Consider the following 121,896-nt stretch of genomic DNA (forward strand, 5'->3'; position numbering starts at 1 on the left):
CACTGCCTGCGAGATATCAGGGCTACAGAGAATCACAGAATCACAGAATCCCAAGGGTTGGAAGGGACCTAAAAAGATCATCTAGTCCAACCCCCCAAGCAAAAGGTGCCTGATCGTCAGAGCCCCGAGGAGTACATGAAAAGTGCAGAAACCCTGAGAGAGGCTTTAAGGATAAAACCTTGAGGTGGTTTTAATTTGCTTCGTGTCCTAAGAAGAGTCTTACAGCTCTAAATAGCCAAAAATGCATGTGCTTTGTCAGGATCATGTTATTCCTCAGTTCCCTATGGCTGTCACCCTGGCACATCACACACTGCTGGGGTCAACCCATCTGCTGCATAATCATAGAATGATTTGAGTGGGAAGGGACCTCAAAGCTCATTCAGTTCCAACCCCTGCCATGGGCAGGGACACCTTCCACTAGACCAGGTTGCTCTAAGCCCCATCCAACCTGGCCTTGAGCACTGCCAGGGATGGGGCAGCCACAGCTTCTCTGGGCACCCTGTGCCAGGGCCTCACCACCCTCACAGGGAAGAACTTCTGCCTAAGAGCTCATCTCAGTCTCCCCTCTGCCAGTTTAAAGCCATTTCCCCTTGTCCTGTCCCTACAGGCCCTTGTCAAAATATGCTGAAAATGTTTCCATTTGTCTTTGCATTAAAGGGCTACTGAAACAGGGTCACCAGAACTGGCTGTTCAAAACATGTCCTGGAAAAGCCAAGATATTCTTGGTGCCTTCACTGGAGTGCCAGGGAAGTGGAGGGAGAATGAGCCAGGAAAGCGATTGAAATGTTCCTTGCCTCCATTACACAGGATGCAATGATTTCCAGCATGGTTTAAAGCTTGCAAACGCACCGTGATGTTCCCAGGAAGGTTTCTTCACAATGAGATTCTTTTGCATCCGTTTTCATCTGCTTTCCTGTACTCACACCCCACAGGGTGTATTCAGGCCACCCTCTTTTCCCCGCCCGCAGATCGCTCCTGCCGCGCACCACTCGAGGATGTGCCAGGCAGTGACAAAGCATGTCCCAGGCTAAAAATAACCCCCACGTTGGGTATTTATGGTAAGATCCTCTCCCCTGCCAGCTCCCTGCCAGGCAGCCCTGCCAGGAGACCTGGTGACGGATGAGTCCTCTTCTGAGGACATGGTTTGATAACCCCTGTGTGCTCCCAACATGTTTAATGGACCGGGGAAAGAGGGAGAGGCTTCCCCATGATGGGAACCACCCTTTGGGTTTGGTGCTTGGACCGTGCTGGGCATGAATTAAAGAGAAGGGGTTTCTCTGCACGCTGGGATGGCTGGAAGCATGAGTCTGTCTTGGAAATCTTGGCCAGAACAAAGGAAACAAGAGAGATTTATTTGTGTCACTGGCTTCGATGTGCAGGGGAGCTGCAGGGAGCTTCAAGGACAAGGTTATGGAGCTCCTCCAGCATCTGCAGGGAGCGGGGCTGGTGGTGAGGGGCTCAGACTGATAGTGAGGAGCTGCAGAAAGGACTCATATGAATGTGAAAAGGCAATGAAAAGGTAAAAAAAGTCCTCATTTGGCATTAAAATGTTAGGCTTTGGGTTGGCTGTGGTCCAGAGCCATCGATGAAGGAAGATTTGGGCTCATCCACCTTGGGTAGGAGCTGTTAGCGCGGGAGAACAGGCAGAGGAGCTCCATGAACCCAGCTACCCCCCTCAGACCCACCAGAGAGCTCCTGGGAGGGGAGTGAGGGCTGAGATACCCAAGCCCCATTGTGCAGCACAGGCGAATGGGCAAATGCTCAGGTCCCACCCCTGCAGCCCTGTTTTGGGTGCATAAAAGCAATTTCAGGGTCAGACCCTGGGCCTGGAAGGGGTGACCCATGCGAGTGGCTGATCTCCACACAGCCTGGCCTTCCGCACTAGAGATCTCAAACTGCCTGTTTAATTCAGGGCTCCAATGTACGATGCAGCACCCAGACAGGGGACACCTCAGCAGCCATGTCAGAGGCAACATGCAAGGCCCTTCCAAAGAGGGAAATGAAATTTGGTGGAAGCGATGCCCTGAATGATGTTTGTCTTGCAGCTCAAACAAACAGATGTCTCTTACTGTTTGGCCTCTGCACCACTGGCTCAAAGTGACTTTCTTCTTTGTGGCTGCTGCACACATCCTCTCCCCACACTGTGAATGCTGCCTGGTTGTTCTTGGCCAAGGAACAAGCCCTACAAAGCATGTACAACTCTGTCTCACCGTGAATGATGACCTGGCAGGAGTATAAAGTGATTTTAGTAATGCACTAAAATACATGAGGACTTTCCTTGGTGTGTTAAACCCAGGCTTTTGAAGTGATGCAGTAGTTAGTCCCCATCAGCTTGCTCTAAGTGCATGAAATGTGCTGGCTGGGGAGTGATGAGGAGATAAGTTTAAAAGGGTTATTTCACTTCAGATGTCAGTGAGTGGGGGGAAAAGTAAATAAAAAGCTATTAAAAAAAAACCCTATCTCTGGGTTTCCAAAATAGCTGCTACAAAGGGCCCCTTATTGCCGGGGTACTTTTGTGCTTTGAATCAGGTACGGAATCAGACAGGAGCCAGGTTATGAACCAGATGAGTAGGAAAGGGCCCCGGGATGTGGCTGGAGTTCCTGCCTCTGCCCTCCCTCTCAGCAGCTCTGAGATAGGTGGGAGACAGAGCTCTGCTCGTAATGGTTCAGAGGGGGGTCAAGACCCTTTCTCCAGCCCTATGGGTAAAGGGCACAGGCTGACACTCAGAGAAGTGCTTTTCAGAGGTAAGCACATGTCTCTCCAATGTGAGCACAGCTTGCAAAGTGGCTAGTGGTCCAAAGGCACCACTTGCCCTTATGGATGGGTGGCACATGAGGGCAGAGCTCTGGTTGTCAGCATCAGTGACAGACTGTCCATGCCCTGCCATGCCACCCACGTTCAAAATCACAGGAGAAAATGCATCTGCTCAAATAAATTAAGCAGGGATAAGGCTGTGCACTGCCCCTTGCCCGCACTGGGACATTGTACTAGTATAGCCTAGTCTTCATTACCCTGGATGATTTCATGCAGTCTGCAGGCTCAGACCCTGTCTGAGGTCACTGGTGACTACTCTTAAGTCCGTGTGGTCTTCTTCCCCACCATTGCAACTGGTGATCCAGGTAAGAGGATCCTGGGTGACCTGCCACTGCTGCAAGCAGAGCCTTGACCAAGGCAGAGCTGCCTTTGCACGCCGGCGATGCAGCAGCATGCACAGCCAGGGGCTGAGCAGGGACATTTTGCCTGCCTGACAGTGACCACATCAAACTGAGCTAATCCCCTGTTTGTCCTCAATCTCTCCTCAGCCCACTGTTCATCCCAGATCACAAAAGGAGCTGTGCGGTGGGCAGCTGTCCCCTGTCCTTGGAAGCCATGGATAAAGAGCATTCTGGCTGGTCCTCATAGCACACAAAGCTGAAGTGTGGTGGTGCATTTCTTCCCCCCACCTCCTCTTGGCAGCTCTATGACCTCAGGAAATCCAGGCAGGTCATGTCCTTTGTGTTATGAGTTGGGCAGTGAAGCGTCCCTTGTCCGTACCAGGCACTCATGCATGGTTAAGGTTGGAGGCACTGACTGTACGAGGGACGCCTGTTGCCTGGCCAAGGTGGGGAGTGAAAGCAGGGATAATCAGTCATCCCCTGACAGCCTTGGAACATTCCTCACCTTGGTCGTAGCCTGAGAGGAATGGTACCACAGTTACTGGAACTTTGCAAATTCCAGTAATTACCAGCTTGGATTGTGGCCAGGGTGGAAATTTACGGATGACCAAAGTAAATCATCTTGCGACCGTACAAAGAGTGGTCCTGAGAAAGGCCCTTTGAGCTCCCCTGGGCTTCAGTGGGCTGTGACAGCATTTCCCTCTGAGCAGCTATTTCAAGTGTGCGAAGTCTGGAGGACTGTAACCAAAAGCTGATGGTGGAGCCTGAGCTGAAGACTCCCCTCTCCTCCTTGCCCCTTGAGACGTGGCAAGACATTTGATGTGAATATTTCACTGCACTCAGGTGGGATTTTCAACTGGTATACTTTTATACATGCATATATATATACACACATGTACATACATACCTCTTTGTGTCTGTGTGCATGTGTGAGTAAATTGATTCAGATACTCTATAGCAACTATAGCATGAATGTTGTCACCTCAGAGCTATAATTAAGTCACTGTTGTGACTGTAGCAAATGCTATTGTCTAACCTTGTGTTAAATTAGTCAGTGATGGACCTCGACTAAATGTTGTGCTCCACCTTAAATTGTGAGTAACCTCAGACAGCTGCTGGATCTCGTGATCCATCTTAGACCCATAGCCTGCTGTTAGGTCAAAAGTGTAAAAATCCCATCTGTGGTGAATTGGTATTTTTACATCATGTCAAGATCACCTTTCACTGATATCTTCGACAGTGATCCTTTAGGCGACCCTAACTGATCATACATGTAACACTTCAGATACAAACCGTTGACCAAGTCTGGGACCAAGACTGGCTTTAGCTTCACCTAAACTCCATCAGGAATTTGGAGAGCAAAAGGTGTCCACTTTGAACCTTGCAACTCAATTGGAGGATTTCCTCACTCCTTTTATTTCTTCCATGAGACACAAACCAGTGACCTAGTCTGGGACTAAGACTGGATTTAGCTGTACCTAAAGCAAGGGGATCTGCTCTGAACCTCATGATCAGCGACAGGGTCTTCCCTACCCTTTTGCATCTCTGATCTCTGTGTAAATTATTCTAGCTTGATTCTAACTTGATTTTCCTCTGTAAGTTCCATCCACATAGTACGTAATAGAGTGAACCTTGCTATCGACTTTGTTAGGCCACAATTTAGAAATTCATATTAAAACTACTTTTGCTAATAACGTTGATGAGGATTCTTTAGGTGACGCTGAACTCATTCATGACACCGAGACAGCAAGTCGTTTCTCCTTTATTTTCCAGTTATTTCTCTCCCAGCTGGAAAACGAGGTTTCCACCAGGGGCAGGCTGGATGCCACTGCTTAGGCTCGGTACTCGAAATAAGTGTTCCGGTTCTGTCTCTCCTTGGTGCTGATTCTCTTCCCCGAGGGGAAGGTCTGGTAGGTCCGAACATTCAGAGGTGACACTCGCCTCAAATGCCAGTGGGTCTTTGCGCTGAGCAGTGGGCTGGGGAGCAGCAGAACACCAAGAATAGTTACGGATGCAGAGGTGTAGGCAGCACTCAGTCCTAGGGGTGTGCTTGAGCGCACTGGGGTACCCACAGCCCAGCACTGCTCACCCCAGTAGAGCTGCAGAAGCAGGTGAGCTTGCAGCATTTTCTCATTAAAAGAAGTTGGATTCCCTACTATTGGACATTGTTAAGATTCAGCTGGACATGGTGCTGGCGCATCCAGTCTAGGTCATGCTTTCCCTAGAAAGGCTGGACCAGATGATCCTTGAAGTCCCTTCCAACCTGGGATTATAGGATTCAAGGATTCTAATATTCCTGAGGTCTGCACATCACCCAAAGCCTTGATGTCACCCATTGCATCAGCACGGTATTGCTTACTGTTAAGCGCAAGGAAAATAAAGGCAGAATTGGGAGATTTTGCCCATGCCACATTCAGAACTGATGCTGCAAGGCCAAGCTGTGCTCTCCTGTTTGCAAGCACCCCTGACCTCCAGGCCACAAATACTGATGTACAAACAGCTCTACTTATTGACATTACCCACATGGGTTCAGTCACATATCTGTGTGAGGAGGGACCATAGGGATGGGTGTTCAAAGGGATAGAGGAAAAATACAGATTGATTTCAACACCAGCGCCACTTGTGTTCCTTTGGGGTCACGTTGCCTGTCCCTCCAGGAGCTGGTCAAAGTCAAATCACTTCTGTTGACATGGGTTGGGAACAGCAACCTCCTCAGCAGCATGGAGCAGGGGTACATAGCAGACAGTCAGGGTCAGGAGCAGGTCTGGAGATGGTGCCCAGGGCAGCCCAAGGCCACCTGGCAGTGAGGTGCATCTGGGATCAAGCTCAAAGCCTGGTCCATACTGAAGTGGAGGAGGTCCAAGACTGGGAGCTGAGCCAGCTGTGGCACAGCTGCAAAGCTGGGGGCTGGTGACTCTGCGGCTTAAAAGCAGATCCCAAAGGAAAGGAGGTGCCGGCATCACCTCCTGCTTTGCTCACAACAGCTCATATCATCACCAAGGCTGACCTTGGCCTCTGCCAGCGAAACTCCTGTAAGGGGGATGCTCTCCTGGCCCCGACACCATCTGTTTTATTTCATCCACTTTCATCTATCCTCCTCATCCTACACATTACTCTGCCTTCCCATGAAACCTGGCCTGTGTGAAGGACAGTCTCCCACTCTCCTGTTTGTGTTAGATGGGCAGTGAAGGCGTGATAAAAAACCACAACCCAGCCAGGACAGCCACAGCACACATCTTAAATGAAGTGCTCCATCCCCATCAACGAACCTCTCTTTTAAACAGTTTCACAGAGCTCCACACACAAAGTTTTGCACATTCACAGGTTTCCAGACCGGTCCATAGCCAACCTCACTGCTGTGCTTGCAGCACCACTATCACTTCCCATCTTGTAGCAAGGGGGATCCAGCCACCTCCTGGGCTGTGCAAGCAGGACAGTGGCCAGAGAGCCAGAGGCATAATCCAGGTGCCCTGGTTGGTATCTGCAGTGCACTGGCACAGGGTGCCCAGAGAAGCTGTGGCTGCCCCATCCCTGGCAGTGTTCAAGGCCAGGTTGGACAGGGCTTGGAGCAACCTGGTCTAGTGGAAGGTGTCCCTGCCCATGGCAGGGGGTTGGAACTGGATGAGCTTTAAGGTCCCTTCCAACCCAAACCATTCTGTGATTCTGTGTACAAAGACAGGAAGAGAGCTGGGTTGTCCAGCCTCGAGAGAAAAAGGCAAAGGGGGATCTTATTGTTGCCTACAGCTACCTCATGGCAGGTAGCAGAGATGAGACCATCCAGAAGATGTAGACATGTAAGAAACTGGAGGATGCGCCTTGAATTTCGAGGTGCACGGCTGACAGGAGCAGCCATGGCACAAGCTACAACACAGGCAGATCCAGCCAGATACAAGGGAAATCTTTGATCTGGACACCTCTGAGGACGACAGAAGGTTTGGGGTTCTTTTCCGTCAGGATTTACACTCCTGCTGAGCCACAGGAATGCAGCGCTAGAGGGCACCCACGGATTTGTGCTGGCGCTGGGTCTAGCGGCTTCACACCCCAGCTCCACTCTCGGTCCTGGGCTGGCAGCATCGCAGGCGCCTTTTCAGCTCATTTCAGGTCCAGGGTAACAATCCCAGGGGGCCATTATGGTGCTCAGAGCTCAAGGCAAGAGGGAATTTGGGATGCCAGTGGAGAGCAATACGCTCAGTTCCTCTGGAATTGAGCAGGGCAGTGGGGGCTGTCAGTGCCATGGGTGTCCACCCAAAAGCGTGGTGGGACACGATGCTGGGCTGTGCCACAGGGCACAACAGGCAGTAATGCACAGTGAACTTTGCACTGTGAACTTTGACAGTCTCAGTTGAATTTGCCCACTGGGGAGATGCAAAGTCTCTCTGCAGGAGTTTGGCCCTGTTGTTCCCTGTATTTGGGATGGGTCTGCACTACTCCACGTCCCGACAAAGCTTCCTTTCCCTTTATTCCTGATACAAATTATTTATGACTATTTCATAGAATCACAGAATGGTTTGGGTTGGGAAGGACCTGAAAATCATCCAGTTCCAACCTCTTGCCATGGTCAGGGAAGCCTCACACTAGAACATGTCACCTAAGGGTCTATCAAACCTGGCTGTGAACACCGGCAGGGATGGAGCATTTACCACTAATTTGGGCAGCCCATTCCAGTGCCTCACCACCCTCATAGTAAAGAACTTCTTCCTATTATCTAACCTGAACTTCCCCTGTTTCAGTTTATTTCTATTTCCACTGTGTGGTGAAAAATGTCCAGCTCCCTAATCCACATTTCAGCAGTGCTCTGCCTACTTCTGTCCACCCCTATGCCCCAGAGATGCTGAGAAGCTCCTTTGAATGGTCCAGCCTCTGCAGCACGCACCCTGACATCCCCAGGAAGAGAAGATGCCCTATGACTCTCTCAGTGAGGTGTTTCGAGGCTGCTCAGAGCCACCACAGCTCTTCCAGTAGGAACATAAATGGAGATCCAGGAGGGGTAAGGAATACCGAAGAGCTTCGCTTAGTAATGTCTTCTTTTTGCCTTTCAGTTTCTATGACCTCCTCCCCTCTCCAGGGCCCCGTATTGTGGAGGCACATAGCAGAGGACTGGATCCACCAGCTCAGAGGAGAGGAACCCCAGCACTGGCCATGCCCAGCTATGGAAAGGCAGGAGGTAGCTATGGGATGGGGTTGAGATTACCCCATCAATTCATGGCCATAGTGACTTGGAGACCTCGCTTATTTGTGATGGCTTGGGTGGTCAGTGGGCAGCTCAGGGGACTCACCTTTGGCCAGCTCACATGTTTGGTCGCTAAAGAGCTTTGTGAGGGCTTTGAAATGAATAACAAACACACAGCCAGGAGGTTGCTTGATTTAAAAAAACCCCAAAACTGCATAAAACAACTGGGATTTCTAAACAGAGAAAAAAGCCTCAAAGCCTGGCACTCTGCCCACCTGTTCTTTCCTTTCAGGTTAATCTGGTTTCTTCTCTCATTTTTCATAGGATGGAAGGTTTGGGTGAAGAAGAGGAGGATCAGTGCAGGGCTGGCTCTCCCCAAGACCTCTCTAGTTTAGTCCCACTAGCCCCGGGAGCTGGGTGCCACCGCATCCTGAGGACTATCCACAGGGACATTGGTACTCACATGTCAAGTGGATGGGGGTATCTCTCCTTTTCCTTCATGGGCAGCACAAAGAAGGGATGGATGTACAGCATCCCGCTCCTGTCCAGGTAAAAATCACGGTGCTGCTGGGCCAGCTGCAGACCAAGGCAAACAGCCAGGAATTTCAGATGAGTTCAGTGCCCCACGTCTTGTTTGCACCAGGAGGTTACTATTGCAGGGGTTACTATTGCGAAGCACGTGGCAATCCCCTCCCTGCTCTAACCATACAGAAATGCCAGTCACAGTCACACCCCTAAGCTGCCCTGCCTCAGACCCTCAGGCAAATTAATAAGCAGCATCTGTGCTTAATCTGTGTTATTTGGCAGCTTGGATTGTGCTGCTTGTAAGGTATTTGTATTGCATCCTAAGGTGTGAGCAAGACACAGGCCAAGGCATGGGACAAGCATGGTGCCTGCAGCAGGGATTCCTGCAGCCGGATGCTCAAGTGTGGAGTTATTTCAGGGCAGGTCTCTGTCTGCAGCTCTGTTGCATTTAAGAGCCCCCCCCTGTGCTGTGCCCTCTGTTACACCAGCCCTGGAGACAGGGGGTCTGGACGGGGCGGACCTGGCGCTGCCTGTACATGGGCCTCAGGCACAGCGAGCGAGCCTTGCTGTGTGCATGCAGCAGAATCACAGAATCATAGAATAGTGAGGGTTGGAAAGGACCTTAGGATCATTCAGTTCCAACCCCCCTGCCATGGGCAGGGACACCGCACACCAGACTCTGTCGCCCAAGACTGTCCAACCTGAACACTGCCAGGGATGGAGCATTCACAGCTTCCTGTCTTATGAAGACAGGCTGAGGAAGTTGGGGCTGTTCAGCCTGGAGAAGAGAAGGCTGCGTGGAGGCCTCATAGCAGCCTTCCAGTGTCTGAAGGGGGGCTATAGGAATGCTGGGGAGGGACTCTTCATCAGGGACTGTAGTGACAGGACAAGGGGTAACAGGTTGAAACTTAAACAGGGGAAGTTTAGGTTATATATAAGGAAGAAATTCTTTACTGTGAGGGAATGGTCGTCAACCTCCAGCCCCCAGCACAAGCCTGCAGCCACCCTGCTTCCACTCCACAGTCCCCAGTGTCCTCACCTGGTAAAACCTGCTCAGCTCCTGGGATCGGCCGCCATCCAGGTTGAAGAGGGTCTGCAGTGGGATGTGTGGGTAGACATCCTGGTCCTCTGCTTGGCATGTTGTCACCATCCGGAGAGCCGGGGGGTATCTCATGGCGACTTTCCCACAGGTGTTTCTGAAGGAAACTGATGGGTTTGGGATGTGCCTTCAATACTTGCATGGAAAATGTGGTTAAGAAGAGCCTTCTCCTCTGTGGCTCTGTAAAATGCCCATGGGAGGCAGCACCTATCTCTCTGGGCCATCTAGTCTAGGTGATGCTTTGCCAAGAAAGGTTGGGCCAGATAATCCTTGAGGTCCCTTCCAACCTGGTAGTCCATGATTCACTTTAGCAAAACCCCAACTTGATGCCCAGCATTGCATCTGAGGATAAACTGCTGCTCAAGGGATTATGGTGATGGACAGAACACCGCCTTCATGACCCAGGAAATGTTTTCATTTTCATTTTTAAGCCCCATTCCCTGCATTTTAGAGGTGCCCCATGCAGAGGGCTGCTCCTGGTTGAGCAGGGTTCATACATCCTTGTCTGGCTGTGCACTGAGGAATAGGAAAGGGGAGCAGCTGGTCCCTCTCCTGGCAGAAAGCCATTAGAAAGAGTGAGAACAAGAGGGGTCCCTCTATTCCAAACACACAGGCCCCAGCACCAAGGAAAGGTCAGCATCCGTTCTGGCCAGGTGTCTCCTGATGGCCTCATGTCCCCAAAAATGTGGGGTTTTGGGCTGAGGACGTGGTACCAAACTCAGCTCATTCCTCCTAGGCAGCTTGCAGAGGGTTCAGGGCTAGATGGGGAGATGCTGCAGAGCATCTTGGGGGACCAAGTTGGGACCGTTCTCTCCTGGGACAGTCCCAGATGCTATATAATGCTCCCATAAAGAAATGCAGAGCTCCCTTCAAGGAGGGGATAGCCCCACAGGTGCCCCCTTTCCAAAACATGGTGCTGGGCTGGGAATTCACCAGGACATGGCACTGGCTGGCCTGGAGAGCTGGGGAGGGCTGCACAGACCCATTCCTACCACTTCATCTGCCCCACAAATGGAGGTTCCCTTAGCTGTTTGCATATTCAGAGCTAGAAGTCCGTTTATCCCTAATAAGGAGTGGTAAAACAATAAGCTGCATTTTCCACTTCAGCCACCCCTGAAAGCTTGTAGGACTCCCAGTGTGTTCCCAGAATGTGGAAATATGTCATTATTCTCCCTTCAGCTTCTCACAATGGCTGCAAGCAATTGGCTTTCCTACACAGCACAATGCGCTGAGGCACTGCTGTGCTTCACGGGAGCCAGTGGAAACTGCTTCTCAGCCAGGCAAGCTCACCCAAGGCATACTGGAGTTAATTTTGCTGCAGCTCTGCCTATAACCTGAAACCAGCATTTCAGCTGGTGTGGGAGGCCTTGGCTCAGGTGCAGAGCTGTATCCTTCTGCAAAAGCTGGGAGAAGAAGAAGAATCTTTAAGGGAAAAACAAGGAAATAGAGCCCTTTCCTCTTGCTGCCAGGGCAGAGAAAGTAGAGCTGCTGAAAAACGGAGATAACTGAAGGCAAAATCAAGGACAAACTAATTAGTGCATCCCCTGTTCAATGAGACCCCGGGGCTCAGAGTCCTGTGCCTTGTGCCCCTGAACCCGAGGGACAAGACAAGGGGGAAGAGCTTTAACCTGACAGAGGGGAGACTGAGATGAGCTCTTAGGCAGAAGCTCTTCCCTGTGGGGGTGGTGAGGCCCTGGCACAGGGTGCCCAGAGAAGCTGTGGCTGCCCCATCCCTGGCAGCGTTCAAGGCCAGGTTGGACGGGGCTTGGAGCAACCTGGTCTAGTGGAAGGTGTCCGTGCTGGTGGCAGGGGTTAGAACTGGATGAGCTTTAAGGTCCTTTCCAATCCCAATCATTCTGTGATTCTATGCTTCTAGGGCAAACACAGCTCAAACCCCCCTCCAGCTTTCCCAAGGAAGTCCACTATAGGTGGGGTTTTCTGTCTCACACTGCCCAGCTCCCGTGATGTAGCTTCAACCAGGAATGATGATCTGCACACTACAAACTTTGCTCATATTTGAGCAAGATTCCATACGAGCTGTTTGCTCATTTAAGATTTTCCACAAGATAAGGCTGTTAATCCTGATCTTTCTGCTAAATGGATTTTGCTTGCCATGGCCACTGCCATAATAATGCCATCAGTGGCCAGATCTAACAGGCCACAGCTTGACAGAGCTAATCCTAATCCTCAGCATATTTATATACCTTATACCTGCTTTTGACTGAGGACACCCTTGTTCGTCAACTTACAGGATGAGAGAGCCATGCCAGCCCCTCCCTTCGCTCAGAGCTCTGATTTAACAGCCAGATAATGAGGATTTCTCTCATCTGAGCCTCATGAAACACAGAGGGAGAGATGTGCAGCTGGTGACAGCAACACTGTTCACCTCCGCTTCTATCAGTAGGCCACAAACCCAAAGTCCAGCAGTAGATAAAGACATTGAATATATGTGCCCTGCTGCTTGCCACACTCCACATTGCTGGGAATACTTGTGTCAACCCAAAAATGTGGGGTGTGATTTAAGGGTGCAAGCACCATGCAAGTCAGGCAGAGTGGAGCCCAGCACCCATGCCTTGGGCCCCACAGCTCGGCATTTTGGTGTTCCTCCCAATAGTGTGGCTGCAGTTTGCCATTTGCCAGAGCAGCTGGACAAGAGAGGTGTGAGATCTGGCAGCAAAACTGCCAGTGCTTAAAGTGGTGAGAGTCCTTCAGATGGGAACCCAACCCCAGAGAGCTGGATGGCTGAAAATGGTGCCCTCGGGCACCAGAGGAAAAATAACATCTATATGTAAGTATATAGATATGTAAACATATATATAAACATTAAACTGTGCAAGTCCTACAAGCATAGCTCTGCCTGTAAGGGAGAAATGGGCTCCAGCAGCTTGGAGAGCAGCAGCAAGAGGAATGGATGCAAGCCACAACATAACCCCATCAGCAAGGAGCCCACAGCACATCCAGCTTTAGCACCCAGGCTGGCTTTATATCAGGGGAAAGCTGCTGGGACAGGTTTGTCCACTCAGGGCAAGGGCTGCCCCGGGCAAGGTCATTGCCTGGCAGTCAGGAGCAGCCCTGGCTGCACCATGAGTCTTTGCTTACATGAAACAAAAGGGAGACGTGAAAGAAAACAAGAGAAGGGCAGAGAAAGTACGCAATGATGGCAAGGAGGTGGGGTAAGTGCCTCAGCTGAGAGCGCAGAGGGAGGACGAGCTGAAACACATCACAGCTCATCTGGATGAGAGACATTTGGGGTCCCTCATTGCACGGGAAAAGCCTCTCCGAAGGCTGCATGTGTTACTCACTGCCCCCATGTCATATGCATGAAAGGGCGAGAAAATGCTCTGCTCTGTTCCTCTACAGTCACCGATACAAAAGACAACCCCTGACCCGTCTAAAACCACCTGAGGAAACACACAGACATGGGGTTGCAGGGGCAGAGCAGTCGGGAGATGAAGTGTTTGCGGTGCCTGCGTCCTGCAGCCTGGGTTAAAAGCTGTATTGGAATAGGAAGGGTACAGGGTGCATAGGGCACATGGGGCGCCCCAGGGTGCCAGTCCAGCCATGCTCAGCCCTTACCTGCTGCCAGCTGTGCCGGGGATATGGAGCTTCCCTGTGCTACAGCTGCCCCCAGAACCATCACAAACACCATCACCAGGCAACGGGAGGAGCCCAGAACCCCTCCACTGAACCTGCTGTACCCTTCTGGCACCCTAAGACCCCCTGCACCCCCCAGCACCCACTCTTGAACATCCCCTGCACCCACTGCCTGCATCCAGCCAGCCCTCACCACTGCACCCACACCAGCACGTTCTGTCTGCACCCACCCTGGCACCATGGCCTGCACCCCTCCCCAAGAGCCCCTGCACCCCTGCCCTCTCCCCTCCTGATGCAGGGGATTCAGAAATCCCCAGAAATGCAAACCAGGTCCCAAGGTTTGCGTATTTTAGGCTTTTGGAGTTTTGTGTAACTGGAATAGTGGGCTCTGCTCCTGCCGCAGGAGAGCAACCAGGGACCTGTCCTGGAACAGCTTTGGGAAGTTGCCAATAAAGAACCAATGTAAAAAGGTAGAATTCCACCAGACATCTGCACATTCTATTAAAATAATCCTTATAAATGATCCTTGCTCGTCAGAGGAACCAGGAGGTGAGGGAATTGGAGCGGCTGCTCTTTATTTGCACCTCAATCTGAGCTGTGAAGAGTTTCAAATTAAACATAAAACAGAAGAAAAGAAACAAAACAGAAATCCAGGGGCTTTCAGCACCCACCTCACACTAGGACACTACAGTGCCAGCCCTGCAAAGGTCTGCCAGCCGCCTGCTCTCCCAGCACTGCTGCCAGTGAGATGTGGATTCAGCCACCTTGGGACTGGGGAGAAGCTGGGAGGGGTGGGATCCATGGAGTTTTGCCTGGGATGGATCCCCAGTGAGTTTGCTACAGGCACAGGAGACCTCAGGCAGAGACCCAGCACGTCGTCTTTACAAGCCGGCTCCTCTCTGCAGGGTGGAGAAATGAGGAAATCTGGGTTTGCTAATTGCACTCAATTCAAGAGAACGGGAAAAGCTCTGTGTCATGATAAATACATGAATAAAGAAACAGAGACATAGAAATTAAATAAATAAATAGAAATCCTCCACTCACTGGGAGCTGCTGCATTGCTACAGCCGTGGAGTAACAAGTACAGCTCTGGCATTTCAAAAGGAGTCAGAAGGTTGTCTGGGTCGCTGCGGGCTTGTGACCCAGCATCCGCACAGCTTTCCAATCTGTCTCAGAGGATGAAATGGGAAGATACGAAAGTAAATGGAAAATGATGCAAAAGGCCAAATGGATTTGCCAAAAGTCAGTCCTGCTTGACTGCTTAGACTACCTGCTTTGAAAACTGCGGATCTTCTAGCTGGGGAACAAGAGCACTGGTGGGAGGGAACCAACCGTGTCCTGGGCTGCATCACCAGCAGCATGACCAGCAGGTTGAGGGAGGGGATTCTCCCCCTCTGCTCTGTTATTTCCAACCCAAACCATTCTGTGATTCTATGGAAGCACTCTTGGGCTACCTGCAAAATGCAAAGCCATGAATTAAAAACAGAGGAGAAGGAACTGAGGGTGCCTGTGGGTCCCAGACCTGCAAAGTGATAGTGTTTGTGACCTTGAACATGGTCCAGGGGGTGATATGGAGCACTTGGTACCGCTGCACTTATCCTGGCCTAAGGAGCTGCAGATAAAGACCATCAGGGAAGAGAGGTCCTGTCCATCAGGAGGGGATGGAAGAGCTGGGGTTATTTAGTCAAGCAAAAGAGAGGCTGAGGGAAGAGGATTGCACTAATGAAATTAATCTGGAGAGGAAAAGGGGAAGACAGAAGGAGCAAGAAGACAACCATGACCAGGGTGAAGCTGGGAATTAGCAGAAGCAATGGCTTTCCAACAGCACCCACAGAGGCAAAAACTTGTCGGGATTTTAAATGGAGCTTGCTCTTGGGAGAAACACTGCATTGGGGTGCTTGGAGCTGCTGTCTCCAACAGCAAAGCTTTGGGTTCCTCAAAGTCTTCTTTATCTGCCTGGAAATGATGCTTTTGTGGGATGACAGGGAGCCATAGTCCACGTGTCTCTTCTATAGATCTGAGGACTATAACAGAGCCTGGACTTTCCATGGATGCACCGACCAGCTCAGCCCTGCCAGAAAACCCCAGGCAGAAGTGTCAGCTTCTCTGGAAATGAGTGAGGGTCTTGTCATCACTCCAGGGGGAAGACATCACTCCAGGAAACGGCCTCAAGCTGTGCCAGGGGAGCTTTAGATTGGATATCAGGAAAAATTTCTTCCCCAAAAGGGCTGTCAAGCACTGGAACAGGCTGCCCAGGGCTGTGGTGGAGTCACCATCCGTGGAGGGGTTTAAAGGACAAGTAGATGTGATGCCTAGGGACATGGTTTAGTGGTGGGCTTGGCAGTGCTGAGTTAATGGCTGGACTCAATGATCTTAAATGCCTTTTCCAAACTTAACAGTTCCATGATCCTATGACAGAGGACCTGCTGGTACTAAGGGTGCAGATCTCCCTCAGTGCACCAGGGTAGGACATTCAGTCCAGAAGATCTCATGAGGACACCTTGCAAGCACTGATTTACAGAGGAGTTTACTGGTTTGCCTCGGGTTCAGCATTCCCCCTTTTCCTTGCTCACACTTATCCTTCTGTACAAAAAACTGCCTCCACAGCGTTTTCCCCTTTCTTTCAGAGACCGACACGCACAAGCAGGGCCGCCTACTGCAGCACTCAAAATTACAGATGTGAGCAGCTTTATCCCACGAAGCCTCTGTTCTGACAGTTGCATCCCTGAAACTCTTATAAGTGAAAGAGTCTTGACTGCAGGGGGGAACAATGGCAGATGGAGGGAGACTTGCTCTGGCAGAGCCAACGTTGGGAAGAGCTGGGATGTCAAAAATGGAGTCTGTGAACAGAGTGGTGAAAGGTGGCAGGGGACAAGGGTTGCTCCCGGTCCTTTCTCTGCTCCTCCCTTTGCCCTGATTACAGCAGTCACGAATAAGACTCTTGGATGCTCTCCATGCACCTACAGTGCACAGCTACTGCTCCATGGGATGGTTCATCAGTGGGGACTTCAGGTCCCTCAGTGCGTGGCTAAATTAGTGTGACTGCTCTCTGCGGAGCTGTGGGGTAAGTGATAGACAGCTCCCCAGGAAAAGGGCTGGAGAAGCTCCAGAAACGTGCTTTGGTTTGGCTATTTGCCCCCCTGTGAGGATCTCCCTGTTATTCCTTCTCTAAGGGTCTAGCTCAGTCCTGTGGGGGCAAAGAGGCTGCACAAGGAAGAGCCTGGCCAAAAAATGAGTCCAATGGGAAATGGAGAAATGCACATTGCTCTCCCTCAGGAAGAGAAGGCTCTGGCACCTGCTCCACAGGGCAAGGAGGTTCTGGCACCAGCTCCTGTGACCATGGGACCTGAATTTGGACTGAGCATCACTGGCATTGCAGGAGAAAGGTCTTTTTTGCTCCTTTTTGTCATGTCTCCCACAACTTCTCCTTTACCACCCAGGCAGGGTTCCCCCCCAGGTGATGCTGATGCACTGACGGAAAAGCTGGTTTGGTTGCTGCTCCTGTTCTGCAGGATTTGGGACTGATGATGGGAGAGGACTGCAGTGGCCATCAGTGACCTTGCAGACATGGACCCAGCATGGGAATCTCTAGAGCTGAGCGCTGCAGGCTTTCAGCATTAAATAAAGCTGCCTGGAGGGAAAGGCAGGTGATATTTCTCTTAGCAAATCACTCACTGGAAAACTGAAATCCTGTCTATCCTCGTACAGAGCTGCTGCATGTCCTGGCTCAAGAGCTCTCTGATAAGGGTATTTTCTATGCTTGAAAGCAGCCCATCAGCCAGGGCTGTGTAATTGTTCTCTGCTTCCCCTTTCCATTGCCCAGCACTGCTGCCCTAACAACATGCTGTTGCCAAAGCTCATGGTCCCCAAAGGACATTGTCCCCCATGCACGCTGCCTGCAGCCAGTGGGGTACTAGGACCCTCCTTGGGACTTCATTTGTCCCTCCAGTGGGGTCTGCCCTGTGCTGACTGCATCCTCCTGGGACCAAGAAGGTGAAATGAAACCTGCTGGGATACCTGATGGCTGCACCTCCAGCAGAGAAACATCTCCCTCTTCACATCTGACAGGAGGAATCCCCCAGTTATCAGAATCATAGAGTCACAGAACCACAGAATGGTTTGGGTGGGAAGCAGCTTTAAAGCTCATCTAGTCGGCACAGGAAGCTGCTCTAAGGTCTCCCCCGAGCCTTCTCTTCTCCAGGCTGAACAAGCCCAGCTCTCTCAGCCTGTCTCCATAGCAGAGCTGCTCCAGCCCTCAGAACACCTTTGTGGCCTCCTCTGAACTTGCTCCAACAACTCCACATTCTTTTTATATACTGAGGCGCCAGAGCTGGATGCAGGACTGCAGGGAGGGTCCCACCAGAGCTGGGCAGAGGGGGAGAATCCCTTCCCTCGACCTGCTGGTCACACTGCTGGTGATGCAGCCCAGGACATGGTTGGTTTCTGGGCTCAAGTGCACACTGTTGGGTCATGGGGAGCTTCTTATCAACCAACACCCCCAAGTCCTTCTCCTCAGGGCTGCTCCAGATCAAGTCACTGCCCAATTTGTGCTTGGAATTGTCCCGACCCATGTGCAGGACTGGTTTTCATTGCTGATTTTACCAAATCATCAAACTCTTGTTGGAGGGACTCAAGAATCATCGCTGTGCAGGTCTGCAGGCACACGGAAAGGGGATGGTTCAGTTATCTGTTTCTAGGAATTGGAAGACAATTTGGAGTGGGTCATTTGGCACATTTATTGTGAATATGTTACTGAAAGGAGAGCTGCCTTCTTCAGAATGTGTTACCATAGCCTGGATCCGCTCAGGCTATTGTGCTCCTGGGGGTTTTACTCAGCAGCTTGGTTGGCACAAGGAGAGAAACATTATACAGGAAAACATACAGCTCTATACACACACAAACATGCACTTACAGAACACACAGTCGCCCACCATTAGCATTTAAGCCTAACTCAAAGCCTGTCACGGTGATTCCTGTTGATGAAAGGGGTCAAAATTGTTGATGAAAGGGGGGTCAAAATCATCCCCCAAGTGTGAAACCTCGGTCCAACTCTCAGGCAACAAAAAAACGAAGAGGGGAAAGAAAACGACAGCAATTTTCTGTAATTAATAGGAGAGATTTTAGTGGTTTGACTAATGGGGAGGCTGATGTGATTTTTTTCAAGCGTGGGAAGAGAAGAGCTGGGTAAAAAAATGAGCAAAAGAGTTAAGAAGAGAAAATCTCATTAATTTTGGACTTAACACGCGGTAGCATCATCATAAGATTATTGCTTCGGCATGTGCAATTGGATTTATTTTAATGGAATACCACTGCTGTGCTTGATGTATACAGAGGGACTAGTTAAGGCCTGATTCTGCCATGGCAAGCAGCCCTTTCCCCCTTGCTTTTGGTGTAAACCCATAGTAAATAAGAGCAATCATCAGTGATTCAGAGGTGGGTGTGTAATTTTATTCACATGCAGCGATGTGAAAATTGCAGAGGCACTGTGGAAAACTGAAATTAGTGTTTATAAAGGGCATTTTCTCACCTTGCGCTGTTAATCACAGGCAGGCCTCTTCGGCTCTCCAGCTGGAGAGAACATATTTAACACACCACACTTTGACACTCCTTGTGTTTTGTTGACTTCATTGCAGCTGGGTTCCTATCTTGCTCCTGCTCATCTTCATTATCCAATTTACAGGTATAATGGGTGGATAAATCACCAGGGGGCAAGTGTAGATCTTCCATCACTCTTAAGAGCATTGAGCTCTTGAGGTGTCTTAGGTAGGAGTGAACTTTGCTGAGTTGTGGCATGCTAAGAGGAAGCTCATGTCCAGCAGACGAAGGGCAATAGTTTCTTGCACTGCTTTCAGCAGCTACAGCAAACAATTGCATAGTGCAGCTCAAAGCCTTCTGAGATGAACAATTCAGTCAACATCCTTTACACTGGGGTTTTTCACTTTGTATTCTGCTCTCTCATATTGGGTAAGAAGTTTGAAATGAACAACACAATGCAGAAGGTGTTTTCTGTGGTGCTTGTGCTTTTAGGACAGCATGGGTTGCTCTGAAGGTGCCTCCTAGAGATGCTGGTGTAATTTGCTTGTTCTCAAATCAAGTAAATTTAAGAAAAGGAGATGGGGGAGATGAAGGCAAGGACATCTTCTGCTGGGTCAGAACAGATGAGCAGTAATTGACAGGGGTTTCACATGGCTGTTACATCCCACCCCAGATTTAGGTGAGCTCTTAGGCAGAAGTTGTTCCCTGTGAGGGTGATGAGGCCCTGGCACAGGGTGCCCAGAGAAGCTGTGGCTGCCCCATCCCTGGCAGTGTTCAAGGCCAGGTTGGACGGGGCTTGGAGCAACCTGGTCTAGTGGAAGGTGTCCCTGCCTGTGGCAGGGGTTAGAGCTGGGTGAGCTTTAAGGTCCCTTCCAACCCAAACCATTCTGTGATTCGATGACTCTGCGAAAAGCAGCACCAGCCTGGATGGCTCAGCTGGGAAAGACCACCTAGAGACTCAAAAATGCTTTATTTTCATCAGCATCAGGCATAGTAGACCTATCTCTGGCTCATGCATAGGCACCAGTTCTCACTTGCATGTCATGGACCAGCTTTGGCAGGGCAGCATTTTCACCTCCCACTATTATTACAAACCTGCCACAAACCTGAGCCCTCAGCAAGATGCTGCCTTCATTGCCATCTCCTGTCTCCATGCAACAGCACCCTTGCTTCCAGGCCATGCTGCCAAGGAGGTAATTATGAACCTAATGAGAAATGGCACACGCTGTTAATCCCAAGTCTCTTCAAACTCCTGCACTTAGGAATGAACATAATGATCTTCTCTGCTGGCAGGACGACAACAATCCAGGCTCTGTAACAGAACCCAATTGTCATATTTCCAGTGGTTTAGTATCCATTTGTGAAGGTTTCACCCTTGCTGCTCTCTCTCTGATGATGATGAAGCTCTCCTGGGTGCATGTCTCAACACTGATGGATGCTTCCTGGAAGTGCCAAGCAGGAAAAGAAGACATGTGAGACTTGAATACCCTTGTGCTCTTTCCCAACTGCATGCATTGATTGTCTTCCTTGAAATAAAAGACAACTTTAAGACCTTCATGGGCAACCCTACAGGCAAGACCTATTCCAAATGGAGTCCACAAGTCCAGACTGTAAAGTTGCCACTGATATCTGGAAATTCCACTTGATCCTATTGAGGTTCAGCCCAGAACACAGCAAATGAGCAATGCAGAGCACTCTCCAGCTTGGATAAGCGTGCAGCAGAGTGTGCTGCTGGTGGCATTCCAGGCTGGGGTGCCTTGGCCCCACAGAGCACCCACACTGTCTGCGTTGTCAGGGACCCTGCTGCATCCCACAGCAGTACATGTTCCATCCTCTGCCCAAAGTTGGTCATGGTCTGGCTGAAAGGCTGTGATGTAATGGCCCTACTGCCATGGTCATGGGCCAGGTGGGGTGATCTTAGCTCTGTCTCCTGTCCCAGCTGGCTGGCAACAGAGGGCACATGGATAATGAGCCACCCATCTCTTGCACCTAACCCCAGGAGATGCTGATAACAGCACAACACCCCCATGCTGGCTGGCCCTTGGTGGTCCCAGGTCGTAGTGAGTGAAGTCAGGTCTCCCTGAGCATCCCCCTATCTCCCCTCCCCTGTCATATATTTGGGGGGCTGGGGGTGGGTACACACTCTAACCCCAAAGGCTCCACCTGGGTGTGCTGTGGGGGGGATGTTCCCTGTCTCAGTTTCCCGACTCACAGCATTATGCAACTGGAGGGGGAAGTTCCGAACAGCTCGCTCAGAGCAGCAGGGAAAGGAGGGAAGGGAATGGAAGAGGAAAGTGAGGAAAGGGATGGGAAGGGAAAGGAGGGGAGGGAGGGCTGAGGGCGGTGCCTCTGCTGAATAATTCAGCGTCGGAGGGGGCACCGCTCCGCACACCGCACCCCGCCTCGGAGCGCAGCTGGGAACGCGGCACCGCTCCGCACTGCTCCGCGCATCGCTCCGCTCCCTGCGCCGCTCCGCTCCCTCCACCGCTCCTAGCCCCACCGTGCCCCGCCGTGCCCCACCGTGCCCCGCCGTGCCCCACCGTGCCCCTCCGTGCCCCATGGCTCTGCTACTGCAGCTCCGCACCGTCACCGGCCTCCGCGGCAGAGCCGACCGCATCGCCAAAGCGGTTTTCCGAGGTAGGGGGGGAGCGGGTGGTCCCGCGGGTGCCGGGTGGGCTGCTCCCTGCCGCCGCTTCCCTGCCTCAGTTTCCCCACCGCGGCCGCGCTTGGGTTGGGAAGGGGGATGCGAGCCTGCCGGCTGCAGGAGCTGCCCACCCTGCACGCAGGGCAGCTCTCCTGGGCCCCTCAACCCGCCTGCCCCTGGGCTGGGACACTGCAGCCCCCATTCCCTTCCCATTGGCAGGCCTGGGGAGAGGGATTCGTCCCAGGGAAAGTAGGTGAAGTCCCAGGGTGACAAACCCCTGCTAGGACCCTGCCACAGCCGGAGGGACCTGGGCTCCCACCACAGCATCAGGGGCTCGGTGGTGAGGCTGTGCCATCAAGAAGGTGCCACTGGAAGGGCCAGGAGGAGAACTTGCCTTGTGCTGGGACTCAGCATCTGCCTGGATTTCCTCTAAGGATGCTGCAGCTTTGGTTCAGATCCACGCCAGCTCCAAAGCTTTCCAAGGGAAGCTGCAAAAGGAGCAAAACCTCTCTGGGGTGCATACCCTCAGCAGCAGCCAAACCTTTCCTGAGCCCCCGGGGGCTTGGAGCAGGCTTGGTGTGAGCTTGCTATGTGGTGCCAGCCTGTGGGAGCCCACCTGCAGCAGAGGAGGCTGTGGGGTGGTTTATCAGTGCCAGGAGCTGGGAACAGCAATCCCTTCTCTGCAAATATGTCATGGGAGAGCAGGGGAGCGGGTATTTTCACCACTTCCAAGCCAGGCCAGCCAGCACTGCCTGAAATGGCTTTCCCTGCACCGCCTTAATGACCATAGAGTCATTGGAAAGGTGCAATTACCCCCTCACTTCCCTGTCCCTGCTTCCCAGCCTCAGCCCAGGGGCAGTTCATAGAATCATAGAATATTTTTCCCTGGTAGTTTGCTTCTGTCACTTTCTGTTCACAGAGGGGGTTCAGTCCCACACTGGGAATGTAGCGGGTATCAGAAACCTGCAAGTGGGGATGTCTCTTCCCCTGCTCATCCTGGGAAGCTGCAGAGCTCACAACCGGGACACTCGATGCTGCTGTATTCTGCAAGCTCGGTCCTAGCAAGGAGGCTCCTGGTGACCAGACTCAGCAGGACTGGACCCTGAGGTCATGGCTAGCAAAATCCTGCTGTTAAAGTATGGTAGAGGTGGGTTAGGATGTGATCCCATGCAGGGTTGGGTCAGTGAAGGCAGTAGGGAGGTGGGTTAGGCAGGATCCTTCCCTTAAATGGGATGGTGATCAATAGGGGTTTGGTGGTGTGCCCTGTTCATGCCACTTCGTGTATACCCAAAGCTGCAGCAAGCCTTTCCTGCACAGGAACGGCATTTTGACATCTTATGCTGATATTTAGCTCCAGAGCCTGTCTACATTCCTTGTCCCAAATGGGGAAAAAGTGGGGACAGCTTCCCTGTAGACAGAGGCACAGACAGATCCCCTGGGTACCTATTTGGCAAATCATAGAATCACAGAATAGTTTGGGTTGGAAGGGACCTTAAGATCACCAAGTTCCAACCCCCTGCCATGGGCAGGGACACCTCACACTAAACCATGTCGTCCAAGGCTTCATCCAACCCGGCCTTGAACACTGCCAGGGATGGAGCAATCACAACCTCCCTGGGCAACCCATTCCAGTGCCTCACCACCCTAACAGGAAAGAATTTCCTCCTTATATCCAATCTAAACTTCCCCTGTTTAAGTTTCAACCCGTTACCCCTTGTCCTGTCACTACAGTCCCTGATGAAGAGTCCCTCCCCAGCATCCCTATAGGCCCCCTTCAGGTACTGGAAGGCTGCTATGAGGTCTCCACGCAGCCTTCTCTTCTCCAGGCTGAACAGCCCCAACTTCCTCAGCCTGTCTTCATACGGGAGGTGCCCCAGTCCCCTGATCATCCTCGTGGCCTCCTCTGGACTTGTTCCAGCAGTTCCATGTCCTTTTTATGTTGAGGACACCAGAACTGCACACAATACTCCAGGTGAGCTCTCACAAGAGCAGAGTAGAGGGGCAGGATCACCTCCTTCGACCTGCTGGTCACGCTCCTTTTGATGCAGCCCAGGATGCGGTTGGCTTTCTGAGCTGTGAGCGCACACTGAAGCCGGCTCATGTTAAGTTTCTCATTGACAGTAGCAGCGTAGTTTTGGGCTGTGGGAGAGCATTGAGCCTGGGGTGCCAGCTAACATGAGGTGTGAATCCAGGACAGGACCCTGTTGTGGGTGAAGGGACTGGAATTATCAATCACACCATAAGGATACAGAAGCAGCATGATGCTTGTGGGTAGGTGGTCTTTCTCACACACCATGGCTTTCAACAGTTGTAATAAGATAGGAGTTTCCACATGCCTTTGGACTTTTCTTGATGTGCTTGGTAATTCTTTGAGGATTGCTTCATGCCAGATTGCTGACTGCTTTGGATGAGGCAGGGCCAGGTCCTGCAGATGCCTGGGCTGGCCCCTGACTCTCACTGCTGGGTTTCAGGTGGCTCTCAACACACAGCTCTAAGGATGCACAGCACCACATCCCATTGCTTCTGCAAGCAGGCTCCCCGCTTCTGGAGCATTTAGGAGATGGCCATGGTGCAATTGTACTTATGGGTGTGTAAGCACATCCCCGAGCTGGGAACAGGGTCTGCTCCCACCTAGGACATGCTGGAGGTGGCCATGACGTGTCCCAGCACTCCGGGCACTTGGCATGTGGATGGGGCAGCGCTACTCCAGCCTGCATGGTAGCCATGTCCTGGGCTGCATCACCAGCAGGTTGAGGGAAGAGATTCTCCCCCTCTGCTCCGCACTGCTGAGAACTCCCCCTGCAGTCCTGTGTCCAGCTCTGGGGCCCCAGCATAAGAAGGACATGGAGCAGTGGGATGGGTTGGGATGGGATGGGACGGGACAGGACAGGATGTAGCCAGGCACATGGCTTGGACCCTTGCTGCCAGGCCTGGGAGAGCATCCCACTGTGGAAGTCTCCAGGGGGAAGTTTTCTGCCTTTCTCCAGTGACTGTAGAGGGAACTTTAGACCCCTTTGGTGTGGTGTGAGGTGACCAGCCTGGCATCCCTCGGTGCTCCTCACAGCAACCCGTAGATTGAGTCCCCAATATCCCGGCTTTACTGGCGTTCCTGAGTGTTGCAGAGAGGGATGCTCTCCACTAATCAAGCTGGCTCCTCCCTCGCCTCACCCGCCAACAGCACAGCCTGGGGTTCAGGCAGAGCTTCCCAAGCGAGTATGTGCTCATTCAGCCAAAAGCATCTGTTATTGCATGTAAAGAAATGAAGGACAGAGTTTGACTCCAGTGCGACAGGCAGCAGGGTGCGTTTCTGCAGGTGGGCAGTGCTCTGAAACACTGCTCCACTTCAGCTCAGGTTGGAGATGAATAAATCACAACCTTGATAGAAGCATTCCTGAGAACGGGCTGAGGCTGACAGCTGTGTGGGATGGAATAACGCTGCTCCTCTTCTCCCAGGGATTCCCACACTTTGGGCAGTCTCTGTGAGGTGTAGCTGCCATATCCTCATCTTGCAAATAAGAGAAACTGAGGCATGAGGAGGAGCTCCCAGGTCTGGACCGGGGAGAGGTTCCAAACTCTCCAGCTCCTAGTCTGGAAGTGAAGGGAGGGGTGGGATCTGTCCCAGAAGGGGTGGCCAAAGTTCACTCCCATCGCTGAGTACCAGGGACTCATTTCCCACCATAGCATTGGATTTGGCTCACCAGACACCCTGGGGATGCTCATACCTTTGGAGGCTGGGGGCTCCAGATCAGTTGTTGTTGCAGCTCTCCATTTCTCCACCTCTGTGCTCTGCAAGTGGAACTCAGCCACTGAGGGGTAACTGGGATATTCTGCACATGCATTCAGGCTGGCTGCAGAGGAAAAGCAGAAAAATGATGGGTTTTCTTCAGTGCTACCCATTTTAGGGGTGCCTGCTCCTGTCCCCCAGCAGGGCCTGAGCTTCTGCGGGGTCACAGAATCACAGAATCCCAAGGGTTGGAAGGGACCTCAAAAGATCATCTAGTCCAACCCCCCTGCAAGAGCAGGGTAACCTACAGTACATCGCACAGGAACTTGTCCAGGCGGGCCTTGAATATCTCCAGTGTAGGAGACTCCACAACCCCCCTGGGCAACCAGTTCCAGTGCTCTGTCACTCTTACAGTAAAGAAGTTCTTCCTGATGTTAACGTGGAACTTCCTATGCTCCAGTTTACACCCATTGCCCCTTGTCCTATCACTGGATATCACTGAAAAAAGCCTAGCTCCATCATCCTGACACCTACCCTTTACTTGCCTGCAGCAGTTTTCACTCTTAGCGCAGCCTAATGCAGTGTATATGTGAAGGAGGGGAGTTGTGCCCCCGTGCAATTAGAGCGCTTGTCAGCTAATTGATCACAGATGGAGTTATAAAGTGCTTCTTGGTGAGGCTTCATCTCTGAATTAGTGTGTGTAAATGAGGGAGATCATTCATGGATTGCTCCAGGAGCACCATGGGGCACTGGTGGATGATATTGCTGTAAGGAAACATCATAGAACCACAGAATGGTTTCGGTTGGAAGGGATCTTAAAGCTCACCCAGTTCCAACCCCTGCCATGGGCAGGGACACCTTCCACTAGACCAGGTTGCTCCAAGCTCCGTCTAACCTGGCCTTGAACACTGCCAGGGATGGGGCAGCCACAGCTTCTCTGGGCACCCTGTGCCAGGGCCTCAGCACCCTCACAGGGAACAACTTCTGCCTAAGAGCTCATCTCAATCTCCCCTCTGTCAGGTTAAAGCCATTCCCCCTTGTCCTGTCCCTGCAGGCCCTGGTCAAAAATCCTTCTCCAGATACCTTGTCAGCCCCTTCAGGCACTGGAAGCTGCTCTAAGGTCTCCCTGGAGCCTTCTCTTTCCCAGCCTGAACAAGCCCAGCTCTCTCAGCCTGTCTCCATTGCAGAGGGGCTCCAGCTGTCTGATAATTTTTGTGGCCCTGCTCCTTCCATCCTGATGGAGTAATGGTCCCATTCCCTGTTTGGGTCCCCCTGCCTTGGGTGAAGAGGGGCTGGGCTGCATTCCTCTTCCAACTACCATCCCATCCCATGGAAGGCAAGGAGGGAACCAGCACCAGGTTCCTTTGCACTGGGAGGTAGCCAGTGTGCACAGGGCAAGAGTGGGTGGCTGTCCCATGGCCCATGTGGGTCTCCTCCACCCTTACCCAGAGTCACCTGCATGAGATAAATGCAGTGCTCTGCCTACACTCCTGAGAAACTCATGTATCTGTGGGTGAAGTGACTCACAGCAGGGAACTGGGAGGGTGTTTTGGGATAAACCCTTTTGGGTTTACTTTGCCCAGGTTGGCTGCTGCAGGCAGCAGAAAGTCTGACAACATGATAGCTCTCCTTGTGTAATAGTTAAATTAGACAGGGATGGGGCATTCCCTGCCAAGAGCTGTGGAAGGCTTCGGTTGGAAGGGATCTTAAAGCTCATCCAGTTCCAACCCCTGCCATGGGCAGGGACACCTTTCATTAGACCAGGTTGCTCCAAGCCCCGTCCAACCTGGCCTTGAGCACTGCCAGGGATGGGGCAGCCACAGCTTCTCTGGGCACCCTGGGCCAGGGCCTCAGCACCCTCACAGGGAACAACTTCTGCCTAAGAGCTCATCTCAGTCTCTTCTCTGTCAGTTAAATCCCAACACACCAAAGCTTGAGAAGCCCCTGTCCAACCATGCAAAAGCCACTGCAGAAAATGCTGCGATCCCCATCCCCATGCTCTGTTTCTTCTGGCTGCAAAAGATGGGACAGGACTTGAGCACACCCATTAAGCACACTCCAGAAAAACCTTCTTATGATTAATGGGGTGTTTAATGTCGGTAATGGCTGGATTCACCCTCCTGCATGTACTGTGTCCCTGCTGCACCCCCTCTCCGCACCCTGTGTGCCTGTGGTGCTTTCACACCTTCACAAGCACCTTTTCCCCATCCAGGCAATGCCCGCAGACTGTGCTCCACTGAGACTAACCTGGTTTTCCTTTCCCCTCTCCAGGGCTCTCCTTCTACACCCGAGTGCTTGAAAACTGCGAGGATGAGGCCAGGTTTGATGAGGTAAGAGAAGCTGCGTTTTCCTCCTGTCTGCCTCCTACAGCTGGTGTGCTTTGCTGTGACTCCCTGTCCAATTGAATATCCCCATTCCCTAAGTTAAAGTGTGTTGTCATCTTCACTGTCTGCTCCAGGGTTTCCCCTGGCAGGTACCAAATGGGTTTCTTGGCTGTGGTGTGGCTGGGGCTGAGGACGCAGGGTGTTCCATGTCATGGGAACAGCTGAACAGCGTTTTCTCATTGATTAAAAAAATTCCATGTTCTTCGCACGGAAGTTTCAGGAAAAATTATTTGTCTCTATGGGGCAAGTCCTGCTGGGCTCTTGGCTTTCCCTTTCCTTGCCTTAGGGGGAAAAACTCCTCCTTGGTTCAAATCTCAGGTTCCTCAGTGTTTGAACTGCAACGCAGGATCCTGTGGTTTGAAAACTCGGCCTTTTCTTAAGCAGTTACCAAGAAAATATTCAGAGATGATTGCAATAAACTCACCCACACAAGCAAGGAACAGAGGTGCTGCTACGAAGTCACATTCAAAATGGAAGTACGCTTTCAAAAGAGAGCGGATGTTTCCTCTCATTGCTTTGTGTTTCTTATAGGAGATACCCCATTCCCAGGGCCTGGAGAATACAAGAGGCTGAGGGAATATTAAGATCTTTAAGTTGTTTACTGCTTTCTAAAGCATTTTCCATCTTTGGGAGTAAATTTCATCCTGGTTCCAGGCATGGAATGCATTTCAGGGGGGATTTTTCCTGTGGTGAAAAGTGCCACCTTGCACAGCTTGCCAGCTTGCACAACCAGAAGCACATCCAGCTCTTCCATGCCCCTCTGCAGCCACGGAGACCTTGCTCCAGGTTATAGGGGGGAGCTTAATCTCAGGCTCCCCTGAACTGCTGGGAAGGAGTAAGGGGCAGGAGCGGCCCAGGGTGCAGGCAGGATGGGATCTGCCCCTGATAGCTCCAGGGTTGCACTGGGTCAGTGAGGCACAGAGAGAAGGTGGCTGGAGATGTAGCTCCAACCCCACTCCTACGAAGCCGAGGCAGCCAGGGCAAGCTGCTGATGTTAACGGGATGCAGACTTCTATGGATCAGCAGACAGCAATTTGTTAGTATAATAACTGATTTGAATAACAACCACAGAGGTATGCACTGGTGGAGCTGCCTGTGTCTCAAAACTCCCTGTGATTTCAATGAGGACATCCTTCCCTGCTGGGGCTGAAAGGCTGGAGGCTCTGCTTGCGGTCTTACGCTTGGTGGTACACCAGATGCTGGCTGCTCCGAGTGCTTGGTGCTGCAATGTGATCTTGGAGCATCCCAGCTGAGCTCTGAGCCCAGGCAGAGTGCAGGAGAGGACGGGCACTGGTGCGTGTCAGGACTAGAGAGCTTAAAAGACAGTGGGTATAAGAATCTTGAGCCACAAGTGTGCATATTTTCTTCTAGTGCCTCCAGGGCTTGGGACGTCTCTAACATAAATAATCCAAGTGGGTTTTAGTGGTTAAGCCTATTCCTAAATCTTTTCTGTGCCAGCAGGAGAGTGCTAATTCCCTGAATGGCTGCCCCAGTCAGTCAGGCTTTATCCTCTGGTCCTGCAAGTTCGTCACAGCATCTAGCAGATGAGATGTGTGTAACCACTTCAGGAGGCATTCAGTTACCTAAATATGTGCTAACAACAGGTCAGAAACAGTTCCTGCTATAGGGCCAGTAGCAACATGATCCCGATTGGCCCAAAACATGATGGTTTGTGTGTTCTGATGGTATTTAGTGAGTGATAGAGAAAAAAACATGCAGGAAGCAAGCCAGTGAGATCTACAACACTGCAGTTTGGAGGGGAAAACAAGACTGCATTTTTGGGTTCACCTTTCCAGCTCTACTGAGAGCTCGATGACAATTCATCCACGTCTGCAAAATGAGCCCGGGTGGGCCATGCCTCCTGCAAGGGTGGAAATGGGGATGCTGCTGCTTGCTCCTCTTCATAAATTGCTGAGAGCTCTGTAACAGCAGTACCGGCAGTGCTGCAGCCCTGTCGCACACTGGGAGGCAGAATGCTGGTCCCTGCTTCTGCACAGCTGGAGATACAGGAGTGCTGGAGTAGATGCGTCCCCCTTATCATGTAGGGCAGAGCACAAGCCGCAGAAGAGATGGCAGAGGTGCAGTCCTCTTTCCTCTTCCTCTCTTATATCTCTTGCTGACTCTTGCTGCTGAAGGACTGCGAAGAAGAGAGGGCTCCAGGGAGACCTTAGAGCAGCTTCCAGTGCCTAAAAGTCTGACAAGAAAGCTGGAGAGGGGCTTTTGACAAGGGCCTGTAGGGACAGGACAAGGGGGAATGGCTTTAACCTGACAAAGGGGAGACTGAGATGAGCTCTTAGGCAGAAGCTGTTCCCTGTGAGGGTGCTGAGGACCTGGCAGAGGTTGCCCAGAGAAGCTGTGGCTGCCCCTTCCCTGGCAGTGTTGAAGGCCAGGTTGGACAGGGCTTGGAGCAACCCGGTCTAGTGGAAGGTGTCCCTGCCCACGGGAGGGGGTTGGAACTGGATAAGCTTTAAGGTCCCTTCCAACCCAAACCATTCTGTGATTCTACGATGCCCTGATGTCAACAACTACGGACAGGAAACTTGATGTGAGCAAGGGAATGTGTTTTGTGCTGCCTGGAGTAATGAGCTGATGAGGCTATCCGAGAAAGGAGATAGTTCCCTTTGAGTGTACACACAAGGCAAGTCATCACACCATTGATGGCAAGACCAGATGATGAATTTTATTGAGTAAAATGTTATTATTGCATCCCTGCAGCACTCAAGTACTTCCCAGCTATTCCCATATGAGGGGCTATTCTGAAAGGGAGGTGATGGATGCCCATGGTCTGGAATGCTTGTGATGAACAACATGGAGCCATCTTCTGTCTGAGCCCTGATGACTGGGGCAGTGTCAAGTGGTCTGCTTGGGGGCACTGAAAGTTTGGGACAGCTGAAGATGCCCTCCGGTAGTCCCTCTGCATACATGGGTTTATTCCCTCTTCAGCTTCCTAGTTCTCCTTGAATTCTGCAAGGAATTTAATACCAGTGGGGTAAGAGGTGGGGTGTTATTTCACATTACTCTCTAGTTACCTCTGCATCCTCCTAGTGCTCAGGTGGCTCCTTCCACTTATTTATGAACCAGAAGCTTCAGAAATTACCCCATTTTCTGCTGCTTTCCCCTCAAAATGGAGTATGGTGGTGACCTTGTGTCTGGAGGGGGTGGTTTCGATAGGGGGGGTGTCTCATCCCCCATGTAGGGGTTTGGAATCTGAGCTGACCAATGTCTCGTCTCTCTGAGGGGTGAAGATGATGAGGATGCTTCCTGCCTCATCTCAGAGCTGGGGACAAGCAAAAAACTCACTTTAGATTCAGGTAAAGCCTAAGGGGGTTTTGACAGCACTAATGAGGACATGAGCTTTCCCTGCCATCGCTTAGCATTCATGAGGACCCACTACCAGGCTGAATTTGGGCTGCCTCAGTGGTTTCCATTTGTTTAGTTTCACTCCATTTCTTTTGCAGTTATTTGTATTCATTGCTTAATGAATTATGCAAAGCCTGTGCTTCTCCAGAGCCCGGGGAAGGTGAGCTAATGGCTATTCCATAGCTGTGTTTTATTTAATTAGGAATAGCTGCATTGTGTCCTGCCTGCACCCCAAAGGGTTTCTTCTTGGAGGGGCTTATCCTGCAGCTCTCCTGCAGGCACCCGGTTCAGGAGGGAGGGAAAGGGAACTCCAGTAATGGTGCTGGGCATAGAGAGCTATGGAGGGGTCCTGTGTGGTCCCCTGCATTTAGTCTCTGCTCAAAGGACCATTACAAACTCAGGTGGTGCTGCCAAGAAAGGTGAGACCCAGAGCTGCAGCTGTGACCTGAACATCTGGAAATGGCTATGGTCAACCAGGGGGGATGACAGGCAAGATGAGCACTCAGCCAAGGCTCCCAGGCACTGTAGGAGGGGACACATGGCTTAAATAGGGGAGACTTGGCATGCAAAGATATCCTTTCCAAACTCCCTTAAAGCTGTTTCACTGGAAGTGTCTGGCTGCTGCATTCTGCCAAGGCATTTCTCTGCCTCTAGCTTTTTCTTTTTCCCTTCATTAGTAGAACAGATAAAATTGACCCAGCAGATGCCGCTTGTTTAGCTTTCACAGGGCTTTTAAAAAGGCTTGTAACAACAAAACCAGTAAGGAGAATAAACGGGCATCCAGCTGGGGAAGGAGGAAGGGTGATGAAAGTAGGGCATCTTTGGGAGCAGCCTCAGCCCAGAGCAGTGTCGCAATGGTGAATGTGCTCCCAGGCCGGTGCTCCCAGCATTTCCTCCTGGGAATGGGGGGTAGGGAGCAGGGAGAGTATCCCACAGGCATTCAGGATGCTGCTGAGTCCTGTACTGAGAGCTCCTTACTATCAACTTGGCTACCAGCAGCGGTGGAGGTTCTGTGAGACACTGCTTCAAGCAGCACACCTTCACACTTTCCCCCTCTTCTACAACCAGCACACAGCTGGACCAGCCCTGATGGGGGATGCTGGCGTAACTGTACCCTAGGAACAGTTTTCTTTGGGAGCATGATGGGGTAGCACTAGCTGGCTCCTCCAGCCATCCCACTATAACACACATGCTTACCACACAACAGTGTAGTTTAGGAGCTTGTTCTTCCCTTCCTTTGCTTCCATTGGGCATTAAATGCTATCTGGTTGCCGCTTCTCAACTCTTTATTTTGTGCATCACAGTTGTCTTTTCTCCCACAAGATCACAGTGTGCTTTGGGTTGGAAGGGACCTTACAGCTCATCCAGTTCCAACCCCTGCCACAAGCAGGGACACCTTCCACTAGACCAGGTTGCTCCAAGCCCCGTCCAACCTGGCCTTGAGCACTGCCAGGGATGGGGCAGCCACAGCTTCTCTGGGCAACCTGTGCCAGGGCCTCCCCACCCTCACAGGGAAGAGCTTCTGCCTAATGTCTAATGTAAATCTCTCCTCTGTCAGGCACAGGGCTTGGTGCAGGCACTGCAGCCCCTGACACAGAACTGCTCCATAGCATGCTTTGTGCCATGGAGCCCACATTACCTGCCTCACAGTGCTTCCCCTCAGCCCAGGCACTCAGAATTGATGAGAGCAAATTGCCCTTAAGGGCAGTTATAAATTAACCAAGAAAACTCCAGCTGTGAAACATTTGCTCTATTTCCTCATTTACATGAAGGACTGCTCCCTGCAAGGGTGCTGAGGGAAGGGAAACCTGCATGGAAGGAGCCGAGGCAAGCACTGGGGCATTGCTTTGCCTCTCTATGTTGCAATGGGAGCTCTGGCTTCAGCCCAAGGACAATTCTCTTGCTGCATTTCCACAGGCAGTGAGGAATGTAATCTAAAAAGCCGAATAAAAGATTTCAGGTAGCACCTTGGCTTGGTTGGAGAAAATACAGCAAAGGCTGGGAAGCTGAAGCGCATAAATTCAAAGCAGAAATACAGTGCCAGTGTTTATCGCTGAAGGGAACCAGTGGTGGAAGCCACTATCTGAGGGTGTAATTAAATGTTGTTGCTTGAATTCTGGGATGTCTTTTTTTCCCATTTTGTCCCTGTTAAAAATATGTTCTGACTGAGCTATGAGACACATCTGCATTTGATTTAGGAGCCTTTGAGTGAAACATGAAAATCTGTGCTCTGGGTTCTTGAAGAGGTCAGGCTGAGCGACTGCAATAATCCTTTCCAGGCTTAAAAGATAATAATAATAGAAAATACCTGTCTTAGGAGGGAGAGCGAATCACCCAGTTCCTCTGAGGTTTTTTCTGCTGAGGCTGAGGCGGCTGTAACTTGGAGAGATAAGCACTTGTGTTTTCATTTCATAGCCAGGCTGCCTTGGCACTGCCAGACCTCCACCCACTAGGTGCTCGAATGGCCTGGGTGCTCCAGGTCCAGCAACCCCCCCATCCAGAACACTCAAACTCAAACACCAGCTGCAGAAGCTGACAGCAGCCTTAGGGGGAACAATGCCCAGGAATTCACTAATGCACAGGACAGCATGTCTGTAAAGTGAAGGGGGAGGAAACAAGTTTGTAAAACTCATGTCTGGGTGCTCCAAGGTGATTTGAGCGGGTTTCCACACATTGGGATAAAACTAAGAGGAGACTGATAGTGACTGGGAAGACCGGGGGATATGGGCTGGGGAACATGGTCAGGAAGTTCATACATAGCCTAGGGGTCTGTGTGCCCTTTCCTTGTCCTGCTAGTGTTTTCGAGGGTGGATATTGATCATCTTCCACAGCAGAGTGCCCTCCTTTAATCTAAGGCGTATAATCATGGCTGGATAATCTGTAGTCTGTCCAGAATGGATAGAAGAGTGTGACCCCCTCCCAAAGGTAATCCATGTCTCTCTTAGTACCTGGGACATGAAGGAATTTCTCTAGTGATGACAGCCCAGGCAAGGGGCGTTGATTTAGGTAGGTAACCTCTAAGCATCTAAATCAAGGTGAAGGTTTCCCAACCCTGATTTTTAAGCCCCAAACCAAGAGCATAGAATTCTGCAGAGTGCCAATGCAGAGCTAAGCCTGAAATAAAGGATTAATCCAAATGAAATTACTCTCATTAAAACAATGGGGGTAAATTCATAGAATTATGGAATCATAGAATAGTTAGGGTTGGAAAGGACCTTAAGATCATTTAGTTCCAACCCGTTTGCCATGGACAGGGACACCTAGCACTAAACCATGTTACCCAAGACTCCATCCAACCTGGCCTTGAACACTGTCAGGGATGGAGCATTCACATCTGCCTTGGGCAACCCATTCCAGTGCCTCACTACCCTAACAATAAAGAACTTCTTCCTTATATCTGACCTAAATCTCCCCTGAGGTTTAAACCCATTATCCCTTGTCCTGCCACTACATTCCTGATGCAGATTTGTCTAAATTGTCCTGAAAGATTTAAACAAATTCAGAGGATCTGCAGAAGAATGCAGAACTGACCCCGTTTCCAAAGCCCAGCATCAACAAATCAGGGACAACACCATGAAAGGATGATTTCTAATAGAGGAAATGGTATCTTGTATTACACTCCCCAGGATGTTAAGCAAAACTCCAAGTGCTTTACCAAATTGCATGAGTGGCTCCAGACGAGTGGGTCTCTCTAGAGCTGGAGGTATGCAAGCACATGCGCAGACACGTGCAAGGTGTGCTTCTGGGGTGATACAGCATGTTGCAGAGCACAGCAGATGGGAGCATGCTCCTCCACACCGTGCATCACTTGCTGGCTCTCTGGGGTTTGCCATAGTAGCAGCGGATGTGTTGCAGCACGAACATCCCTGGACGAGCTTCTTAGTGCAGAAAGCTGTCAGCAAAGCTGTTCAGTGGGGATCCTGGAAGCCTTTCTAGGCCACCATGCTTTCAAATGGCCTTATTTCATTGAATCACAGAGTCACAAAATGGCTTGGGTTGGAAGGGACCTTAAAGCTCATCCACTTCCAACACCCTGCCACAGGCAGGGACACCTTCCACTAGCCCAGCTTGCTCCAAGCCCCCTCCAACCTGGCCTTGAACACTGACAGGGATGGGGCAGCCACAGCTTCTCTGGGCACCCTGTGCCAGGGCCTCAGCACCCTCACAGGGAACAACTTCTGCCTAATTCCTCACAGTGAAGAATTTCTTCTATTTGCTATTTTGCTTCCTGACAGGCCCCTAACTGAGGGGTCATGCCTGCATGACAAGCAGAGAATGATATTTCCAAGAAAGGAAAAAACCCCAAAGCAAAACAGGACCTGTTTGCGTATAGGATCAGAGATTTGCTGGGGCTTCACAAGGTGTTTCCAAATGGTTTTAAACTCCTGCTCCAAGTCAGACGTGTGTGAGCAGAAAAGAGATGGTGCCTGGTCTGTGGTTTATTCTGTGGAGATAGTGGAGGGGTATGGGTTTGTCTTGTGCTGTCCAAGGCTCAGGACAGATGGATCAAAGCTCTGTTGAGATGGTGAGGATGTGTAAACACCACATATCAGGAAGGATCCAGGCAAAAAGTCATATCCCTTACTCTTGTGCTTGTTGTCTCCATCTGACAAGCAACCAGAAGTCCTGATCCTGGAAGTGCTGCTTATCCCAAAGTAAACTATCCCTGCTGAAACAGCAGGTAGTAGCTGGGACCAATTCAATACCCAGAACATTGTGGGAGGCTGATGGGCTGCTACTGTGCTTGTGACATGGTGGATTCTGTTCCCCTCACCAGCATCGGGGGGCCGTGGTGGGGAGGAGAAGCTGGGGGCAGGAGCAGCAGGCTGACAAATCTGCACCTGCATACATTGCAGAGCCCTGAACAGTGAGGACAGGACAACTTCTCAGGCCAGAGGCATGGTGATGGCAGGAGGGAACAGGCAGCTTGCAATTAATCTTGGGACTGCTGGTAACATCTATCATCCAGCCTGAGTTACATCCCCGTGATGCAGAGCCTGGAGTAAATCTGAGCAGAATGAGGAGTGAGGCTGAACCATGTGCAAAATGGTATTGCTGTCATGGGAACATTTCTAGTTTTCCTTTATATTTCAGGATTTTTTTCATTTGCTTCCTCGAGTCACTGCAGAGAGTGTAAAAGTAGGAAAAAATAGCTTGAAAATGAGTGTTGGCATATTTCTGAAGAGTCACTAATTTCTTCCTGTGAAGTTGCTGGATAAGCACTTTCCCTTCAAGACTCTGAATGCAGTCCTGCCACTCCTTTAAGTGATGCAGGGCTCAACCCTGCTGCCTCGCAGCTGGGGCTTCATGTTCCCATGTTGTTATGCACCAAGAGCAGCTTGGCAAGGCAGTGTTTAGCTTTGGGAGGTCACGAGAGACCTGTGACTTGGAAAACTGAGAGAGCTCAGGTGGTTTTTTCTGGCAGACTGATCTCTTGCCTTGGGAAGCAAAAAGCCCCACAAATGAAAGTGATATTTAAGTATATAAAAGATCTATTTCATATTAATATCAAATATTTGTATAGCTATATGAATACAAGGATATATATGTTTATGTGTATGTGTATGACATACACATATATATGCACACACACATTTATACAAAGTATATGCGTTTATACTATCTATCCATCTATAAAAAGTATATATATTTATACTATCTATCCATCTATAAAATACTTGGCACAGAAGCACATTCGTAGCAACACCCCTGTCAAACAGCCCTGCCTGCCTTTTTGATGGGGAAAGGGGTAGTTAGACTTTTTCCATGGCCATCTCAGCTCCATCCTCATCCCCTCTGCAGCAGCTCCCTGAAACAAGCCTGACATCTCCCTCTTGTCCTTTCTCCACAGACTTTCCGCTGGCCAGTGGCAAGCAGTATTGATGGGAATGAGATCCTGGAGATCCAGGTGTTCAACTACAGCAAAGTCTTCACCAACAGGTGAGAGCATGGTGTGTCCTTCCCTCCCACTGGCCCCTCCGGTCCTCTCCAGTGGGAAGAGGGAGCTCCTGCTCGAGCTGGAGCCACAACCCTGTTTGGCTTGGAGACCTGAATGTGAGGAAGACATCGGTGATTGATGTCTCCTGGGAAGAGCAAGGGAGCTCAGATGTGGTGTGTACAGCTTAGTGAGTGAGGTTGCTCACCCCTATCAATGATGGTGGGCAGCACCATGCCTGTGCCATGGTTTTCCCACAGTGCTGCCATTCTGTTCAATGCAACTTGAAATCTTTTGGTTATTTGTCAAGGTGGAAGTTCATAGAATCATAGAATCACAGAATGGTTTAGGTGGGAAGGGTCCTTAAAGCTCATCCAGTTCCAACCCCTGCCATGGGCAGGGACACCTTCCACTAGACCAGGTTGCTCCAAGCCCCGTCCAACCTGGCCTTGAACAGTGCCAGGGATGGGGCAGCCACAGCTTCTCTGGGCACCCTGTGCCAGGGCCGCAGCACCCTCACAAGTTCATATCTAGATGTAATTCCCCAGCTTTTGCAAATTCTTGTTGATGAAGAAGCTTCAAGCCGTCATGGATGGAAGGATACTCGTTCCCTTCACATTGTCAAGTTGCCAGCTGCACTAAGCCTGTGAAATGTACTTACATATCTTATTCTTATTTATCTTATTCTTGTAGTTTTTTTCTCACATAGATACTGTGGTGGTTGTCATGACCTACACATTATGTGCAATGTTATGAACAGTTTTTCAGGGTTTCTTACAGTCTGAGTTTTGCCCTCACATTAATAATGAACAAGAGAGAAGGAAAGTTTGTTCCTTCTCTCAGCCCTCCTGTATTTCACACATTTATCCATGCTGCCATTGCAAAAATACACAAAAGCAGGAGAGGCAGACATGAATTGTCCTACAGAGCATTTACACTGCCATTAAAGAGGGGAAAGGAAAAAGAGAGCTGAAGAAGGGCTTTTGCTTGTGGTTGGGTGTCGCACTAACATTTTTGCCCTGAAATCCAGTGTCAGCCTCAGCTGGATCTCAACAGGGTCTCCTGAACATCTCCCAGGCACATGTTCATACAAAAGCTTGCTTTAGAACCAAAAAACAACGTGAGGAGACAGGCAGATGGCATGTGGGGCGGGGATGGGGGGGGGGTGTGCTGCTAAACAGACATAATTAAAACCAAAAACCCCACAAAGAACCCTATAAACAAAACAAAATAAACCCCTTCAAACAAAATGAGAAAAAAGTTAGTTACCTTTGCCTTGCTTTTAAGTACGGTCTTGAGCAGCATAAGGCGAGTTGAGATAAGATGTTTTAGTAAGTTGTTCTTTGGGAGGAGAAAGGCAAGGAGCCCCCCGAGGGTCCCAGCCCAGGTGGGTGAGTTGTGTGGGGAATGGGGGCACATACAGGCAGAAGAGGGTTCCAAGGCTTGTGAGAGATCTCATCTTTGCCACAGGAGCCATCCACAGTATAAGTCTCCCGGAGCTGTGTTCAGGCCGCCTCCTAAAGGCATCGGCCTTGAGATAGCACAGCTGTGGTGGTCACTAAGTTCAGGAGTGATGGGCATGTGCAATAGGAGAGCTGAATCCTTTCTGAACTGTATCAGGCTCCATGTGAGAAAGAACTGCTCAGGGCTTGTGGGCAGCAGACGGGCAATGAGAGCCCAAGATGGGCAGATACAGACAAGGAGATCCACGTCCTTCCCCAGCCAGTGTCAGCTCTGGCCTCTGGAACCTGTTCTTCATGCTGCATCCATGACAGTAGTGGTTTTGATTTGACTGGCTGCTCCTTCAATGCCTTCCTTCATTTTCAACTCCCCTGCTATGAGCAAGCAGCCTGGATACTGCCATGGATTTGCACAGGCTTAGTGCAGCCAGCAGCGGGACAACATGAAGAGACAGAGCATCCTTCCACCCATGATGGCTTAAAGCTTCATATGTTCATTACCTAGCAGAAGTCATAGAATCACAGAATCCTAAAATCCCAGGTTGGAAGGGACCTTAAGGATCATCTGGTCCAACCTCTCCTGGCAAAGCACAACCTAGACTACACATCCCTGTCAGGTCCAAGGCTGGAACATCCACCACTTCCCTGGGGAGACTACTCCAGTGGATGGCTGTTCTCATTGTGAAACATTTCCCTCTTGTGTCCAGCTGGCATCTCCCCTTAGTAACTTATGCCCATCACCCCCCCATCTTCTCCATGGGACTCCTTGTAAAAAGGGAATCTCCGGCTTCTCTGTAGTCACCTTTTAAATACTGGAACATGGGGATGAGGTCTCCCCTGAGCTTTCTTTTCTCCAGGCTGAAAAAGCCCAGTTTCTTCAGCCTTTCCTCACACGGCTGCCCAGTGCTTGGATCACCCTTTTGGTCATTCCTGGATTCTCTCCATCCCATCCACATCTTTTTTATGCAGCGAATGAAAACATGCCAGTTGAATCAGATGCTTTTGCTCTAACAAACTGCACTTTAGGATGTACCAATTTGCCTTGTAGACAGCAATACTGCATGCTCTGCACACAGAGAAGCAATCCCTTCTCTCTCTGTCTTCAAATATGAAAGTAAATCCACTTGAAAGGTGCAATAGAGAGCAGAAAGTGGTGATTATGTGCCTGGAAACAAAGAACTGTCACTGTTCCTCCACGGAATGGGGAATTGGACAGGCCAGAACACACCAGCAGGTTGCAAAGATTAAAGGCTGAGAAAATGGACACTCAGGCAATTCCTTCCACTTTCAAGGGAACCAAAGTCTCTTAAGGCTTTCCAAATACCCCACACAAACTAAGTATCCAGCTAGTTCAGCCAGATTGTTTGAAGTGCCCCTTTTTTCCCCCTGGTGAACTGTGCATGCAAAAAGCTTGGCTGCACCAGCCAGCCAAAAGCCACTTGGCTTGCACGACGACCTCCTGTTTTATCATTTTCATCACTTTGGATATTTTCCCCAGTTTGTCTTTGACTGGTGAGGGTCTGGGCAGCCACAGAGGAGCAGCCTTTCCTTTGAGCAGCAATTGGTGATGCTGTAGGGGAGCAGTCATGTCCAAGTGTCCTGTCTGGGGTCGAGCTGCCCAAGATGAAGCCTACATCCCTATCTTCTGCTACAATCTCAGCAAGCTCAATCGATACGTGTGTGCTGTAAACCCCACCTGCAACATGGACTAGCAGTGCCATTATTTTTATTCCTTGCCACTAAGGTAACAGCCAGATGTACAGCAAGCTGGAATCTGATTCCAACACCCCATGGGAATTGTCTTCTTCCATCAATTTAGCCCCCCCCCCCCCTCAGTACAAAGTAACCCTCACGTGCTGTGGTTCTTGTCCCAGGAGTCTGAGCTGAGGCAGCTGGGCTCTCCCACAATGGTGTCTAGAGCGCATGAAACCAGGAACATCTCTGCCCATTGCTTACCTTGTGCTTTCTGCCCTCAAAAGATCTGCACATTTATACTCAGAGCACCCCTCAGTCTTGTTTTTGAGAAGGCTGTTCTTGTCACCTCTCATCATAGAACCTCAGAATGGTCTGGGTTGGAAAGAACAGAACATAGGGGTAGAATCCCTTGACCTGCTGGTCACACTGCTGGCGATGCAGCCCAGGACATGGCTGCTTTCTGGGCTGCAAGCACACACTGCCGGGTCACATGGATCTTGCACAGTGTCTTTTACCATCTCAAATTGTCTTTGCAGCTCTTTATCCTGCTAACGTTCAACTTTCAACATCCTCCCTTCAAAGTACCGGTGCAGACTAGATAGATGCACTGCATACCCCCAGCTCTGCACACTGAGGATCAAACACATCTCTCTTGTCCCCTGCTCCTCCTCTGTTCGTGCTGTTATGGATTAATTGGTTGTTTATTCACTGTGCTGGGCTGCTGGTCTACCACACTCTCTGGAGCTGTTATGTTCATAGAAGTCAGGTCAATTTTCTGCCAGCCTGGGGTGCAGATGCTGCTTCTTGGCAGTGCTTTTGGCATATGAGCACCCTTTCTGTTTGGATCACGTTCATTCCAAGGTCCCCACTGCTCTACTTGGCTGCTGCCTCCACTCACTCCTGATTGACTGCTCTATCAATCTTCACATTATTTGAAGATTTGATTCTAAGTTGGCTTTACATCCCAGTCACTGGTGTAGTAGTCATGGGTTTAATGGCAAAATTTCACCGTGGCACTATCATTCAAAGGTGATTCTCAGCTCATATCCTATTTTTATAGTATCTCCACTAATCTGCTCCTGTTAGTGCGGAGCCTTGACAGCAGGCATGTTAAACCATTTTGTATGAACCTGCTCCTTTCATGCGCTTACCAAACAAACCAATTCCAAAGCAGCAAACCAGGCTTGTTTTGACAGGTTCTATCTCCTCCTAAACCTAGCCTGAATGGCATTGATTACACTCCAGTTTTTAATTGCTTATTCACTGAATCCTGTACAAGCCTTCCTATTCTTCTCCTAGGATGGCTGCCAGATTAGCCTGGCTCTCTTCATCCACCCTGTATGAACTCTTTGCTGTGCTTGGATTTCTCTATTATTCTAACTTCATTAAAAATTGATATCAGTGGATCAGAAGCTGCTGGCTCCTTTGTGATGATTACCCACAAGCCTGCAACAACCTACAGAATTTATTTGTGATGATTACCCTGGCCTGCAACAACCGACAGAAATATTTAATCCAGCTTGTTCGCCTGCTTCGCATCATTACAGGGTGGAACAGCAGCTGCTGCTCCTGGTTTTGGGGTTCATTTGGCTTGAAATCATAGCATCATCTAACCAGGATGGTTTGGGTTGGAAGGGACCTTAAAGCTCATCCAGTTCCAATCCGCTGCCACAGGCAGGGACACCTTCCACTAGACCAGGTTGCTCCAAGCCCCGTCCAGCCTGGCCTTGAACACTGCCAGGGATGGGGCAGCCACAGCTTCTCTGGGAACCCTGTGCCAGGGCCTCACCACCCTCACAGGGAACAACTTCTGCCTAAGAGCTCATCTCAGTCTCCCCTCTGTCAGGTTAAAGCCATTCCCCCTTGTCCTGTCCCTACAGGCCCTTGTCAAAAGCCCCTCTCCAGATTTCTTGCAGGCCCCCTTTAGGCACTGGAAGCTGCTCTAAGGTCTCCCTGGAGCCTTCTCTTCTCCAAGTCCCTGTGCCCAAAGCCCGTTGCTCTGGGACAATGCATGCTTCTTTGCTCCTGGATCTCCCAGACCCCTCTCCGGCAACTGGTGGCTCATCTCTATAACCTAAACACGAGTACCTGCTGCCATGCACATGTCCTGGAATGTCTGGGACAAACACAGGGCTGGAAGATACAACTTTGGATCTAACAGGAGACACAGGTCCTTTGAGAAGCTGGATACTCAAAGGGAACCTGAGGTGAGCCCTAGTTCCCCATGGACACTAAAACTGCAGTCACAGGAGGCTTTTTTGGGGTTCTGCTTCACACTGTTGTCAAGGCAGAGCCAGGGGAGATGTCTTCCTCTGCATTTGCTGGGGGGGTCCTCTGATGCCAGCTCCTTTTCTGGGCTGGGCTGCAGGGCTTGTCTGCTCCAGTGGCCCACAAAGCAAACATGGGCAGCAACAAGAGCTTGCTGTGGTGGTCTCTTCATTGCTGAAGGATAGGCTGAACACTCACTGCCACAGACATGCTTCGGGGTCCATTTTACAGCATCTGTAAATGCCAGCATGAGGAAACTCTTGTCTAACCTGAAGAAAACCTCTTCAGGGAGGTGTTGGATCTCCACTGATGTGCTGAATACTGCATCACTGCCTTGGGCAGCTGATCGGATGCTGTTCTGAAGCAGGACTGGTCCAGCTGTGTCTGGGGAGGATGAGCTCTGTGCTTCAGTCCTTAAAGGGGGCTTGTAAGAAAGATGGGGACAGACTTTTTACAAGAGTCTGTAGCAACTGGGCAAGGGGTGATGGTTTTGAACTAAAAGAGGGGAGATGAAGACGAAGGAAGAAAATTTAATGCTGTGGGTGGTGAGGCCCTGGCACAGGTTGCCCCAGGAAGCTGTGGCTGCCCCATCCCTGGAAACACTCAAGGCTGTGCTGGATGAGGCTCTGAGCAGTCTGGTCTAACGGCAGGCGTCCCTGCCCATGGCAGGCAGGTTAGACTGGATGATCTTTATGCTCCTCCCAACCCAAACCATTCTGTGATCCTATGATTCCATGATTTTATGATTTTATGATTCCATGACCCGAGACCAGACTTCATCTGAAGGGTGGGCTGAAAAGTCTGAAGTTCCTTGAAGAAGACAACCAGGAGTCCAAAGGGTGCAGTGACAGGAGAGCCTTATTCCAACCCTATAAGCTTCTTACTGGTGGAGGAAGGAATACATTTCAGGTGTGAGCATCAGTGGCAGGAAACAACCTGCAGAATAGACCCTCGAAGTCATAAATATAAAGGGATTATCCAGGGATTTGTGCTCAGACTCACAGCATTTCCCTGTTGGCTCAGAAATGTCTGCACCATGATATTAGTGCCAAGGCACAGCCGATGTACCTGGCCCCCTCTCGCTCCCACGCAGATGGAGCTGAGCACCTTCCTCAACGGAACACAGAGAATCTGTGGTATACAAAACCAACAATAATTAGAGCCCCAGATCACAAGCCAGTGCTATAGCTACAGCCCATCCTTCTTGCACATGAATGAGTTTTAGGAGGACAGACAGACATAATCTTGGAGAGGAGGCAGAGGTGTGGGGAGAAGCAGAGCGCTGGTGCTGGGGTTCGGGAAAGTGAGCTGTGTTCTTTGTGAATTATTCACATGCAGCTGATTAGTGCTGTTTATCAAAGCCCCAGATAAAGGCATGACACCTGATGCAGGTCCACCCTGAATAATGGAGTGGGCAGGAGCCCAGACGTGGCTGGTGGCTCATTGAGTTGCTTTTATTTCCTGCCTTGGTGGCCATCAGCATGCAGGTAATTAGCTGGTAAAATAATCCTGTGCTGGCCCTGGCCAGGTGCCTCAGCCTCCTTACAGCAGCTGATTGTGTGCTGGCTCCTTGGAGGGGCTGTGAGCTCCCATGGGTCTTGGCTCTGGGACAATGTCTGAGTGCCCAAAGAAAGGGGCAGATCATGGAAGCTGGGAGTTGATGCATGATGACAGCTCAAATGGACCAGCCCAGCAGTGCCACAAGCCCAGAAGCCTGTCTCTAGCACCTCACCACTTAGGGCATCCCCAGGCTTGAAACTCTCCTCTCCAGCCAAGACCTATCCAAACCGCCTCAGGGATGCCGTGTCCGAATGCAGGTGGATGAAAGGCAGTGCCACATCCTGCCCATGGTTGGTTTACTGGTGTAGATGCAGACTGGAAATGCTCCACGCAAGTGCAGGACCAATAGTCATGGGTCCTACTCACCCATTCTGCAGACATGAGGTGTTTCAGCTGATGCCATGTATCCAAGATGGAGAAGCCAAATAACTGCTGCCTGGTGGGGTGACCTGGGTAGAAATATTGAGATCCTACAGGAACTCAGTTCATCTCTGACCTTTGTCTTCTGGTCCCGTGGGGAGACCTACAAAATACCTTCAAGAGGGTGAATCATGGCATGTGATCCCACAGTGAAGAGCTTTGGGAGAGGGCACTTGCAAGCAGACTAGTGTGAGATCTGAGTTCCCAGAAGTGGATTTTGAGTGTGTCTGAGCAGGAGAAGACCCTGTGGGGCATGTGTGAGTGGTGTGGGGTAGAGGATCGTATAGACAAAAGAGGGCAGAGATACAAGAAGCAAGTGGAGGCAGCAGCCAGGGCAGCACGCTGTGCTGGTGAGACATCAGAGAGGATGGCTGTGTGGTCCAGTGGCCCCAGAGCATCATCCCTGGGGCAGGAGGTCTGCTCCTTGCTGCTGTTCCCATTCCTGACCTGCTGGATCACCCTAGACAATCATTTCCTGGGTCTTCTGTGTAAAACAAGGACAATTCCAGTCAGTGGCCACATCCCTTAAGGATAAGGAACACTGCTCAAAAACTAAGAGCTTTTGCTTCAGGGTGGTTTGTTTTCCTCTATGTCACTGTTTTCCTCTCTGGGGCAAGCAGCAGTAACTGGATCTGGCCAAAGGGTGAAAGCCACGTTACAAACTGGTCAGCTCCTGATGGACAATGTATGGGTGGGGGCACAGATAATATCCCCCTGAGAAAGCTGATACCCACAGGGAAAAGGCAGGAGCTGGCTCTTCTTACCTGACAGAAAGACAAAGAGACTAATACCAAAGGCTTTTAATACAGCACTGTGCTACCCAGGATAAAAATAGAGCTTTGTTTTGTCCTTTGTACTCCAGCTTCTTCAGCAAATAAGGCCTTTATGCAACACAAGTCTTGCACGAAAGTGCCTCCAACTTGCAGAAACCCGGGTGCTCACCATTTCACCCTCAGAAAGCAATCTGCTACAGAATCACTGTAGGAAGAGTGTCATGGGAAGAGTTATTAACTCTGGTGCAGTAAGGTTCCCCTCTTGTCTGGTTGCCCTCCCCGAGCAGAGCAGGGCTTGAAGAGCAAACTCAGGTTGCAAGAGATGCATTTTGCAAACCAGAAGGTGCCCCCGTTTCACTGAGACAGTGCTTGGACTTCAGCTGGGCAAGCCTTACTGCTGCCAGCCTGGTTAAACACTGCGGAGGTCTGAGCTGCAGGCGTTGGAGCAGCATCAGTGATGCGGGAGGTTCAGCTCGCTCCAGTTGCTTCCCTCTCAATGTGGAAGATCCCAGGGATGCCTGGAGGTCACATCCACTCACCACTGGATGAGTGGGGCTACAGATGCACTCATCAAGATGTTATTATTGTCTAGAGAATTGCTAAAAGGCAGAAATTAAATCTCTTCGAATGAAACTGAGTGCACCTGTAACCCGGACAAAATGATCACATAAAATCACACCATGCTGGCCTCATGCTTTGTTTGCTTTTGTCTCTATCCGAAACAAGATTTTAGGGTCCCTTTCTAGCCTCACCAGTAAGACAAAAATCTTACGGAACAATTTGGGGGCCATCAGCATGATTTAGGGTTTATTTATGTCATTTTCATATATGATTTGAATCCCCAAACTTTATTACATGAAGTCCAACCATGCTACTGCAAGATGAAGTTATACCTTAGTAGCTGGGAGCAATGCAGTAACCTTAATTATCCAAACATCATTAAATCAAGTTTTTCTACTAATCCTTTCAGCAGTGGACACACAGAAAGTTGATCACCAGCGCTGTCCTAGGCTCTCTTCGCAACAAGCTGTTGGCTGTCTGACTCCTTTGTGCAGGAGAGAAAGGATCCAACAGAACAGGCAAAAGATTTAAAATAGGAACTATAAATTAAATCAGTCATCTCATCTTCAATTCAGAAAAGGACATAATAAATAGCCATAAGATTAAACTGGGGAGGAAACAGTTACTCATCATCTATTCCAGTAGAAAAACTTGGAAGACATGAAAATGAAGACAGTAGAAAGTAGGCTTAGGATGAAGTGGGTCTTTAGAAGTTTCCTTAAGATTTTCTAGCATCATCTTCCATGGAAGGTAAAGATAAAAGCACAGGGTGTGCTTGGTTATGACCTGAGAGGACTGATATCCCCAGGGGCAGAAAGCTGGAAAGGTAGAAGTTTCCATACCGTGTCAGAGATGCAAGCTAATCAGACAAGATGTCTACAAAGGTATCAGCTCAGCCTTTCTGTGAGTAATACCATGTCACACAACTTGTCCAGTTCTGCAGGCAAGGCTGGCACATGAAAAAGAGCTGAAACACTGAGCCCCAAGGAGGAGGGGAGCTGCAGAGGCAGAGCTGTGCAGAGTCCAGACTTCCCAGAGGGAGCTGCAAGTCATCTTGGCTCACCAAGAGCAAGAGTAAATGAGCAGGGGATAAGGCAGCTGGAATGGCTGGCTCACCTCAAGGTGGACATGGCCAGCAAATGATGATCACAGAATCAGCATAAAATGGTTTGGGTTGGAAGGGACCTTAAAGCTCATCCAGTTCCTACCCCCTGCCATGGGCAGGGACACCTTCCACTAGACCAGGTTGCTCCAAGCCCCATCCAACCTGGCCTTGAACACTGCCAGGGATGGGGCAGCCACAGCTTCTCTGGGCCCTGTGCCAGGGCCTTACTGCCCCCACAGGGAACAACTTCTGCCTCAGAGCTCATCTCAATCTCCCCTCTGTCAGGTTAAAGCCATTCCCCCTTGTCCTGTCCCTACAGGCCCTTGTCCAAAGCCCCTCTCCAGCTTTCTTTTTGGCACTTTTAGGCACTGGGAGCTGCTCTGTGTTCACCTTGGAGTCTTCTCCAGGCTGAACAAGCCCAGCTCTCTCAGCCTGTCTCCATAGCAGAGCTGCTTCAGTCCTTGGAGCATCTTCATGGCCTCCTCTGGACTCATTCCAACAGCTCCACATTCACTGGGCTTGTACAGTACTGATAAATGCACACAGTTACCTCTTGCAGCTCACACGATGAGTGCCTCAGAGCTTGGACGAAAATGAAGAGCCTCTTTCACTGTCTGGCCAAATTGCAGCTTCATCTGTAATCATTTGACTCTTTAAGTTAAAGCTTCCTAAATCACTTCCCTCCTAATTACCCCCTTTGCACCAAGCCTGTGTGATACACAAGTCAGAGCCTACACTCCCAAGTGTATGCAATTATTACCGGTTTGTTATCATTTGGATAACGGAGTGAAATGTAGGACACCGCAGCTGTTCCAGCTCAGCAGCCTCCAGATAGCAAAAGTTGCTCCAGTGAATTTACATTTTTTTTCATCAAACTCTTGCAAAAATTCTCATTAAACACAAATGCATTTTCTTTTCACCCTGGAAGACAAGTAGAATAGCGCGAGTGCCAGTCAGCCCTGTCAGGTAACTAATTTGGGATAAGATTTCTTGATAAAGAGGCAATTTGGGGGTATAGTCAGACTTCTGCACTGTGTTTGACTTGTTGTCACACAATATTTTGGTTAAGAGATGAAAAGTTCGGTGAAAACTTGACAAAGCGGCTGCTGGAGGTGTTATGCCTGTGAGAAGCGCCTGGGAGTGACTGCAGGCAGGGATCCATCATTCAGGATGCTGGCGGTCAGTGCAGCCCTGCGGGACCAGACCTTGTCATGCATTTCCTCAGTCTGAAAAGAAATGTGTCTAGTTACAGAGCCCACTGCCTCAGAAAGGACCTGGAAAGGTGGGACTGATTTCAGAGTTGCAGCCGGAGTTATAGAATCATAGAATAGTTAGGGTTGGAAAGGTTCTTAAGATCATCTACTTCCAACCCCCCTTACCATGGGCAGGGACACCTCACACTAGACCATGTCACCCAAGGCTCTGTCCAACCTAGCTTTGAACACTCCCATGGATGAAGCATTTACCACTTCTTTGAGCAACCTGTGCCAGTGCCTCGCCACCCTCATAGTAAAGAACTTCTTCCTTATATCTAACTGGAACTCCTTCTTTATACCTAACCTGAACGTCCCCTGTTAAAGTTTGAACCCATTACCCCTTTTCCTATCACTACAGTCCCTGATGAAGAGTCCCTTCCCAGCATCCCTATAGCCCCCCCTTCAGGTACTGGAAGGCTGCTATGAGGTCTCCACGCAGCCTTCTCTTCTCCAGGCTGAACAGCCCCAACTTTCTTAACCTGTCTTCATAAGGGATCTTAGCAGATCTGCCTACCCTGAAGTCATCATCATCTCTGTTTGGCTTATGGGTAAGGAAAGGGAGACATGGCCTGATCATGGACCCAGAAACAGGAATTTTGTGGCCATCACTTTGACAAATCACTGACAAGCCCACAGGGTTCACCACCTCAGCAGATTTTAGTTGAGTAGCGCTGAGCTGCGTGGTCATCTGAGCCCCCTTGACAACCCAAAAGATTAGCATCTCCCACGGTCCCTTCTTTGGCCAGCCTGGGCATTGGTCGTGTCCCTGTGCTGCCTGTTTTGCATTGCAACTCATTAGTTCAGGGCAGACTGTGCACTGGGCAGGCATTTAGGAGAGCTGCTCTCCCTCCCGGCTGGAGACTGTGACCCCCAGCTGTCCCCATGGATCAGGAGCCTGCAGATCTCCTCTGCCCTCCTTGCAAGCACCAGGATGGGCAAGGCAGTGCTCAGTGTGTAATCTGGGCTGTAGCCTGGGTGCGGGAGTTTGGAGATGCTGCTGTGGTTTGGGGGGTGTAACCAAATCCTTCAGTGTTTGCAGCTCTTAGTGCCGAGGGGTGGGAAGGTGTCCTGACAGGCGGATGCATGGAGATGCAGTGGCTACTCCCTGCCTGCCCTACGTCCCCCCATGGTATTCCTGGTCTTCTCTCAAACACTTTGAATAATGACAAGCATTGAAAGTTTGTTTGGGTGGGGAGCAGGCAAGGCTGCAGGGGTGGGTTGTATGATGGTTCAGTATGATAACCTTCCCCCCCCCCCCAAGTTAGATATTAGATTATAATCCTAATTTCAACTCCATATCTTTGATTTGGGTCTGGTTGATTTTCTCTGTCAATCCTGGTACCCAACACAGACATCACCAGGGTCTTTTTCTGTCCCAAGCACCCAGCTGTGTTGGCAACGGCCACATGGGGAAGCTCTCCTCTCCAAAACTCTTTGGGGCTGCCCAGCTCCTGCCCCTGCATCCCTACAATGGATCAGGGTTGGTGTATTGGCCTGGCCAAGCCTGGCAGGCATCATCCCAGCATAGATGGGTGAGGGACAGTGCACAGGCTTAATTCTAAGCTAATTTAGATGGAGCCAGCAACTCCAAGTGGTTCAGGAGCAGGAGACCAGCTCTCCCTTAGGTCTGTAAGTGCAGACTGGATCCTTCCTTGGGCAGCTGAGCCTTCATTTCAATCTCCCAGGCTCTTGCAAGCCTGGCAATGGGTTGAAATCAGCAGCACCCCTCTGCTTTCCCCACGCTACCTTGCGAGGCATGTGTGGAAGTGGGGACCAAACCAGGACAGAAATGCCGTGATTTCTCTTTCATCACTTCCTAGGATCTGATGATGTATGAATGGATGGATGGAGATGCCACCCCCTGCCAGAAGCTCATCTAGGCTGCAGGAGCAGAACTTGCCCAGGGAGCAAACATCATCCAAGGGCTGAGCTGGCAGGGAAGGGGGACAGGACTTGATGGGCTGGAGAATGCTCTTAGCAAAGCCAGATGCATCCCTCAACCTAAGAGCCCTTGCTCAGACAGAGTGGGACTTCAGAGCTGGCCATGCCTGGCCAGGTTCACTGTCACCCCCAGCCACACCATGGGGTATGCAGCAGTCCCAGGCTGCCCTGATCCAAGGCTTTGAGCAAGCTCTAGACACCAAATCAGCCAAGCTGGGTTTGAAACAAGAGAGGTACCTACAGTCTGATAATATTACGAGTGACCCAGAAAAACTCCCTCTCTTTCCATCAGCAGAAATGCCAAGGAGGGGAGCAGGGCACTTGATGAATTATGAAACACTTGGAAATGAAAGGCTGTGTAGACAAGTCCTGAATATTTTATTCTCCCTTGCTTGGCTCTTGCCTGCCAGGGGCAGTGCGCTGGGAGGGGTCTGAGGAAGGAGCGTGTTATCCCAAGCCTAACACAGATCCATCTTCCTGATAATTTACATACTGGCAGATGAGCTGGCCCGAGGTCTGCGAGCTGAGCTGGGGAGTGTAGAAGCACACAGGTCAGGCTGAAAGGGCTGCAAAGTCCTGTTAGGAGGATGGTGGAAGGGCCTGCATCTCACCGTCTGCTCAGGAGATGGGAGAATCCGCTCTTTGCCGGTCGTCACCATCCAGATACTGTGGCTGGAAAACACCGTCACAGGGCTAGGACTGGCTCTGATGTATCTGCTTTTACCAGCTCCTGTGGCAGCAACAGCCTGCAATTCCGAGCACTCTCATGCAGTGTGTACTTTGGACCGTAGGTACCTGGGGAGGGCATTGTGGTGGAGATGGATGTGATGTTGTGCAGCCACTGGGCTTCTCTTGGGTAAACTTGACCCAGAGACCCTGCAACACCCCTACAAAATAAAAGAAATCACAGACTTCCCTTAAGGAAGCCTTTTTGAAACAAGAGAGCTTCTGCTTTTGCAAACAGCCAACACCATTATTTTGGAAACCTGAAAGGCAGGCTGTTATGGCAGTCTTTTCCCTAGATAAGCCCATCTAGGAGAATCAGCAGGTCTCCATGAGCAGCAATGATGCGTTCTGTGATTCTATGATTTATTGTGCATGAAGCAACATAAAGTGCACAAAGTAAAGGTGTTCATGTTCAGCATCCTGCGTAGCACTTTGGAGATGCAGGAGGTCACTGCTGGGAACTACCCATGCACAAGACATGGGAGCTGAGAGGAGGAGGAAGGGTCCCATCCTGCAAAGCACACTGAGGCAGGTCTGCCCTGCCTCTCCCGTGCTCCTGGAGCATCAAGCATCACCAGCATCACCAGCAGGATCTGTCAGAGGTCTGTTGGAAAGCAGGACCTCCCTGCTGCAAGTCAGGCAGAGGTAGATAAGCAGGTGAGCAACAGTAAGGTCATATTTCTGTATTTCTTAGGTACTTTATGAATTTCCTCAGGCAGTTTATTACTATAAACAAGTGGTGTACAGTGGGTTAACTGCACAGCACAGACCCTGAGCATGCAGGTGTGTGCACAAAGGGACACAGAGACCTGTGCAAAGAAAGACTGTTTGGGGTGGGGACATTAAAAACAGAGCACTGGCAGAGGCAGGACCCAGCGCATCAATCCCCAAAGCCAGTGCAGATGCCAGGGAGTTGAGCAAGGCTGGGCAAACCTTACTCTTCCATTTCAGAGGGTTCTTCAAAACCTAAGGGGATGTCTTGAGAGCTGGGAAAAATAAACTCCTTCCTCAGACTGACCTAGGGCACATCTGCTGGCCCTGCTTTTACGCTGGGTCTCCAGGCTGTGACGCAGGCACAGCACTGGGTGCTTGGATTATAGAGGGGCAGAGGCAGAGGAGCCTTCAATATCCCACCACCCATCACGGGGAGTTCTTGTCTCCCACTCTAAAATCACGTGTTGATTAATCAGCATCTCGGTAAGCGATGCCTTAAGGTTTGCAAGGAAGTAGTTTAATCAGCAGCGGTTTTCTCACTGGCCCCAGTCAGCAGAGCACTGCAGGCATATTCCTGGTGTGCCATGCAATACCTTCACTGTCATCTGCGATCATGGCACTGGAGATGCTTTGCAAGGCAGATGGGGTAAGGCATATTCATCATTTCAGGGCTTCTTCAGTGTCGGGAGTCACTTGTTGATTTATACCTGGGTCTTCTCAGACGATGGTCCCTGTGGTGCCACAGCAGAACATGAAGAACATAAAGCTATAGCTCCTTGACAAGCCATGAGCTGGCAAATAAGTAATGACTTTTATTAGAAGTGCCAGGCCTCTCTGCTCCCTGTGGTGTCTATTTGGACCTGTAATTTAACAAACGTGGCTGCTTTCAGCATGCACAGTGCTGCACACCCTGGCTGCAAGAGCAGCAGCAAACCCAGGCAAGAGCCACTAAGAGCAATTAGATGCCTTCATCCTGCTCATCCTGGGGGAGATTACATGGTGATCAGATGCTCAGGGGAGAAGTGGCCACGGTGGCTGGAAGGTGTTATACCCCCTCAGCCTGTGGAGGGTGTCAGCGCATGCAGGTCTGGTGAGACAAATGTGAGCCTTCCTCATCTGTTCCTCTGTAGGATCAGGAAGGCTGCTCAGTGCGGCCGTGGGGTTGGAGAAACCAGCTCCTTTTCTACTGAAAAGAAGATGGGAATGCTCTGCTGTCAGAGCAATAGCATCCAGTACAAGTGTGGGAGCAGCCTGGGAAGGAGGAAATGTGTTAAACCATCACTCAATGCCTTCTGTAAATATAACCAGGCACATCCATTGTGCTCCCTACCCCAGGACGCCTCCTCCTTCGTGGATGGGTGATTTGGGGCCAGGCATGTTGTCCTGGGACCTCCCCATGTCATGTCCTGTGCTGATAATGCCCTGGTGCAGACGAGGTGGGGACAGTGCCCTGGTTCTTGCCATGTTCAATTCATGAGTGCAAACATAGCTGCAGATATTCAGAATGGAAAAGGCCAGTTTGGGTTCCTTTAGTTGAATCCCAATAATACAAGACTGATGGTTCCCAAAGACTCCTTCTCCTCTTATACCAACAGTGTTCCATTGAAATGCTTTCCTTCCTCGCTTCTTCTTTGCTCACCATCTCCACAGAGCTGGGGTCACCGGCTCAGCTGCCACAGTCTTTGGCTGTCCCCTGATCTTCCATGTCACTTCTACCCCCTCTTAAGGCAAATGGGAAGCAAAACCATTCTCATATGCTTGGGCAACTTGGCCATCAAAGTTCTTTCCCATTGAAAACAGAATCTGGGTGCTCAGCACAGCTTGCCTGACTTTTCTCTTCTTTGCTCCACAGGCTCATTGGCACTTTCCAGATGGTTCTGCAAAAGGTGGTGGAAGAAGGGCAGGTAGAGGTGACGGACACGCTCATAGATGACAATAATTCAGCCATTCAGGTAGGTCAAGAGGAGTAAGCAGCTGGTGCTGCCCCTCAGACTTGGTCCATGTGTCCATAGTTTTGCTGACTGTGGGAAGAGGGAAGTCTGTGTTATGCTCCTGAAATCCCAAATCTTCAGCCTTCTTTCATCCTATTACTTTTGGTCTGAAGGAATAGGGCAGCCAGGACTGCCCTGAGGGTGCACAGTGAAAGCTCTGTTTGTCTCTGACCTCAACACTGCTTCTTTTCCGCTCCTCATAGCCCATGAGACATACCTTTTGCAGCAGCTCATCTGAAGTCCCATTCTTTATACCCCCCTGGGGGAAACCAGGGTAAGAAACACAAGCTGGTGTGTGTCTGCACCCCCCATCCTGAGCCCCTGATGGCCAGGCAAAGGCAAAGCAGCTGCTGTGTGACTGTGCATTCCCATCTGCATTCTTGTAACACATCTCATGGGAGCTGCTTCCCATGGAGTTTTATAACACACTTGGAAATACAGCTACTTATGATCTTCTTGAGTATCAAAACCCTGGTGTTTTAATTAAGAAATAAAGCCTCAGCCTCCCCCCTTTTCCTCTATAAGCTGCTTCCTAGACTCAGCATAAAGAAAAAGTGCAATTGCTTGTGACCCTCTGTGCTAACAACAAGCAATTAGCAACGAAAAGATGAGTGGTTTCATTAGGAGCAGACAGGAGGTGACTTCTCCTGCGGGATTAGAGGGAATGAAACCAATAAAAGTACAAGAAACTGTTCTGAGGAGGAAGAAGAAATGAAGGGGGTGCAGACCTTGGATGCAGCAATAATACCAGCAAAAATAGCTCCTGCTGTTCTCTCGGTATATCAGATGGAGAAGTTACCTGATTAAAGTCCATGGGATCCTCCAAAGGAAGAAAGTCCCATATTTTTAAGACCCTTCAGTGTCACAAGGGGGAGAGGTGAAAATCAGTGCAAAAAAATTAAATGAAAAATTAAATACATTCAACTTCTTGATGTCGAAAATGGTGTGGTTTTTTAGACCAAACAAACCTAAGACTGAGGAGGTACCTGCATTGCCTGGTGCCTTGCTGTTTGGCTGTGCTATAGCCACATAGTAAGTCAAAGCAAATGCTCTGCTATCCTTCACCTCTACATAAGCCATGTGCTTCTGACTTGGAAGAACCTGGAAGAGAAATGACCTTCCAAGCCCATGCCTGGTGTACTGGATAATCTGTGCTCATCACCTTTCCTTTGAGGAGCCTGTGTCTACATCTCCTCTATGTCACGGCAGCTTTGCTGGAGTTGTTTTAGTTGGTATCTACAAAGTGCTCTGGAAAACATAAATACTGGCTATTGCCTATTGCTACAAAATGAGGGCAGCCTGGGCAAGGCAGATTTTACAGGACCACAGATCTCCTTTGGACAAGACAAAAAATCCCCCCATGTCCTTTTCACCACAGGCCATGCGGATGCTCATGCACAAATCCTGCATTTCCTGAGCTAGCTGTGAGCAGACATGCCTCATTCCTCTATTTCCCCTGCATTTCTGGGACACTGTCTTAGCCCCAGGCCATGCCTGTTCAAACTGGAGCTAGGACGTGAGGGTGTACACTTGCATTTTGGGCTTCCATCAGGATTTCAGATCTCTTCTCCCATGTAGCAACCATTATAACAACAGAGGCACAGAGACAACTGAACTTCCCGCTGCCAGCCTTTGCTCCAGCAAGATAATCAATTTGCACTGAGGGAGCCTGAAGAAGAGGTAATCCAGAGGGCAACACCTGGGACATTTTCCTTGGAGAAATATTAGTGGAAACCTAAATCCGGATTAGCTCCTGATGGGCAGCAGAGATGGCCCTTGTGGGGAGGCGACCCAATTTCTCCCAGCCTTGAAAGATTTTATGAGTAGGCATAGGGGTGGACCACAGCCAGTGAGGGCTGCTGCAGGAGGAGAGAGAGACTGGAAAATAATCAGTCATACGGAGGAGGCAGAGGTACGGAAAGCCACTGCCTGTCTGCTGAGATGGGATAACTGGATGTCAGCACACCTCCTCCTTTGAGATACAAGGAAAAAGGTTTTGCTTGGAAGAACATGTTACTTGCATTGAGCAAGCTCAAAGAAAAATAATGTGCAAGGGTTGCCTCCAGAAGTAGGAAAACTGTACAGTCACAGAATGGTTTGAATTGAAAGGGACCTTACGATCATCCAGTTCCAACCCCTGCCATGGGCAGGGACACCTTCCACTAGACCAGGTTGCTCCAAGCCCCGTCCAGCCTGGCCTTGAACACTGCCAGGGATGGGGCAGCCACAGCTTCTCTGGGCACCCTGTGCCAGGGCCTCAGCACCCTCACAGGGAACAACTTCTGCCTAAGAGCTCATCTCAGTCTCCCCTCTGTCAGGTTAAAGCCATTCCCCCTTGTTCTGTCCCTACAGGCCCTTGTCAAAAGCAGCTCTCCAGCTTTCTTGTTGGCCCCTTTAGGTACTGGAAGGCTGAAAGTAAGCAATTTCAGTATGTCCCCTCCTAGCAATCCCATCTTTCCTCTTTCTGCTCCGTAAAACCTGTGATGCGCTCTGGCGGTAGGAAGAGACTCGTCTTCACTCCCACGGCTTCATGGAAAGCAGTTTTCAGGCATAACTTTGAATCATTGAATAGAATCACAGAATAGTTAGGGTTGGAAGTGACCTCAAGATCATCTAGTTCCAGCCCCCCTGCCATGGGCAGGGACATCTCGCACTAAACCATACCACCCAAGGCTTCATCCAACCTGGCCTTGAACACTGCCAGGGATGGAGCACTCACAACCTCCTTGGGCAACCCATTCCAGTGCCTCACCACCCTAACAGGAAAGAATTTCCTCCTTATATCCAATCTAAACTTCCCCTGTTTAAGTTTTAACCCATTGCCCCTTGTCCTGTCACTACAGTCCCTGGCAAAAAGACACTGGAAGGCTGCTATGAGGTCTCCACGCAGCCTTCTCTTCTCCAGGCTGAACAGCCCCAACTTCCTCAGCCTGTCTTCATACGGGAGGTGCTCCAGTCCCCTGATCATCCTCGTGGCCTCCTCTGGACTTGTTCCAGCAGTTCCATGTCCTTTTTATGTTGAGGACACCAGAACTGCACACAATACTCCAGGTGAGGTCTCACAAGAGCAGAGTAGAGGGGCAGGATCACCTCCTTCGACCTGCTGGTCCCGCTCCTTTTGATGCAGCCCAGGATACGGTTGGCTTTCTGGGCTGCGAGCGCACGCTGAAGCCGGCTCATGTTCATTTTCTCATCGACCAGCACCCCCAAGTCCATCCCCGCAGGGCCGCTCTGAATCTTTTCTCTGCCCAGTCTGTAGCTGTGCCTGGGATTGCTCCGACCCAGGTGTAGGACCCTGCACTTGTCATGGTTGAACTTCATAAGGCTGGCATCAGCCCACCTCACAAGCGTGTCAAGGTCCCTCTGGATGGCATCCCTTCCCTCCAGCGTATCAACTGACCCACAGGGTTCTTGGCAAACTTGCTGAGGGTGCACTCAATCCCACTGTCCATGTCAGCGACGAAGATGTTAAACAAGACCGGTCCCAACACCGATCCCTGAGGGACACCACTCGTTACCGGTCTCCAGCCGGACACTGAGCCATTGACCACAACTCTTTGCATGCTGCCATCCAGCCAGTTCTTTATCCACCGAGTGGTCCGTCTATCAAATTGATATCTCTCCAATTTAGAGACAAGGATGTTGTGTGGGACAGTGTCAAACGCTTTGCACAAGTCCAGGTAGATGACATCAACTGCCCTACCCCTGTCCCTCAGTTCCATAGCCCCATCATAGAAGGCCACCAAACTGGTCAGGCAGGATTTCCCCTTAGTGAAGCCATGCTGGCTGTCACCAAGCACCTTGTTGTTTTTCATGTGCCTTAGCATGCCTTCCAGGAGAATCTGCTCCAAGATTTTACCAGGCACAGAGGTGAGACTGACTGGTCTGTAATTCCCTGGGTCTTCCATTTTCCCCTTCTTGAAAATAGGGGTTACATTTCCCTTCTTCCAGTCATCGGGAACTTCACCTGACTGCCATGATTTTTCAAATATGATGGCCAGTGGCTTAGCAACTTCATCTTCCTGTAATCAAATGCAAAGGACAGGACAAGGGGGAATGGCTTTAACCTGACAGAGAGGAGTTTTAGATGAGATCTGAGGCAGAAGTTGTTCTCTGTGAGGGTGGTGAGGCCCTGGCACAGGGTGCCCAGAGAAGCTGTGGCTGCCCCATCCCTGGCAGTGTTCAAGGCCAGGTTGGACGGGGCTTGGAGCAACCTGGTCTAGTGGAAGGTGTCCCTGCCTGTGGTAGGGGGTTGGAACTGGATGAGCTTTAAGGTCCCTTCCAACCAAGCCTTTCCATGGTTCTATGATTCTATGACTGTGGGGACAGATGTTCAAGAGCTCCAGCCCTGAATTTGCTGCAGCAGCTTTATGCTGTCTTCAGTGTGTAGGTGAGGAATGACCCCATAGAAGAGGGAGAGGACCTTACTCTTACTTGGTGCACACAGAAGAGGCTTGAGATAAAGGTTGGACAGACCCAGTGCCAGATCCCTTTCCATCTTTCTCCCAACTGGTCTGCTCATGGCCAGGCTGGGAGACCCCCTCCCCAAACCAGGACTGATCTAAATCTGCCCAAGAATGCCTGGGGACAGGGTCAGGCAGGAGCAAGGCATCATGCATCTGTGGGGTTTGGTAGCCAAGCACTTAACAGCAAGGCACAAATTCTTCACAAGGTGATGCACCACAGGGGAAATACACCAGCACAAGATGGCTTCATCTGCTCGTGGTGCTTTCAGATGCTTGAGCGGTTTGTTTGTTGTTCGGGGCTTTTTATGTCTCTCATATCTGATGCACCAGCACCCAGTCTGAGATGCACCAGCAGCTCCAAATGGATCAGGTGTCTGAGCAGGATGCAGGCTGCAGCACCATGCCTGAGGTGGGTCAGACCACCTTCTGAAGCCAAAGACCTGCCTTCCAACTGTTTCATGCCCTAGGAAAGAAGACTCTTTGGGGTCAGTAAGGCTCAGATACGAAGCCAGCTGATGCAACAGCTCTTCCTGCCCTTCTGAATTTGCAGTACCATCCATCCTCCTTGTGCTGCCTATGAGCGCTGATTGTGTCTTCCTTGTGCGTTGCAGACCAGCATCTCCATCGAGATCAGGTACCAGGCTCTGGATGGGACAGTGGGTGCGTGGAATGACAAGGAGTTCCTGGAGACCCCCAGTGTCCACTCAGAGGGGGATGGCAGGTACCCCTTAGAGACAGACAGCCTCCTCTCCAGCCACCGGCAGGGCTTGGACATCTCTCCAGGAAAATCCAACCAGCAGTCTGCAGAGAAGAGCTTCAGGAGGTAAAGTGATGCTCAGCACTTGGAGTCGTGTGATGGCAGTGGGGCTGGGGAGGGCTCGGCTTGTCATGAAGGGGCAGCATTGCCCAAGTGTTCCTCTGAGATGCATCACATCTCCTGGCCATCAGAAGTCCCTGCTCCAGGTGAGGATGGGCTCCAAGTGTTCACTCTCCAGTGCCTGCAGTCCCAGGTGCTCCACCACTCCTGCCTAGCACGAAGCTGAGTCTTCCAGCAAGCACTGAGGTTTGTAGCACGTGGCAGATGCTGGAGAGCAAACATAATTAAGTACAGCTTCGGAGAGGTCTGTCTGTTGGTCACACCTCATATTGGGTGGGATTAGAGCCATGCGTGCAGTGTAGACCCACATGTGCAGATGTGTGAGGTCTTGCATCTTGATGGAGCTCATGGTGCCACCAGGACAGAGCTTCCTTCAGGGCAGGAGGTGGAGGTGAAGCTGCAGCCAGGGGCGGGGGGAGGACAGCATGTTGGTCACAAAACAGCACCAGTGTGGGTGCTTCTGGGGTGGAAGGTGACAGTGACAGTGCCTGTGCATACCCCCTGGCAAGGCAGGTGACACAGCAGGGGCTGGAGGAGAAAGCAGGGATATTGTGGCATGGGGTGAGCCTCCCTTGCAGCATTAACCCTTCAAAAGGCAAGCACTTAGCGTCTAAGAGACATTGTCAAAGCTCTCTACGTGGCAATCTGTTGGGATCTCAGTACCTCATCAGGCTTAAATGAAATCACATACCGAAGGCAGTGCCTGTTTGGATTTTCTGAGGGACTCTTCAACCTACAATGGTGGGTGGAAGCACCTCCACTTCTTCTAAGGGATGCTGTTGCCAGCTTTCCATTTATGTAAGAGTCTTTAATATCGCCCTTGTATATTTCTAAGCTCATGGGACCTGTCACTGGATAAAAACAAGCTCGGGGCGGTATCCTTCCATTTCTCGACACAAAGCTGCTGTAACAAGTTGCAAACCCAGTCTGGTGACTGGGATGGGTGGAGAGGGCTCAGGGCTGGTGATGCTGCAGCTGGCTGTCCATTGGGATGAAGTGCAAGCTAAGACCAGTTCTGCCATGAGCTGTGGCTTATGGATGCCCAGGGCTCATTACTTGCTGGGAGGAACAGCCCCTTTACCACCTTACACGCAGCCATGAGGCCAAGGCATGGATGGGCACTTAGGCCCCAGTGATGCTGGCCCAGTCAGCCCTACACATCACTGGCACTTTGAACCCTGTGCTCAAATCCTCATCCAGCATGTCAGCAACAGGGGAGTTTCGCAAGTGCGAAACCATTTGTGTCTAAATATATGAGGTCCATGGGCTGCTAAGGCAGATTTTTAGGCAGTTTTACACAGTTTATGTAGCTGTGTTGTCCGTGGTAGTGACTTTGTCAGTCTCAGCTCCGGGAGCTCTTGACCCCATTGGCCTCTTTCATCTGGAAGAGTGGAGCCATCCAAGTTCTGAACTTGCTAAAGTCTTGTGGAAAGAGATAAACTGGTAGATGTAGTGGGATAGATGGGGAGTACAGGCAGCCCAGGCAGAGCTGAGGTCTCAGGTCACCCACCCCTCTCCTGGGACCAGCATAGTCCTTGTATGATGGCTACAACCCATGTCTGAGGGCTACAGCTCAACTGCTTGCAAGGTGCTGGGGGTTCAAAAGTGGATAGCCCTTGTGCTTCCAAATGCACACAGGAGCCCAGCCTGGAGGTATGAATCCAAACATACCGCCGGGAATTGGCTGCTTTTTAGTAGCATTTACATCCCAGGTGCTGCTGCAACAGTGCTGCATTCCCACCCCGGGTTTCTGCTATAGTGTGCTTCGCTAGGGCTTGCTTTTTGCCTGGATTTAGCACTTCATTGGCCATATAAGAGCAAACTTTCTTTTTCCCTGTGGTGCAAGATTGAGGGGAGGTATCTCCAGTAGCTCGCATCACTCCTCAGCAGCCAATTAGCTGTGTGAATTGGGCTGAAACCTGTGAATTTTCAAGCAAATTGAAAGCGCAGCTTCGTTTCCCAGCTCAGCGAACCATGATGCTGCTGAACAGGGAAGATGCCGAAGGATTTTTAAAGGCTGGTGGCAGGGCAGCATAGTGCTGGTGGGGTGGGTTCCAGTCTGTCCGTCAGCCCTATGTGTCGGGAGACCAGCATCCTGCCTGGGCCACAAGATGCAGTAATGCTGCGTGGCTGATGCAGTGCCTGCAGCAGATACCTGCAGGCAGGTGGATGGATTGAGGCTCTGTATTGGGTCCCCAGGGACTGTACCGTAAGTCTGTGATGACCAGTTCTGCTGGAGGCTGAGCACAGCCACATGAGCACCTGACAGAGCAGTTTTTAGGAGGAGATGTGTGGTTTGCTGAGTATCGCTGCCCAGGTGTGCAGAGCTGCATCGTGGCTGAAGGCTGCTAAGCTGTGCTAGTGGCATGCAGACAGTGCTGAGCAGAAGGGCTTCTGGAGGTTGGTTTTTACATGGCTGGTGAAGAATCCTTCCTGTTGGAGAGATGAAGTAAATGCAGTAGTTTATAAACAGGGAGCAGGGATAAGTAGGGGTGAAAATATCCTAACTGTGGCATCTGCTCAAACCTACTGTGGCAATGATCCTTGCATTGCGTTTCCCCCTACCAAGGCCAGCGCCTCTTAGCAGATGGGAGAGGAGTACTTGGTGCTCACAGTTAGGTGAAAGTCACAGAACCCTAGAACCACAGAATGTTTGGGGTTGGAAGGGACTATAGAGATCAGCCAGTTCCAATCCCCCTGCCATGGGCAGGGACACCTTCCACTAGACCAGGCTGCTTCAAGCCCCGTCCAGCCTGGCCTTGAACACTGCCAGGGATGGGGCAGCCACAGCTTCTCTGGGCACCCTGTGCCAGGGCCTCAGTACCCTCACAGTCAAGAACTTCTGCCTAAGAGCTCTTCTAAACCTTCTCTTTGTCAGCTGGAACAAGCTGGTCTAGTGGAAAGTGTCCGGCTTAGAACTGGGTGATCCATTCCAACCCAAACCATTTTGTGATTTGATGTTTCTATGAAGTTTGCATGTGGACAATTGCGCTATAACCAATTTCAGCTTCTGCTTTTGTACCAAGGAGCTTCCCCATCTCCTCTGGACTGGAGTCTTGTCTTACAGCAGGTCATTTTGAGCACAAGCGGATCTCAGCCTTGGCTGTGTTGCTGCCCTTCACTGACATCTGCCAACCCCAAAGACCATGGTCATTAATGTCACCACCACTACTGTTAGGAACAGTAAGGAGGGAAAAGACTGATGTTTCCTGTGTCACCACCCTCACAGGATGGAAGAGGATGAGATGTATTACCACAGTGAAGATGAACTTCTGGGAGAGGGGGACACCCTTAGCCAGGGATCCCTCAACACGAGGTAGGGAGCCAGTCAGCACCCACTCGTGCTGGCGGCAGTGAGGTTTGCAGTGCTGTGTTGCTCCTGACCTGTCTCTATGGATGTCCCACAAGCATTGCCCCTGGATTCCCATTTCTTGGCTGGAGGAGAACTGGTGGGGAGCAGTGATGGAAAAGGTGGAAATGTACCCTTGGAAATGATGCTCCAGAGAGGTGCTGGGATCCAGGATGGAGAAAAGGCCTTGGGGTGAGGCTGCATCTGGGGTACTGCCTCCCTGCTGGGACCCTCTTCCTTCTCCAGGACCCACCACACATTAGGCACAGCTGTTCTCAGAACCAGAGATCAGCCATGTGCAGTGCATGGGGAAGAGCTCCTTGTGATGTGCATGACAGTCTGATTTCTGTGTGCGGTGGCTTCTCTTGCAGTGTGGTGCTGTGAGTTGCTCCCCACCATGTGCCAGAAAGAGTTTGGGGAGGAGCTGCAAGAGAGAAGCTCAGGTAAAACCCAGGGACCAACCCAGTGCCTCTGAGAGAGGCTCAGCCAAAGGAACGAGCATTTTGGGGGTCAGTGTGGCTCCAATGATGGCGGAAAGCACATGAGGGTGATTCTTCCTACACACGGCTCTTCTGAGGAGCTCATTTCTTGTAGTGGCTCCCAATGCAGCCTGTCACCAAGTCCCTCAAGCTTCAGTAGCATGAAGATATTGACTCTCTGTCATGGGAATTTATGGCCGTATCGGTGGTAGCAAACACCCCTGTAAAGTCTCATTAACTGGACAGGCCAAGCACCTGAAATGGCCATAACCTTAGTAAACTATTAGGACAGTCTCAGAGAAAGTTTTGATCACCTAGCACTGACCCAGGCATGACCCAGGCATTACGCAGGCAGAGTCAGGAGGTACCACAGCCCTGGGACAGTCCCAAAGGGCAGATTAGGGATTGCCCATCCAAATGCTTGTATTTGTTTGGGAAGCATTAGCATGGGTGGGATGCTGACCGGCAGTTCGTTTTCAAAGACAGGTAGCATGCCCTGGAACTTTTGATGCTGCAGCATAGGGGTATGTGGCCGTAGCACATGCCCAGTGAGCAGGGTACTCCAGAAGACATCTCTTCCTGCGCAGGCACCAGGCTATAGATGCATCTGGGATGTTTGGGTGCCTGAAGATGAAGAGAAAGTGCTCTCACAAGGATGTTCGATTACTGGGTGTCCCCCAAAATCTCAAATGCAACTCAGGCCAAGCCCAGATGTGGGAGCTGTCACTCCATGCGTTGGATGAGGCATGGCTGTGCAACACCTTCAGCTTTCCATGGGTACCACTTCTCAGTGTGGGGACTGAGATGGGCCATCCTGCTGGGCCACATATACATTTGGACCTGGCCAAATCAGGGAAGCCAAGTTCAAAGCCAAGTCTAGCTCCTGCCTTGCCTTTGAGGGTTGGGTCAGATTCGGAATGAGTTGCTCTTAACTTTGGCACAGGACAGCCGATACTGTGTTCATGCTAAGTACTGTGTCTAGGTCTGGGGCCCCCAACATAAGAAGGACGTGTACCTGTAGTGGAGAGAGGTATTCACAGCAAGGGGTTGGAACCAGATGAGCTTTAAGGTCCCTTCCAACCCAAACCATTCTGTGATTCAATGATTCTATGAAAACAAGTTTCTGCAAGGCGGCAGTGAGATGTGCTGTAGAGGTAAGGAAGAGAAACTCCAGGTCTGCCTGGGAGGGAAGTCAGCTCCCTGCCTGGAGATGCTTAAGTACAAGCTGGATGCACATGCGAGGAACAGCCTGGGCCAAGCTGTTACCCCTTGGGGAAAAAGTTGGACTTGAAATCTTCTTGGCAGCCCCTTTGCCTGTAGCTCCGTGTGTCTTCACAGTCTGTTTCCATCCCCTGTGTCCCCCTGGGTGGGGGGGTTGAATCCAAATGAAGGCAGTGGGAAGATCTCCCTGGATTCCCAGAGGACTTCTGTCAGTGTCATCTCCATCACAAAGCTGTTTACCTCCTCCCCTGGTTCATTAGGGACACTGTTTTGTTATTCAGCTCATTCCCTTTCCTGAAGGGATGCAGAAGGGAAGGAAGAAACAGACCTTGAAATGGGAAAAGCAACAGCAACAACAAGGAATATATAAATAGCACTGGGCTTGCCAAGCACTTCTCAGACATTTCCCTGCAGCCTAATAGAGGTGCCAGCCATGCTGGCGAGACGAGTGTTGGAAACCTGTGCCACCAGTGGGGATCATATCAGAATTATTTGGAGCCAGGCTCAGCCCCTGTTCTCTTAGGAGAAGAAACACACCTTGGAGAGAAATACCGTATTTGCTCTCGTAACACCCCTGTGCCCAGAGGAACTACTGCAGTTCATAGAATACATTTGCACAAGGTGAATTCTCCTGTTTTCTGGACAAAATACTGGGTAAGGGAATGAGACAGTTTTGTTTGCCAGTGTGTGCTTTACCTGAAAACATAAAGACCTGAGAGCCCTGTGCTAATGTGTGCTGTGCAGGAGCCAGCCTGCCCTCAAAGTAGGAACAGATCATTAAGGGATGGACATTTGCTCCCCATAGAGTCCCAGCAGGATTCCTGGCAAGGAAGCGCAGATGCAAAGCTCTTTTTTGCTGTTTTCCCACCATGGTGAGGAAAAGTACCCAAAGGACCCCAGCTCCCTGCTAATGATTCAAGCAGAGACAAGTAGCACACTGAGAAATAAGGCTTCAGTCAATAGACCTGCGGGAAGCAGTCTGTGGGAGGCTTACTAGAAATACTCTTCTTAAAAACCCCCTGTGCTTCAGGCTGGGAGAGCTGGGCTTGCTCAGCCTGGAGAAGGCATTTAATTTTTGCTGCCCAAATGAAAAATCATAGAATCACAGAATCCCAGGTGGGAAGGGACCTCAAGGATCGTCTGCTCCAGCCTTTCTTGGCAAAGCATGACCTAGACCAAATGGACCAGAAGCCTGTCCAGACAGATCTGGACTCAGGAGCAGGCAGAGGAGCAGGTAGGGAAAGAACAAGAGAACAAGAGAAGGCAGATTAACATGGCATGGCCCTTTCTGTTCCCCTGAATGTCACATAAAGTTCATGGGCCAAGCCAGTCTGCAGCTATAGAATCACAGAATGATTTGTGTTGTAAGTGACCTTAAAGCTCATCTAGTTCCAAGCCCCTGCCAGGGATGGGGCAGCCTGTGCAGGGCCTCACACTCCCCCAGGTGTAAAACATTTCTTCCTTATACTTGGTCTGAATGTCCCCTCTATTAAAGACCATCACCCCTTGTCCTGTCACTACAGACCCTGCTAAAAAGTCTGTCCCCACATGTGGGGACCTGGTTTAACTCCCATCTTTGCAAATTACTTTTTCTATGATCTGGGGAGTCTTCCTTCCTTGCTCTGCCTTTCACCCCACTCCCAGCTTCAGGACCCAGTGTTCTCCTTTTCCTCCTGGTCAGTCTGCTGGGAGTCAGATATAGATGTCCCCAGTATGGGTCAGCCTAGAGATCGCACGGCTTCGGCAGGTCTCCTAGCAGAGGTAAAGCCCTCTGTAGCCCCAGCAGAACCAGCACGGTCTGGGGTGGCTCTGCCACCTTCCCATGGAGCAGAGCATTGCCCCAGCCTGCAAATCTTCATCAGAGTTTTTGGGGATCATGCTCTAGGGCTTCACCTCACACTGCCAGTACCAGGGGAGCCAGATCCATCTGTGTCAGCAAAGGTTCCATGCACTGCATTCGATCCAGCTCCCGCAGAGCTACATCGGTATCTTTGCACCAGGTTCCCCCCATGCAGGTGACTGGGCTTCAGTGCTACCAGCAGAACAAAGCCTCGCCAAAGCTAAAACCCAGCAGTTCTGACTGCTCACCTTTCCCCACATTGGCTGCCTCAGTGTTTCACACGTGGATTTTGAGTGGCTGGGCAAGCTGGCAGCCAGTTGGAGACAAGAAGCCAGTACGTGTGAGGAGGAGAAAAGCCATTAGCATCCCAGCTGAAAAAGCCTCCAGCAAGATGGTCTCACACATGAAAATGTGCTAGAGAGACATGGCTGGGGAGAAACAGCCTTAACTGCAGACACATCATGCTGGGCTCTGGCTCCTATGCCTCAGGAGCAACCTGGTCTCTGTGAATGCAGCTCAGTGTGCAGGAGCATCTGAGAAAGCAGGCTGTGTGCTGGGAACACAAGGACTCAGGACAAAAAGACTTACTTTCCTTTTATTTTTAGTTTCTTATACCTATTAGGGCATCCTCCTTGACTAGTGCTGGATCCTGGATAATCCCTTGCTCTGACTCAAGGCATCTTCATCTTCTCTCCCACCTTTGCAGGGTGTCTCTATGTGTGTTGACTCTCATGTGTCTGCATTCCCACAGGCACAAACATCTCTGCTTGATGCTAAGCATGGGACTGTTGTCACTGATGTAAACAGGACCCCTGTGCTTTGCTTGAAGCAACTATCTGAGAGCAATCCCGCAGCTTGCCAAGCACAAATCATGATGTGTAGGAGCACCTACCCCATTGTTCAGCACCTACAGGCTCCGCTGTAGGCAGGGAGGCAGCCCCAGCAGAGGTGGAAGCAGAAAAGCCTTGTACCAGTGCTGCTAAAACCATCCGAGCTTTGTTCTCAGGCCCCTTGGAGTAGTGCTGTGCAAGTGTCTGCAGGATGTGTTTCTTCTGGGCAGGGAGCTGATGGGTTTTAGGATAGCTAACGATGCGATGAGCCAGCATGGGGTGACATCAGGACTTTCCAAGGGGAAAGCAGCTGGTAATTCAGCTTACCACCTGCCAGGCACAGGGCACAGCACTGACCCACCACAGCTTTTCCAGCCTAAGCATCTTTTCTCTTTGAGCAAATTCACCACAAGCAGAAGGGAAGAGGGGAAGAAGGAGGCTGGGGTGAAGAGAACCAGGTCCTTTCCACACTTGCATGGAGCTTGACCGGCCAAATAGGCACAGAAAACCAGTCTGGGTTGTGCACAGACCCTTCAGGCATAATAGGCAGTGGTGTGGGTGGCAGAGGGAGGGTCAGCTCAGTGCAAGGCAGTTGTGGGTTTATAGACATGCATGGAGTGGTTTGCTGTGTTGGTGTGTTCTGATGTTCTTCCTGTGCTGAAGCAAATAATCCTGGTTTTTACGACACTGACACAATGGAAGAGCCCTCTATCTTCATATCTCAGTGGGGTTTTTTTCTCTCTCTCTGTGAATGCCCTAGCCTTGGAGAAGACGCAGAAGAGCAGCACTCTAGGTAAATACCCACACCAGCCCTGCTCAGATGGTCCCCTGAAATGCTGCAGTGCTGAGACATGTTCTAAGTCTTGATCTTCAGAGAATGCTCCTTTAAATCCAGCTTAAATGTCAAAACTTGGAGGCCCAGATCTGTTAAGTCCAGATTTAGCTGGGGCTCACAGGCTAGTAGCCTGCTCACCCTATGCAGAATCCACTAGATGAAGCAGGCCAGGACATAGGCACCTTCCTATCTTTTAGATCAGTATTGTGATCCCTGGCACAGCTTTGGCTCAGCATATGTCTGGGATAGTTTATGATAGTACAGGAGCATATCTGTGATATGATAGACCAGAGATTACACCCAACAAGTAGCCTGGATGCAGTTTTGGGAGGGAAGGAATTCACCTATACAGAGACAAGCTGTGTCATTGCGAAAGAATGAGCCTTGGTCCATCTATTTACCAATACAGGCTTATCCTTAGATTCCCCCTGTGGACATAAAGAGAGATGGGCACTTCCAGAGGTGGCTCGTGGAGAGCAGGCACCTCTCTGGACTGCCAAAATTTGGATGGGGTAGGGCTGTCCATGTCACGGTTCCTGACCAACTTGAAACCGAGATCCCAGGAAGCATCACCTGATAGCTGTTGACCTTGAAATATTCATGGGCAGGACAGAGCTCTGCAGCCGAAAGCAATCTGGTCATGGTGAATTATTGATGGTGTCTTTTCTTGTGAGTACCCTGTGGATGCCAGACAGTTCTGATGGGAATCGACCCTCTGCCGGCCACTAATTACCCCCACAGGTCACTTGCTCCAAAGCTGGGGTCGTTGCCAAACACTGGAGTTGAACTTGGTGGTGAAAACACCCATGAGAGGAGTTTGGGAGAGGCAAGACCCCCTGCTTCTGTCAGGCCTGGTCACCTTGCTGGTCAGCCTGTGCTGGTCAATGGTGCAAATGCATTTGTGTGGCACTATTGCTGCTCAGCTTTCCAGAGCTGCTGTGTGGCTATGGAGAGATAGAAACTAGAGAGTGCTGTGAGATGCATCCCAGCACCATCCTACATGGCCCTAGGAAGCTCAGCAAGGCTCTTGTTATGATCCCAGTCCTCCTAGGTTGCACTTACAGTCAAAGGAGAGAGGAATCTCCCAAAGGATGTTTACCCACATAGGGTCTAACTCAGCCTTTGGTTGTGGTGGAAGAGCAATACGTACAGGTCATAACCTCCGTGTCTAAGTAGAGAAGGAGGATCTGAAATTGCTAACTCAGGTGTGGCACTTGGGCACAGATCTTAGGGATGTCACACATCAGACCAGTGTCTCCCATCAGCACAACCAGGCAAGTCTTGGTGTCCTTTTCATCCTGAGCAAAGAAAATGGATAAGACCTCACAAAGAGTATCAGTCCCTGTCAAGATTGTCCCATCCTTTCTGCAACCCCTCTAATGTACTATTAAATTGCTAGGGGAAAAAAAAATGCATCCTGAGGACCCTAAAAAGCAGGAGGAGGGCTGTGAAAAGCTGTTCAAAGCAATGGAATGGGTGCTACCATGAATCCCAAAGCAGAGCCTCCAGCAGCTTGAGAAGCTGTTAGCATCTCTAATCTGGGTTGACCTCAAACTGATCTAGGAGATCTCCAGATCTAGCAGGAGCAACGGATGATGCTGGCTGTGCCAGGATGGTGACAGCTTCTGTGCTGTGTGCCAGAAGTGCAGGTCCTGTCACCAGCCATGCCTTTCCTGGGGACAGTGTGAGTGGAGCACAATAGGCTGGGTGCACACAGCTGCAGTTACCATCCATCAGCTGTCTTGGAGCACCCCATGGTGAGGGGCTGTGGCCCAGACAAACCACTAGCCCTCCTCAGAAGGGATGTCCCTGCACTCACCAGGTCAATGTTTCCCTTGCTGCTGGTGGGCTGCTTCAGGAGGCCTGACACTGGTTTTGATTTGTTTTGTTTTGTTTTTTCTCTTTCTCTTTGGTGCCTGACTCAGGATTAAGTTTAATGATGGATACAAGTCAGTAGCAAGGTACCAAAATGTCATGAATGATGGGATCTGGGCTTTTTTGGGGAGGTGGCTCTTTATCCCAGGCCATCCCAGTCACCCCACATCCCCCAAATATGTGACTGTCCAGGCATATATATGACCAGAATCTGGGATACAGGCTGGTTTAAGCTCAAAATCTTTATTAATTCAAATTAATTCCCAAATCTTAAACCAGGAGAGCAGGGTATGTGGTCCAGGCAGGCTTGGGTGAAGCCAATGCTTCATGCGTCTCTATCACAGCACTTCTCTGCAAGTGGAGGACAGCACAGAGTGTTCTGAAGCTGTAGCTGAAGCCTGCAAGGCAGGAGGAGCTGTACAGTACCATACAAGCTTTATGCTCCTGGAGCTTTTTATGGGACCCAGCCATACCTGCAAGCTTCCTCCATGTCACATTGCAAAGGAGAAGCAGGTCTTCTGGTCCCTCTAAAGCTATATCCCATATAAGATGACAATGATGATGTTCACCCCATCTCTAGGGCTGGTGGACTTCTAAAGGTTATATAATATATATATAAACAATACATTATAGTACATAATTATATAATACTATAGGTAATAGATAATATTATATATATTGTATTATATATAATATAATTATTGATATGCATAATTATGATTATACAGATCAATAAGAATAGATCTGTATAAGTAAATTTATCTGGCATGGATGAGTCCAGGACAATGATCCCAGCCCCAACCCATCCCTGTAAGTCTGTTCTCCATTGCTGATGCTCAGTATCTGGGGGTAGGTGGAGAAGATGTGGAAGGAACCTGCAGAATAGTGCTGTCCACACACTGGCATGCAGGACCTGGGTGGTTGCAAAGAGCTGTGGGACAATGTCTCCTCAGTACCTGCTTCAGCTTGGCAGGACCCCCCCGGGGGGGGTGGCATAGCCACTTCCCTGTCCTGACTAGCTCCCATGGGCTGTGGGAGGGTATGTCTGTTTGGGTGGGTTTGTTTCTTCCTCCGTTCATCCTCCTGGCTGTGTCTCTTCCAAACAGTGAAGACCCCGAAGACCCCAGGTACTGGGCATGGTATCCGTGCTTCGCTCAGGCCCTTTGGGCATGGTGTGTGCATGTATGTGACATGCGTGTTCGCATACCAATCCCTGCATGGCATTTGGACCCAGGGAAGGGTCCTAACTGCTTCCTGCCCTCTTCTTCTTGGGGAGCTTTCTTGTATTCACTCCATCCCCTCCTCCACAAAGAGCAGGGCTTCTTTGTATTTGGTCTACTCCCCCCTATGCCCAGCAAGTACAAATTTCCTTCTAGTCAGGGGCCTTCCAAAGGAGCTTTGAGGATAACATTTGTCTGTCTGCCTAGCTATCCACCCATTCATCCATCCATCCCTTCATCCCAATTCAGTTATCACCATCATCATCTGTCCATCCATCCATCCATCCATCTCAATACAATCCTGTGCATCCATCCATCTTTCCATACATCCTACTGATATTATCTTTCCATCCATCACTGCAATTCTCACCATCCATCCGTCCATCCATCCATCCATCCATCCTGCTGTGATACTATCTGTTCATGCATCTATGCAAAACACCAGCTAGCCCAGTGCCATATGGTTTATCCAGCCATGCTCCTTTTCTGTCAGTTGTTCTTTCTTCCATCTCTCCTTCCTCCTCATTCCAGCACCACCAGTACTGTCACTACCTCCGTACCCAGTTCCCTGGATGCCAGTGGGTTAGGAAGTCCTGTTGCATCAAGATCTCCCTCTGGCATGCTTGTGAATCAGGTTTGGTTGATTGCTTGGTGCATGTTGCTGATGGGGGTTTTGAGGGGAGAAGGTGGGCAAGGGTCTTTGTCACTGCAGCAGGATGAACCATGTCTGAATGAATTGCTCTTTGTGATTGCAGAGCTAAGGCTAAGGGGAAAGAGAAAAGACACCTCGTGTTACCATTCAGGTACCCTGACTCCCCCTTTCCCTGCTTGTGTCAAGCTCCAGCCGCCAGCCCCTTGCAGCTGTGTTACTGCATCCCCCTGAAACAGCTGCAGGGCAGGACCACAAGTTCCTCTGTGCTATCTGTCTAGAGTGCTTAACACCAAGTTGCTGGAAGGCATAAAATGAGAATTCTCTGATGGTGCCTTTTTCAGGCACTGAGAGCCCAAACTGTGGCTGCCTGCAGCCAGAGGCACCTTTTGCTGTGAGGGCTGCTGTGGAAGGGGCAAGGGTAAAGGAAGAGAGAGAGAAAGTGTATTCTGGTGTTAGATGCTCCACCAGGCCCTTGGACTAGGATATCCAGACCTCTCACATAGTGCAATCACCCCATTCACCCAAGCACTGATGATACGAGAGCACAGGACCAGCAGCACACAGAATCACAGATGGGAGCCAGGAAAGCAGAAATATGCAGGAGGAGGGAGACACTCAGAGCAAGAAGGCAACCACAATATGTTCTTGAATCCCTCATCCAGGCTTCATTTACACCAGTGAAATGAACAGGGAAAGGATTCAGGCTCAGGTACTGTCCTGTCCTGTCCTGTGCCACCCCCCCCCCCCCCAGGAGGTTGCTCCCACCCTGGCATGGGGAGACCAGACACCGTGGCACCCCAAGGCAGTTTGGATGGGTGCTGGTGGGGAGGGGGAGTTTCCAAGCTGGGCTATAGCAAAGAAGGGTCTTGCACCACTGAGGTGCTCAGGGAGATGCAGCTGCTGGTGCCTGTCCCTACAGCATTAGGGCCCAGCAAAACAGCATGCTCAGGTGAGATGGTGGTGAATGAGCTATGGCTTTGTGGGTTGCTCAGACCACATCCATGAGCTGCGGGAGAAAGGATGGAGTGATTTAAATCCTCTCCCAGCACTGGGCAGGGGCACCAGGGCATCTTTTACAATGCAGATGAACCAGCTGAGCTTCCTGGCATTGGTGTTTCTTTGCTCCTATGGCAAGCTCAGCTGGCAAGGGAATAATTTCTGATGGTTTGACCTCAGAGCAAGTGTCCGTGCAGGGAGAGAGCAGGACCACTTGCTTCAGAAGGAGTTTCTGGGTGGGTTTCCTTGGCTGTTTTCCAACCCAGTCTCCAAATTGATCCCTGCCCATGCTGGGCTGAACAGAAGAACACTGTTTTTACCAGCCTTCCACCCAAGGCTGGTTCCTGCTCCCCATCTTGTGCTGGAGCTGATCTTCTGGACTTTACTTCTCTAGAAACCCATCCTGTAACACATCAACAATGTGTTTGGGGGTTTGTTGTTGTTTTTTCTGGGTACTTTTCCAGCAATGCAGTGCACGGGAAACTGGAGCTTCATACTCTGAAGCCACCCTCCTGTCCCCCATTCCCAGCACAGATGTGGCCATGAGGTCAGGTGGAGTTAATTGCTTTCTCCTCCCCACTTTGCTGATGCACAATGGGGGAGATTAGCCAGAGAAGAAAGAGTGACTGAGTGAAAGAAACAGGGAGGCAGGTTCCAGACAGAGAAAGGTGGGAGCCCTGAGAGAAGGAAAACAGGTTGGAAAAGCCAGAAAGCAGAGCAGGGGGCTGCAGAGTGAAACAGGGAGGTGAGCAGTCGGTGTTTCCTGCATGGTGTCATGGCAGGAGGATGCAGTGTCAGTCTGGGCAGGGATAAACCCATCTCAGTAGTTCTCTCTGGACGGGCGATATGAATACACCTTTGTGGGAGGATAGGGAAGACCATCCTCCTCCACCAAAAAGGAGGAGAAGCCTTATCTCCTGCCTCAACAGCAACCCAGACCTGTGCATGTACCCACCCACATGCCTGCACAGCTCTAGCTGCTTTACTGGCCGTATACGCGCATCCACTTGTACGCCCATCACCTCCACCTCCCAGTGCAGGAAGCTGTGGCTCTCCTGAACCCCTCTAGCCTAGCAGAGGTCATGCAGCAATGTTATCCACCTAAATTACAGGTGTAGGTAGGACAGGAGTGTTTGGGGCCAGCCCTGCTGAGGAAGGTTGCCCATGACCACAGCCTGGGGATGGGGCACTTTGAGCATGTGTGAGGAGCAGGGAAGCTGCAAAGGGAGGAGCAGCCTCTATGGTTTTGTGGTCTGATTGAAGCACTTGAAGTGCACTGAAGGTTTTTTGCCTTTTCTTCCCTTGATGCACGGCCACCGGCTCCAGCAAAGGCAAAGAGAAGACGAAGGAGCACAAGTAGGTTTGCTCTCCCTGCTCCTTGTTCTCCTTATTTCTGGCTTTCCTAGCTCATGCTGTGGCTGATCTATGATGTGCTTGCTCTTTCTCTATAGCTGAGTCTTGTCAACCCTGGAGGAACTTGGGTCTCCTGGATGTGTGGCCTTAGGCTTAGGAGGGAATACTTAACCTACAGCAAAAGCCAATGTAAAAGGCTCGAAGCAGTCCCTGGCAGCACTGGAAGGGAACTGTGAGGTCCTTATAAAAGTCTGGCTCCCATCAGGTTTGGATGGGTCCTGGCTGAGGGAAGAGTTTCCCAGCTTGGTCATGGACAGCATTTTCAGGGCTCAGGGCAGGAGAGGATCTGGGTACAGGTCATCAGCACAGGGCAAATGGGACTTAGCACCAGCTTTACAGCTCCCGTGCCTACAGGTCAGGCTGCCGCATCATCCATGTGGGCAAGTTTCTTCAGTTTCTGCCTTCCTTTTATCCCCAGCTGCTCTCATTGGTGCCAGACCAGGCTGTGTCTGAGCTCTCCCAACAGCAGCATCCTCCAGCTCTCTACTCCTGCGACTGCTGGGTAATCTCCTGCTGCCCAGGGGACGATCCCTGCAACCCCTGCAGGGCACTTCCCAGCCAGTGAGGTCTCTTCTGGTTCTTATTGACTGTATTGCAGCTTAAGGACCAGTTTCTGGTCGTATCTTCCCAATGGACCCTCCTAATTAATGGTGTAAAGCGAGGAAGCAGAGATGAGATGGGGAGAGGGAAAAATGTCTCCAAGCAGTCAGCAAGGAAGGGGCAGACTCAAGGAAAGGTGGGAAGAGATCTCCCTGCACCAAACAGCCTGGTCCTTGCTGGTTCTCATTCCCAGTTTGGTCTTGCAGGGAAGAGGGAAGAGACAGACTGTGTCTGAGGGTTGGTGGTGAGCTCAAGGCTGGTGTGGGTAGCATGACCCCATGGGGCTGGCAGTGGGGTCTGCCCCAGTACAAGTGGAAGAACTGAAAGTCTTATTAGCACAGGGGTGATGGAGGCGGCACCCATCTGACAGGCATAATTTCTGCAAAGAAATGAGCCATGGAAACCATGTTCCGTGCTCCCAACTCCTCAGTCAAGAGCAATGATTAAAATGTCCTTCAAGCCATGAATAATTAACAAGCAACCTGCAACTGTATCTTTAACTAGAAGCTGGCAAGGAGAGAGACTGCTTCCATCTTGCTGCCCATGTCTCAAAATCCATCATTCCCTCCGTGCTCCTCTCCTGGAGAGCCACACAGTGGAAGCCTAATGGACAAAGTCAAGTGCTTCAATTGAATATAATTTGTCTGCTCAATCCAATATTAGAATCATAGAATGGTTTGTGTTGGAAGGGACCTGAAAGTTCATCCAGTTAAAACCCCCTGCCATAGGCTGGGACACCTTCCACTAGACCAGGTTGCTCCAAGCCCCCTCCAACCTGGCCTTGAACACTGCCAGGGATGGGGCAGCCACAGCTTCTCTGGGCACCCTGTGCCAGGGCCTCACCGCCCTCACAGGGAACAACTTCTGCCTAAGAGCTCATCTCAATCTCCCCTCTGTCAGGTTAAAGCCATTCCCCCTTGTCCTGTCCCTCCAGGCCCTTGTCAAAAGCCCCTCTCCAGCTTTCTTGTCAGCTCCTTTAGGCACTGGAAGCTGCTCTAAGGTCTCCCTGGAGCCTTCTCTTCTCCAGGCTGAACAAGCCCAGCTCTCTCAGCCTGTCTCTATAGTAGAGCTGCTCCAGCCTTTGGAGCATCTTTGTGGCCTCCTCTGGACTCCAACAACTCCACGTTCTTCTCATGTTGGTGCCCCCAGAGCGGGATGCAGGACTGCAGGGGGGATCTCACCAGACTGGAATAGAGGGGGAGAGTCAACTCCCTTGATCTGCTGGTCACGCTGCTGGTGGTGCAGCCCAGAACATGGTCGGCAACCATACTGAAGCCAGCATTTGTTGTCTTAAATCGCAACTTGCAGGAACCCAGTCTTGACCCTGCTGTCACATTGGGTTGCAGTGGTCCAGCAGCTTGCACCATTTTGGAGGGGAGCCGACAGGCAGCAGCATCCTCACCAGTGTCTCAATTCTTTAGGAAACCAGCCTTATACCCAGGCTGTGGCAAAGGGGGGCTCTTGGTGCTGCTGCACAACCTGTGTCGGCATCTCAGGTTCACGGCTCCTCATGTAATATTCATGTGTGGACGGTGTCAGCTCTCCACCAGTGCCAGCTTCCCATCCGTGCCGTCGGATGCCTGGCAGGAGCAGCAGAGGGGTTGGCGACCTTTGTTTAATGCTGCAAAGACCCTGCTGTGACTGGAGAGGAAGCTTGGCTGGGGTCCCCATCCCTGCTTGGTCCTGAACGGCACATTGAGCACGGCTCTACCTAAGGCACCAGGATGGCCGCTCCACCGTAGACAAGCCTCTGGCTGCTCTCCCGTCTCAGCTGAGCTCTTCCAGCATCTCCTCCTGGGGGAAGCCAAGTCCTGGTCAGCCGGTGGGTGAAGGGATGGGAAACAGGAGGTGTATGGGGTGTGTCAGTGCTCACCTGGCTTGGAAAACGTGACAGATGGGGCTTGGGAATGGGCTGGGGGACAAGGGAGAGCCACTGGGCATCTGCCTCCAAAGCATCTGGGATGGCTTATTCCTCATCCATCACTTACTTCTTTCCTTCTTCACATCAGATACCAAGTATGCTGCCAAAACTCACCAAAATCCACCTTTTTGTTCTTTTTTTTTTTTTCCTTCTTTTTTTTTCCTGGGCAATCTGATCTAGTGGAAAGTGTCCCTGCTCATTGCATGGGAGTTGGAGTAGATGACCTTTGAAGGTCCCTTCTAACCCAAACTATTCTGCAATTCTATGATTTCCTTCTTATCTTTTGTTCCTTTTCTCTCCCTTCTTTTTTTCCCTTCTTCTTCTTTTTCCTCCTTTATTTCTTTTATTTTTTATTTTTTATTACTTTCCTTGGTGACCTCCAAACTCCATGGATTCCTAGGTATTTGCCTCCCTTAGGCTCCAGTCTACTGCGATAATACCAGTAAGGGGAGTGGTGAAGGAAGGAGGCAGCACCAGATGTTGTAACTGGGTCTGAGATGAGCAGCAGGGAGATGTGGCCAGGGCGTGGGCATGGAGGCAACACCTGAAATTTTATGCCACCAAGAGACCTTGTGCCCTCTGGACTCTGCTTGCTGAACCAGGTAGTGCTGAGGTTAATCTTGTGGATGTACTAGAGGCTATTTCCCATTTCCGGGGCCTTTTCTGCAGAGTTACTACTTTTAGGGACCTAAGCCAGATCAAATACATCCTCAGTGGCCACACAAGGATCTTGTTATTTTGGGTCCTGGTAGAGGACCAACACTGCCAGTGTCTTTTCAGCAGAGTCCTACTGGCTCCATCACCATAGAATCACAGAATGGTTCAGATCGGTAGGGACCTTAAAGTTCATCCAGTTGCACCCTCCTGTCATGAGCAGGGACACCTTCCACTAGATCAGGTTGCGCCAAGCCCCATCCAACCTGGCCTTGAGCACTGCCAGGGATGGGGCAGCCACAACTTCCACAGCATCCTGCTGCTCTTCTGCTTTGTTGTACTTCCCAAGGAACCTCAGAAATTTCCAGGACAAATACAGTGATTTTATCACTAAGCATCTGCAAGCAAAGTATGCCAGCTCTGGGGCTGGTGGGAAGTTTCTTTCTCCATTTCAAATAAATTAATTGGAAAGAAGGGAATGTAATGTAACCAGCCCTGAAGGTGCATTGTCTTACGGGGGGGCTGTGTGTCTGCTGGAAGGAAGCTCGGTGGTGGGGAACGGTCTCAGAGCAGAGTTTCGCAGTCTGCGATATTGTTACAGCTTTTACTCATACAGAAAAATGAGTTTGCAAGTAGCTTAGAAGTGTTACTTCCCCTGTAGCACCTCGAGGCAGATGTTCCCTGGCAGGATTACAGATATGGAAATGTAGCTCTCATCTTTCCTCCTCTATCCATTGAGGAACTGCCCTTTCACTGAGGATCCCATGGGTTAATCACAGCTATGAGAGACTGCCTTGTGGCCTAAGCATTGCATTAATCCCAATTAAACCCCAGCTATAAGCTGTTCCTGTATCTTATGCTGGCCTTCTTCCCCGATTGAATTCCCCCTCCTTTGGTGAATACATTATTCTCCTCAGTTTTCTTCTCATTTGCTCTGGCTCTGCCAGCAGCCTGCAATCTGTCAGTTGTGATCTAAGACAACACATGCATCAGGCTGGCTGCAGTGCCAGGACTTCTTTGCTTTGCAAGAGATATGAAAATGGTACAACTTCACCCTTTGGCCCCAGCCAGCTGTGATCAAAGCAGATACTGGCGGATCCCACAGTTTCAATGCTGACGCCTGGATCGCGGGCAGCACATACCAGTCCTGCTGCAACCAGGGATGCTGCTGAGCCCTGGCAGCAGCTTGGAGGTGAGGTGCAGGCTGGAGGAAAGGTTCCCTCTTGCTTCCAAGCTGGCCCAAGAACATCTCCATCAAACCTGCAAAGTTTCTGCAAAGAGCAACATTTTCAGGCAATGGGAATTTTCCTATTAAAAAAGTTTCCCTTTCAGCTTTGCCACCTTCTGCATTTGGGGCAGTCACAGGCCATTGCCTTCAAGCCTCTCACCAGCTGTTTGCTCTGTAGTGTTGCTATTTGTTCTTTACTATTAGAACAAGGTGATTGCATGGTCTGGCTTGTTCTTCTCACTGGTTTCAGTTTTACTGGTGCTATGGAGATTTTCTTCCTACTGAGGTTTTCAGCTGAACCTTCAGGCTAAAAATCCTTATTACCTCCAGACTCCATAACTCTCAGCAGGGTAACTCAGAACCTTCCAACTCTTTGCAACAGCAGCATGGACTTACCCTCAAATAACAGGGAACTGTCTCCTGAAAATACCTGCAAGGCTCTTACTGTCTTTAAGAATCTCTGCCCATTTGCTATCTGCGTTTGAGATCACGCCAGATTGCAGGGCAGAAACCCTGTTATTTACTGAATTTTCTATCTGTGTGCATTTGCTGTATGTGTATGGAACGGGTCTCTTCGTCAGGGACTGTAGTGACAGGACAAGGGGTAACGGGTGAAAACTTAAACAGGGGCAGTTTAGATTGGATATAAGGAGGAAATTCTTTCCTGTTAGGGTGGTGAGACACTGGAATGGGTTGCCCAGGGAGGTTGTGAGTGCTCCATCCCTGGCAGCGTTCAAGGCCAGGTTGGATGAAGCCTTGGGTGGAATGGTTTAGTGTGAGGTGTCCCTGCCTATGGCAAGGGGGTTGGAACTAGATGATCTTGAGATCCTTTCCAACTTGAACTATTCTATGATTCTATGTAATGCCAAGTAATATTGGAGTCTAGGCTGTTGATGCACTTGTGGTTGCATAGGTTGATTTCTGCGCTGGAGTAGCGGTCCAAGCCCCACCAAAACATTTGGAGCTACAAGTTGTACTTCTTAACTATACCTTGAAATGACGGGTATTTTTAGACAGCAACTGGCCAGCAATTTGCACACAATGATTTTATCAGCCAACCCAGCCCAAACTGCCCTGAGTGAATTTGACCTCAGCCTGGAATCAGAAGGGGAGCTAAGACTGACCTGGTGCTGGTGTTTAACACGCTGGAAGGGGAAAAATCATGCTGCTGCAATGGGCTGCTGGAAACGCCTAGGATCTGCGCAGGTTTGCTGCTGATCTAGGTAAAGAGGTTATTGATTTCTCACAGCAAGGTGGTTGAATGGTTTAATTTTTAGCAAATGGTTTTAGGTAGTTGCCCAGGGAAGCAATAGCAAGTCGGGAGAGATGAGAAGTCTGTGCACAGCAGGGGCCAGCAGCAGAGACGGGAGGCATGGGTTGCCATTTGTTGACTGCTAACACTCTGCTCCAGCCTCGTGTTTTATCCCAACTTAAGGCAGTATCTGAGAAAAACAAATGAGACCCAAGACTCCAGGCAGCGCATTTAGCTGCAAACTTGACTCTGCCCTGGGGCATGTTTGCAGCAGTCCTTGCTTCGTCTTTCAAGCTAGTATTTCCTCACTTCCTTTTGAGCTGTGAAAGGCTCCTCCTGTTCCCATACTTGAGTCCTAATAAACAGCAATAAAAAATACAGTAATTGATGGGGTTTTTTTCCCTCTCTTCTTCCAGAGCTGGGAAAGGAGTTTTTTCAGCCATGAAGCTTGGCAAGACACGTCCATCAAAGGATGACCATCGGAAACAAGGTATGTTGTTCCCGGGAGGAGGTCGTTCCCTGCTTCAGTGCTGCTTTTTGGCTGTCCTCCACATCCCAGTAAGGCACCTGAGAGATCATAGAATCCCAGAAGGGCTGGGATTGGAAGGGACCTTAAAGCTCATCCAGTTCCAATCCCCTGCCATGGCCAGGGCCACCTTCCACTAGAGCAGGTTGCTCCAAGCCCCATCCAACCTGGCTGTGAACACTGCCAGGGATGGGACATCTATCAGCAAATCTGGGTAACCTGTGCCAGTGGCTCATTACCCTCATCAGAAACTATTTCTTCCTTGTATCTAAGCTGAATCTGCCCTCTTTCAGTTTAAAACCATCATCCCTTGTCCTGTCACCACAGGCCCTGCTAAAAAGTCTGTCCTCAAAGTCGATGACACCAGGCACAGTCAGTTGGTAACGCAGGGATTAGACAGGGAGCAGTAAGTGCTCAGGAGGACAGATGGAGAGATGGTCTCCATGAGAAAATGGCAAGTAGGAACTGCTGGAGAGAGTTTCCTGCTGAAGGCTTGGCCAGTTACCACCAACCTTGTGATATCACACCCGTGGCATCCCTGGGACTCATACAGGCAGCTTCTGGCTGTGTTTAAGGGGTGATTTGTAGATGCAGTGATGCAAAGCAGGATTTAGCCCTTGCTCCTTGTTGGGTGTACAGCGCAGCAGCACCATGGGAAGGAGGACTCAGTTGCTTGTGCCCAGGGCTCAGCACAGCATTGCTGCTGAAACCGGACGCCTTTCTGGAAATGCACAAGGGGACCAGCAATTGGAAATTTGTTGTTGTTTCCATTCAGACCAAAGGATTGGGTTTCAATGGCAAAGAAACTGGGGAATGTGTGTTTGCAGCAAGGACAAACTGTTGCTTTAGACAGTGTTTCTGGGTGAATCTCTACTGTTTTTCAGCCTGGTTTGAGGACAGGAAAAGGGAATTTGGCCTGGGACACCAGTGCAGGTGGAGGCATTGGCACTGAAACCTGGGTGGCCTCCTTCTCTCTCCAATGCCTGGGTATTCATCTTGTGGTTAAAGCTCCATGCAAGACCATGGGGAAGACAGCTGGAATGCAAAGGCAGGGAGGGACAGGGTGCACGGACAGGTAGTAAAGTGCCTGCACAGATCAGGACTTACCTGGGATCAGTGAAGAGTTGTAGCACAGCTGCTGTACCGCATGGTGTGGTCAGTGCTGCACAACTATGGGGTTCCTTCTTCCACCTTCCCTAGGTACCTCTGGCATTTACTCACCTTACAAGGGCTTTGCTCTCTTCACACCACCTTCTTCTCTCAGCCTTGAAATTGTATTGGTTGTGATTCCTACACTTGGTCTGGCCAGCTAGTGTTGAGGTAGGGTGGATGTTTTGCAACCACTACTTATTGGCCAAGCCAGCATCCCTCTTCTGCCATGGGCTGCTTTCCTCCCATACAGAGCCTGTTCTGCTCAGGTCAGACTCACTGGAGCACTGAAAACCAAGCTGGGAGGGTGCTACTACATCTGCCCACATGCACCTGGTAGGATTGAACCTGCTGAGGTGCTTCCCAGCTGGTGGGGCTCTGACTCAATCTCAGGAGCTCCCAGTTGAGTTGAGGACACCCTTTCCTCCCCCAGCCTGCAGCACTGTGTCTCTCCAACCTGACAGAAAGCTTTTCCTAACACCCAGCCTAAATCTCCCTCGCTTTAACTGAGGTCCATGCTGCTGCAGAAAGCCAGGCCAGTATATGCTGAAAAAAATGATTTCTGGTCTGCAGGAGCAAGCTACGACCTTGCATTGGTTAGTAAAGAAACAGGGAACCTGTGTCCCAGGAGCAGCATCTGTGCTGTAGGAGTGGATTTGGTGACACTCTGCTGTGGCACCAAAGCAAACCAGTGACCCAGCAGCTACACTGGTGCTTCTGGCCCCAGAAGAAAAAATTAATCATTGCTGCTTTGTGATCATTTCTTGACCAGAGCAAGGTAGGATGGGCAGGCAAAACGTGCACAGGGGCTGCACACAGGAAAGTAATATCCCATCAACTTCTTCCAACAGAAATGCAGACCAGTGGACAAAGCAGCTGCGTCTCAAAGGTGCTGGGATCTGGTGTCTTGACTCTCCCTGCAGCAGTTTTTCATCTTGGGAAATGACCCCTTTCTCCTGTTTTTCAGACCTCTCTTCCCCAAAGCCAGACAGTTGGCTGCCTTTGCAACCACTCTTCTGATACGCAGAACTGCAACACTTGCCCAAATGCTCTTTTCACCCCTTGAAGTCTGAGGTGTTTGTCAGTTTACATTTTCTTTCTGCCTCCACAAACCCATATAGAGGCACACTGCCCATGCAATAAAGTGTCACACGAGGCAAGCCTCATTTTTAATCTCTTTTTAGAGCAGGCTGTCTGTGACCTGACACGGTGACCATTGTTCTATTATCAGTTGAGGTTGATAGGATGTATTGGTTACCTTTCTCTTTGCCTTTAATTATTCACTGAGTGGAAACAGTAAGAGACATTCTTTTGTCTCCTTTATGCAGATGAACCTGCTGTTTTGGAAGCAGAAGACCTGGACCGAAAAGCCCTGCTACAGGGACTGGAGCCAGACACCATCTCCTTGGCTTCTGTTACAGCTGTCACCACCAATGTCTCGAATAAGAGGTGAGGTCCGGATGTGAGCTTGTGCAAGCCAAGAGGTGAGGGCACAACCACGTGTCCCCTGAGATGGGTATGTTGGAAATCACATTGCCCCATGCAACTGTTTGGAAATACCTGATCTGCTACAAAGGGCACCGATGTTCAGTGGTGGTTCACAGCCCCAAGGTTCCTGTTCCTCAGGTTCGAAGAGGGCAGGAGATTCAGTGAGGTGACCCTGCAAATGCTGCACCAAAGCTTGCAGCAAGTCTGTCTGTGGTTTCACTGAGGGTTTCTTCTGCCCCTCCAAAGGTCCAAGCCTGACATCAAAATGGAGCCGAGTGCTGGGAGGCCAATGGATTACCAGGTAGGTGACAATGTTGTGCCTCCAACCTTGGCTTACAAGGGTCACAACACAGGAGGTGATGGGGGGTGTTTTGCAGGGAAGTAGTTTGTGCTGAGTTTCAACACTGAGCTCACAAAGCACAAGAACTGGCAATGGTCAAGGTTGCTCAGGCTGGAGGAGAAGGCTCCAGGGAGACCTTAGAGCAGCTTCCAGTGCCTAAAGGAGCCAACAAGAAAGCTGGAGAGGGGCTTTGGACAAGGACCTGTAGGGACAGGACAAGGGGGAATGGCTTTAACCTGACAGAGGGGAGACTGAGATGAGATCTGAGGCAGAAGTTGTTCCCTGTGAGGGTGCTGAGGCCGTGGCACAGGGTGCCCAGAGAAGCTGTGGCTGCCCCATCCCTGGCAGTGTTCAAGGCCAGGTTGGATGGGGCTTGGAACAACCTGGTCTAGTGGAAGGTGTCCCTGCCCATGGCAGGGGTTTGGAACTGGATGAGCTTGAAGATCCCTTCAATCCCAAACCATTCTATGATTCTATGATAAAGTCAAGATTAATTAATTAAGTGGTTTTGCTTTCGAAAATGTAGAGCCCAGGAAGCCCATGTTAATCTGTGATTGAAACAGGCTGTGTCCAGCACATTTCTCTTACTTCCCAAGACCTTTCTGTATGCTGCTTAGCATTCAAGATCAGTGAACCCTGGCTGGCAGTTCTTACTCACTGGATTTCCTCGAATAGGCTGGTATGTGACTGCTGTTGTCCTGTTTAGCTCCTGACACTGTATCTAGAATTAGAAGAACCAGATGTCTAGTTTCCCGAGGCCCAGATAATCCTTGCTGCTCCCTTTAATGATACTGGTTGGTGCCAATGTGATTCATAAATTCCTCTTCTCCTTTTCACCAAGTCATGCTGATCCAGCAGCAATTTAGCTTATGTCCACACCTCTCAGCACAGTAACACGTTCCTGGGGACAGCTGGGAACACTGCAAGTAATGATTTTTTGTTAGAGATTTATTGCAGATCATTTGCAGCATCCACTGCAGGCCAAATTTAGAGGCTTACAGGGAGTGATCACGCTTGGTACGGGGGGGGCGGGGAACAGAAAGAACATCATAGAGAGGAGGGGAAGGTGCAAAACAAATTTCAGCCAGGAGGCAGAAGGAACACAAGGTTGTTATCTGGTCACTGTAAACAGGAAGACCACAAGGTTGGTGTTATGGGGAATGGCTAATGTCTGGCATGTAACAGGACCTGCAGCTCTAAGCTGGTTCATGAACAAGGCACGTGCCTGGCTGACCTCCCTGTGTCTGCTTTCCTTTGGCAACTGGATTTTGTGGAACATCTGAGAATTAAGAGGAAAGGACTTTATCTCTCACACCTTATCTGGAATCTGAGCATCTTTTAAAGAAATCTGATTGAAAGTCTCGCCTCTTTATATGTTGCCAAAATGAAATTTCCCCAAATTTGCCCATAGAGATAATAGATAAAAAGCTGCTGGAAACTGGAAAGATTTGTTACCTGCATGGAATTACACCTTATGTTTTTAATTAAAGTTAGGAAATTTCATAGTATCATAGAATCACAGAATAGTTTGTGTTGGAAGGGACCTTAAAGCTCATCTAGTTACGACCCCTGCCATGGGCAGGGACACCTTCATTAGATGAATTTAATACTGCAAGGAAGGAATTTAGATATTAGCTAAGTACCTAATATTAATTTATTGTCACAAGGCGGATTGAATTGTGAATGACAGACTTCTGCATTGTAAATATATGCAAATGCTTCACCTGGGTGATTCTGTTTAAAGTTTATTCTTCATATACCACATAGAGGAGTACTTCGTTCAAATATAATGGCACATGTCTTTTCATGTATATGGGAGGGTTGGACCAGGAAATAGTGGGGAATACTGCAGAAAGAATAAATAATAGAATATTTCATTTGGAAGGGACCTTCTTCTACCAGAAGTGAAGCCAGTGGGGTCTCACCAACCAAGGTCCTCTCACGGTTTAGCTAAATTATTTTACATTACACCTTGTGTGAAGCCACCCATGTCCTGGGGATGAAGCAACAGGGATGCTCAGGGTCTCTTGCATCCCACACTCTCTTGCAGCTTGCCTGGGCTTTGTCCAAGCAGCCTGGTGTCTTTGGTGCGACCAGTAGACCCCAGAGTTTCCAGCATTGCAAAGCAAATCCCTTAAAAATGAGAGATGAGGAGAGGGGGGTGAAGGCAGCAAGCGGCATTTGATGCTGCTCTCAGGAGGTAAAAGAACATGAATCCCGCTCCACAGGTCAGCATCACCATCATCGAGGCCCGGCAGCTTGTTGGGCTCAACATGGACCCCGTGGTCTGCGTGGAGGTTGGAGAGGAAAAGAAATACACGTCCATGAAGGAGTCAACTAATTGCCCTTACTACAATGAGGTGGGTCTGTCATCTGGTGATGCTCATGCCTGCCCCTTTCTCAGGGTCTACATTGCCATAATCAATTAAATGCTACTTCTCATCACTTGGGTTGTTTTCTTTTTGTCTTCTGTCATTTCTTGTTGGAATAAGATGAAATGTCAAACAAAGCAGAAAGAGAAATGAAGCTTTTGCCCTCTGGTATTTTGCAAAAATGTTAACAAGTGCACTCCCTTGTTCTGTGCTGGTTTTTCTAAGAAGTTACTGCTTCCTTCTAGCTCCTCAGACTGCAGAGGCTGTCAGTGTTGAGGCTCATGCAGATGCACCTCTGCCATGGCACATACTGCAGAATGCTTTTCCAGGCAGTCCCAGCTTCCCTGGCTGCAGCATGCACTGTAATACTGCCTTTCAATGACAAAGAAACCCACCCCAGCTGTCCTGCTATCATAACTGCTCTTTCCCTTTCAGTACTTTGTCTTCGATTTCCATGTCCCACCAGATGTCATGTTCGACAAGATCATCAAGCTGTCCGTAAGTGAGCGTGGTTGTGTTGTCCTTTTTATGGGGCTTTGGAAGGAACCAGCCCATTCTGCATATGCACTGGGGATGGATTTACGATGATGATTTAATGTGAGACCCCCAGTGGGAGTCAAAGTGTTCGGTCCTACGAGCCTCACCTCTTCTTGCAGACCCCCAGTCCCTCTTTCAGTTGCTGACCTTCATTGCTGAGTCCACACGGCTGCACTCCTGTACTTGCCATCTTCGTCTGTGGATGATCTCCGGTATTTCAGAGCTAGGCAGAACTAAACTCATTATGGGATGTATTTAGGCTTGGGGAGAAGAAAGACCTTCCTGAGCCTGCCAGAGTATTTCCTAGGGCATGATACAGGCAGAGCTACTGTGGAAACTGGGGACTACTGCAGATGCTGAGGGAAAAGCAGAGACTGCAGCCCCCCCAACAGCCAGAGAGGAGGGTGATGAACATGATTTGCAGATTCACTGACCAAAGCACACTAATTAGGAGTATCCGTATCAATCCCATGCACAGAGTGGCTATATAATTTCTCCCACAAAGGGAATTAGACCATAGATTTTGAGCATCCTAAAGACTCATCCTCCAGATAAATGTCCTAGTGTTTGTTGCCATAGTGGCTGGAAAACTTCATTATTTATTTTTTGCTATTTTTTTTTTTTGGTATTCAATACAAGTATATACTTCCAGTATCACCAAGCAAGAGCTGTCAAGCCCACCGGGCCATTTAGTGTCCTTATACAGGCCAAGGTCCTGCAGGGACAAAGGAAGATGCATCAGCTCCCTTCCCATAGGACACTGAACACTTCTGGGAAGAGCCTTATGGCTCCCAGGGCATGGGCAAAGTCTGATTTGTTTTCCCATCTTGATTTCCAGGTGATCCACTCAAAAAACCTTTTGCGCAGTGGTACCTTGGTAGGCTCCTTCAAGATGGATGTTGGAACTGTTTATACCCAACCTGGTATGTAAATGCTGTTTACAGCTTGTCCTGTGTTGTCCTGCACCATTGAATGAATGTCTTTGCTAAGTAGCCAGGCAGGTGCTAGTTCCTTTGGGTGATGCTTATCTAATTTAATGTTAGTACCCTAGACATAAGCACATCACCTGGGCTCCCTCTAGGGTCAGGAAAGAGCACTCGACACCTCCGGAGAAGGTTGGATATCCCAGACTGAAAAAGGTGGTACAGGCAGAGGCTGTGATGCCCTCTGCATGTGCTGGTTCCTATCCACTGACCTTCTGAGGAAGGAAGCCCGAGGAAACTTGCTTAGGCAAGATACCAGTCTTCCAGATAGCTGAAGATCATGGGCTGGATCTTGCCCTCTGTGTCTGGCATAAACCAAGAAAGGAAGATGTCTGGTGTGCAATGGAGAAGAGAAAGAGGTTGATTAGAGCTGCTGTCATGTTGCTTGCCATGTAAGGGCCTGGTGCTTGAAGCATGATGGAGGTCATCACACAACACCCCTTCAGAAAATACACCTCCAAAATCACTGCTGTGTGTTTTGGGTTTTACCTTGGTTCTGTATCACACCTATTGCAGCATTCTGCCCCTGTAAATAAGCCTGAGAGCTAAGATGTGAATGAAGCCTCCAGAGTCCTGAGGGGCTTGGGTCAGCAGATGATGAGGGGGACCTTAAGGTTGCTTCTGGTCTGATTCCTTGCTCTGCAGAAGGCTGATGTCTTTCTAACACCATTTTAAAAGCACCTGAGACCTTATAGGCATAGAAACATAGAATCATTTGGGTTGGTAAATACCTTAAAGACCATCAAGTCCAATTGTTAACCTAACAACTAACAAATTACCAAGTCCATGACTAAAACATGTCCCTAAGCACCACTTCTACATGTCTTTTAAGTACCTACCTCCAGTGATGGTAAATTCCAGTGATGGAGAATCCACCACCACCACCCCCCACACACACACACCCCCGGACAGTTTATCCCACTACTTCTGTCTTCAACATGAAACCCATCTTCCTGCCTAGGGAGGTTGTGAGTGCTCCATCCCTGGCAGTGTTCAAGGCCAGGCTGGATGAAGCCTTGGGTGAGATGGTTTAGTGTGAGGTGTCCCTGCCCATGGCAGGGGGGTTGGAACTGGATGATCTTGAGGTCCTTTCCAACCCTAACTATTCTATGACTCTATGATTCCTAATGAATTTTTCAGTGTTTCTGTCTCAATTCCTCACATCTGAAGATCCCGCTCAAGGGAAGGGTGTTTCCTGTCCTTATAGTAATTGCTGTCTCATTTGATAAATAACTGTCTTGTTCTCTGCTTCTAGAGCACCAGTTCTATCACAAATGGGCCATTCTTTCTGACCCTGAGGATCTTACCGCTGGGCTGAAAGGTTACCTGAAGTGTGACATCGCTGTGGTAGGGAAAGGGGACAACATCAAGACACCACACAAAGCCAATGAGACAGAAGAAGATGATATTGAGGGGTAAGGATCCCCACAGCCAGCTTCACATAGACTTTTTGTGGAATGACTTTTCACATCTCTTTACCTTGGATTGTTAAAGGAGCACATCAGGCCAGCATCCTCTCTAGTGCACCTACCCTGTACAACTAAACAAGAGGGACCAATAAGTTGCTTTTCAGAGAGGGAGAGAACACACGGCAGATTACTGGTGCAAATCCAGGTGATGTCAAATACAGACCACTTATTTCTGACAGGTCAGACCATCTGCTGGCTGTTGAGCTCAACACCAGCCTGATGTCAACCAACCTGGTGTTCCCAGTATTTACCTAATGCTGCTGTTGGCGATGGGACGGGATGGGGTCTCATAACCCGCTGCGGGGGCAGAGCAGGGGGGTCTGGATGAGGTTTCCTAGGCTGCATGGATGGGCAAGGACTTTTGACTCCCGAGAGAATCTGAAAGGTTATGGAAGAAAAATCATGAGAATTTGAAACTTATTTCCGTCCCCCAAATATTTCAGACTAATCAAATATTTCCAAGTGCAACCACAGGCTTTCAAGCCTACCTGTCAGTCTCTCACCACAGTTAGAAACCCAGACTAGTATCAAAATACCAGCGCAGCTCTGTGGACTTGCCAGGGACCAGGTAGCTTGAGGCATCACATAAACTATTTTGGGCCATCATTCCATGCTGTAGTGGTGATATTATCCCATTTTTCCCAGCAATTCCCCTAGAAATTGTTTTGTGCACACCATCCCCTATTGCTCTCATTTCTTCCAAATAGAGAGCCACATATATGAGGAAAACCAGTTTGATGGAGTTCAGTGTTCTTCCCCAAAACAATCACCCCAGCTCCCCTTGCATCCTGATGAAAGCAGGCTCTTCTAACATCTCATTCATCTGGCGTGCTTTAGACATCTAGGCTGTTTAACTGTCCTCTAGACTCCACTGTCAATAATTATTATATCCCTTCAATGGAATGCACATTGTCCCAGGGGCACCTCAAGAATACTCATGAAGGGGTTCATTTTGATCATGAAGCCACCATACCTCATCCCAAAACAGGAGGCTGAGCAGAAACAGGACAGCTATAAAATGTGTGGCTGCAGAAATGGTCATCTTTGCACTTCCACAAAGCCTGTGCTCACAAAATGGGACATCTTCTCCCTCTTTAGTAAGCCTCCTGACAAACCTGCCAGCCCCAGCAGCTGTTTCCAGCCCTATCTGTTGGTGTTACAGGAACCTACTCCTCCCAGATGGCGTCCCTCCAGAGAGGCAGTGGGCTCGTTTCTACATCAAGATCTATCGAGCAGAGGGACTGCCCCGTATGAACACCAGCATCATGGCCAATGTGAAGAAGGCTCTCATTGGGGAGAACAAGGATTTGGTAGACCCCTATGTGCAGGTGGTTTTTGCAGGGCAGAAGGTGAGCAAGCTGCATGTGGTATCAGGGTGACCCTGGGAGGTAACATGAGCAGGACCAGCCATTGTACAGGAGGCCAAAGATTATCTCAGTTGTCCTAGCAGTAAGATGCTGTGATGCATGGTAAAGCCACCTTGTTTGCTACATTTCCCCTCTCTTGTTCAGACCATGATCGGTTTGCAGCACTCTCCAGTTGAGGAAAGAAGCTCATTACCTTGGAAAGGAGAGTCTCAAGGCCGAATGTGTGTTTCAGTGGTCATTAGCAAGGGAGCAGTTCAGATTGTGGTGGATGGCTTGGGAGATCAAACACCTCTCTAACATCTATCTCCTCCCACTTGGCAGGGGAAGACATCCATACAAAAAAGTAGCTATGAGCCCCTCTGGAATGAGCAAATCATCTTCACCGAAATGTTCCCCCCGTTGTGCAAACGGATAAAGATCCAGATCCGAGACTCAGATAAAGTCAATGATGTGGCCATTGGTACTCATTTCATTGATCTGCGGAAGATCTCTAATGAAGGAGACAAAGGTAAAGCTAAGGTGGGGAGCAGATTGAGCTACCTTCTTCAGGGTAGAGAGACATCCCTTCTGCAGAGTTAGCAAAATAGCCTAAGCTCCTTTCCCACCCCTTGAGATAGCTGCTTCTTGGTTCCCAGCCAGAGAGACCTTGATTCACTGCAGTGGTCTTCTGAGGTCACTGGACACACACTCTTTGAAAACCAAGCCCTGTCACAAGTCTCCAGTCCAATACCTGAAAACAGACACCCAAGAACAATTTGATCTTCCAAAATATTCATTGCCATGAGTGGGTGAGTATCTGACAGGCTGCCCCATTCACACAAACATGAAAACACCAGCGCATATAGGACCAACATGAAACCAAACAAGCTCTAGAAAAGGATCTAATGGGATGTTCCTTTTCTCTTGACATTGGGTAACTTGCCCAATGGGAGACTCACCTCTGTCACCCTCTGTCTTTGGGCTGCTGTACTGCACAGCCCCCATCACTGCAAAACTGTCACCACGTATGATTGCAAGCATGCACTCCTATTCATACACACGTGCATATTCCAGCCTGCATCACCATGCACAGACCAGGGAAGTGATGCCAATCCATGAGTGAGTTTGTACCCGAGGCAAAGACATTCCCTCCTTCTCACATTCCTCCCCCTCCCTACGTGCACGCTTGGTCTGCTGCAGGCTTCCTGCCCACCTTTGGCCCTGCGTGGGTGAACATGTATGGTTCCACTCGAAACTACACCCTGATGGATGAGCACCAAGAGCTGAATGAGGGTCTGGGCGAAGGTGTCTCCTTCCGGGCCAGGCTTTTGATGAGTCTTGCTGTGGAGATCTTGGACACCACCAACCCGGAGATCAACAGCTCCACTGAGGTCCAGGTTGAGCAGGCCACATCAGTTGCTGACGTAAGTCACCCCTAACCCTACAGCTGCCAGTGGTGAGTCTTATGTCTCAGTCCTCTTGGGTTTTTATCCTTGGTCTCACTAACCAAAGATTTCATTTAGTGTTGTCCTCAGCACAATGAAATAAAATCTTGCAGGGATTTCAGATTTTATTATCATTCACATGCTCAGCTCTCTCAGGAGTGCTGGTTAGAAGGAATATCCAAGTGAAGGAGGATGCTAAGCATCATAGAGATCTTTTTCCAGCTGGCAGTTAGACAACTCAAAGAGAGCAATCTCCTAATGACAGCTGTCTCGCTCCTATCCTGAAGATAGGTTTCAAACAGAAGCCAAGAATCTAATCTACTTCCCAAGCCATACTGGCAAGGTGGAAGTGGTCAGAGAAATCAAAGGGTTGTTCCTTGATAAGAGAAGCCCCACAGCTTTAGTCCTGATATGTGGAGCCCATAAGGCTGCTGTCTGTGCTCTGCATAAACAGCCAGATCTAGGCTTGTCCTACCTGGGGATGCTACGTATGTCAATCCATATAAGCCCAGGAAATGAAACCACCTGGAAACAAAGCCCTTCCAGTTCTGAAAAAGCATCCAGGCAAATCACAGAATCCTAGAATTCCATCTTGGAAGGGACCTCAAGGATCATCTGGTCCAACATTTCCAGGCAAAGCATGACCTAGACTGGATGTCCCAGCACCCTCTCCAGCGGAACCTTAACAATGTCCAGCACTGGGGAGTCACCACTTCCCTGGGGAGGTTATTCCAATGGCTGGTTGCTCGCACCATGAAAAATTTTCCTCTTGTGTCCAACCAGAGTCTCCCCAGCAGTAAACTGTGCCCATCACCCCTCGTCTTTTCCATGGGACCACTTTAAAAAAGGGAGTCTCCATCTTTGTAGCCACCCTTTAAATACTGGAACATGGGGATAAGGTCTCCCCTGAACCTTCTTGTCTCCAGACTGAACAAGCCCAGCTCTCTCAGCCTTTCCTCACATGGCTGCCCAGTGCTTGGATCATCTTTGTGGCCCTTCTCTGGACCCTCTCCAGCCCGTCCACATCTTTTTTGTACAGTGGGGACCAAAACTGAAGACAGTGTTCCAGGGTGCACTGAGTGGTGCGGTGTGGCTTGATTAATTCAATTTGTAAGTGAACTCAGTCTTGTATTCCTGAATGTCCCTTGGCCGCTCTCTCTCATGCAAGGGGTGACTGATCACAACACATTTAAAAGTTAAGCTAAAGTCTTTTAATTAAGCTCTCCCTGCAATGACCCTAGAGATGGCTCACGCTAGGGGAGAGAAAACCCTCATGGTCCCCTTGAAAGCCCAGATGGTGGCACCTTGACTTCACAGAGCCCATGAGGGTGCTCAGAGGTGATGCACCCCTCTGTCCAAGGGGACCTGCATCCAGCTGACATCAACCCTGATCCCCGTGATTTCTCCAGCAGAACTGCACTGGGAAGATGGAGGAGTTCTTTCTCTTTGGAGCCTTCCTGGAAGCTACCATGATCGACAGGAAGATTGGTGACAAACCGATCAACTTCGAAGTCACAATAGGTTGGTTGTTTTTCTGGGAGGGTGTTTTTGAAGCAAGCCTGGTGGGGAATGCAGGATCCAAGGATGAGGTCAGGGTTTCTTCCCCATTTTAATACCAACACATGCTAGACAAGCAGGGTGCTCAGTTTAGAAATAACTCCGTCCCCAACCTGAATTAAAGCCAAGAGACTGAGCCTGACGGGAGTTACAGTCTTGTGAGTTTATTTCACACTTCTTTCTTGAGGTAACTATGGGAACCAGATTGATGGCATGAGCAAACCCATCCTAAGGAGGAAGAAAGAGGGTGGGGATGGGAATGAAGAGGAGTCTGAGCTGCTCCAGAATTCAAGTGAGGATGAAGGTGATGAGGATGGAGAGATGGTCTCTGTTTCTTCATCTCAACCCATGAAGCCTCTGGTCACAGACAGGTAAGCGTGCCCACCTGGCTACTGAAGTGCTGCTGCGCAGAGATGTGGCTCTCAAATCAGACGTGGTCTGCAGGTGTTGGAGCTCCCACCTGGATTCATTCAGCCAACAGACATGGGAGAAGCATGGGGACTAGATCTCCGTGCCCTGTAACGGGAGATTAGATACCACATGTAGATACCTTGCCTTACATACTACAGTCTGCCAGCTGAACCCCCATCCCATTCTGTACAGTTCCAAGCATTCCTGTGGGTTTTTTGATGTCCAATAAGGGTTGAAGTCAGCTCTCAAGCTACCCTACAAAGGACATCCTTCATCCACCTGGCCAGATGTGCACTCAAAACTCAAGGCTATCAATACTTTCAGTGCTCTTCACCTGTGGCAAACAGGGACAACATTAACCAGTGGATTCAAAAAATCATTGGTGGGAACTGAAAAAGCAAAATCAGTTTCCCTTCCATACACACAAGTTTCATACATACAGGAAACCAGTCTATAAACGAGCCCTTCCTTAGGATCACTCCACATCAGGGAGGAGAGGTCTGGACTTTGCATCTGTGCTCTCTTGAGCTGTATGACATATAAAATAGAATGATGGAATGGTTTAAATTGGAAGGAACCTTTTGTAGTTCATCCAGTTCCACACAGCACTACTCCCCTGCCACGGACAGGGACACCTTCCACTAGACCAGGTTGCTCCAAGCCCCGTCCAACCTGGCCTTGAACACTGCCAGGGATGGGGCAGCCACAGCTTCTCTGGGCACCCTGGGCCAGGGCCTCAGCACCCTCACAGGGAACAACTTCTGCCTAAGAGCTCATCTCAGTCTCCCCTCTGTCAGGTTAAAGCCATTCCCCCTTGTCCTGTCCCTCCAGGCCCTTGTCAAAAGCCCCTCTCCAGCTTTCTTGTCAGCCCCTTTAGGCACTAGAAACTGTTCAGAGGTGTCCACAGAGCCTTCTCCAGACTGAATGTAAAAACATCATAAGCACCATGCAAAGAAAAGGAAAGGTCCATCTAGAGACAAGGCATAAATTTCAGAAGTGAGGCTTATTTGTCTTGAAACAAGGTATATTTCTTTGTCACTTGAGATCCTGAAAGCTAGACAAGGTCTAGCAGACATGCAGAGAAAGGGGGATTCAAAAAGTGCTGGAAAAAGATCTTTAGAATGTGTTAGGCAAGAGATTGGGGTAAAAGACTTAAAACCCTCTCACTCTCCCCTGTTTGCAGCATCTCTTTTTTGGTCGGTCTGTCTGTCCCTATTGTTTACTGTCCTTGACAGCTGCACCCTAGTGTTTAAAAGAGCCAGAACTAGGAAAACAGGTCCTACCCTCGGTCTGTTGATGCACAGCTGGTTGTCAGGGGACAAATAACTTCTGTTTTCTCTTCCTCACCTATAGAATTATGGCTATTTTTTGGTCTGCTTTAGGAGTTGTTTTGTGATCGGCAGGTTGTAGTCACCCTAAAATGAAGGCAAGATCCAGACAGTGCGATGCTGGTGGGTGCTTTCCACCCCAAGCAGCTGGATCAGTATGCCCCAAACTGAACAGGATCAACATGTCTTGGGATGGCTGAGCTGGGCTTCAGTCACAGCCTGGATTTGAATACAAAGGACTAGTACTAAGGAAAGCCAATTGGATTAACTGGATATGATGTTCTTCAAGTGGATTTTAACTGTGTTATACCAGTAGATAGATGTTAATAGAACTGCCTGATTTAATTCAATTGGGAAATGAAACAAACCACACTGAATTGAAGATATTCGCACTCCAGATGAAAGTCTATCTGGGGTTCCCTGACTTGTTCACCAGCTCCTTATCAAGGTGAATGTCAAACAGGGATGAGAAGCATGGATGGTTTGGGAGCCTGTCACCGAGCTCTGACTCTCATGCTGTTTACCCAGGGTGCTGGGGGCCTCATGACCAACTGTGGGGCTCTGCTGACATCTTCTGGCTGGAAACACCCTGATGGCTTGGGAAGGATGAGCTGAAGCTGTGTTTTAACTAAGGGTGATTCCAGGTGCAGCAGGATCTTCAGTGGCTGGACTGGATGAGTTCTAGCTCCTGGACAGTGCTCAGGCATCCAAGAAGATGAACCTGTTCTTCAGCCTCATCCTTCCTTTAACTGTACCATGACTATTACCTCTCCACCCCACCAGCAGGTGGAATCACAGAATCACAGAATGGTTTGGGCTGGAAGGCACCTTAAACCTCACCCAGTTCTAACACCCTGCCACAGGCAGGGACACCTTCCACTAGACCGGGTTGCTCCAAGCCCTGTCCAACCTGGCCTTGAACACTGCCAGGGATGGGGCAGCCACAGCTTCTCTGGGCACCCTGTGCCAGGGCCTCACCACACTCACAGGGAACAACTTCTGCCTAAGAGCTCATCTCAATCTCCCCTCTGTCAGGTTAAAGCCATTCCCCCTTGTCCTGTCCCTACAGGCCCTTGTCAAAAGCCCATCTCCAGCTTTCTTGTCAGCCCCTTTAGGCACTGGAAGCTGCTCAGAGGTGTCCACAGAGCCTCCTCTTCTTCAGGCTGAACAAGCCCAGCTCTCTCAGCCTGTCTCCATAGCAGAGGTGCTACAACCCTCAGAGCATCCCTGGGCAGTGCACCCATTCACCCTGGGTCCCACATTGGGAAGGGTGTAGGAGAGATGAAGCCTCTGTTCTTCAGGGTGTAATTCACCTCAGCTTTCTCTCTCCCACACCTGACCACCTATATACCCCCCATCACAGCATTGCCTCCCCCAGAAGAGGTTTGGGACAGGGGCTGTTCCTGGCCAGGAGCATTACCACCATGGACCATCACTTCTGCCTCCTCTTGCAGGAACTACTTCCACCTCCCGTACTTTGAGAAAAAGCCTTGCATCTATATCAAGAGCTGGTGGCAGGACCAGCGCCGCAGACTGTATAATGCCAACATCATGGACAAGATTGCGGACAAGCTGGTCAGTACATGCTGGGGTGTGAGGAAAGGAGATGGCTTGGGACATGGGGCTGGTATGAGGCACTTGCAGGCTCCCTGTGCATCTCTGCAGCTTGTCACAAAGCAGGGACACACAGTGCAAGGACCCACAAGCAAACTTGTGCCAGAAAGGGGAAAGTATCACAGTTCTAAATGCTCCATAAGGTGAATATCCAAATCCTGGGGGCTCACTGTATTATCTGTGGGTCAGACCTAGGTGTCCCCACTGAAGGGAGCTGGGGCAGGGAGGCTTTGTCCCCCTGGACGGTGAGGGTGAGCCACTTGTGTGGCAGGATGAAGATTCCTTAATAGTCTCAGCTAATTCCCAAGGAGCCTTTCTGACAGCTCCACATCCTCAGGGTCACAGCAGGATCTGCAAAGAGAGAGCATGGCAGGTCCAGCCAAGGCAGTGTGGTGTTTGTCCAGCTGGTCACATGGAGAGCAGTAGAGCCATTCCCATCAATCAGAGCCAGGTCCCTGCAGCCAAATGTGTGCCAGACCTGATCCCGGAGGCTGGCAGTTCTGGAGTAGCACCAGATGTTTCCCACTGGCACATCCCACAGGCCTGCTCTATGTGTGGTTGGACCTCAGTGGGGACCTCGCTCACTGTCCCACCACCCCTCACTGCTCCCACCATTGATGCTGCAGGAGGAAGGGCTGAACGACGTGCAGGAAATGATCAAGACAGAGAAGCCGCATCCGGAGCGCCGGCTCCGAGGGGTCCTGGAGGAGCTGAGCAGTGGGTGCTTGTGAGTAGAAGATGGGCAAAGGTGGCACACTGCATATCGGTGCTTTCTGCAGGGCTATGGGCAAGGTTGTGAGATTAAACTCACCTTGCCTTTGCCTCTGGATGATGGGCAAGTAGTTCATTGCATTGGCACAATGTTATATCCTCTGCCTACTGACTTGGAGCATGGGTGAGGTGGTGCTTACATCTGCACCTCAATGACCTCAAACCAGCCATGAAAGCCTCAGTCTTGTGGTCTCCACAGGCTGGTACCCAATGGACACTTACTCCCCATGCATGACACTCAGCATTGGGTGCAAATAGGCCACGACTGCATTGCAGGCTGCAGGGATATAGGGCATTTCCCTGCAGTGATGTGCCCTGCTGCTGGCAGAGATCCACCAAGCCACAGCTCCTTGCAGAGAGCACACAGGCTCCCACAGAATTCATGCTGCCCACCTTTCCCACCAGGCACTTCGTAACGTTGGCTGACAAGGACCAGCACCACTCCTCACGCACAAGGCTGGACCGGGAGAGGCTCAAGTCCTGCATGAGGGAGCTGGTGAGTGGGATTCAGCCAGGCAGGGAGGAGGATACATGAGCAGGGTTCAGACCTTGTCAATGCAGTGGGGAGCTCTGGTCCATAGGCATGCTGATTTCCAGTGCCTCTGGATTGAGAGTTTGAGGTTTATTTCTGAATAGAGGAGCCCAAGACCACTTGGGTGCTGCACAGGGTCTAGCTGGCACTTGGGTCTATGCTGCTGCCTCCCTCCACCACACTCTGCTTTGCCTTGGAAAGCAATATGGGAACACAGGGTGAGAGCTACACTGCTGTAAAACGGCTGAGGAAGGAGGAATTTAGAGGGGGCTTACTCCAAGAATAGATAAGACCTAGGTGTTTGGGGCTGGTAGCCCAGCTCCTTGCAAAGGATTTAGATGTGCAAAAGAGATGTACAAAGAGCAGGGAAGCTTATTCAGCTGGCACAGACAAGGACGCTGCCTTCAGCAGCCAGCTGTATCCTGCGGAGAGATGAATTTAATGTGTGAAAGCCTCCATGTCCCTTTTCCTGAATGGTCAAGTGCTGAACTACAGCAGGGTCAGCAGAAGGGGAGAGACTATCCTTGATAGTCCAGGCTTGAAGCACCCCAAAATGCCCTAAGCACAAGTGACGCCTTTCTGCCTTCTGCATCTTGTCCTATAGCAGATGTCCCTGCACTGTTAGGGGCCCTCCCTGCATCATGCCAAGGTTAACAAGCAGGTGTCAGGAGTGCCATCACCAGGATGTATGTGATGGGATTAAAGAATCTGCCTCCTCGCCACCCCTTCCCAAACACTGGGGACATGCCTGGTGCTGCTCCCTTCTCTGTGCTCCCTTCTGCTCTTGCTCACATGAAGCCTTGGGCTCCCCTTTAATCGCAGGAGAACATGGGGCAGCAAGCCACGACTCTGAGGTCACAGGTGAAGAAGAACACCATGAAGGACAAGCTGAAATTGGTGCAAAACTTCCTGCAGAAACTCCGGTTCTTGGCAGACGAGGTGAGTCCCTCCACATACAGAGATCAGCTGAGTAAGCACATGGTGATAGCAGCCTGGGATGGATGGAGACCTGTCTGCAAGCACTGCAGGCAGGAGAGGTCCCCGGTAGCACAGGTCTTATGTAAGGAGCCACTTCAAGTCTACAGCCTGCGCCATGCCCCCTGTGCACTGCTGGGTTGGAACAAGTTAGTGCTCAACCAAGCTAAAAGCCCTCCTCACAGCCACTAAACAGAGCCGGGGCCTTTCGCATTTCTGGCAGCCTGAGCCATGGGGAAGCCATGAAGTTCGCTGGGGGACCGGTCGTCAGCAGGTGGCACATATCAACCCAGCATTACGTTCAGCAGCAGCGAGCTGCTTCTGATCCTGGCTGGGTAGAGAGTTGCTCTTCAAAGGGCTGTGGCATAACACCCTGTCCTCTCACAGAGCTCAAACCCTCCAGTTTTTGTTGCTGCAGCATGCTCTTGCTCCACTCCAGCTCACAGGTAAGAGGTAATGGCCCAGTATATTAGACGTGCTCACAGCATTTCCAGAAGGTGCTGTTGTCTGTAAAATATATTTCTTTCCTTCAGAAAAAAAAAAAAATACACCATTCCTCTGCTATTTTTAGGGATGCTGTATCTGCAAATATTTTTTCCTTCCTTCAGAAAAATACACCTTCCCTCTGCTGTTTTTGCAGTTTAGGCTTGGGTCAGTCACTGAGAGGGTACTGGCCCTCATGGCAGCTGCAGCTGTTGCACCTCCTGCTCTTAATTCCCATGGCAGGCTCCCAGCCTCGACTGCATATCCTTTATCATAGCAAGGACTTCCTTGGCATTGGCTCATCACAGCAGAACATAAACTGTAAGGTGTGATGGGACCTGCCCAGACAGGGAATCTGTCATAGAATCATAGAACGGTTTGGATTGGAAGGGACCTGAAAGCTCATCCAGTTCCAACCCCCTGCCACGGGCAGGGACACCTTCCACTAGACCAGGTTGCTCCAAGCCCCGTCCAGCCTGGCCTTGAGCACTGCCAGGGATGGGGCAGCCACAGCTTCTCTGGGCACCCTGTGCCAGGGCCTCACCACCCTCATAGGGAACAACTTCTGCCTAAGAGCTCATCTCAGTCTCCCCTCTGTCAGGTTAAAGCCATTCCCCCTTGTCCTGTCCCTACAGGCCCTTGTCAAAAGCCCCTCTCCAGCCTTTTTGTCAGCCCCTTTAGGCACTGGAAGCTGCTCTAAGGTCTCCATGGAGCCTCCTCTTCTCCAGGCTGAACAAGCCCAGCTCTCTCAGCCTGTCTCCATAGCAGAGGTGCTCCAGCCCTCAGAGCATCTTCATGGCCTCCTCTGGACTCGCTCCAACAGCTCCACATCCTTCTTATGTTGGGGCCCCAGAGCTGGATGCAGGACTGCAAGGGGGGACTCATGAGAGTGGAGCAAAGGGGGAGAATCCCCTCCTTTGACCTGCTGGTCACGCTGCTGGTGATCAGCTCCATTTGATTTTGCCTCTTTTCCTCTAGTTCATGTTTATGAAACACTTGGTAACAGTAAGGGGCTCTCTGAGGAGCTGTGTTTGGTTTTAATTTTCCTGTTTGGCTGCATGTGCAGAATGCGTCCATCTAGCAAGTGCTGTCCTGGTTCCTGCCCCTGCACGGCACAGCCCTGTGGGGAGAGGGGTTCTCCTCTAAAATCACAAAGCCTTTCCCAGAGAGGCTCTGGTACCCGGACTGTAGGTGAAGAGATTTTAGCAGTTTAACATTTCAGCGTTAAAATGAAATGGTGTGTGCAGTATATTGAGCTGAAAGGAGTTTAAAGCAGACTTCCCATGCAGACTTCTCACATAATAGCGTGTTTCATACATTCTTTTTAACCTTACTGGGTATAAAATGACCTTGTAAATTTCGGAGGAAAGTTTGTGACTGCAGCTGCTGCCTTTTAGAATGTCTAAATATAAACAGATTTTGGGAAAATGGGAAAAATTCAGTGGCGTTTCTCTGATTGGAGTTGAAAATCAGAACTCTGGCCGTACAGTTCCCATGTCCACTGAATGAAGAAAGGAGAAAAACCTTTAGTCTTCTAATCCAAAATGTTGTGGATTTTTTTTTTTCAACTAGAACAAGTATAAATCCCAGTTTCTTTCCTGCTTGGCTTCACCCTGCTGAGCTTAGCTGAGCAGCTTTCCTTAAGCAGGCAAGCTTCTGCAAGGGGAGGCTCAAAACCATTTCAGTGTCCCTAATGTGGCAATAGATACACCCATCTCCTGTGGCATCTGTTGAATTTGCCTTCAGAAGGTCTCCAGACATGCTGGTGCCTCAGTGCTCAGAAAGAGCTGAGACACTGACAGAGCCCTTTGCTGCTCTTCACAGCCCCAGCACACTATTCCTGATGTCTTCATCTGGATGATGAGCAACAACAAGCGCATTGCCTATGCCCGTGTCCCTTCCAAGGATATCCTCTACTCCATTGTGGATGAGGAGATGGGCAAGGACTGCGCCAAAGTGAAGACCATCTTCCTCAAGGTGATAATCTGTCTTTCCCGGGGGAACTGCAGCCAAGAGGAGGGAGGTGGATGAAGGACACGCTGGGAGGATGGGAGATGAAGATGAGAGCAGTGTATCCAGTTTTGTATACCAGACAAAACAGATCCCTACTCTACTGGTAGGGGTGGAAGTCTGATGCTAAGAAGCATCAACCACTGTTCTTACCCAGCCCAGTAAGTGAGAAATGTTTGGAAGGGGAGAGGTGTTTGATCCAGCTGCCACAAAAGAAGATGTTGGCTTAGAAAGAGGACGCCAGTATGGTGGGAAGAACATAATGCATGAGCCAGGGTAGCGTCATGATCTAAAATGATGAGGGCTGGGTCCCTTTTTTGAAGGGACAGTGGTAAAAGCAATGCACCAAAAGAAACTGAATGCTGCAAAAAGTGGTCTGTTCATCTCTAAGGCCTTCCCTACATCTATGTAAACTCTTCTGTCCTTTGTGCTCAGCTACCTGGGAAGAGGGGATTTGGACCTGCTGGGTGGACAGTTCAGGCCAAGATGGAGATATACTTGTGGCTGGGCCTCAACAAACAGCGCAAAGACTTCTTGAGTGGCCTGCCCTGTGGATTTGAGGAAAAGAAGACTGCCAGAGGCCAAAACCTGCCGTCTTTCCCACCCATCAGCCTCCTTTACACCAGTAAGAACTTCCTGCCTGAAGTGGGTCTGGAGACAGGATATGGAGAGGGCCAGAGGGAGCCTGGCCAGACACCTCTTAGACCTAGGGCTTCCAGGAGCTAAGGGGGAAATCATTCCAGTTGTCCCAGTCTGAGGTCTCCCACTGCCCCCATGGGGAGCTGGGGTGTGGGAATCTTGCACTCTCTTCCCTACCCTGTTCATAGCTGTCATCCTGCACATGCCAAGCGGGATGCTGAGGAAGTCCCCACGCCCATTCAGGACTCATGCTTTGAGGCTATATCCTTCATCACTGCTGGCTCTGAGCAAAAAGCAAGCCCCTGAGACCTTGCTCTGCAGGCTGAGCCCCACAGCTGGGCTGCAGGGCTGCGTATCAAGCTGTCTCACCGTCTCTCTTGCAGAGAAGCAGGTTTTCCAGCTGCGAGCCCACATGTACCAAGCCCGGAGTTTATTTGCAGCCGACAGCAGTGGCCTTTCAGACCCCTTTGCACGAGTCTTCTTCATCTCCCAGAGCCAATGCACTGAGGTAAACACCATCTCCTGACCTGGAGAGCTGGGCTTTGGTGTTGCGTGTTCCACCAGCTCTTCATCCTGCTCCCCTGCCACAGGTCTCATGACTGCCAGTAAAGCAAGGATCAGGCTGTCTCACGACAACAGCGTCCTCCCACTTCAGCGCACAGCTCTCCCACATCCCAGGGGGGATTCACTTGTCTGGTTAGGAGAAACTGGAGCATGTTGAAGTGGTTTTTGTGTCTTCCCTCTCCGGGCTGAGGGCTGCCAAACTTTAGGAAGCCTGGTGGACACTGGCAGTGATTCACGTCTGTTTGCCTGCTGTTGGGATTTTTCCCTTGGGAGATACCCCATACCTAACTAGTCTAAAACAACCATGCAGCAGCCCATTAGTGCTGCTGGGCAACTCAGACCAGCGCCCAGTCTGCTGCCTTTGCACAGGGCCTTAGACCCTGCCTGAAGCAATAATTCTCTCCCATTCTTCCAGGTTCTCAATGAGACCCTTTGCCCGACCTGGGACCAGCTGCTGGTCTTCGACAATGTGGAGCTGTATGGAGAAGCTCACGAGATGCGGGATGACCCTCCCATAATTGTCATTGAGATCTATGACCAGGACACAGTGGTAAGAGGAATCACAGCAAAGGAAAATGCTTATGGTTTTAGGTGATTCAGAGGCAAGTCAGGTAATGCAGAGGATGTGAGAAGCAGCTTTTCTCCTGACCCTTGGAAGTTGTTTCCCCCCCAAATCTCCCATGGCACAACCAGCCTCTGCTGCTCATTAGATCTCAGATTCAGTGCAATGACATCTTATTTTTGGAGTGTGAAGCAAGAGCTTTTGTGAGGCTGGAGGCAAGGAGACATTACAAGAGTCTTTTCCTTTAGAAAAGTGGCTCAGCCCTGGCCTCTATGCTGAGCCTCAGCCACCTCCTCCACCTTGTTTGAAGAAGCCAGGAGTGAAAGCAGTCACTGAGCTTTGGTGTCCCAGGTGCAGTGGGCTGGTCCTGTCCTGACCACGATGGGGAGAGCTGCGGGGCTAACTGGAGAGAACTCATGGTCATAACTTGGGTCAGCAAACCCCAGTGCTCTCTTCGCCTCTGCAGGGCAAAGCTGACTTCATGGGCCGCACCTTTGCCAAGCCGGTGGTGAAGATGTCAGACGAGCAGTACTGCCCCCCGCGCTTCCCCCCGCAGCTGGAGTACTACCAGATCTACCGGGGCAACTCCACTGCAGGCGACCTGCTGGCTGCCTTCGAGCTGCTCCAGGTACCTGCTGCCAAGGCCACCCCACACCGAGGGAGGGAAAGGATGGGATGGAAGGCTGCAAGGGAACAGGGCTTTAACCCAGCAGTGTACATCTTAGTTGCTGCAGAGAGCAAGGAGTTCACACATCCTAGAAAACCCAGAATGGTTTAGCACAGCAACTAACCCGGTGAGAGGGGAATGGCTCATATGGGATATTTGATCTGCCCTGGGTTTGGAAACAGTACCTGAAACCTACTCTGGGCTAAGCTCTCGGACCATTTCTGCATCAGTTTGCATGCAGCCCAGCCAGATGCAACTCCTTGCAGGAAGAAAAGGAACAGCCCTTGCGCTGGGGATATGTTGGTGGGCTAAGTTTGCCTTGCTGCTGGGTCTGTCCTGTGAGGAAGCACAGCACTGCCCAGCACCTTCCACTCATGTATATACTTTTTCCCAAAGTCCCTGGTCTGTGGGGTCAGCTGGATGCTCAGCAACCCTTTGCTGCTCCTGAACCCTCTGAGACAGCACAGACCAGGGACTGCCAAAACAACAGCTTCCCAGCAGCTGAGCACCAGCTCAAAGGAACAAACCCTAATCCACGCTGCATCTCTTCCAGATTGGCCCTGGGGGCAAGTCAGACCTGCCCCCGATTGACGGCCCCACGGACATGGACCGGGGCCCCATCCTGCCAGTGCCACTGGGGATTCGGCCAGTGCTGAGTAAATACAGAGTGGAGGTAATTGCCTTGGAGCACCAAATGTCAATGTTCAGCATTGCATGGGGCAGGAGAGCCGATCCGTTGGTGTTGGAAGGACAGGAAAGCTCTGATGATTAGCTGGGCACTAAGACCAGATGTCTGCATTGCAAGGACCTGTCTGTACTGGCTGCACTGGATGCCAGTCCTGAGTCAAGAGCCACTGTGGATGGACAGGGCTGGGCTGGTCCTGAATTATGGAGTTCCGTGGCAGAAAAAGATGAGAAAGGAAGAAAAGGGAGTGTCAAAGGCAGCAGGCTGGAGATCTTCAGCTGTTATAGATGAGATTTGGGGTGGCAGAGAGGGACCCTGCTGCAGCCTTGAGCCACATGGTGGAGGAGAAGATACACCAGGGGTCCACCGCTGCCCAGGCAGTGACATTAGCAGTAGTGGCGCTGCTCCTGGTGGATACAGAGAACCAACTTATTTGACTCTATCTTCCTCCATACATGGGGCACTCCTTCTCATATTTATGTTCTTTATTCTCCTCCTCCTTCCCTAGGTCTTGTTTTGGGGGCTCAGGGATCTGAAGAGAGTGAACCTGGCCCAGGTGGACCGGCCCCGTGTGGACATTGAGTGTGCTGGGAAGGGGGTCCAGTCAGCCCTCATCCAGAACTACAAGAAAAACCCCAACTTCAGCACTTTGGTCAAGTGGTTCGAAGTGGTGAGTGTCACCTCTTCCCTCTGAGCTCCCAGCTGAAGCCCAGATTTCCTGGATCTGAAACCATGGCTCCTAGATCCTTGCTTCAGTTTCCCTACAGCAGTGAGAGAACCATCCAAGCTGGTGTGGCCTTTCTTTGAGGGCTCCAAAGCATGCAGCCTCACAAGCTTGCAACCCAGAAACCAACTGTGTCCTGGGCTGCATCACCAGCAGCATGACCAGCAGGTCGAGGGAGGGGATTCTTCCCCTCTGCTCCACTCTCATGAGTACCTCCTGCAGTCCTGCATCCAGCTCTGGCGCCCCAAAATAAGAAAGATGTGGAGCTGTTGTAGTGAGCCACAAAAGTGCTCTGAGGGTTGGAGCAGCTCTGCTATGGAGACAGGCTGAGAGAGCTGGGCTTGTTCAGCCTGGAGAAGAGGAGGCTCCAGGGACACCTTAGAGCAGCTTCCAGTGCCTAAAGGGGCCAACAAGAAATCTGGAGAGGGGCTTTTGACAAGGGCCTGTGGGGACAGGACAAGGGGGAATGGCTTTAACCTGACAGAGGGGAGATTTAGGTGAGCTCTTAGGCAGAAGTTGTTCCCTGTGAGGGTGGTGAGGCCCTGGCACAGGGTGCCCAGAGAAGCTGGGGCTGCCCCATCCCTGGCAGTGTTCAAGGCAAGGTTGGATGGGGCTTGGAGCAACCTGGTCTAGTGGAACATGTCCCTGCCTGTGGCAGGGTGTTGGAAGTGGATGAGCTTTGAGGTCCCTTCCAACCCAGACCATTCTGTGATTTGATGACTCTGTGCTTTGCTGGAGCTGCTCTAGCTTCCTCCAGCATGATCCCTGTTTTAGTTCCAGCCACCAAAGCAGGCATCCCACAGCCCCTTGCCATCCCTTGATAAGCAGCACACCTTTGCTTCCCAGGACCTCCCGGAGAACGAGCTGCTCCACCCTCCGCTCAACATCCGCGTGGTGGACTGCCGGGCTTTCGGGCGTTACACCCTGGTGGGGTCCCACGCTGTCAGCTCCCTGCGCAAGTTCATCTACCGCCCACCAGATAAGAAAGCCCAGCACTGGAATATGACAGGTACCAGGCTTGGGCCAGGGAGACCTGGCTGGTATGGGTCACTGGGGCACTGTGCATGGAGAAGAGGGAGATGGGTAGAGGGTTGTAAGGACTATGTTTGTTGGTTAAGCAAGCAGTGCTTCTGGGTCTGGGTCAAGGGGGTGAGAAGCCACAGGGTGTGAGGCCATGAATCCCCTCTGATTTTTTCATCTGTGGGTCTCACTGCAGTAACTGCAAACCTGTAGGACAAGAAAGGTTGGTTCACCACTAACACCTCTGCAGCTTCATGACTCTAGACTCCACAAACGTTCTTGAAGACTGGGAGGGGAATTTGCCACACTGCTGCTGTTTGAGCAAAGACTATAAAGCTACAGATTGAGGCCATGCTCTCAATTCCAGCCACCACCCCGTCCATCCACATTCACATCAAGGCCCCTTTCCCTGCACCCAGCACAGCAAAGGGCTTGGTGAGCCGCAGGGATTGCTGATCTCCTCCTAGTCCTTGCTGGAAGTGGAGGCACCCTTGGCTGGACAGAGACAGGATGTCTGTGGGGGACTGCCAGGGCCCATCCTGGGTTCCAGCCAGAGGTCTGGACCTGTGGTTGTGTCCACATCAGCTGATAGTTTTGGGGCATCTTCTCTGTCTCTTCTCCTCTGGACACTGGTGCAGGCAGAAAAACCTCAATCCTTTCTCAGCATTTGCTTTCCTTTGCTACGGAACGGGTTTTTTAGTCCTGCTGTAAGGGTCTGTGCTTATTTCCACTGCTGCTCTTCTCTGGTCACACATCATTGAAGGAGTCCAGCGCAGAGCCACAAAGATGATTAAGGGAGTGGAACAGCTCCCTTATGAGGAGAGGCTGAGGGAGCTGGGTCTCTTTAGCTTGGAGGAGACTGAGGGGTGACCTCATCAATGTTTACAAATATGTAAAGGGTAGGTGTCAGGATGATGGAGCTAGGCTTTTTTCAGTGATATCCAGTGATAGGACAAGGGGCAATGGGTGTAAACTGGAGCATAGGAAGTTCCACGTTAACATCAGGAAGAACTTCTTTACTGTAAGAGTGACAGAGCACTGGAACAGGTTGCCCAGGGGGGTTGTGGAGTCTCCTACACTGGAGATATTCAAGGCCCGCCTGGACAAGTTCCTGTGTGATGTACTGTAGGTTACCCTGCTCTTGCGGGGGGGTTGGACTAGATGATCTTTTGAGGTCCCTTCCAACCCTTGGGATTCTGTGATTCTGTGATTCTGTGATTCCTGCATGAGTCCTATATGATCTCACCTAAGCTCTCAGTTTCTCCTCTACACTTCCTTCTCTCTTCTTTCTCTTTCTCTGTCCTCTGTCCAGCCAAACACCTCAACGGCTATCTGGCAATGACCAACAGGGCCCATCGCTCTCGCCCCACAGGGGAGATCGTTGTCAATATGGAACCTGAGGTTCCTATCAAGAAGATGGAAACGATGGTGAAGCTGGAAGCTGTGAGTATCTGTATGTCAGCAGCGCTTTAGCATCAATTTCCTCACTGAATTGCCGATCTCTGACTGATTCCTCCCAGAGGCCACCTTGTCCTGCTGTACATGGGGTTGGGCTGATGCATGGAATGAAGGGCCTTGGGCCATAGTCCTACAAATTGCCTCTTTCTGTCCTGGTTGAAATTAGCTGGAGCTTGATGCCCTGAGAAGAACCGTCCTGGGCTGTGCAAATTAGATATCTTTATGTTTTCCTTCATAAATAGTCAGAGAAGAATGAGCACCCATGAGCACAGCCCTGTCCCTGTCTGTGACCAATGCAGACACAAGTGACCCATCAAAAATTCCCCATCTGTAGCAACCCTGCCCTTTCAAAGCACTGCACAGCCTCTGCAAGCAGCCAGGCTCACATAGATTTCCCTTTTTCCTCTCCTGCAATAGTTTCAAAACATTCGGACGGCTACAGCAGCTCTGTGAAATACCTGTTCAACTCCTTGAAACGCCCGTTCATGGGTGGACAGTGTGGTGTTACTGCACAACCGCTCTGCAGCAAGTCTGAGCCACACAGGACACCGCAGATGCACACAGTATCGAGCTGATCCAGGCACACAGAGTCAGTCTGAGGCAGCCAAAGCTCTTTAGACCTTTTGTGCTTACCCTGAAAATTTGGCACTGTGTGTACTGGGCAGTCAGTGTGCCCCAGAGGCTTCAGGCTTTGTTCCCATGCTGAATGTGCCTGTGCCTATCTGCTTGCCCAGAACAGGAATTCCAACCCCTTCTCATGACCCTAGGCTCCAGAGCTTCCTCACAAGAAGCAGATTTCTTTTTGCAGGAGGCCCTTTACAGCAAGATGAACACACAGCCCGTGTGTGCCTACAGGCATGTTGTGGGCTCCAAATACCCATGGCCTCTCACGTGTGCATTTACAGAAAGGCCACGGCACATACAAAGCATCACAAGCACCCATGTACAGATACGCACACACCCTGTGAAGGCCCTTTCACATGTGCACCTACATGTAGAATCCCTCATATGGGCTGTATGGGGTACCTCTGCTCACACAGCTTCATGCAACAGGACATGCGTGCATGAGTGTGTCTGGAGCACCCCAGTGCCCACATGCTTCTTGAAATCTACCACAGTAGTTTGCAGGCATTCCTAGATGGACAAGAAAAGCTTGAAGAGCACAGAGAGCTGTTACCCACCCTGAAGGCCAAAGTGTCATTCCAGACCCAATCCTTCACTGTCTGGGATGGTTGTTTTGCCTTAGCAGTGACAGAGATATCTCCCATGTGGAGGTGGATTTGGTCCATCACCACAGACATCTCCCCTGCATGCAGAGCTTTCCCAGCCAGGGCACTTCATTCAAGGTGTTTGGTTCCTTCATGCTTGGGGAGCTGTTTGTGCCTTGTAACACGTGTGTGCCAGTGTGTATTTGTATTTGGCTGAGGCTCTGCTGCTAACTGGCTTTCCCTCTCCCTATTCCCTTCCACCCCGGGCGGCAGAACTCCGATGCAGTGGTGAAGGTGGATGTGGTAAGTCATGGATCTGCTCTGCATCCCTGCTCCCAACCCTTTGCAATCCCTATCCAGCCCTTCTGTGCAGCTTTCAATGGACCATGCATCTTCACCAACTCAAAGACATGCAGCGACCAGCACCCTTTCACCACAAGGCACAGACAGAGTAGCATTGTCTCACTGACAGATATGGCAGTGGCCTGGTTCCTGTTCACTGAGAAGCTCTTTTGGGCCAGCACTTCTCAACCCAGCTGTTCCAGGGACAGGCAGCACCCTGTGGGAGAGGTGCTGGTTATTCCCAACACAACCTGATACCAGCTGCAGAAGGGTTTATTGCAGCACTTTGTAGACTCAGGGTACTTGGGAGGCACAGGGAGGACCATGACTGCATAAGATTCAGGAGCTGTAGCCTGGGAAATGCTTGGATGGAAGGGATGATGGAAAGGAGGGGATGTATCAGGACTCTGACACTGTGTCCCTCTGGAGCCTTGGGCACCTTGCCTTGCTGCTTTGTGCCTTAGTGTCTGTGGCTATAAAAGGGAGAACGTGCTAATGAGGCAACCCAGCATGGAGGGTTTGGCTTTTCAGGTGCCTCACCCACCACCTTTGCAGTTTAAGAGATATTTTGCTTGCACCTGATCCCTGTTCTTCTCTGTCTTCGCTTCCCTTGTCTCTGAAGTCTGAGGAAGAGAAAGAGAGAAAGAAAAAGAAGAAGAAAGGAGGAGGAGGGGGAGGAGAGGAAGTAGAAGAGGAGGAGCCAGATGACAGCATGCTGGACTGGTGGTCCAAGTATTTTGCTTCAATTGAGACTATGAAAGAGGTGGGTGCAGAGCAGAGGATGGTGTCTATAGGGGGGAAGGGGAAAATGCTGTTTCCTGCTTGTTGAGGTCTCACCGATTTCCAGCGGCTTCCAAAGGTTTAGGGCTCTGCTACTTTCCTTGCTAACCCTGCCTGTCAGCAAGAGCATTTTTAACAATTGGCAGAGCTGAGCAGGATTTATAGACTCACAGAATGGTTTGGGTTGGAAGGAACCTTAAAGCCCATCCAGTTCCAAACCTCTGCCACAGGCAGGGACACCTTCCACTAGACCAGGTTGCTCCAAGCCCCGTCCAACCTGGCCTTGAATCCCAAGTTAGGCATTCCCAGCAACCACAGAGACCCCAGCACAAGCACCCACTCCCTGTCCTCTTTATTTCTCCCCCAGCAACTCCGGCAGCAGGAGGCAGCTGCAGCAGAAGCAGAGGAGAAGGAAGAAATGGAGATGGCAGAGGGTAAGCAGGTCGTGAACAAGAGAGGGAGCATGGCAGGGAAAGGTAGGACCAGGGCTCCTTCTGGTGTTTCAGCATCCCTTTCAGAGCCTGCTGCTGCTTTTCTGCCAAAGCAGATGCTCACAGTGTGTTGTATATCCCCTATTGCTTTTGCCAAGCAGATGTGGTAGCTATAAGATTGTGCTCTTGAAGTCTGTTGATCACACTAAGTAATAGATACTTCTAACTCACCTTCATGGGGTTTTCCATTCTCATTTTGCAGAAGGCTTAAAGTACTTTAGGTTTTTTTTGTTGTGCTCCAGTTTTATATGGGAATATTCAGCCAGACAGAAGGTCCGGGATTCTTCTAATCTGACTGCTTTTGCCTCCATGTAGAGGCCTCCTTGTCTGCTGTTCTAGCACAGGCAGTGAACAAAAATACACACTTCTAGGGAAAGTTCTGTGACCTATTGTCAATACTGTGTTACAATAAGACTAACTGTGCCTAAAATGCATTTTTCTCTGAAGGAAGTCAGGGGTCTGTAGCTCAGATGGGGTGTTGCAGATGTCTAAAATTGGTGAGACAAGTTTTGTACTACAAGTGTTGTGAGCCAGGAATACTGGTGAGCTGGGATGTGTTGGTCAAAGGTGACTTTGTCTATTTGCATCCTGGAGGCTCCTTGCCAGTCCCACCAGTGGGGTTTTGAGGGGTTTCTCGGAGGACTTTCACCCATAGTCTCCATACGTTCCATGTCCCCATGGGTTGCTGTCCCCACATTGCTGTCATGACCAGGCACTACAAAATCCATGAACTGATTTTAATGCAGAGCCTGGTTTCTGTTGGAAGACTACTCTGAACAGCTCTTCTGGGCTTGCTGTCATGGCAGGGCTGCTGGGGGTGTCTTGTGTCCCCTGTTGTTTTCTTTCTGCATTCTGAGAAGGATCCGTTTCCCCTTGGCACTCCCATTGCTTCTTTCCTTCATCCTTTTCTCTTCCACATAAAGTCTTTGTCATCTGTTTGTCCCCATCTGCATTGCCCAGCAGACATGAAAGCTGGCAGAGGCAGTGAGGGACAGGGATTGTAGAGGGTGTGGGAGACGTTTTCTTTGAATGTACCTTTCAGGACAGTCTGTTCCCAGTGTAGTTGATACCCAGGCTGGGGTTTTATTCTCTAGACTGCATACAGCAGGCAAAGTCTCCATTACAAGGGCAAAAAGGGGATGCAGTGGGCAGGATCAGGTCTTCTCACTGCTGTTCAGGCCAGCCAGAGGCTAGCACTGTGTCCTTGTTTTGGAGTCCTCCAAATGACTTCTGCACAGAGACCATCCTAGAGATGCCGTGACCTGGGCAGCAGTGGCCCGAGTCAAGGGAAGACGGGAGAGGGCTGGGCTGGGAGTTGCAGGCAGTAGCAGCTGTCAGCTTTCATGCTCCTCCTGTCTGAAGGACTTTGATCAAGGTCCCCACCCCTGTCTCCTCCACCCCTCCTCACCCTCATTTCCATCTGCTCCCACCCTGCCACTTCCCCTCGGACTCAGAAATCAAACTTGATGACTCTCCCATGAAAGGCTCCAAGGCTCAGGCAAAGAACAAAGAGAAGTCCAAGGCACCCAAAGACGATAAGAAAAAGAAGCAACAGTCAGCCCCTGAGCTTCCTGAGAAGAAGAACAAGCCTAGGATTGATGAACTGAAGGTATGTGTGTCAGAGGGAAGGAGAAGGCCTTGCTGCTCAGTGCCAGGCTGGAATTCTAGCAGGATGGCAATCCGGCCACCTGGAAATCAGAGCAGGATAGGTCAGCCCTGCATGGGGCACCTTGGCTATCTATGGGTTATTAACCCTAGGTGAGATGTGCCTAGGGACTGCCAGCTTCTCTCCATAGTTTGAAGGAGTCAGAGATAACAAGCTTTACAGAAAAGGGGTTGCCCTGGGACAGGATCATCCTTGGAGCAGCTTGGATGTGCCCTGGTTAGAGAGGAGAGTTTTCCAGCCTGGCTATGGCAGGCCCAGCCAGGACAAAGGGCAAGGATAGGCTCTGGTGCAGTCTGGTTCGTCTGGCCCGTGATGTTTACTAGGATTAATGTAGTCTGTGATTCTGGTGTTCAGAAGCGTGTTGAGCCTGGGTCTTGCACGGAGGAGGGGACCGCTCAGCTTCCCTCTTGTACGTTATTTTGATGCTTCTGGCATAAAGATCCTACCCAACGATGCTGGAGATCCTTTCTCTTCCTAGAGAACTGGACACTGGGAGCAGAGGTGTCCGAGTTCCCTCTGCTTTGACCCGGGCAGTCACCATATCTTTCCCCTCCTTTAACCTTCTGTCATCACAGGTCTTCAACAAAGAGCTGGAAACAGAGTTTGATAACTTTGAGGACTGGCTGCACACCTTCAACCTGCTCCGTGGGAAGATCGGGGACAACGACGACAATGCAACAGAAGAGGAGCGGATCGTGGGGAGGTTCAAAGTGAGTTTGGTTGCTGGGTGCCCACAAGCACCTTGCTAGCCTGATTCCTCTGCAGGCCTCCTTTCCTCTGTCCAGTTTCTCATCTCATGGTTGCAACCCCTGAAGAGGTGCTTGTGAGGTGGAGGAATTTTCCAGGTCTGGCCTGTCTGCTCCAACACATGGCTAGAAACAAGGATATTGTCTGGGTCCTCGGGGAGGGTGGGTTGGGATGCGTCTGCTTACCCTGAGCCCCCGGGCAGCAGGACTCTCATCAGGCTGTGTGTTGCCTCCCACCAGGGCTCCATATGCGTCTACAAAATGCCTCTCCCAGATGATATCACCAAGGAGGCAGGATATGACCCCAACTTCGGCATGTTCCAGGGGATCCCCAGCAACGACCCTATCAATGTGCTGGTCCGAGTCTATGTTGTGCGGGTGAGTATAGCAGTGTAGTGTGGCAAGGCATGATCCTGCACTCACTGCCAGGAGATGGTCCCAAAGCTGTAGGAATGTTGGTTTTAGCTCTCAGTGCATCAGGGCCCAGGATGCAGCATGAGGACTGAAGCAGCTCATTGACAGGGACTTGTGTGTTGTCTCAATAGCTGTGTGCTCCAAGCACTGGGAGCAAGACGCATTCAAGCTCATGCCGGATCGAGAGACCTCTCTTCTGGTGTGTAGGATGGACCAGAATGTCTGTCCTAGTGCTTAACTCAAGTGAATAATTTGGATGAGCTCAGACTGTGAGATGCTGGTTCCTTCTGTAGCCACAACACCTCAGTGATGCTTTGCTGCAGAGCAATGGGAGCAGGGTCTAGTACATCTGGTGGAAGAGCATGGCACCTCCTTGTACACGTGCTGTGGGGTTATTGATCTGACCCAGCTAACGCACATCTCTTTACATATGGAGCATGCTCTGGGAAAAGTCTTTTCCTGACTCCGAAACTAGTCATCCTTGTCACCTGAAGCATGTGAGTGAGGTACTGTAGCCAGGCACTTGAAAGGGATCTCAGTCCTGCTGGAAGCTCTTAGGCTGCACCTTGTTCCAGTGTTTTACAAACAGAACCTGCTTTTGGCTACATTTCCCACCAGCCTGATTCTCCATCTAATGCAGCATCCCACTGTCCAGTGGGGCAACAACTCTCTTGTAGATCACCACCAGACTGAGACTGCAACAGTAGACACCCATCTGGTCAGCACAAAAAATCACCAGGATGGGCTGAATGTGTCCTAGCGCAGGCATCTGCTGTTGTGTGCCATAATGGAGGACAGGACTGGAGAGTTTGAAGATACTTACATCCTTTATGGGGAGAAGCCAGAAGCCCTTGGCCCTAGTATGAAGAGAACAAGAGGGGAAGGGAACAATGTTCTTGATACCTTGATCAGGTTGTTGCTCTGGGTATTTGTTTAGAGGAGCCTGTTTCTTTCCGCTGATGAAAGAGATGCCAAAGGAGACTGGGGTTATGTCTCCCTGAGGAGACACAGCCAGCCCCAAACCACTGCCCAAACTGGGACAGGCATTAACACAAGGCAAGATTTATCCCCAGTTTAAACCAAGACACTCTATTTAGGGGGCCCAAAGTGCATAGCTGAATGCCTATGCCCAGGCAAGGCCCCATGATCTCAAGGATGGAGAATGAAGCCATCCCTGAATTCTTCACTGCAGCAGATGGCACTGATATATCTCATCTGTTCTCTACAGGCCACGGACCTGCATCCAGCTGACATCAATGGGAAAGCCGACCCCTACATTGCCATCAAGCTGGGAAAGACGGACATCAAAGACAAGGAGAACTACATCTCCAAGCAGTTGAACCCTGTCTTTGGAAAGTGAGTTGCCCCAGGCCTGTTACCTGGCTGCACCTGGAAGTGGTGAGCCAAGCCTGAGCCAACCTTGCTAGTCCTTGGACCTACACCCTAGTTGTCACACACACAGCTGCTTGAGTTCAGTAGATGGGACTCATCACTCAAAACTTCCCTTGCAAGCAGCATAGGCATCCTCATTTCAGGCAGCTGTGTATAGTAAAGGGTGTTTAAGAGATGTGCACGTCTGATAAACATGCAAGAAATCTGGAGAGGGACTTTGTGCCAGATCCTGTAGGGACAGGACAAGGGGGAATGGCTTTAACCTGACAGAGGGGAGATTGAGATGAGCTCTTAGACAGAAGTTCTTCCCTGTGAGGGTGCTGAGGCCCTGGCACAGGGTGCCCAGAGAAGCTGTGGCTGCCCCATCCCTGGCAGTGCTCAAGGCCAGGTTGGACGGGGCTTGGAGTAACCTGGTCTAGTGGAAGGTGTCCCTGCCTGTGGCAGGGGGTGGAACTGGGTGAGGTCTAAGGTTCCTTCTCCCCCAAACCCTTCTATGATTCTATGATTAAAGTTAAGTGTTCTTTAGGAATCGTGACAGTATGGCCTGGCTCTCCGGGGATGCATAAACTCAGTTTCAGGGCTATTGAGACATTCAGGTCAAGCAATCAACCTGTGCTACCTCCTGTCTAGAGCTGCTGGATGTGAAACAAACCATGCAGGGATTTAAAGCCCCTATCTTGAATGTCCTGCCGCAGTAGATGAAAATTAAACACTGTCCATAGACTGGAGCAGACCCACCTCACCCATGTCTGTCTTGAGTAGCAGCCAAACCCTTCAAGAGCTTTTCTCTTTCCCCTGGCCTAGATCCTTTGACATTGAGGCCACCTTCCCCATGGAGTCCATGCTAACAGTAGCTGTGTATGACTGGGACCTGGTGGGGACTGACGACCTCATTGGAGAGACCAAGATTGATCTGGAGAACCGCTACTACAGCAAGCACCGAGCTACTTGTGGAGTCTCACAGACTTACTCCATGTACGAGCAATGCTTTCTCTGCCTGGCATGCTGCCTGCACTCATGCCTGCCTCATCTTCCATGCCAAGCCTAGACCTCCTGCAGGAATCTCCCTCATTTACTGTCTGCTAATAGAGGAGTCTGTGCTGTATCCTCACCCTTAAGACAGGATTTGTGACCAGCACAGCAGGGCAGCAGTAGCGTGGGCTGTAAGGAGCCCAGGACAGGGAGGAAGGAACTGAAGAGCACTGGTAGGAATGGGCAGAGGGGTGAGGCCAGAGCTGAAATAGCAGCAGGGCCAAAGGAGCAGTGCTGAGCATCAGGAGTCAAGTGGGGTGCTCAGAGTAAAGGGGCTGGGGTGGAAGGGTGTTAGCAAAGCATGGAGTGGTGGCATAGAGGTACTTAGTCTGCTCTGAAGTTTCACATTTGCTGCTTCAGATCCTTTCCCTGTGAATCCTGGGTCCAGCATTTGTTTTGCTGACAGAGAGGAAGAAAATGCCTTTTTGCCTCCAAATTTCACTGCTGCTTCACTGACCTTGCCCTCCTATTCACAGACATGGTTACAACACGTGGCGTGACCCCATGAAGCCCTCCCAGATCCTGTCCAAGCTATGCAAAGATGGCAAAGTGGATGGGCCGCACTATGGGCCAGGAGGAAGAGTAAAAGTTGCCAACAGGGTCTTTACTGGCCCCACGGAGATTGAGGATGAAAATGGTATCTTCCACGTGGGATGACGGTTGTGGAGGGAAGCAGGAGTCTGGGGTGTCCCCTCATCATCGAGGGCTGGAGACAGAAATAGTAGTCCCATCCCCCCAAAGCAGCACTGCAGTCACTTTCCATCCTTCACTTTAAATGGACCTTCCAGTTTGAGACCAGTTAGACAGAGTCTTATAGACCACCCAGGCCAATGGGTTGCTCTCAGAATCACTCATGAGTGTCCATGGCACTGTCTTTGAAAATGTCCTGCTGGCAGCATATGCCCAAAGAGCAATGACAACAGTTCACTCTGTCCTTTCCAGGGTTTAGGACTCTGCTCTCCTTGTAACTACATCCCCAAACAGTGGTCATGTCCCAACACACTCAGATGTGCCAAAGAAAGATGAAGGCAGGCCAGGAGGGGTGCAGAAGGGGAGGAGATGGATGTGAATCTTGTTAAGCCTGGGAAAAAGCTGACTGTGAGGGGGTCTGGACCTTCTGTAAATGACTAGGGTTAGAGAGAGGAGAAGGAGAGGAGTTAAGAAGTGTTGGCTGTAGGACAAACTGTATGGAAGGAAATGGAGAGTAGCTAGTAGGCAGTGCTGCACCCATGGAGTAGGTAGGGGTAGAGGAACAGGGTCCTCTCTGTTCCTGGTGTCTCTGCCCAGTTCATCCCTCCCTTTGCCCACGCAGGTCAGAAGAAGCAGACGGATGAGCACCTGGCCCTGGCTGTGCTGCGCCACTGGGAGGACATCCCATGGGCAGGCTGCAAGCTGGTCCCCGAGCACGTGGAGACACGTCCGCTGTTGAATCCCGACAAGCCGGGCATCGAGCAGGTCCTCAAAGATCCAGAGCAGAGGTGGAGGCAGCCCATGCTGCAGAGCCCCTCTGAGCAGGGGGCAGAGATGCTCAGCTCAGTAGACCAGCCATAACCCACCTTGTTGTGGGCAGCAGAGGCAGGGAGGCATCCTGCAAAGAGTGGCACTTGGGAATCAACAGCCCTTAACTTGTTGACTATAGCAGACTAAATCAGTGCCTCTCCTGCTCCAGCCTGCATCCTTTTCATATCCCCAAGTCCCTTCATCCTATGCACCTCAGCACCACACCATGCCATGAAACACTTCTGCAGGAAGGGGGAAAGGACTCGTGGCATGGGGGAATGCTGCCCTGCTCAACATCTGGCAGGGTTCGGTGCTGCAGCACATCTGGCATGGCCAGACTGATGCTGAAGGGCCAGGTGGGGAGGGACTGCACATTGCAGGAGACAAGGGGAGCTGACTGCGCCTTTCCAACCTTGCAGGGCCGCCTGGAGATGTGGGTGGACATGTTCCCCATGGACATGCCAGCACCCGGCCCTGCCATTGATATTTCTCCCAGGAAACCAAAGAAGTAAGGAACCTCCCAGGCAACCAACCCCACGCGAAACTGGAGGCTGGGGATGGAGCCCTGTTTCTCCCCTCTCCCCTGCTACTCCGTGGCCCAGACCAGCCCTCTGCCTGCGTCCCTTGACCATGCTGCGATTTCCAGAGATCCCAAGTCATAGAGAGATGACTTCCCTATGAGCTGCAGCTGAGATGCTCCTAGGATGAGAGAGCTGGGGTTGTTCAGGCTGGAGAAGAGAAGATTCTGGGAAGACCTTAAAGCAGCTTTTCAGTTCTTAAAAGGGGCCTATTAGAAAGATGGAGAGAGACTTTTTGGCAGGGTCTGTTGTGACAGGATGAGGGGTGATGGTTTTAAATTAAAAGAGGGAAGATTCAGGCTGGGTGAGAGGAAAAAGTTCTTTATAATGAGGTTGGTAAGATACTGGCACAGGTTGCCTGGAGTGGTGGTGGATGCACCATCCCTGGTGACATTCAAGGCCAGGCTGGATGTGGTTCTGGGCAACCTGATCTAACTGAAGATGTCCCTGCTCATTGCAGTGGTGTTGGACTAGATGACCTTTGAAGGTCCCTTCCAACCCAAACTATTCTACTATTCTATGACCTGAGGAGAGGGTTGCAGGTAGACAGCCCGTTTCAAGCAGGGTTATGCCTGGTTATTATCCTAAGGGTTTAATCCATCTCCTCTGCCACACTGGCAGTGTCCCCCCATTTCCTCCTGCCCCTTCCCCTGTGCCTCACCTCCTTGTCTCCCTTCTTCCTGCCAGATACGAGCTCAGAGTGATAGTGTGGAACACAGACGAGGTCATCCTGGAGGATGATGACTACTTCACTGGCGAGAAATCCAGTGACATTTTTGTCCGGGGGTAGGTACAGCACTGGCATGCCAGTGTCACCTCCTCTGCTTCTCCTGGGCTGGGTGCTGGTGCTCGCCGGGGTCCCCATGGGGGTTTTAGGGCAGGAAGGAAGGTACAACATGGACTATGGTTCAGGGTCAGATAGCTCCAACGCTGCTGTTGGCCTTTTTGCTGGGTTCTTGCCTCTCCACCTCTTGGCTGCACAACCCCCTGTGTGTGCCTGGCCTGGCTGCCCAGCTCTCAGCTGCAGGTTATTGCCTGGAACACCAACCAGGTGGTTTTGGATGAAGCTTTCCTGGTAGGAGAGAAGATGTCTGACATCTATGTCAGGGGTTAATGGCCAAGGCCTCACTGCTTGATCGTGCCTGCCTGTCTTCTACTTTCTGACCTTGTCTTGATGCCCTTTCTTGGCATTTCAGCCCTGCAACCTCCAGTTCCAGCATCTGGAGGCAGACAGTGGTTAGTTCTCATCTCTGCTTCATTCTCCCCCAGCAGCTGGGGAAAGCCCCTTCCAAAACTTACCTGTACACAGATGAGGGGACCCACACCTCCATAGCCAAATACTTTGCAGGACCTCGTATCAATGCATCACCATTTCAGGCTGGTGAGTGACTATGGGGTGATTTCTCACCAGTCTGTTAAACACCCCATAAGTCACCCCCCAGCCAGAAATGATCCTCCTGCCCCCATGCCCATCCTGCCCTTTGGAGATGCTGGAGCAGCACCAGCTCATTGCTCACACTTTTAGGTCCTTCCAGTCTGTCCTGGAGGCATCCTGGTCGCACGGACAGGATGGTCCTGTGCCCACTCCTCCCTCCTATAATGTCTGCTATCCTTCTGGGTCCCACAGGTGGCTGAAGGGTCAACAGGAGGACAAGCAAGACACAGATGTCCATTACCATTCACTCACTGGTGAAGGCAACTTCAACTGGCGCTATATCTTCCCTTTTGACTACCTGATGGCGGAGGAGAAGATTGTCATCTCCAAGAAGGAGTCCATGTTCTCCTGGGATGAGACCGAGTACAAGATCCCAGCTCGCCTCACTCTGCAGGTCTGGGACGCTGATCACTTCTCAGCTGATGATTTCCTTGGTAAGTGAAGGTCCACTGAGCTGGGGCAATGGGGCAGCCAGCAAGGAGCCCATGGCTGGACAAGTAAAGAGCAGTGTGGGATGGGACACAGCCTATGCAGGAACAAAAACTGGAAGGACATCTCTGTTCCTCAAGTCCACAACATCCTCAACATCCTGCAAACCCCTTTAGATGATGCTGGTAAGAGCATGCAGGATGAGAGCCCTTGTCTCTGGTGCCATGGGCAGGGGCACCTTCCTCAGATCTCCTCTCAGCCTCCCCTCTGTCAGGTTAAAGCCATTCCCCCTTGTCGTGTCCCTGCAGAGCCTTGGCTAAAGCCCCTCTCCAGCTTTCTTGTCAGCCCTTTTAGGCAGTGGAAGCTGCTCTAAGGTCTCCCTGGAGCCTTCTCCAGCGAAGATGCTGTCCAGCCCACTTCCAGCCAAGACTCAGCATTTTGTGGGTGCCAACATCTGTGCTCCCCTTTCTCCTGCCAGGGGCCATCGAGCTGGACCTGAACCGCTTCCCCCGGGGAGCCAAGACATCAAAACAGTGCAGCCTGGAGATGGTGACCAACGAGGCAGAGCTGCCCATGATCTCCATCTTCAAGCAGAAGCGGGTGAAGGGCTGGTGGCCATTTGTGGCCAGAGATGAGAATGATGAGCTGGAGGTCACTGTAAGCATGGGGGAAATGGAGGCGTTTTGCATCCCTCAAGTCCCCTCTGTCCCCATGTCCCTGGGGACTGAGGTGGGGCACGTTTCCTAGGTCTCAGCACAACTTTCTGCTCCCTGCAGGGGAAAGTCGAGGCTGAGCTGCACCTTCTGACAGCAGAGGAGGCAGAGAAATCCCCCGCTGGGCTGGCCCGAAATGAGCCTGATCCACTGGAGAAACCCAAGTAAGTGGGAAACCCCGTGCCCCAGCAGGACCGCGGTGCTGTGGGGTGGGAGCCAGGCCTGGGGAGGTGAGGGAGGTTTGCACTGGAGCGTGTAGGAATGAGGGTCATGGGCAGAGCCATCTCTGCTGGTGCCTTCCATTCACTGACTTGCTGCTTTTCCTTACTCTGTTCCTGCTCTGCCTCTCTTGTTGGCTCCATCCCCTTTCCGTGGCCTCCCCTCCAGTCCTCACCACCAGATCCCATCTTCAGCTGGAATCCTCATGCTCCCTCACAAACCTGCATTACTTCATCTGGCACATCTTGTACTGACTCCCCTTGTCTGCCCTCCTCACCCTCCCAGCTGGGCTCTTTTACTCTCTGCGGGCATACCCAGGGCTTGCCTACTATGTCCACTGATGCACTGCTGGCCATGCATCCCTTCTCCACGGCAATGGCATTAATGATGTGTTGTTTGTTTCCCCTGCAGCCGCCCGGACACGTCCTTCATCTGGTTCCTGAACCCACTCAAGTCCATCAAATACCTCATCTGCACACGCTACAAGTGGCTCATCATCAAAATCGTGCTGGCCCTGTTGCTCCTCGTCATGGTCGCCCTCTTCCTCTACAGCATGCCAGGCTACATGGTCAAGAAGCTGCTGGGAGCATGAAGCATGGGAGCCTCCTCCATGTCCCCAGCCCTGTGGCACAACCGTTCCCAACTGCATGTCCTTCTCCACCCTGCAGCCTCTCAGCAGCTTCAGGGGACGTCTCCTCCCTGCTGCTGCTGGGCCTCCTCCTTTGCATTCCTCCTCTGTGGGTCCCATTCACAGCTTTAGTCCCAGAGGAATGGGGCTGGAGGATGGTATCAATCCCAGGGCCGTGCATCACACACTGGGGCTGGCAGAGGTGCCTAGTGGTTACTGCGAGGCTCTGGGGCTGGAAGTCTTAGAGCCCTTTGCCCACTGGGGCCATGGCTTGTGCCCTCCTGGGGAAAGGGGAGGAGAGAGCAAGCTGGAGCTATGGGGTTGCTCCCAAAAGGCCCATTGGAGGAGCATTCAGAGGCAAGGATGAAGCAGGGATCTGGGACAGCGTGGGGACAGCACACAGCATCCCCGCTGCCTGTCCCTGCTGCCACCACAGTCCCTGCTCCACTCATAGCTCTGTGATTCACTGCCCCCAGGTGCAGGCTCCATCCCACCATGGGCAACAGCAGGCATTGTGCCCCAGCAGCCACCGAGGCCTCGCGGAGAGCCCTGGGGCTGTGCAAGGGCAGGCACTGACCTTCCCTCTCTGAAGCATCCATCTCCCCCAGGTTACCAACCCAGAGGAGGTGGCGGCTGGAACATGCCTAGGGGCTCGCAGGGAGCCAGGCTCCCTGGCACAGCGTGAGCTCCCTGTGGGCCTCCCGATGCTCAGTTCGTTCTGTTTGGATTGGTACGTGTAGCGGCTGGAGTCTTTCTTGCCGTGCATGTTAGGGAAGGGCTCCTTTCTCAGCTCACCTCAACGTTCAGCTGCTGAAAAGCCGCCCTTCTCAGCTTCAGGGGTGCAAGACCCTCAGTGAGTAACTGAGGGGACCTTGGGAGTGTTTTTAGGGTACCACTGTTTTAATCAGTCAATAAAAACCGGCTTTCACTTCCACGTTCTCTGCCAGGGTCTCCTGCTAGTGGGGAAAGGGCTCATCGCTGGCTGCTTTTCCTCCTCCCCACTCCTGCCCCACTGCTTCCCAGTCGCAGCCTCTTTTCCTGCTGCCTCTCCCCAGGTCCCATGCCCTGGGCAGCAGCCTGGTCCCTCAGCTGCATGGAGCAGACCAGGCACGGCCTTGCCTTCCCCCAGGGCAGGACAGCAGGAGGGAGGAAGCCACCTCCACCCTGGGACCCCAGAGGGAGGGTCCCTGTCACTGCTCTCCATCACCTGCGGGGAGCTGCCCGGAGTCTCCTCTTGCCCATCCTAGGGGGAAGAAAGGGGGCGAGGAGGAACACCAGGGCTCCGGTTGTCCCCCAGCAGGACCCCCGCGGTAGGGAGGCTCCTCAGAGCCCCGGGCTGGGGGCAGAGGGGGGCCCTGAGGTGC

General features: G+C 50.7%; 2 protein-coding genes across 20 annotated transcripts; one reads left to right on the forward strand and one right to left on the reverse strand.

Moving 5' to 3' along the window:
• Nucleotides 1-4,921: 4,921 nt before the first annotated feature.
• CIMIP2C (ciliary microtubule inner protein 2C) lies at nucleotides 4,922-10,057 on the reverse strand. The gene is made up of 3 exons (XM_065679241.1): nucleotides 9,891-10,057; nucleotides 8,790-8,902; nucleotides 4,922-5,133 (listed from the first exon to the last, which is right to left on the reverse strand). The coding sequence occupies exons 1-3, from the start codon at nucleotides 10,023-10,025 to the stop codon at nucleotides 4,989-4,991; spliced, it is 393 nt and encodes a 130-aa protein (XP_065535313.1). The 5' UTR covers nucleotides 10,026-10,057; the 3' UTR covers nucleotides 4,922-4,988.
• An 11,423-nt stretch (nucleotides 10,058-21,480) lies between these two features.
• On the forward strand, nucleotides 21,481-121,539 carry OTOF (otoferlin). 19 transcript variants are annotated; one of them, XM_065681993.1, is made up of 47 exons: nucleotides 21,481-21,716; nucleotides 27,719-27,777; nucleotides 37,043-37,131; nucleotides 53,458-53,557; nucleotides 58,674-58,885; nucleotides 73,563-73,592; nucleotides 79,721-79,794; nucleotides 82,308-82,428; nucleotides 82,714-82,768; nucleotides 85,036-85,167; nucleotides 85,615-85,677; nucleotides 86,555-86,639; nucleotides 87,955-88,114; nucleotides 89,331-89,517; nucleotides 89,857-90,043; nucleotides 90,715-90,938; nucleotides 92,369-92,480; nucleotides 92,704-92,887; nucleotides 95,710-95,830; nucleotides 96,496-96,596; nucleotides 97,046-97,136; nucleotides 97,995-98,111; nucleotides 100,455-100,607; nucleotides 101,076-101,265; nucleotides 101,663-101,787; nucleotides 102,259-102,393; nucleotides 102,872-103,033; nucleotides 103,626-103,745; nucleotides 104,266-104,427; nucleotides 105,328-105,490; nucleotides 106,814-106,944; nucleotides 108,441-108,470; nucleotides 109,132-109,272; nucleotides 109,657-109,765; nucleotides 111,265-111,389; nucleotides 112,022-112,156; nucleotides 112,433-112,570; nucleotides 113,835-113,962; nucleotides 114,803-114,973; nucleotides 115,507-115,667; nucleotides 116,343-116,485; nucleotides 116,950-117,038; nucleotides 117,796-117,894; nucleotides 118,736-118,977; nucleotides 119,451-119,629; nucleotides 119,749-119,849; nucleotides 120,316-121,538. In XM_065681993.1, the coding sequence occupies exons 1-47, from the start codon at nucleotides 21,638-21,640 to the stop codon at nucleotides 120,494-120,496; spliced, it is 6,096 nt and encodes a 2,031-aa protein (XP_065538065.1). In that variant the 5' UTR covers nucleotides 21,481-21,637; the 3' UTR covers nucleotides 120,497-121,538. The 19 variants fall into 19 exon arrangements, with proteins under 19 accessions (XP_065538065.1, XP_065538048.1, XP_065538052.1 ...); XM_065681976.1 differs by having other exon boundaries at nucleotides 21,565-21,716; nucleotides 109,657-109,723; nucleotides 111,235-111,389; nucleotides 120,316-121,537; XM_065681980.1 differs by having other exon boundaries at nucleotides 21,565-21,716; nucleotides 109,657-109,723; nucleotides 120,316-121,537.
• The last annotated feature ends 357 nt before the right edge of the window (nucleotides 121,540-121,896 follow it).

Source organism: Lathamus discolor, chromosome 5, assembly GCF_037157495.1.
Source record: "Lathamus discolor isolate bLatDis1 chromosome 5, bLatDis1.hap1, whole genome shotgun sequence".
Lineage (NCBI taxonomy): Eukaryota > Metazoa > Chordata > Aves > Psittaciformes > Psittacidae > Lathamus > Lathamus discolor.

Bases quoted from the DNA above. Each gene is read 5' to 3' on its own strand.
- OTOF (XM_065681993.1), top strand. From the start codon at position 21,638: ATGGCTCTGCTACTGCAGCTCCGCACCGTCACCGGCCTCCGCGGCAGA. The intron at 95,831-96,495 runs GTCAGTACATGC...TTGATGCTGCAG, and splicing joins ACAAGATTGCGGACAAGCTG to GAGGAAGGGCTGAACGACGT. The intron at 98,112-100,454 runs GTGAGTCCCTCC...TGCTCTTCACAG, and splicing joins TCCGGTTCTTGGCAGACGAG to CCCCAGCACACTATTCCTGA.
- CIMIP2C (XM_065679241.1), bottom strand. From the start codon at position 10,025: ATGAGATACCCCCCGGCTCTCCGGATGGTGACAACATGCCAAGCAGAG. The intron at 8,903-9,890 runs GTGAGGACACTG...CTTGGTCTGCAG, and splicing joins AGCTGAGCAGGTTTTACCAG to CTGGCCCAGCAGCACCGTGA. The intron at 5,134-8,789 runs GTGAGTACCAAT...GCTGCTCCCCAG, and splicing joins TACCCCCATCCACTTGACAT to CCCACTGCTCAGCGCAAAGA.